Source organism: Heptranchias perlo, chromosome 12 (assembly GCF_035084215.1).
Source record: "Heptranchias perlo isolate sHepPer1 chromosome 12, sHepPer1.hap1, whole genome shotgun sequence".
In the NCBI taxonomy this organism is placed as follows: Eukaryota; Metazoa; Chordata; class Chondrichthyes; order Hexanchiformes; family Hexanchidae; genus Heptranchias; species Heptranchias perlo.
Genome location: NC_090336.1, coordinates 18,280,219 through 18,424,397, shown reverse-complemented (window position 1 = coordinate 18,424,397; position 144,179 = coordinate 18,280,219). Strand labels below are relative to the sequence as shown.

General features: G+C 46.0%; 1 long non-coding RNA gene across 2 annotated transcripts; it reads right to left on the bottom strand.

The window, feature by feature from the left end:
• Positions 1-25,526: 25,526 nt before the first annotated feature.
• LOC137327674 (uncharacterized) lies at positions 25,527-121,896 on the bottom strand. 2 transcript variants are annotated; one of them, XR_010964505.1, is made up of 5 exons: positions 121,677-121,896; positions 117,842-117,924; positions 60,189-60,305; positions 26,773-26,922; positions 25,527-26,017 (listed from the first exon to the last, which is right to left on the bottom strand). It is a non-coding gene; the product is annotated as an uncharacterized lncRNA (long non-coding RNA). The 2 variants fall into 2 exon arrangements; XR_010964506.1 differs by lacking the exon at positions 121,677-121,896 and adding an exon at positions 121,241-121,361.
• Between the last annotated feature and the right edge of the window lie 22,283 nt (positions 121,897-144,179).

The window sequence follows — 144,179 nt, the reverse complement described above, 5'->3', positions numbered from 1 at the left end:
CAGAATACCCATCCTCTGACCTGCTCTTGTAGTCTGTCCGTCGGTCTGTCTGTGAACATTCCTTCAAATAAGTCATTGAGCTGGAAACTGCTCTGAGCGGCGAACACATGTCGCCCGCCACTGGTAAATAACTAACTCACCCACAAACTTTTCGCCCTCTTCTGGGCGCCAACTCGCTTGAATTGAGAGCTGCAGGAAGAGCAGTGATCGATCCCGGGTTTCTCTGAGCTGTGATAGGAGGAAAGGATCTCTCTGTCCCCTCCACCACTCAGCTTGAAGCAAGCCACACTGTGGGAACCAGGAAGTGAAGCTCATTTACAAACCGCGCAGACTAACAACCAGGAAGTGCCAGACAAGATTAGTAAATGTTCAATAAAATGAGATAGAGAAGTAGAATAAAGAGAAGTTAAGATTGAAAGACTCAGATAAAAGAGACAGAAAGAAAAAGTTAAAAAAAAGTAAATTTAATTTTTTTTAAATGTCCTAAAACTATTAAAGTCAGATGTGATGAGACTCCACATTTTAAAAAGATAATTTTCAGTGCCAGAGAGGTTGTTTGGCAGTCATTAATACTTACCATACTGTTAAAACTTAGTTTAGACCTAAAAAACTCAGTGTACCTGTTTTGTGGCAAAATTAGTTTTTTTCCCTGATGGGCAGAGAGCAAGTTGGCGTCGGTCCATTGATTGCAACCGACGAGGTCCCTTAAACATGAAGCTTCCAGATCACCGGCAAACCAGGAAGAGCAAGTTCCAGATTTCTGTGTTTGACTGCGCATTTGCGGTCACCAGAACTTGCTCTTCGATTTCGCCATTAATAATGGTTTGCGCTGATAGGTTCACCATTATTTTAAAAGCAATTTCTGGCCTATTGTTTGGTAATGTATCTGTTATTTTATTTAGCAAAGATTGTAAGGAGGAAACACTACCTTACCGTTTATTTTTATTTTCTCGACTCTTCTCCTGAAGGCTGTGACTTACACTTGGGCATATTTCTTCGGCTGCTGGCTGCCCCGCGGAACCTAACTCATGTGGCCATTCTCTAGGCCCATTGAGCCACGGAGAGCAGCAGAACTGGGCCCAATCTGTCCCTGCCTGATGTCCACACATGCACATTTCTCAGCAGGAGTCACTGAACAGAGATTTGGTACAGGAACCCAGGCTGATTTTTCTCCTTTCCAGGTCTGTATGGGCCACTTATTTACTGAACAATGCATTTACCAACTGATCCATCATGGCAGACCAGCAGTTTTCCACTATCTTCTAACAGCTTGGCAAATAGCCAGTGAAGTTTACGTTAAATAAATTGTTTCCTCAAGGAGATATTGAACTATCAAAACATGCAGATGGCAAAATGTTTTCTTTTGCCATGCACAGTAAAACATTTCTATGAATAAGACCTTTCCTTCATCTCCAACACACGAAGAACAGGAAAAGCTGGTCTGGTATCTCCAACAGTAGAGGAACAGAACCCCAGAGGACTGCAAGTTCAAATCACACCCTCGATGGGTGGTTAAGCTAATCTGCTCTTATTAACCGTGTGTCAGTTTTCAGGTTGGGTGTTAGATGAAGCACCATGCACTGGCACATCTCTTACCAAAAGAAACATTGCCGGGACCAGTCCTATCACACAATACCATGTCTGACCTAGTACCGATAGAGGACATGAAGTTCTAATCACCAAAGTAGGAAGCGTAGTGCTGGGTATAGACACCGACTTGTGGGTGAAGACAAGTATCAGCTGGTCTCCAGCAGTAATTTTGTAATGCATTGCCATGACGGTGAACTGTGCAAACTTGGTTTGTCCTCACTTCAGTGCAAAACAATCAGTTGCTGTCTAGCCTGTGTTTGTATGCGCAAACTGCCTCTGAACAGACTCTGCTGTCAATCATTTGCTCCTGGGACTGACTCGAAGTGTCACATCCGATCCAGTGATGCATCTCTTGAGCTGCTCAGTCGTGCGGGAGATTCCATCGAGTCTGCTGCCGAGGGCCAATAAATTATCAGCTGCTTCTCTCGTCACCTGACTTTCCTGGACACATATTTGAATTTTGTCCATTGGATAAAAATGGATAAACTTCCTGCAATACCTAAAGGGATTGAAAGTCCCTACTTCTCCAATGATGGAGGGAAATAGCAGTTTGGGGGAGGTGAGGACTTAAAAAAGGCAACAAATGGGGGAGGACATGGAATCTAAAACAGGAGTAGATCATTTGACAATAAAGCCTGGAAGTTATTGTTCTTACTTAAACAAAAAATCATTGCCTGAGTTTTTTGAGCATTACAAGGTGTGCTCTTTAAACCATGATATTGATGACTTAAGGAGGTGCACTAAATTGTACTCTTTAAATCTTAATTACAAACCATCCGATGAGGTGGCAGAATAACTAGTGCTAACAGCACCTGTTGACTACGACCATAGTGCATTATCCCTCCTTGTGCTCCTTAGCCTTTCTGCAGCCTTTAATATGGTCAACCACACCGTCCTCCTCCAATGCCTCTCCTCCGCTGTCCAGCTGAGTAGGACTGCCCTCGCCTGGTTCCATTCTTACATATCCGATCTTAGCCAGAGCATCTCCAGTGATGGCTTTTCTTCCCGCCCCTGTACTATTACCTCTGGAGTTCTCCAAGGATCCTCTTCCTCATCTACATGCTGCCTCTTGGCAACATCATCCGCAGACATGGAGTGAGCTACCACATTTACACTGATGTCACCCAGCTCTGCCTCTCCACCACCTCTCAAGACCCCTTCACTGCCTCTGCATTGTCATACTGCTTGTCCAACATCCAGTCTTGGATGAGCTGTAATTTCCTCCAGTTAAGCATTGGGAAGATCAAAGCCATCATCTTTGGCCCACGCCACAATCTCTGTACCCTTGCCACCAATTCCATCCTCCTCACAACCATTATCTCAGGCTGAACCAGACTCACAACCTTGACATCCTATTCAACCCCGAGCTGAGGTTCTGGCCCCATTTCCTCGCATCACAAAGACCGCCTTCTTCCACCTTCGTAAAGTCACCCACTCCCACCTCATCTATGTCTTTGTCACCTCCAGACTCGACATTCCAATGCTACCCTAGTTAGTTTCACATCCTCGAAATTTCAGTCTCAAATTGTTGCTGCCCCTATCCTATCCTGCACCAAGTCCCACTCACCCATCACCACTGTCCTTGCTGACCTTCATTGGCTCCTGGTTCCTAAGCACCTCAAATTTAAAAAATCTCAACCTCCTGTTTAAATCCCTTTGAGGCCTCTCCACTCCACATCTCTGAAACCTTCTCCAGCCCTACAACCGACCCCCACCCACCCACGCCCGCACAAACTCTCCATTCCTATGACTCCGGCTTCTTATGCAGCTCGACCTCCCTTTATCCCATCGTTGGTAACTATGTCTTTAACTGTCTATGTCTCATGTTCTGGATTTCGAAACCCCTTTGTCTCTCCACCTTCCTCTCCTCCTTAAAACTCACCTCTTTGACCAAGCTTTTAGTCATCCCCTTCTTATATCTCCTTCATTGGCTCAGCATCCATTTTTTTTGATTACGGTTCTGTGAAGCACCTTAGGTTGTTTTTCTGTGCTAAATATATCATAATAATTTGTCGATGATGATAAATTTAAATCCATGAAATAGTGAAAGCACCCAGGACAGCAATTTTAATGAGCAATGTAGATTATCAGATGAAAGAAAGCAAAGTTTACTGTCGAAACACTGGAAGCCCTGCTGGAAGAAATACAGGGGAGAAGGGATGGACTGTATGTGACTGATTGCCACTCAGAAGCATGACGAAAGGCCCAGCCCATTAGAATCCTGATAGTTTGCAGCATAGGAGGTGGTAATTCGGGCCATCGTGTCTGTGTTGGCTCTTTACTACACCAAACCAAAACTAATGTTCTTCCTTGGAGAGTGGATATTAAGAACTGAAATTTGTCATGTATAAAGTCAGTGACTGACACCAAAGATAGAAAATCATGGGCAGTGTGCTGTGATCTTCCGATACGTGCTGGCAGAGCACAAGTTTCCCCAAGTGTGATGCATTTTCAGAAAATGACCCAGTGTGGAACTGAGTCATCCAGAAGAAGGTCCTAGGTTCAATCTCCGGTCTATGCTGAGTTAATCCATTTCAGCCAGGGTGTGGTAGGGATACAACTGTGCCACTGGGCTAGGAATTGGTTAAAAAAGATCAGCAAGGGCTCCTTCTCCTGCTCCCTTTCCAGTGACTTCTGTTGGAAAGTGTGTGTGTGTGTGTGTGTGGACATCGGGTGGGGCCAGGATCATGGTTGACTGTGGTTTTCTCTGACACAGGCACGATGGCCTGAGTAAGCTCCTTCTGTGCCGTAAGATTCTATGATCCCTCATAGGGTTAATCTCATCAATAACACGTCACTTACTTGGGATTAAGGATCATTAGAAATAATTTGGGACCATGGTCCTACTGGAAAATGATTGGGTGAATCAGTAGGATTCTTTGGTTATAACAATTCTTGGCCAATAGAGGATCTGCAGCCAAGTACTGAAGGTTTTTGTTGATTCTTTAGCTGTGTTTCGATTTAAACATCTTCAGCACCATTGCTTTAGCTCCTCCCTTTGTTATCCCCTTCCAATGGGAAGAGCAGAGTGCTCTGGGGCACAGGCCATCATCATGGTACCCCTTATTGGCTAAGAGGAAGCATGTTTGACTAGGGTCTCCATCCTCATCAAATTCTCCTTCCTCTCTCACACCACACATCAAGAAAGAATGAACTTTACATTTATATAGCGCCTTTCACATCCTCAGGATGTTCCAAAGCACTTCACACCAGTACTTTTGAGGTACCGTCGTAATATATGGAAATACATCAGCCAAATTGTGCACAGCAATGAGATAATGAGCAGATAATCTATTTTAGTGATGTTGGTCAAGAGATAAATATGGGCCAGGACACCAGGAGAACTTGCTCTTTTTTTAAATAGTGTCATAGGATCTTTTACGTCTACCTGAGGGCAGACAGTGCCTTGGTTTAACGTCTCATACGAAACATGGCACCTCCGACAATGCAGCACTCCCTCAGTACTGCACTGAAGTGTCGGCCTAGATTAAACCCTCAGCTCTCTGGAGCGGGACTTGAACCCACATCCTTATTACTCAGAGGTAAGGGTGCTACCACTGAGCCAAGCTGACCCTTGAGGTACTCATCAAACCCATTCAAGAACCTACTTAGCTTTTCCACTGAGGTTAGCCAAGTTTGAATGTCAATAAATGCAAGGCTTGAAACCCAGATCTGCATAAGAGTCCACACCTACCATCAGAAATAAAAACAGAAAGTGCTAGAAGTACACTGGTTCAGGAAAGAAATAAGACAAGTTAATCTTTCAGCTGGATCCCCGAGGTGTCTTCCAGTCTCAGTTGTTGATGGACCGGTTGTGTATCTCTAGTACTTTTTGTTTTTAGATCAGATTTCCAGCATTCAGAGATTTTTCTTCCTTTCGTTGCCATAAGAGCTGCCTATGTTAATGAACCTGGCCTGGACCAATAAGCTGTGCTTTTTGAATGTACAGGGCAAAAAGGAAGATGCTTTAAGAATAATCTTCCAACTTTACACTCCCAACGGGGGAGCCTCGTCTGCCAAATTGGAAATTTGGGCAGCTCGGCGCGTGATGTTCCGATCGTTTAAATAGAACATAAGAACATAAGAAATAGGAGCAGGAGTAGGCCAGACGGCCCCTCGAGCCTGCTCCGCCATTCAATAAGATCATGGCTGATCTTCTACCTCAACTCCACTTTCCAAATGAATGGTGAAAGAATCATGCACAAAGTGCACCCAAATTTCCAAAAACACAAAATCAGAAGAAATATTTTTTTTTTGAATCTTCATTCAGTTGATACAATCTTCTTAATTTTTGAACTACCCTATATAAAAAAAACAATAGTCTCAATTTTGCACACCATTTCCTAACCTCAAGGCACTTTGTGTCCATTCTGAATTCAAAGAAAAATATTTCAGTTCTCAGTTTCCTATCACATGCTTTAATCTCCTTTTAAAAAAAAATGTTGGCTTGTTGTAAGCAGTGTGGTTTACAAATCAGATCAGTAATGTGTACTTTCTCAAGGGCAAAAGGCAAATTATTGTTTCAGGAAAGGAAATTAAAAATCTATGCATTATCGTGACATGTTTTTGCTCATTGTCCTGGGTTATTATGATATATGGCTGCGCATCTGGAGGTGATAGTGCGTGACACATGATCCTGTTGTGTAGGTGGATCCTTGTTCCTTGCAGATTAGGAACAGTACATCACAGAGCTAGCGCTGGCAGTGAGTTTGAATCAAAAAACTGAAACCTGTTTGAAAATCTTCCAAATGTCAGTGGTGATGGGAGGGTGTGATTAGATCAAGGACATATGTCTGCGTTTGATGAGTGTTTTCACTGACTTCAGACTACTGATCTGTCTCAACAATGCACATGGAGGACTTGAGAGACATCAGGGCTGTGTTTAGTGGTTGTACATTCTTGCGGTGTCAGATCGTGAGTTAGTCTCAACTATACTCTTGACACATTGATCCACCTTCACTAACAGCCACAGCACCATTGTAAAATGCACCCCACCTTCATTCCAAGCCCTTCAGATATCACCCTGTGGTCCCAATTCTGAGAGAAGACTCCCATGACATGCAGATGCACAAACACATTGTTCTTTATCACCCGTGGTCTGACTACATTTTCCAGACACCATGTGGTGCTGGGTCACAACTGATTAACCCCAAAGAGCTTGCTTGGCAGGGAGCAAACCTTCCAAGAATGAATATGATCGACACAAAAAAAAATGTATTTGTTTGAAAATTAGAAAGGGACCCACAAGTCATTTAACTGCAGTATCTTCCAACGCATTTCATTCTGAAGTGTGCCCCCATCCTCCCAGTGCTAACACTGCCCTTGTCAAGGCAACAACTAACTTCCATCAGGTTCCTTACCCAAAATATCCAACAGTATCTGCAGCTTCTCTTAAAGACAAACATAATCAATACAAATTCCCAAATCATTCACTGTGCTCAGTGGAGCTGTTGACAATCTTTGACATATCTGCAGGTGTAATATCTATGAGACATGGCATTTTACGTAGCTGCTTAAATGTATTTTATTGGAAAATGCATCATGAAAATTCCTGTCCCCCTTCTCTAAACACTAATCCTTTACTCTTCCAGCGAGAGTCAATGAAGAGCAATCAAGCCCCAGATGATTTTCCCCTCAAAGTCGAGGCCAATGGTACATCCCTCTCCTCGGCCCTCCCTGAAGGTAATTTACACAGCCCTACCTTTGAAGGTGGTGGTGGAATATAAATAAAGTGATAAGCTTGCTGACAAAGGCACAGGACACCATTGGGGGCTGCCATTTTGTTCTGGCTGTAGGTAGGCTGAATCCTCGGCCCACTCATACGAACCAGCAGTGCAGTTTACACGCACAGTTGTTCCGGTGTTGGTGCCGGTGCTCTGAATCTTCCCTGGAGTGTAAACAGGGTGATTTTGGAACACACAGACAGCTGCATTACATTGCAGTGTATTAAAAGCAATTCGCCACACCATTTTCCTGGCTGATCCTTGTATAAAAAGGTCACACAACTTGGCACTGGAACAATGACGAGTCAACTTTAGCCATCCGAAGTTTAAAGGCGCAGTGTCTTCATACAAAAGTACTTGGCACCATTTAAAAATGAAGGAAACGGATTTCCAATGGGCCTGCTCTGCCGGCACTAGTGAGGCACTATGGCCACCTACACTGAAGGACACAGACCCCACCAAGGGTACAGGGATAGGGTCATTAACACGTTTGGGGGCAGGTGGCCCGGGCCTGCAGGATGCATCAGAGGTGATCAACCCGATCGGCCTCCTGGGAGGCGGAGCAACATCTAGCCACTCTGCTAAGAGGACGCGAGGCCTTTCCCGGGCTGAAGATAAAGCTGCAGTAAAGAATCTTGGGCTTCAATCGGAATGTTAACCTGGGATTGATTACCTTACCTCTGGCAAGCTCAGGGGCCTTTCCAAGGCCTCAACTTGACTCATGTCAGCTCTGAGCTGGTGAGACTTGCTCTGAGACCATTTAAGGACCTGAAACGTTTAATTCCCAGGGTAGCCCAGGAACATCCCCAGACAAACCCCCTTTACAAGAGGGGGCCAAATGGAAGGTCCATCCATGTCGCCTCACAGAAAATGGCTGGACTAAAAACATAAGGCAGAATCCAGGCAGAGTCTCGTTCCACCCCATTTTCCTGTCCTAGATCCATCTCTGATCTGCCCAAGGCCCCAATCGGAATTTTGAGCCCAAATTGTTTATTTTTGGGAGAAAGGAGGAAAAAGAGCGAGTATTCCATCACCTCCTGATTTCAGCTTTTGTGATAGTAGATAAGCTTTGAGGGATAAGGAGGTGAGCTACTCATCACAAAGTACCCAAATTCTGCCCTTCTTTTGTAGCTATAGCGTTGATATGGCTGGTCTAGTTAAGCTTCTGATCAATGGTGACCCCCAAGAAGTTGACGGATAGGAACTCGGCCACGGTGATGCTGTTGAAGGTCATGTGGAGAGGGCCCAGCTTTCTCTAGTTCAAGATAGTCGTTACCTGGCACTTGTGTATTGAATGCTATCTGCCCCTTGTCAGTCCAAGCCTGAATGTTATCCAGGTCCTGCTGTAGGCTGACTTGGACTTCTTCATTATCAAAGGAGTTGTGAATGTAACTGAACACTATAGCATTGTCAGCAAACAGCTCCACTCCTGACATGATGGAGGGAAGATCATTGATGAAGCAGCTAAAGATGGTTGGCCAAGGATGCTTCCCTGACGAACTCCTGCAGTGATGTCCTGGGTCTACATTGACTGACCTCCGACATCCATAACGTTCTTCTTTGGGTCAGGTGTGACTTCAGCCATTGGAGGATTTTCCCTTTGACCCCTATTGACCTTAGTATTGTTAGGGCTCTTTGGTGCCACACTTGGTCGAATGTTGCCTTGAGGTCGAGAGCAGCCGCTCTCACCTCTCTTCTGGCATTCAGCTCTTAAATCAATGTCTGGATCAAAGTTGTGATGTTCTCCAAAATAGAGTGGCTCTAATGGAACCCGAACTGATCATCAGTGAGCAAGTTATTGGTGAATTTGTGTCACTTGATCGCACTCTTGATGATTCCTTCCATCACTTCATTGATGACTGGGAGGAGGTTGATAAAGCAGTCATTGACTGAGTCAGATTTGTCGTGGGCAAATAAACTGACTTTGAAAAACAAGCTCCAGGTATTAATCAATATTTAATGAACTTAGGAAAGCACAGCCCTGGTGTCCTCCATCTGGTGGAGTGACTCTAAGAGGCTGATTATAATCTCATGAACTAATGGATTTGTTAATGCCTGCGTTTGAAATGTTTTGAACCTTGGCCTTTTTACTGTCTGCAGTGGAAGTGGTAGATAAATTCATCTCCAGAGAGGAAGAGCATTCCCTTCCTCTCCCTCCCCCACCCCACCACCCCCACCACCAAAAAAGGATGGTCAAACATGATTCCCAATGTTTTCCAGATCTTGACCACAATAACTGTTATCTGTTATCTTCTATGCAATTATCCACTGTCCACATTGGTGCGTGGATGCCAGTGTCATTTCAGTACTGGAATATCTGGGCTAGAGTAGCAGCTAGCTCGGTGCACAGGTTTTCAGCACTACAGCTGGGATGTTGTCAGGGCCCATAGCCTTCATTGTGTCCAATGCAGTCAAACAAATGTCTTGTGGACTGAACCGAATTGGCTGGACACTGGCATCTATGATGGAGAGAACCTTCGGAGGATGCCAAGTAGGATCCTTTGCAAGCACTTCAGCCTTGTCACTTGCACTCAACATACTGGGCTTCACCATGGTTGAAGATGAGGATGTTCATGGTGCCTTCTGCTCTGGTAGTTGCCTGGTTGCCCTTCTTGACCAGATATTGTAGGGCTATAGAGCTTTTTTCTAATGTGTTGGTTGTGGGAACGCTTAGCTCTGTCTATAGGCTGCTGCTTTTGTTGTTTAGCATGCAGGTAACCCTGTATTCTAGCTTCACTAGGTTGATACCTCATTCTAAGGTGGGCCTGGTGATGTTCCTGGCACACTCTTCTACATTTCACATTGAAGAAGGGCTGTTCTCCTGACCTGATGATGACGACTAAGGAGTGAGTCTTGTGCCAGGCCATGAGGTTACAGATTGTGGTGATATACAGTTCTGCTGCTGCTGATGGCCCACAGCGCCTTACGGATGCCCTGTTTGGACTATGAGATCTGTGCTTACTTTCCCCCACTTTGCATGTTGATTAGTGCCACACGACATAAGAACATAAGAACATAAGAAATAGGAGCAGGAGTAGGCCAATCGGTCCCTCGAGCCTGCTCCGCCATTCAATAAGATCATGGCTGATCTGATCCCAACCACAAATCTAAAGAACACAAGAAGTAGGAGCAGGACCCGGCCACACAGCCCCTGGGCCCTCTCCGCCACCCACAGGGCATTGACCGATCCGAACTCAGCTTCATGTCCAATTTCCTGCCCGCTCCCCATAACCCCTAATTCCCTTTACTTCTAGAAAACTGTCTATTTCTGTTTTAAATTTATCTAATGATGTAGCTTCCACAGCTTCCTGGGGCAGCAAATTCCACAGACCTACCACCCTCTGAGTGAAGAAGTTTCTCCTCATCTCAGTTTTGAAAGAGCAGCCCCTTATTCTAAGATTATGCCCCCTAGTTCTAGTTTCACCCATCTTTGGGAACATCCTTACTGCATCCACCCGATCAAGCCCCTTCACAATCTTATATGTTTCAATAAGATCGCCTCTCATTCTTCTGAACTCCAATGAGTAGAGTCCCAATCGACTCAACCTCTCCTCATATGTCCGCCCGCTCATCCCCGGGATTAACCGAGTGAACCTTCTTTGTACTGCCTCGAGAGCAAGTATGTCTTTTCTTAAGTATGGAGACCAAAACTGTATGCAGTATTCCAGGTGCGGTCTCACCAATACCCTATATAACTGCAGCAATACCTCCCTGTTTTTATATTCTATCCCCCTAGCAATAAAAGCCAACATTCCGTTGGCTTTCTTGATCACCTGCTGCACCTGCATACCAACTTTTTGATTTTCTTGCACTAGGACCCCCAGATCCCTTTGTACTGCAGTACTTTCCAGTCTCTCGCCATTAAGAAAATAACTTGCTCTCTGATTTTTCCTGCCAAAGTGCATAACCTCACATTTTCCAATATTATATTGCATCTGCCAAATCTCCGCCCACTCACCCAGCTTGTCTATATCCCCCTGCAGGTTTTTTATGTCCTCCTCACTCTCTACTTTCCCTCCCATCTTTGTATCATCTGAAAATTTTGATATGTTGCACTCGGTCCCCTCCTCCAAATCGTTAATATAGATTGTAAAGAGTTGGGGACCCAGCACCGACCCCTGTGGAACACCACTGGTTACTGGTTGCCAGTCCGAAAATGAACTATTTATCCCAACTCTCTGCTTCCTGTTCGATAACCAATCCTCCACCCATGCCAGAATGTTACCCCCAATCCCGTGATTTTTTATCTTAAGTAATAATCTTTTATGTGGCACCTTGTCGAATGCCTTCTGGAAGTCTAAATACACTATGTCCACTGGTTCCCCTTTATCCACCCTGTACGTTATATCCTCAAAGAACTCAAGCAAATTTGTCAGACATGACTTCCCCTTCATAAAGCCATGCTGACTTTGTCCTATTAAATTATGCTTATCTAAATGTTCCGTTACTGTCTCCTTAATAATAGACTCCAAAATTTTACCCACCACAGATGTTAAGCTAACTGGCCTATAATTTCCAGCCTTCTGCCTACTACCCTTTTTAAATAACGGTGTTACATTAGCAGTTTTCCAATCTGCCGGGACCTCTCCTGAGTCCAGGGAATTTTGGAAAACTATCACCAAAGCATCCACAATCCCTACTGCCACTTCCCTCAAGACCCTAGGATGGAAGCCATCAGGTCCAGGGGATTTATCCGCTTTGAGTCCCATTATTTTACTGAGTACCATCTCCTGAGTGATTTTAATCGTATTTAGCTCCTCCCCCCGTAGAGTCCCCTGTTTGTCCAGTGTTGGGATATTCTTAGTGTCCTCTACTGTAAAGACTGAAACAAAATATTTGTTCAGCATTTTTGCCATCTCCATGTTTCCCACCATTAATTTCCCGGTCTCATCCTCTAAGGGACCTACGTTTGCCTTAGCCACCCTTTTTCTTTTTATATAACTATAGAAACTCTTGCTATCTGTTTTTATATTTTTTGCTAATTTCTTTTCATAATCTAACTTCCCTTTCTTAATCAATCCTTTAGTTACTTTTTGCTGTCTTTTGAAGAATTCCCAATCTTCTATCCTCCCACTAAGTTTGGCTACCTTATATGTCCTTGTTTTTAGTCGGATACTATCCTTGATTTCTTTACTTAGCCACGGATGGCTGTCATTTCTTTTACACCCTTTTTTCCTCAGTGGAATATATTTATTTTGAAAGTTGTAAAATAACTCCCTAAATGAACACCACTGCTCATGTACCGTCTTATCCTTTAATCTATTTTCCCAGTCCACTTTAATCAATTCCGCTCTCATACCATCATAGTCTCCTTTATTCAAGCTCAGTACGCTTGTTTGAGAATCAACCTTCTCACCCTCTAATTGGATATGGAATTCAACCATGTTGTGGTCGCTCGTTCCAAGGGGATCCTTAACTAGGACATTATTAATTAATCCTGACTCATTACACAGGACCAGGTCCAAGGTTGCCTGCCCCCTTGTAGGATCAGTTACATACTGCTCAAGAAATCCATCCCTGATGCACTCAATGAACTCGTCCTCAAGGCTGCTCTGCCCAATTTGATTTGTCCAGTTAATATGATAATTAAAATCCCCCATAATTATAGCTGTTCCCTTATTACATGCCCCGACTATTTCCTGATTAATATTTCTTCCAGCAGAGTTGCAACTATTAGGAGGCCTATATACTACGCCCACTAATGTTTTTTTCCCCTTATTATTCCGTATCTCCACCCAAACTGTTTCATTATCTTGATGCTTTGTCCCAATATCATTTATCTGTATTACAGTGATTCCTTCCTTTATTAACATAGCCACCCCACCTCCCCTTCCTTCCTGCCTGTCCTTCCTGATTGTTAAATACCCTGGCATATTTAATTCCCAGTCGTTGTCACCCTGCAGCCATGTTTCTGTAATGGCCACAAGATCATACCCATACGTAGTTATTTGTGCCGTTAACTCGTCCATTTTGTTACGAATGCTACGTGCATTCAGATAAAGAACTTTCAAATCTGTTTTGTGACACTTAGTTCCTGCTTTTTCCTTTTTTAACACTTTACCTATTACTCCATACCTTCTGTCCCTTCCTGTTACGCTTTCCTCTCTCTCCCTGCTCAGGTTCCCAACCCCCTGCCACTTTAGTTTAAACCCTCCCCAACAGCACTAGCAAACACTCCTCCTAGGACAGCGGTCCCGGCCCTGCCCAGGTGCAGACCGTCCGGTTTGTACTGGTCTCACCTCCCCCAGAACCGTTTCCAGTGTCCCAGGAATTTGAATCCCTCCCCCTTGCACCATTCCTCTAGCCACGTATTCATTTGAAATATCCTCCTATTTCTACTCTGACTAGCACGTGGCACTGGCAGCAATCCTGAGATTACTACCTTTGAGGTCCTATTTTTTAATTTACCTCCTAACTCCCTATATTCTGCTTTTAGGACCTCATCCCCTTTTTTACCTATATCGTTGGTGCCTATGTGCACCACGACAGCTGGCTGTTCGCCCTCCCCCTCCAAAATGTTCTGTAGCCGCTCCGAGACGTCCTTGATCCTTGCACCAGGGAGGCAACACACCATCCTGGAGTCTCGGTTGCGGCCGCAGAAACGCCTGTCTATTCCCCTTACAATTGAGTCCCCTATCACTATAGCTCTTTCACTCTTTTTCCTCCCAGCCTGTGCAGCAGAGCTACCCATGGTGCCAGGAAGTTGGCTGCTGCTGCCTTCCCCTGATAAGTCATCCCCCACAACAGCATCCAAAGTGGCATATCTGTTTGAGAGGGGGATGGCCACAGGGGACCCCTGCACTACCTGCCTGCACCTCTTGCTCTTCCTGGTGGTCACCCATTCACTTCCTGCCTGTATACCCTTTACCTGCGGTGTGACCAACTCGCTAAACGTGCTATCCACGAGTTTCTCTGCATTGCGGATGCTCCGCAGTGAGTCCACCCGCAGCTCCAGCTCCGAGATACGATCGGTCAGTAGCTGCAGGTGGACACACTTCCCGCACACATGGTCGGCAGGGACACTGGTAGTGTCCATGACTTCCCACATCTTGCAGGAGGAGCATATCACGGGTGCGAGGTCTGCTGCCATGACTTGCCTTAGCTGAGTTACCCTTTTTAAATTACGTTGAAATTAGAAAATGTTAACTATACTAGGGACCTAGGTTCACTAAAAAAAAACACTATCTGCTATAAAACCTGCAGATCTTCCCTTTCTTATTACTTTACTTACAGTAAAATGGTAGAAATACTCACTGAACCTACTCACCAATCAGCTGCCTCCCCTGTGCCGCGTCACTTTCTGACTGGTGACGTCACCCCGAACTGCCGCTGGTCTTAGAGTCTCGCTCTCTCCCGCCGCTCACCGACTGAACTCTCGCTCTCTCAGCGCTGTTTTTATCCCCGCTCTGGTCTCGCTCTCTCCCGCCGCTCACCGACTGAACTCTCGCTCTCTCAGCGCTGTTTTTATCCCCGCTCTGGTCTCGCTCTCTCCCGCCGCTCACCGACTGAACTCCCGCTCTCTCCGCGCTGTTTATATCTCCGCTCTGGTCTCGCTCTCTCCCGCCGCTCACCGACTGAACTCTCGCTCTCTCCGCGCTGTTTATATCTCCGCTCTGGTCTCGCTCTCTCCCGCCACTCACCGACTGAACTCTCGCTCTCTCAGCGCTGTTTTTATCCCCGCTCTGGTCTCGCTCTCTCCCGCCGCTCACCGACTGAACTCTCGCTCTCTCCGCGCTGTTTTTATCCCCGCTCTGGTCTCGCTCTTTCCCGCCGCTCACCGACTGAACTCTCGCTCTCTCCGCGCTGTTTATATCCCCACTCTGGTCTCGCTCTCTCCCGCCGCTCACCGACTGGACTCTCGCTCTCTCCGCGCTGTTTATATCTCCGCTCTGGTCTCGCTCTCTCCCGCCGCTCACCGACTGAACTCTCGCTCTCTCCGCGCTGTTTATATCTCCGCTCTGGTCTCGCTCTCTCCCGCCGCTCACCGACTGAACTCTCGCTCTCTCCGCGCTGTTTATATCCCCGCTCTGGTCTCGATCTCTCCCGCCGCTCACCGACTGAACTCTCGCTCTCTCCGCGCTGTTTATATCCCCGCTCTGGTCTCGCTCGCTCCCGCCGCTCACCGACTGAACTCTCGCTCTCTCCGCGCTGTTTATATCCCCGCTCTGGTCTCGATCTCTCCCGCCGCTCACCGACTGAACTCTCGCTCTCTCCGCGCTGTTTTTATCCCCGCTCTGGTCTCGCTCTCTCCCGCCGCTCACCGACTGAACTCCCGCTCTCTCCGCGCTGTTTATATCCCCGCTCTGGTCTCGCTCTCTCCCGCCGCTCACCGACTGAACTCTCGCCTTCTCCGCGCTGTTTTTATCCCCGCTCTGGTCTCGCTCTCTCCCGCCGCTCACCGACTGAACTCTCGCTCTCTCCGCGCTGTTTTTATCCCCGCTCTGGTCTCGCTCTCTCCCGCCGCTCACCGACTGAACTCTCGCCTTCTCCGCGCTGTTTATATCCCCGCTCTGGTCTCGCTCTTTCCCGCCGCTCACCGACTGAACTCTCGCTCTCTCCGCGCTGTTTATATCCCCGCTCTGGTCTCGCTCTCTCCCGCCGCTCACCGACTGAACTCTCGCTCTCTCCGCGCTGTTTATATCCCCGCTCTGGTCTCGCTCTTTCCCGCCGCTCACCGACTGAACTCTCGCTCTCTCCGCGCTGTTTATATCCCCGCTCTGGTCTCGCTCTCTCCCGCCGCTCACCGACTGAACTCTCGCTCTCTCCGCGCTGTTTTTTATCCCCGCTCTGGTCTCGCTCTCTCCCGCCGCTCACCGACTGAACTCTCGCTCTCTCCGCGCTGTTTATATCCCCGCTCTGGTCTCGCTCTCTCCCGCCGCTCACCGACTGGACTCTCGCTCTCTCCGCACTGTTTTTATCCCCGCTCTGGTCTCGCTCTCTCCCGCTCACCGACTGAACTCTCGCTCTCTCCGCGCTGTTTATATCCCCGCTCTGGTCTCGCTCTCTCCCGCCGCTCACCGACTGGACTCTCGCTCTCTCCGCACTGTTTTTATCCCCGCTCTGGTCTCGCTCTCTCCCGCTCACCGACTGAACTCTCGCTCTCTCCGCGCTGTTTATATCCCCGCTCTGGTCTCGCTCTCTCCCGCCGCTCACCGACTGAACTCTCGCTCTCTCCGCGCTGTTTTTATCCCCGCTCTGGTCTCGCTCTTTCCCCCCACTCACCGACTGAATTCTCGCTCTCTCCGCGCTGTTTATATCCCCGCTCTGGTCTCGCTCTCTCCCGCTCACCGACTGAACTCTCGCTCTCTCCGCGCTGTTTATATCCCCGCTCTGGTCTCGCTCTCTCCCGCCGCTCACCGACTGGACTCTCGCTCTCTCCGCGTTGTTTATATCCCCGCTCTGGTCTCGCTCTCTCCCGCCGCTCACCGACTGAACTCCCGCTCTCTCCGCGCTGTTTTTATCCCCGCTCTGGTCTCGCTCTCTCCCGCCGCTCACCGACTGGACTCTCGCTCTCTGCGCGCTGTTTTTATCCCCGCTCTGGTCTCGCTCTCTCCCGCCGCTCACCGACTGAACTCTCGCTCTCTCCGCGCTGTTTATATCCCCGCTCTGGTCTCGCTCTCTCCCGCTGCTCACCGACTGGACTCTCGCTCTCTCCGCGCTGTTTTTATCCCCGCTCTGGTCTCGCTCTCTCCCGCTCACCGACTGAACTCTCGCTCTCTCCGCGCTGTTTATATCCCCGCTCTGGTCTCGCTCTCTCCCGCCGCTCACCGACTGAACTCTCGCTCTCTCCGCGCTGTTTTTTATCCCCGCTCTGGTCTCGCTCTTTCCCGCCGCTCACCGACTGGACTCTCGCTCTCTCCGCGCTGTTTTTATCCCCGCTCTGGTCTCGCTCTCTCCCGCCGCTCACCGACTGAACTCCCGCTCTCTCCGCGCTGTTTATATCCCCGCTCTGGTCTCGCTCTCTCCCGCCGCTCACCGACTGGACTCTCGCTCTCTCCGCGTTGTTTTTATCCCCGCTCTGGTCTCGCTCTCTCCCGCCGCTCACCGACTGAACTCTCGCTCTCTCCGCGCTGTTTTTTATCCCCGCTCTGGTCTCGCTCTCTCCCGCCGCTCACCGACATGATGGAGGATGTCCTCAATGTGGAGACAAGAGTTTGTCTTCACAAGGACTGTGCAGTGGTCACTTCTACCAATGCTGTCCTGCACAAATGTATGATGCAGCAATGCCCTAAACACGGGCATGAAGACAAATGCAACACAAATAACAAAATGAACATTATGTAGGTTTATCCACCAAGAAAGGGTGAAACAAAAGAAACATCAGCTTTGACATTGCAGGGGAGATTTTATCCCACAAAAATTCTGGCAGCTAACAGGGACAGTGGATAATTGCATAGAAGATAACAGATAACAGTTATTGTGGTCAAGATCTGGAAAACATTGGGAATCATGTTTAACTATCCTTTTTTGGTGGTTGGGGTGGTGGGGTGGGGAAGGGGGAGGAAGGGAATGCTCTTCCTCTCTGGAGATGAATTTATCTACCACTTCCACTGCAGACAGTAAAAAGGCCAAGGTTCAAAACATTTCAAACGCAGGCATTAACAAATCCATTAGTTCATGAGATTATAATCAGCCTCTTAGAGTCACTCCATCAGATGGAGGACACCAGGGCTGTGCTTTCCTAAGTTCATTAAATATTGATTAATACCTGGAGCTTGTTTTTCAAAGTCAGTTTATTTTTGTCTTTTACATTTATGAGCTTCATGTCTCTCCTTCCCCCCCTAACTCGATAAGGCTCCATTTCTTAATCGATAAAAGTTACCAGAAAAGTAAAGCGTTTAATATAATAGTAACAGAAGAAAGGTGGATGTTGCAATCGCATTTAGCCATTATTTTAAGAGAAAAAAGTAATTAATCAAGAAATCTGGATATCTCTCCCCAAAAGGCTGTGGATGCTAGGACAATTGGAGCTTTCAAGATTGAGGTCGATAGATTTTTATTAGGTAAGAGTATAAAGGCATATGGAGCAAAGGCAGGAAAATGGAGTTGAGATACGGATCAGCCATGATCTAATTGAATGGCGGAGCGGGCTTGAGGGGCTGAATGGCTTATTCCTGTTCCTATAATTGTCATTGTCCTTTCTAATTTTGACTTACTTCCTTTACATCCTAGATCCTCACATTGCATGTACCATGTTGCAACTGAGATGTCAAGCAGGAGACCTGTTCCCCTGATATCGAGGCTGGGTTCAGGAGCTCATCATTCAGCAACCATTGTGGCATATTAACATACCCAGGCACTTTACCAGCCCGCTGCATTCAGGTTTTAATGGTTGGTGGTTAGGATGAAAGACAAAAAAAAAGCACCCTGACCGAGCACAAGACCCCAGAGTGACCTGAATTATGCTACCATGACCTCACATGCTATGGGTATTGCTTGTTTATGTTTACCATGTCTGTACTTGGACTGCATCCACTCACACATTTCAATGCCACAGGTTTAAATTCACGGGCCCGATATTAGGAGGGAGGCGGGTTGGCAGCGGGGGGTCGACTGGGCGCGTGGGTAACGCGCCCAGTGAAATCGGTGGATTTGGCACGCGATCATAAGTAAATTGAAGCCACTTACCTTGGCTTCCGGATTTCGCGCTGGAAAGCTGCGCAGCGGGCGGACTGCACACCCGCATCATAGGCTGTCAGCTGGAGGAGCCCTATTTAAAGGGGCAGGCCTCCACTGACTGATGCTGCAGAAAATAAGCAAAATTACAGCATGGAGCAGCCCAGGGGGAAGGATGCTCCCAGGTTTAATGATGCCTCATTCCAGGTCCTACTGGATGGGGTGAGGAGGAGGAGGAGGAGGGAGATCTTCCACCCGGCGGACGGGAGGAAGTGGCCTGCCTCTGCCACCATGAAGGCCTGGCTCGAGGTGGCAGAGGAGGTCACCAGCACCACCAACGTATCACGCACCTGCATACAGTGCAGGAGGCGCATCAGGCCAGGTCAGCCGAAGTGAGTACTCTTACTCATTCCCCTACACTCCGTCTGCCACATCACTGCCCCCACCTCACATCTCCTTCTGCACTGCCAACACTACTCTATCACATCACTCCTCACACCCACTCAAAGCTCATCCTCATCTTACCTGTACTTACTCACCTCGCCAGTACTCATCCCAACACGACCACTCAACCCAATCCTCATACAATCTCGTGGCTCCGTCTCATACTCACCCTCTCGTGCATCTCTTTCACAGTCAGCCTCACTCAACCTGCCACTACCTGAGCTGCAGCCACAGGGCATGCATCACTTTTGTGTAATAGGAAGCGTAAGGCAAACGTGTCGTGAGCATGAAGGGGATGCACAAGGGTGTTTGAGGGTTTGTCCTTATATTTGATTTCTGATCAACTCACATTACATATTATATTGTAAGGAGTCGTACAACACCAGGTTATAGTCCAACAGCTTTATTTGAAATCATAAGCTTTCGGAGCTTTCCTCCTTCGTCAGATCACCTGACGAAGGAGCAAAGCTCCGAAAGCTTGTGATTTCAAATAAAGCTGTTGGACCATAACCTGGTGTTGTACGACTCCTTACATTTGTCCACCCCAGTCCATCACCGGCATCTCCACATCATATTATATTGTCACCACTACTGCCACGTCTTGGCCATTCTTGACTGGCTTGTGCAATAATGCCCTTTCATGAGGTTCTCCATGAACACCCTTGATGCCACCCATTGGGTCACCTACAGTGGGTGTATGTGTAGTTGCACGACTACTTTGTGCAGGTGCCTGTTGCGCAGCACTGTGTTGTGTAGCTCCACGTGGCGGAGGAGGATGCCGTGCCCGGCGAGGCTGGTGATGTTGGTCGTCCTCCAATGGAGTGATGAATGCAGCAATGAAAACCCCCCCCTCCATCCTGATGGTGTGAGTGTGAGGGGGTCCACAAAGTAGGTAAATGTGTTTGGACAGCAGAGTTTAGGGTATGATTTAATAATTTGGAGTGTGGAGACAATGGTGTGGCAGGCAAAACTTTGTCTGAGGTGACAAGAAGGAGGCATATGACATGCATAGGCAGCTGGGATCAAGTGGATCCCTTGAAGAGTATAGAGGTTGCCGGAGTAGAGTTAAGAGAGAAATCAGGAGGGCAAAAAGGGGACATGAGATTGCTTTGGCAGATAAGGCAAAGGAGAATCCAAAGAGCTTCTACAAATACATAAAGGGCAAAAGAGTAACTAGGGAGAGAGTAGGGCCTCTTAAGGATCAACAAGGTCATCTATGTGCGGAACCACAAGAGATGGGTGAGATCCTATATGAATATTTCACATCGGTATTTACGGTTGAGAAAGGCATGGATGTTAGGGAACTTGGGGAAATAAACAGTGATGTCTTGAGGAGTGTACATATTACAGAGAGGGAGGTGCTGGAAGTCTTAACGCGCATCAAGGTAGATAAATCTCTGGGACCTGATGAAATGTATCCCAGGACGTTATGGGAGGTTAGGGAGGAAATTGCGGGTCCCCTAGCAGAAATATTTGAATCATCCACCGCTACAGGTGAGGTGCCTGAAGATTGGAGGGTAGCAAATGTTGTGCCTTTGTTTAAGAAGGGCGGCAGGGAAAAGCCTGGGAACTACAGACCGGTGAGCCTGACATCTGTAGTGGGAAAGTTGTTAGAGGGTATTCTGAGGGACAGGATCTACAGGCATTTGGAGAGGCAGGGACTAATTAGGAACAGTCAGCATGGTTTTGTGAGAGGAAAATCATGTCTCACGAATTTGATTGAGTTTTTTGAAGGGGTAACCAAGGAGATAGATGAGGGCTGTGCAGTAGACGTGGTCTACATGGACTTCAGCAAAGCCTTTGACAAGGTACCGCATGGTAGGTTGTTACATAAGGTTAAATCTCATGGGATCCAAGGTGAGGTAGCCAATTGGATACAAAATTGGCTTGACGACAGAAGACAGAGGGTGGTTGTAGAGAGTTGTTTTTCAAACTGGATGCCTGTGTCCAGCGGTGTGCCTCAGGGATCGGTGCTGGGTCCGCTGTTATTTGTTATTTATATTAATGATTTGGATGAGAATTTAGGAGGCATGGTTAGTAAGTTTGCAGATGACACCAAGATTGGTGGCATTGTGGACAGTGAAGAAGGTTATCTAGGATTGCAACGGGATCTTGATAAATTGGGCCAGTGGGCCGATGAATGGCAGATGGAGTTTAATTTAGATAAATGTGAGGTGATGCATTTTGGTAGATCGAATCGGGCCAGGACCTACTCCGTTAATGGTAGGGCATTGGAGAGAGTTATAGAACAAAGAGATCTAGGAGTACAGGTTCATAGCTCCTTGAAAGTGGAGTCACAGGTGGATAGGGTGGTGAAGAAGGCATTCAGCATGCTTGGTTTCATTGGTCAGAACATTGAATGCAGGAGTTGGGATGTCTTGTTGAAGTTGTACAGGGCATTGGTGAGGCCACACTTGGAATACTATGTACAGTTCTGGTCACCCTATTATAGAAAGGATATTATTAAACTAGAAAGAGTGCAGAAAAGATTTACTAGGATGCTACCGGGACTTGATGGTTTGACTTATAGGGAGAGGTTAGACAGACTGGGACTTTTTTCCCTGGAGAGTAGGAGGTTAAGGGGTGATCTTATAGAAGTCTATAAAATAATGAGGGGCATAGATAAGGTAGATAGTCAAAATCTTTTCCCAAAGGTAGGGGAGTCTATAACGAGGGGGCATAGATTTAAGGTGAGAGGGGAGAGATACAAAAGGGTCCAGAGGGGCAATTTTTTCACTCAAAGGGTGGTGAGTGTCTGGAACGAGCTGCCAGAGGCAGTAGTAGAGGCGGGTACAATTTTGTCTTTTAAAAAGCATTTGGACAGTTACATGGGTAAGATGGGTATAGAGGGATATGGGCCAAGTGCAGGCAATTGGGACTAGCTTAGTGGTATAAACTGGGCGACATGGACATGTTGGGCCGAAGGGCCTGTTTCCATGTTGTAAACTTCTATGATTCTATGATTCTATGACAGAGTGCCCTGCTGCAATGAATGAGGGTTTACCCCGCACCTGTTAAATGGACCTTTACAGCTGGCACTGGCTGCTGGCTGCAACACGTCTGTTTAAACAGGGAGTATTTCCCCCAGCATGGGAAACACGCTCTGGGTAGTCCAAAATCCGAATCCTCCTAAAATCTCCAACTGATGAGGTCTGTAAACGACCTCAAGTACCCAGATAATGATCTTAAATGGGATCCTGCCGGCTTTGATTGCCGGTGGGGGTCCCGCGTGCGGGGGCTGCGCGCGCACCGATTCGCGTCATTGGGGAACCCGGAAGTGGGCGGGTTGGAGCCGGGCTCCGGACCCGCTCCGGGAATCTCCAATTTTAGGAGCACCCCCCCGCCACGAACGCACCAGCTCGGCCATCCGAAAATTGAGTCCCACATGTCCACATGAGCATCCATAAAATAATACTTCCCAGGCCTGGTGTTAATGTTATTGGAGTCCCCTACAAGGAAGCATTCATGGATCCTCCTTTAGTATTTTTTCTATATGATGTCTGGCCACTTGGGTGAGGTACAGGTCGGTCAGCAGTGCCCAAAGAACTGTCAGGGCCTTAAAGGAAAAAGGAGGGGAGGATAAACAAGAAAAAGTACTTAAAAGGCCATTACAGTGAAGTCATGTGCCTTTTGTTGCTTTCGTGGAGCATTTATATTGTACAGAACCGCTTCTAATGCAAGCGGCTTTGCTTGTCCTGGTTGCAGCTGTTCTAGAATCCACATCATTTATATTACATTGTATAACAATCTATTTTACTTTATATTTTTTCACATCAAATTCCACCTGTAATTCCATTTTTCTTTCTGGCCGATTTTCTCCGCTCTCCTCCAGAGGACGTGGGCATCCGTGCTGCACTACAGTTCCACGGGTGAGTTTCAGAAGGCCTTTCATCTCCGGGAGCTTCATTGCCAAGCCCAAACCTGTCCTGCCCAGCCATCCACAACGAGCCCTGGCAGATTTACGTGCTCCCTGACCAATGGAGACCAATGAGACTTATTCCAACAGCCTCACGGAGATCAACAAACTCTGTACATATCGGAGAACAAACCTTGTGGTTTGAATGGCTCAGTTACTCACTGGCTAAACTCACTGAGCTGTATCTCCCATTCACTGGCACAAATCCATAACCCGTTTAAATGTTATCGATCCCCCCCCCCCACAAAAGACATCTAGGCACTTGAGCTTGGTGTCATCACCAAGCTCAAATATATTAATAGACATGCCCTTCTATGCCACTGACTGCCAGGCACAGATTGCAGGCACAATCTTCAGCATGGCGACGTCTCAATCTCTGCCATGCTAGGAGGAAATATTTATAGTGCTTCACCTCGGGGAAAGAGGAAAAATCAGAGGTGAATGCAGCAGCAGTTGCTCCGTGCACTTCCTAATATCCGAGTTAAAGAGCAGAACTGTCAGGAGCCTGGGAGTTTTCCTCGAATGTCGGAGACTTGCAAGAGAGTAAAAATAAATCATCTTAAAACTGGGATTGGAGGAGGAAAAAAAAGTCAGTGACAGTAAGGTAGAAAGGAAGATAATAATGTCATACCCTGAGAAGGTCACGTTAGTTAATATTACGTCAGATCACGAACTCACATTTGATCTTCACCACTTGATACGATCACATATTACTTTAGATCTTTATTTCATCCTGTCGCGACAATCTGATCTTATCAGTTTTTGACTCTTATAAAGTGAAAAAAAGAATTTGCTACAATGTTTCCTGTGATGGACAGTTTGATTAAGTTTCCCTACCTTCAGTATAGAATTGCAACATTAAGAAAACAACTTGAGCTCAAGATGAATAATCTAAAATTCTACTTACGTTGCATAAGGAACAATCAGTATACAGTTTTACAATTTAAACTGTTTACCTGGATGTGGCTTTGCTTTGTTTATTATTGAAAACCCCAGGTGAAGGCCCAAGGCTGATGCTACAGCCAGGCTGAAAGGATGGGGTAAATCAGGAAGCAGTGATTATGTGACACCGTACTTGGCTTTCTTGCTGCCCCAGCAGTTGTATCCAAAAATATGTTTCTCTTTAAGTATCCGTCTAAGTTTGCCTCAAAGATCTAAGCTGCTTGCCGCTACAACCTCCCTCAGTAAGCAATTCCAAAAACTGATCACCCTTTCAGTAACATTTCCTTCTATCGTGCCTGAATCTCTCTCTTCTCAGCCGGTATTTATGTCCCCTTGTTCTGTTGTCTTGTGCCAATTCAAATAGCCCTGACTGACCCTTAACATTCCTGAGCGTTATTAATTTTAAAATCTCAGCTATATCCTCTTTCACTTTTTTCCTCTCCAACGAGAACAGTCCTAATTCTTTGAGCCTATCCTCATATGTTTTATTCTTCACTCTCCTATCATCTTTGTAGCCGTTCTCTGTACCTTTCTTTTTAAAGCTTAGCTACATCCTTTCCGTAGTGCGGGTTCCAGAACTGCGCACAATACTCCGGGTGTGACTTAACCAGTGATCTTTATAATAACAGGATTGCTTCCTGTGATCTACACCATTCCTCTTTTGAAGCAGCCCAAAATCACATTTGTTTTTTGACAGCAGCCAGGCATTAGCTTGATACCTTGAGGGATCTATCCACTGTGATTCCCAGATCCCTTTCCTTATCCACTTTAGTCAGTATTTTCCACATTTATTCTGTAATCCTTCTGCCGGCTCTGTATCCCTAAGTGTATGACTTTGGATTTAATCTACATTTAACTGCATCTACCAATTGTCCACCCACTGCCCCAAACTTTCCAAGTCCTCCTGTAGCTGGACCACCACATTAACCACTCCAGATATTTTCCCCACAGACTTTTGAGATGAAGCTAACGATCGTTCTTCCAGATCATTTATGAAAATGTTGAAAAACATTCATCCCAACACTAAGCCCTGCAGATCTCTACTTATCACACTCTTTAATCCAGAATACTTCCCATTCACACAGACCCCCCGGTCTCCTATCACACTCCTACAACTCACCAGTACCAAGTCTGCTAACATTCTGAACTTGTTTTCTATGAGGCACTAAAATCCAAATCTATCACAACTACAGTCTTCTGTCATGTACATCTTTTGTCACTTTATTTTAAAAATTCTAATAACAAAAGTAAATTGTTTATGGCTAGTAGACCTTTCACATTATATTTTATGGTTGTGTGACATTACATTCTCGATCAGACAAGATCATGCTATAAATTCTCAAGAGTTTTGATATGATAAGGATGGAGAGTATTATACAGTATGTAATACTGATAGATATATATAAAATCAATGTGTGTGCGTGTGTGTCTGGTGTATTATTTATTTTAATTTAAAAAGGAAGCCAGACTGGAGTGGAAATTATTTCAGATGAAAGACTTTCCCATAAAGGTCTCCCAGATGGAAGAGTGTTATCCCACTGATGTACGAGGCAGGTTAAACAGCAGGCAAGCCTAATTGTTTTGAGTGGTGGTGATCGGCATCCTTCCCAGTCTTGGAGGAAACAGCATTAGAAAGTTCAGTGCCAGCCAACTCAAGTCCTGCGTGAATATATTTTTTCCAGCTGGCAGACCACTGTGGCAGAATGATTGCCTTAGCTGCCCTCCACGGTGCCAATTTAAGGAATATATCTCCTTAACCTTTATGATGCTGGAATGCTGGACAGTCCTTTAATAAAAATGAAATACAATTCAGTTTTAGTTTATTGTTCGAGTCCTGGGATTGTAAAAAGAAAACTGCTCCATCTTTCTGTTTAGTTCCTGTTTGGTTAGTTAAATGTGGATTCACACATAGGCATGGTCTCAGAACACACTGCGGATCAGCTTCTAATTGATCTATCCATAGACCGTGATTTATGAAATGCATAGCTGGCTGATCCAGTTAGGCCACCCCAACCTTGACATGTAATATAGCCATTTTGGTGTCCCTTTGAAGAGTTTGCCAAACCTTTGGTGTAACAGGCTGAAAGAGGTTACATTACCACCTCTGAAGCAAGTAAGAATAATAGGTGGGCAAATTTCCATCGGAGTTCTCACAATTGCCCACTGTAACTTCAGCTGAAGAGTCTAGAAACCCTGGAAAAACAACAGATGCCATTTACGCTGTTTTCCAGGGTTTCTGCGGCTCTTCCAAGTTTCACGGAGTTATTGGGAAAATCCCCCATGGAAGTTCATGACCGAATGGTTCTTGTCACATTGTTTATTTAGAGGTTGCAGCACCACCTTTAGAGGCAGTAAGAATAGCAGGTACTGTTATTACCATTGCAGCACAGCCCACAGATTTCAAATGGACTGGAGGCTTTCAGCATAACTCATTGATTTCAATGTACCAAGTGTCTCAATGGTGACAAACTCAAAATTTTGAATATATTACGATTGGATCTCCCATGGAGTAAGTCAGAGAATAAGGTCGCTCTCTCTCACCTGTCTCTTATCTTAGTATTGCTATTTGTCTCTCCTCTTCTGCTTCGGTCTCTCTCTCTCTTTTGTTTTTGCTTTTCTCTCTGACTCCTTCTGCTTCTTTCTACATCTTTTTCTTCTTTCCTTTCGGGTGGGAGACATGGTGTAGTGTGGCTGGAAAGGAGTCAATGATAGAATTGTTAGAATACTGTGTCCAGTTTTGGTCTCCTCACATGTTGGGTGATAAAGGGTGCACAGGAGGGCTACAAGATTAATTCCCAGTATAATCAGTTGAGATACTGGATGGGCTAAAAATTGATAAAGAAGAGGTACTTAAAAGGCTAAATGTAAGGACTTGCACAACACCAGGTTATAGTCCAACAGTTTTATTTTAAATCACAAGCTTTCGGAGCTTTCCTCCTTCATCACCTGACGAAGGAGGAAAGCTCCAAAAGCTTATGATTTAAAATAAAACTGTTGGACTATAACCTAGTGTTGTGCAAGTCCTTACATTTGTCCACCCCAGTCCATCACCGGCATCTCCACATCACACTTAAAAGGCTAGCTGTGCTTAAAGTAGATAAGTCACCCGATCCGGATGGGATGCATCCTAGGTTGCTGAGGGAAGTAAGGGTGGAAGTTGCGGAGGTACTGGCCATAATCTTCCAAACATCCGTAGAAACGGGGGGTGGTGTCAGAGGACTGGAGAATTGCAAATGTTACACCCTTGTTCAAAAAAGCAACTATAGGCCAGTCAGTTTAATCTCAGTTGGTGGGGAAACTTTTAGAAACGATAATCGGGGACAGAATTCACAATCACTTGGATGAGGGTGGATTGATTAGGGAAAACCAGCACGGATTTGTTAAAGACAAATCATGTTTAACTAACCCGATAGATTTTTTTGATGAGCTGACAGAGAGGGTAGATGAGGGTAATGCAGTTGATGTGGTGTATATGGACTTTCAAAAGGCGTTTGATAAAGTGCTGCTTATCATCAAGATTGCAGCCTATGGAATAAAGGGGGCAGTAGTAACACGGATACAGAATTGGCCAAGGGAGAGGAAACAGAGAGTAGTGGTGAACGGTTGTTTTTCGGACTAGAGGGATGTGTACAGTGGTGTTCCCCAGGGGTTGGTGCTGGGACCACTGCTTTTCTTGATATATATTAATGACTTGGACTTAAGTGTACAGAGTACAATTTCCAACTTTGCAGATGACGCAAAACTTGGAAGTGTAGTAAACTGTGATGATGATAGCGGTAGGCTTTAAGAGAATATAGACAGGCTGGTGGCATGGGCGGACACGGGGCAGATGAAATTTAACGCAAAAAAATGCGAAGTGATACATTTTGGTAGGACGAACGAAGAGAGGCAATATAAAATAGAGGACACAACTCTAAAAGGGGTAAAGGAACACAGAGAGATCTGGGGGTATATGTGCACAAATCGTTGAAGGTGGCAGGGCAGGTTGAGAAAGGGATTAAAAAAGCATACGGGATCCTGGGCTTTATAAATAGAGGCATAGAGTACAAAAGTATGGAAGTCATGATGAACATTTTTAAAACACTGGTTCGGCCACTGCTGGAGTATTGTGTCCAGTTCTGGGCACCGCACTTTAGGAAAGATGTGAAGGCCTTAGAGAGGGTGCAGAAGAGATTTCCTAGAATGATTCCAAGGATGAGGGATTTTAGTTCCATGGATAGACTGGAGAAGCTGGGGTTGTTCTCTTTGGAACAGAGACGGTTGCGAGGAGATTTGATAGAGGTATTCAAAATCATGAAGGGTCTAGACAAAGTAGATAGAGAGAAACTGTTCCCATTAGCAGAAGGGTTAAGAACCAGAGGTCATAGACGATTGGCAGAAGAACCAAAGGTGACATGAGGAAAAACTTTTTTACACAGCGAGTGGTTAGGATCTGGAATGCACTGCCCGAGGGGGTGGTGGAGGCAGATTCAATCATGGCCTTCAAAAGGGAACTGTTTAAGTACTTGAAAGGAAAAAATTTGCAGGACTAGGGGAAAGGGCGGGGGAGTGGGATTAGCTGGATTGCTCTTGCATAGAGCTGGCACAGCTTAATGGCCTCCTTCCGTGCTGTAACCTTTCTATGATTCTATAATCTTATTTACCAGAGCATGCTCAACAAGCTTTGTCTCTACACTTTAGAGAAGCATAGACTTTGATTTGATTTGATTGTGGTTTATAAGATGATGAAGGGAATAGATTATTTTTGTGTAGATAGTTTGTTTCAACTAAATAGGAATAGGCAGCACCAGAGATCACAATCTCAAGTTATGTAAAGAAAAAGCTAGGTTAGATGTTAGGAGGTGGTTATTTTCCCAGAGATGAGTGGACCTGTAGAACAGGTTGCCGGCTCGTGCGGTGAACGCCGATTTGCCGAGTTCCTTCAAGCAAGAGCTGGACCTGTTTCTGACTTGGGCAGAGATCACCTCGTATAAAAAAAAGATAAGTACTACATGACATTAATCACGGCCAGAGTGGACTTCTGAACTCATTTCGATCGCCTAAGGGGGTAGGTGTGAAATGGTCCATATTTTTTTCCCCTAATTGGCCTGGGTTTTTAATCTGGTTTTTCGCCTCTCCCAGGAGATGACATGGTGCTGGGTGGGATTGGGAGTGTCTGTATTGTGGTGCATAAGGCATCTCGTTTGTGTGGGACAGGCTGAATGGCCCAGTAGGTCATTTTTTTTGTACGCTCTTACGGCTGTAAGCTGCATTTTCTGGTGGGGGGATAAATGCGGCCTTCATGACCATCCCATCAACAATCATGCTTCCTCCTGGATCCTGCCTCATCCCACTGCCCCCTTTCCTTCCTATCACTCCCTCACTCCTGTTGCTACACCTGCTCACACCCATCACTATCTCTATCTCTTCTCCTTTGAATTATCTACTCAAACCCTCTCCTTGCTCCACCGTCATTCACCGCAACCTTGGCTCAATATCCACTCCTCCCAAGGGTGGGTGATAAGAGACCAGAGGCCTCCTGACCCTCAAGAGGTTTCCTTCCTTCCTTTGTCCTATACGTTTGGCTCCCCTCCCATCCATTACAAAATTCCTTGCTAAAAAAAAACAAAAAAATTTGATGAGGAAAGACACTCTGGGGGGAATTTTAACCCCCCAAGAAAGGGTGGGTTTGGGCAGGTGGGTCATATAAATTTTACATTTCTCAAACCCGACCCCAGCCCTCCTTCAACCTGCCCACCTCCGGTTATATCGGAGGCAGGTCTGGGGGTGGGCGACCAACCCAGTCTCAGGAGGCGGGTCAGTCAGTAAAATCTTTTAAGGAGGCTACACGCCTCCATTTTACCTAAAAACTTTTATTTTTAACCCATGGAGGCCGGGTTTCCCGAGCTGCAGGAATCACCGGCAGGGAAAAGATGAGAAAGGCCAGATTCATGAGGCAAGTGCATTTACAGCACTGCGTATGGTCCAGGAGGAGCAGGAGTGCTTCCCCCCATCGCCCCCCCCTTCACCTCCCACCAAGCTAACCTCCTTACACACCCCGCAATTGGACCCCCGGATCTCCGACTGCTCCATCCCTCCGTGATCTCCGACTGCTCACCAACCCCCCACGATCACCCACCCCATTCCAAACCCCGAAGACCCCGATCTGCTCAGACTGCACAATCTGCATTCAACCAAATACACAACTCTGAGCAAAAATATCAAGTCCAAGCCCACACTTTAGGGAGAGGCTGAGGCATTCAAATAAAAATTATAATTAATGCATTGCAAGACAATCCAATTCATAAATTTAATTATGTAATTGATTTTTAAACTTTAACACTTTATTTTGGACATTAAAAACTTATTACCGAGAAAGAAATGGACAATTTCTTTCAGAAAACATTTTGAATGATTTATGGATTGCCGATAATATAGCAACACGTGATAGTGTTACAAGAAGGCATCACAGGTCAGTGATCAGATTAACATTGGAAATACTATTACAGTGCCACCTACAGGGGTTACAGGCAAATGTAACAGATAAAATGTGGACATTTTAACATTGGAATTTCGTTATGAACGGTTAACATTGCAGTTTTTAAATGGAGCCCGTGATCCATATACCAATTTTAGTACATAATAGATAAATTGTGATGTTGCTCAATCCTGGACAGACTTGCTGCAGAACCTACGTTCATATGCTGAAGAATTTAATTGGTCTTGCTGCAAAATTAGGCTTGAAGTGCCACAGAATTCTAGAGGCCAAGATTATAACATAAACATTTTACCAAGTCCCAGATGAAGCCCCATGAAAGAGGAAAGAAAAGCCTAAACCATAGATTGTGGTATTGCAAAGTGCTATTGTTTTCTCCGATTCTGGCAACTGCTCCATTATTAGTTCCCTAAAGCTCCAAGGCCCGAGTTTCTGGTGCCAAATCCCGATTGGGTCTCATGCAGCAGGCTGCAAGCCAAGAGTAAAGTCGGCAGGATTTGCTGAGATCTTTGGCTTGAAAGACCCTGTTAAATTAGAAAGAACAATCTGTCCCACCTTTGGGAGCTGGGATAAACTCTGTCCCAGAGGGGGATGGGGGTCAAAGGGGCAAAAGTAGAATGAAGGTATTCACTGATGAATGTGCTATAAGGGTCATAAGTGAAGTGTTTGTATGGTCTCAAAACTCCTGGCAGACAGAAGTCCCAAGCAAAAGCTGCCCTCAAATTCCCGTCTAATTGGCATATTATTGGCATTCTCATTCTGAGAGACCATAAAGATGGGAGAGCGTGGGAAAAGTAAATATCATATTGGTGAGGCAGGTATACTCAGTTGAGGGATGGACTGATGGAGCATTTCAGGGAATTTGGCAAGTGCAATTCCTGACCTAAGAATGCTTAAAGCTGGAAAACTAGAAAAAATGTTCCATTCCCTAATGTTGATGTCCTTTACCTTGGTAAGCAATAGCATTCCCAACCATGGTTTTCTTAAATTTAAAAACTGAACGTATGAAAAAGAGTTACAATCAAGACAAAAAGAACATTTACAATGTTAAAGGAAGAACATTGAGGCGAGGTGTACTTCTGCATACAATTACACTAAAATTCACAGATCATTTTCAAAAAAGTGTGATATTTTTTAATGCCAAGCCACAGAGTTGTAGACCGCACTATATGCATGCATCGGCCTCATTACGGGCAACAAGATTATTTAAATCAATGCAGATTGATCCCATGTTGACTGCCCCGTGGTCTTCTGCAGGGCAGCTCCTGTTTGGCTGAGCAACAGTACAGAACAGGTGCTGGAAGGCCTCCAAACCGTTAGTGCAGAACTCCCAGCACTTAAAGCAATCGGTGGGTGAAATTTGGTCTTGGGTGTGAGCACAAAACCGTCAATGGTGAATTGGCCGCTCATTTTACACCCCGCCCGATTGAAGTCAATGGAAAAGAAAAAATCGGGCGTGGTGTAAAAACCAATTCGCGATCACCCATTTTGCTCCAACTGACCAAGATTTTACCCCCAATATTTTTGAGACTTACATTTGGACTATTGTTTTCGACTCATCAAACTGAACCTTGTGCATTATAGCTAATCCATACCTCCCCCCCTGCAACTCAGCACTCCTTTGGTGCACACCACCGAATATTAGTATTCTTACTGTCTCCCACTACTGTGCTCAGTAGTACACTAAGTACAGTGCTCAGCATGGGACTTCCATTAGACCAGCCAATGGCTGTCCTGGATTCAGAGGAGGAACAGGAATTCCTGCAGAGGGAGGAAAGACATGTGCACTTACCCACCCACAGATGGTCCAGGACTGACTTAGAGACCCAGACCACAATGGGGCCGATTTTCAGATGGTCGAGGGGTGTGTTGGGGGTGGGCAGGGGGGCTCCTAAAATGGCGGAATCCCAGAGCGGGTTCAGAGCCCGGCTCCAACCCACTGACTTCCAGGTTCCCAAGTGACGCGTTCGGGTCCGTGCGCAGCTCCTGAATGCGGGACTCCCACCGGCAATTAAAGCCGGCGGGATGATGATTTAGATAGTTAAGTTGATAGTTGAGGTATTTGACAGACCTCATTGAGTGGAGATTTTGACAGGGGTGCAATTTTGAAGGATCCTCAGCGTGTTTCCCGTGCTGTGGGAAACACTCCCTGTTGGAGCAGACGTGTTTCAGCCAGCAGCCAGTGGGAGATGCAAAGGATTATTTGACAGGTGGGGAGAAAACCAGGGCACTCTGTCACTTCAGAGAAAGTTTTGGCTGCAACACCTTTGTCTTTCCACTCAAAATTATTAATTTATACCCTAAACTCTGCTGTGCAAACACATTTATCTACTTTGCGGACCCCCTCAAACTCACACCGTCAGGTTGGGGGGGTGCCATGGCTACATTCATCACTTCATCCGAGGACAAGCAACATCACCAGCCTTGCCAGGCGCGCCGTCCACCTCCGCCATGTGGAGCTCCACAACACAGTGCTGCGCCACAGGCACCTGCACAAGAGCACAGAGGGCAACAACAGAGAGAGCAACGCTGCAGAAGGCACTACCCTCATTAGAGGGTCTACAGACAGAGGCTCACCTTCCTGGACCTCTCTGAGGAGCAGTGCATACGGATGCTCAGACTCAGTCGCCAGTCGCAGACATCTGCAGCCTCCTTCATGCCGAGCTGCTCCCGGCTGGCCCAAGCAGCATCTTCTTATCTGTCGCTGTCAAAGTCACCACTGCCCTCAACTTCTTCGCCTCCGGATCCTTCCAGGATGCCACTGGAGACATCGCTGGGGTCTCTCAGTCGTCTGCACACAAGTGCATAAGGCAGGTCACCGACGGCTTGTTTCGCAGGGCCTCGCACTATGTCAACTTCCCCATGGATGACCTCAGCCAGACGGAGAGGGCAGTGGGATTCCACTCTGTGGCTGGCTTCCCACGGGTACAGGGTGCAATCGATTGCACCCATATAGAAATACGAGCACCTCCACACGAGCCAGGACTGTTCATCAACAGGAAGGGCTATCACTCCATCAACACTCAGCTCATCTGTGACCACCGCAAGAGATTCCTTCACGTGTACACCAGATACCCTGGCAGCTGCCACAATTCCTTCATCCTCAGGGAGTCCAACATTCCGTCCCTCTTCCACACACCGAACACCGGCAAGGGCTGGTTCCTCGGGGACAAGGGATACCCCCTGCACACGTAGCTCATGACACCTCTGAGGAACCCCACCACCAAGCAACAGCGTTGATATAACGACAGCCACATCACCACCAGGTCTACAATTGAGCATGCTATAGGGCTGCTCAAGATGCGCTTCAGGTGCCTTGATCATTCTGGGGGAGCGCTTCAATACGCACCAGACAGAGTGGGACGCATTATAGTCGTCTGTTGCGCCCTGCACAACATGGCACAACAGAGAGGGGTGCCGGTTGAGGAGGCCCCAACCACATCTGCCAGCCATATTGAGGAGGAAGAGGAGGATGAGGATGAGGACGAGGAGGCAGAGGAGGAGGAGCAACCCATGGGCAGAACAGCGGCTCACCTGGCTGCTCGTGAGGCCAGGGAGTCACTGATATGTGAACAGTTCTCCTAACATCAGACAGTGTGAAGAGTCCAGTCCTCACACCACCTGGACAGAGCAGCGGCCACACCAGCAACCACCACCCCCCACCCCGCCCCCCGCACAAAACAGTCCTGCAACTACACATAAACCCACTGTAGAGTGACCCAATGGGTGGCATCAAGTATGGGTGTGATGTGATAGAGTAGTGTTAGCAGTGCAGAAAGAGTTGTGGGGTGGGGGCGGTGATGTGGAAGACGGAGTTAGGTCATTGAAGCGCTTCCTGCTCTGTATCCATGTGTGGGAGTTGTTGCTGCTGCTGGTGACCTCCTCTGCCACCTCGAGCCAAGCCTTCTTGGTGGCAGAGGCAGGCTACTTCCTCCCGTCCACCGGGTAGAAAATATCCCTCCTCCTCCTCACCCCATCCAGTAGGACCTGGATTGAGGCATCAGTAAATCTGGGAGCAGCCTTTCCCCTGGGCTGCTCCATTGTATAATTTTGGTCCTTTGCTGCAGGAGCAGCATTGGAGGACTGCCCCTTTAAATAGGGCTCCTCCAGCTGACAGCCTGTGATGCGGGTGCGCAGTCCGCCCGCTGCGCAGGTTGATGACGGGAAACCCGAGAGCCACGTTAAGTGGCTTCAATTCACCCGCGATCGCTTGGGGAACGGACGGATTTTACTCGGTGGGTTACCCACGTGCCCAGTCGCCCCCCCCCACCACCGCTGCCATCCCGCCTCCCTGGTAATATCGGGGCCAATGACTGGGGCATGCCTGAAGAGACCTGCCTTCACGGTCTATACTTCAGCAGAGAAGCAGTCACCACGTTGTACCATCTACTGAAGCCTGGCCTGCAGATCATATCCAGTATAGGGACAGCCCAGCCTGCTGTCGTCAAAGTCACCCCACATTGAACATTTATGCCACTATTGGTGACATTTGCCAGATCATTCAGTACATCACCAAAGCCATGTTTTTCCAGATGCAACACATATGCCATTCTCCCCATGGAAAAGAGGGAACAACTTGAGAGGATCCAGCATTTTCACCAAGTGCCTGGGTTCCCCAAGGTGAAAAGCTCCATTGATGGCCACCTTGAAGCCGGGAATCTGGTGGAACATATCAACAGTACGTTGAAGCAGCGGTTCCAATGTCTGGACAGATTGAGTGGGGTCCTACTCGACAGAGACTATCCAAGATCATATGCTTTGGCTGCAGAGGAGGTGGAAGAGAAGGTAAGAAAACTGGCTGATGCTGACGTTCAGTCAGGCAGACTGATGCACCAGGGGAGTGATTGACAGGATTTTTAGTTAAAAGCAGCCCTGAGCCCTTCTATTATCTGTCCCATCGTCTTCTCTCTGGTACAGTGGCCCCACACTGACATGGTGGCCCGAATGGCCTCGCCTTCATTACCACCCAACATATTAGCCACTATCAACACCGATATGTCCCTTCTGTCCAAAAAAAAAAATCCTCAACCATTTCAAATTAAGATGCAAGCAGTTTATTTCTTTGCTCCACACGATGGGCCAGTGATGTCACCCAACCCAGAGTCCACTGGAGAATAAACAAATGATATCATCGCCTTAAGGGGAAGAAAAACTTGTATTTATATAGCGTCTTTCACGATCTCAGGACGTCCCAAAGTGTTTTAGAACCAACGAAGTACTTTTGAAGTGTAGTCACCGTTGTAATGTAGGAAATGCAGCAGCCAAATTACGCACAGCAAGGTCCCACAAACAGCAATGTGATAATGACCAGATAATCTGTTAGTGATGTTGGTTGAGGGATAAATATTAGCCAGGACACCGGGGAGAACTCCTTAGTGATGCGAAACCATATTGCTGCAAGTAGAATTTCTCTGTGACACAGTAGCACGTGGTTCACAGCATGTTGATGTCTTTTTCTGAGGAAAATTGCTGTACATTAAAATGAAAACCAAGGTGGCATTTCCCTTTAAGGCTCAGTAGCGGCATCTGTACTTGTTTCTCACTGGTCTCAATATGTACAGTCTTCACCTTACTTTTCATATCTAATGTACATATTGAGAACATGAAAAGTCAAGGACAAGAAAAGGCCATTCGGCCTATCAAAGCTCATCCCTCTGATACCCCAAATCTCCCATATTATTAACTACTGCTATATATGGAAACCTAATATCAGTTTCACAGCTTTTTTATCAGCTTAACAATGCAGACTTGTACACATTCACACTTAAAATAGTCATGCAACCGAAAGGGACAATTAAGGTCAGCAGTTAATTTCTTTCAGATACGATATCTTCTTTCCTTAAACTGATAAGAGTTCAATGAAAAGCATTCAATGAAAAGCAATCGTTGTTTAAGAAAGAAAAAAAACGCAACATGTATTTAAATCTTGTCGACAAAGATTTTACATAGGAGAAGATATCTAGTTTTTGACCATTTCTAAATGGCTAATAACTTGCTTTGCAAATTGTACTGCACTCCTAACTCTCAAGTCTCACTTCAGATCACCCAGGTATGTACATTGCCTGTAAATGAAAAATTATGCCACACATGATCATCCACTATAATTCAGAGAACTTGCATTTTAATAGTTAGTATCTTCCTGTTGGAAGAAGAAAAATGATAAACTAGGCCAGTTGCCAGTGAAATGCATCCAAAAGCAGATGTACAGTGTTACACTGGCCCCATGATAATATCTAGTGCTTTTAATGAGTCAGATTCAGCATGTCATCAACTGCTCAGCACAGCTAAATTCAAGCACTTGCTCAGTCCTTCCCTGGAGCTTAAAGCAGGCCAAAGCTCTTACCACATGGCCAATGTAGTAATGCTATATCCCTTGTTCAATTGTACCATTGTCAACACCCAGCAGAACAGCAGGGTAACAGGTATAATGGTTGGAACAAGTAAACTGTGCTATTCTTCATGGGTCTTCCTTCCAGAATTCTACTAATGGGCTTAAAGAAGGAAATTCGAGCAGAAAATACTTTTTTGAGATTCCTTTTTTTTTAGAAACCGTCTTGAAAGAAAACTTCAAACGACCCAATCTAATGAAGAGCCACAACCTTGCTCCAATGACGTCAGTGGTTATAATAGGCAGTAGTGTGAGGTCATGGCCTCCATTACAATGAATGGAAACAAGCTGGGACATAGGTAAATCTCCTCCATCAGTGACATCACTAGGACAGCATAGAAAAAAAGGGCCTTGACATGCCAATTCTCCTTTAATATGGGAAGTTTAAAGTTTTCTTTCAAATGATAATAAATCACATTTCTAGTTATAAATTTTGCATAGGCATTGAGCGAGTACTTGAAAAAAAAAATCCACCCCCTCAATTTTCCTTCCCCTGTAAATGAAAGAGTCCTTCCTTACCGAGCTTTAAAATCTATCTCAACACAGACTCCTGTCTCGGCTACAGGAAGGAAGATTGATTTTGATGGCCAGAGCTTGCCATGTTATGACTTAAAAGATTATGCTGAAACGACAGTGAACATTAAAAGGAGCTAATGCTCCAACTAAAATCAATAGAATGTCAGAGCTCCCTGCCTTGTGTGCAGTAATCGCGACTACAGATTTCTGACTGATCACAGTACGTTACCACGGATGGTAATCTGAGATTTACAGCACCCCGGTGTAACATTATGGTTTAACTTTAATGAAATACAGCACACCCAATTCACAAAAACACCAATTCAATTAATTGTGGAAAATACCAGTCTAGCTTATTCAGTTGAGAGTGAATTGGTGTATTTGGTGCATTTGTTGACCTCAATTAAATGAGCCAAACTTGTATCTTCCACAATTATTGGGGGCACTAAACTTGTGCTGTCAAAGTCATATTTGAAGTGTGGTTTAATACCCTCATCCCATTACACTGACACTTGTTCACTTAGGTCCCTAAATTTTAAATTGTGAAAATGCTGTGAGACATACAACTGTCGGCCTCATTAACATAAGTGCAGTGCAATATTTGGTGCATTTTACACAGGAATCACGAGACCAAAAAAAAGACCAAGGCTCATCTAGTTCTCCTTCTACCATCCTGGTAGTTGCATGATACAACGATAATGGAGTTGTTGACTAATCAATCTCTATCAATTAGTCTGCAACAGACCCAGAAATGATGCAAGGAAAACCCCAGTGGTGGAGAGCTTTGGGAACCGAGGGCTAGAAAGTGGGCTGTGTAGCAGCTGCGTTGTTTCGGCGCTACGCGGCCTCCCGAAGTTCCAAAATGGCGTCCGGAATGCATGCGCATGCTTCTAGCGTTACATGCACCAGACGCCATCTTGGTAAAGGGTTTCACGCACACGCAGATAAGAAACACCGGCAGCATGCAAAGTAGGGAAAATATGCGTTAGATCAGTGTGCAACGCTGATTTAAAGGGATAGATACAATTTTGGCACTTAAAGCTGCACTCAATGCATTGTCTTAACCACAAACACCTGAACATGTCTGAGAGTGACTGGAGGACCCCCCACCAGCGCTATTTAAAGGAATCATGCAGGTGTTGCAGGTTAGTTGCTGGATTATTGCTTCTGGCTGCTGGTAGAATAGGACGTGTTTGTTGAAGCTTCCTATACTTAGAGAGTTGCTATAGTATATTTAGAGTGGTTTGGCAGGTACTGCCTTACGGTTGGTATAATTTACAGCAGTGTTTGAACAAGATTCCTGGCAACCATGGGTGGCCTGCTAGGGCTCCCGCTGGGCTTAGAACATGACTGAGAGCTTGCAGAGACTCCATGCAGAGCAGGTCAAGCTGTGAGAAGGAGGAGGTGGCGTAGGCCACTGAGCAGGAGGCCATATCCCATGAGGACCTTCGGGGAACACCACTCTTACCTCCAGATGAGTGAGGATCAGTGCATCCAACGGCTGAGATTCACCAAAGAGGTCGTGACGGAGATTTGTCAACTGGTGCAGCCACAACTGCAGCCTCAGAGCAGGGCGAGGACAGCATTGCCTGTGGCTGTGAAGGTAACCGTGGCGCTGAACTTCTACAGCCCTGGATCCTTTCAGGCCTCTGCTGGCGAGCTGTGCAACATCTCAGTGTGCAGCGCACTGCTGTATAAGAGAGAGAACAGAGGCACTATACGAGATGCGCAACAGGTTCATCACCTTCCCTCTTGATAGAGTGAAGCAGAACGAGCGAGCACAAGGCTTCCCCATGGTGCAGGGTGCCATTGACTGCACTTATATTGCCACACGCGTGCTCCACATGTCAACTTGGCCATCTTCATGAACCGAAAGGGGTGCCACTCCCTGAATGTGCAGCTGGTGTGCGACCACACGCAGTGCATCATGCAGGTCAATGCCCCTTACCCTGGGAGCAGTCACGACGCCGTCGCTATGCGGCAGTCCAACGTGCCAGCTATCTTTGAACCGGTTCGGCAAGTGAAAGGCTGGCTACTGGGTGACAAGGGCTATCCCCTCGTGAGGTGGCTCATGACCCCAGTCAGGAACACACGCACACGTGCAGAGCGGGCCTCCAACAAGAGCCATGCTGCCGCACGCAACGTCATTGAGCACACCATAGGCAACACTTCCGCTGCCTGGACCGTTGTGTTGGAGCCCTGCAATACCCAGCTGAGCGGGTGTCAAGAATCTTCGTGGCATGCTGCACAACCTCACCATTATGAGGGAAAAGCCCTTGCCACCGATTATCCGGCAAGACCCTGAGCTGGAGGAAGAGGGGGAGGAGACGGAGGGGGAAGTGGAGGAAGATGCAAGGGGGCAACAAGGAACACTGGCCTTGTCTGCCAGGGCTCTGCGTGGTCACCTGATTCGTGAGCAATATCAATAATATGAACGACATCTCCCAAGTCACCAACAGTCCTGCACTCCCCACCCGTCCTCTCCCACACAACCATCAAATCACTCTCCATATGATTACACATTGCTTCCTCCCTCAGCTCATCGCAGAAATAAAAACCACCACAAAAAATGCAAATTCAAATATATAAATTAGCACCTAAAATGATGCAAACAAAATGAGACGATTGACTCTTGCATTCCCTTAGTGCCTGTTGCTCGTGTGCCTTTACCTATCCCTGTGCTCCTACAAGGTGCTTCCCCAATGGTTGGAGCATGGGTGGTGGGAGCCTGCTGACTTTCAATGCAGGAGCGTGCAGATGGCCTTGGAGGATGACCTCGAGCAGCTCTAGGCCGGGAGGGCCCGGCTTCAGACTGCACCATCTCAGCATAGGCAGCAGCAGTCTGGCCTGGCTGGCCGAGAGGCAACAACAGGGTCACTGGCGGAGTGGCAGGAGCGGAAGCAAGAATGCTGTCGTCTGGACAGAGGACAACAGGTCCGACTGCCATGGCGCCACTGCCACTCGCACGGGGCGGCACCTCAGCACTTCTGGTGATCAGCTGGAGAACGGATTGCTGGTGTGCTGTGACGCCCTGGAAGCCTCATTCCACAGTGGTCCCCAGAGCCACGATAGCAGCAGTCTGAGCTTCCATTGCAGCAGTCTGAGCTTCCATTGCAGCAGTCTGAGCTTCCATTGTACAGTCTGAGCTTCCATTGCACAGTCTGAGCTTCCATTGCACAGTCTGAGCTTCCATTGCACAGTCTGAGCTTCCATTGCAGCAGTCTGAGCTTCCATTGCAGCAGTCTGAGCTTCCATTGCAGCAGTCTGAGCTTCCATTGCAGCAGTCTGAGCTTCCATTGCAGCAGTCTGAGCTTCCATTGCAGCAGTCTGAGCTTCCATTGTACAGTCTGAGCTTCCATTGCAGCAGTCTGAGCAGCAACCGTATCTTGCAGACCATTGAAGACATCGGTTTGTGCTGCAATGGAAGCCGCGACATCAGCCATCAGACACTGCATCATGGTTGGTTCCACAGGTGTGCTGATGGAGGTGACCACCCGTTCCATGTTGGAAAGGATGGGCTCCAAGATCTGCATGAAGCCCTGTGCCAAGTTGAAGCTGGACTCCTCCATGCCCCTTCTCATTGTGCGCAGGCTTTCTAGCAGGCTTTCCAGTGCCCTAAGCATTTGGTGATGTACACCCATTAGTTGTCCTCTGCAACCTGACCCATCGAAGTCCTCATCCGACGCCTGGGCAGCAGAACCATTGCGCGATCTTGCCCTCCGGTGAGCTTGCACCTGTGGTATCCGATCCCCCCGCCCCGGCTCCTGATCACTTGTGCCCAGTGTCTCACCACATGTAGATCCCTCCTCTAACCTATCCTCTAAAGTACAGGCAATGTCAGTCTCTGAGCTGGTGGATGCGAGTATCAGATTGAGTGACGGCGTGCCTTCAGTGTCCCCCTCTTCCCCCTCCGGCAGTGCCGCCATGTGTTCTTGGGTATCTGCAATGACAAAGGGAAACAGGTTGAGTTGTGGAGCGGGGAGAGGACCAAGACGTGCATGGGAAATGAGAAGGAGGATTAGGTATGCAGAGACCCTCATCATCAATACCTCCAGCGCCACCAGTGGCCACGGCCGCAACGACGGCCCGGCCAATGATCCAAGCACTGTCTCCTCTGGGGGGAGGGTGGAAGGAGGCGAGGACGTGTAAACGTTCCTGTCCACCCTAAGGTCTCTCCTGCTGCCGGCTGTTGTGCACCACCTTCTCCTGCAAGATAAAGGACAGTATGTCAGTGAGTATCCTGCAAGGTGTCTGGGTGATATGCCTGTCATGATCAAATAGCTGCCAGTGTGTGTGACCTGCAAGTGAGATGCAGCATGCGAAGTGCAGCATTGCGTTCAGATGGGTAGCGTTTGTTGGTGAGTGGGTGACGTGGGGGGTGTCGTGCAAGTCGATAGTGCAAAATCCTCCTCACTGACATCTGGGGACTTGTGCCAAAATTGGGAGAGCTGTCCCACAGACTAGTCAAGCAACAGCCTGACATAGCCATACTCACAGAATCATACCTTTCAGCCAACGTCCCAGGATCTTCCATCACCATCCCTGGGTATGTCCTGTCCCACCGGCAGGATAGACCAACCAGAGGTGGCGGTATAGTGATATACAGTCAGGAGGGAGTGACCCTGAAAGTCCTCAACATTGACTCCGGACCTCATGAAATCTCATGGCATCGGGTCAAACATGGGCAAGGAAACCTCCTGCTGATTACCATCTACCGCCCTCCCTCATCTGATGAATCAGTCCTCCTCCATGTTGAGCACCACTTGGAGGAAGCACTGAGGGTAGCAAGGGCACAGAATGTACTCTGGGTGGGGGACTTCAAGGTCCATCAGCAAGAGTGGCTCGGTAGCACCACTACTGACCGAGCTGGCCGAGTCCTGCAGGACATAGCTGCCAGACTGGGCCTGCGGCAGGTGGTGAGCAAACCAACACGAGGGAAAAACCTACTTGACCTCATCCTCACCAATCTACCTGTCGGAAATGCATCTGTCCATGACACGATTGGTAGGAGTGACCACCGCACAGTCCTCGTGGAGACGAATCCCATCTTCGCTCTGAAGGCACCATCCAACGTGTTGTGTGGCACTACCACCGTGCTAAATGGGATAGATTCAGAACAGATCTAGCAGCTCAAAACTGGGCATCCATGAGGCGCTGTGGGCCATCGGCAGCAGCAGAATTGTATTCCAGCACAATCTGTAACCTCATAACCCGGCATATTTCTCACTCTACCATTACCAACAAGCCAGGGGATCAACCCTGGTTCAATGAGGAGTGTAGAAGAGCATGCCAGGAGCAGCACCAGGCGTACCCAAAAATGAGGTGCCAACCTGGTGAAGCTGCAACTCAAAACTACATGCGTGCTAAACAGCAGAAGCAACATGCTATAGACAGAACTAAGCGATTCCACAACCAACGGATCAGATCAAAGCTCTACAGTCCTGCCACATCCAGTTGTGAATGGTGGTGGACAATTAAACAACTAACAGGAGGAGGAGACTCTGTAAACATCCCCATCCTCAATGATGGTGGAGTCCAGCATGTGAGTGCAAAAGACAAGGCTGAAGCGTTTGCAACCACCTTCAGCCAGAAGTGCCGAGTGGATGATCCATCTCGGCCTCCTCCCGATATCCCCACCATCACAGAAGCCAGTCTTCAGCCAATTCGATTCACTCCACGTGATATCAAGAAATGGCTGAGTGCACTGGATACAGCAAAGGCTATGAGCTCTGACAACATCCCAGCTGTAGTGCTGAAGACTTGTGCTCCAGAACTAGCAGCACCTTTAGCCAAACTGTTCCAGTACAGCTACAACGCTGGCATCTGCCCGACAATGTGGAAAATTGCCGAGGTATGTCCTGTCCACAAAAAGCAGGACAAATCCAATCCGGCCAATTACCGCCCCATCTGTCTACTCTCAATCATCAGCAAAGTGATGGAAGGTGTCGTTGACAGTGCTATCAAGCGGCTCTTACTCACCAATAACCTGCTCACTGATGCTCAGTTTGGGTTCCACAAGGACCACTCGGCTCCAGACCTCATTACAGCCTTGGTCCAAACATGGACAAAAGAGCTGAATTCCAGGTGTGAGGTGAGAGTGACTGCCCTTGACATCAAGGCAGCATTTAACCGAGTGTGGCACCAAGGAGCCCTAGCAAAATTGAAATCAATGGGAATCAGGGGGAAAACTCTCCAGTGGCTGGGGTCATACCTAGCACAAAGGAAGATGGTAGTGGTTGTTGGAGGCCAATCATCTCAGCCCCAGGACATTGCTGCAGGAGTTCCTCAGTGCAGTGTCCTCGGCCCAACCATCTTCAGCTGCTTCATCAATGACCTTCCCTCCATCATAAGGTCAGAAATGGGGATGTTCGCTGATGATTGCACAGTGTTCAGTTCCATTCGCAACCCCTCAAATAATGAAACAGTCCAAGCCCACATGCAGCAAGACCTGGATAACATCCAGGCTTGGGCTGATAAGTGGCAAGTAACATTCGCGCCAGACAAGTGCCAGGCAATGACCATCTCCAACAAGAGAGAGTCTAACCACCTCCCCTTGACATTCAATGACATTACCATCGCCGAATCCCCCACCATCAACATCCTGGGGGTCACCATTGACCAGAAACTTAACTGGACCAGACATATAAATACTGTGGCCACAAGAGCAGGTCAGAGGCTGGGTATTCTGTGGCGAGTGACTCACCTCCTAACTCCCCAAAGCCTCTCCACCATCTACAAGGCACAAGTCAGGAGTGTGATGGAATACTCTCCACTTGCCTGGATGAGTGGAGCTCCAACAACACTCAAGAAGCTCGACACCATCCAGGACAAAGCAGGCCGCTTGATTGGCACCCCATCCACCACCCTAAACATTCACTCCCTTCACCACCGGCGCACAATGGCTGCAGTGTGCACCATCCACAGGATGCACTGCAGCAACTCGCCAAGGGTTCTTCGACAGCACCTCCCAAACCCGCGACCTCTACCACCTAAAAGGACAAGAGCAGCAGGCACATGGGAACAACACCACCTGCACGTTCCCCTCCAAGTCACACACCATCCCGACTTGGAAATATATCGCCGTTCCTTCATCGTCGCTGGGTCAAAATCCTGGAACTCCCTTCCTAACAGCACTGTGGGAGAACCTTCACCACACGGACTGCAGCGGCTCAAGAAGGCGGCTCACCACCACCTTCTCAATGGCAATTAGGGATGGGCAATAAATGCTGGCCTCGCCAGCGACGCCCACATCCCACGAACGAATTTTTAAAAAAATCAAAATCAAAATATCTCGGATGCTGGAAATCTGAAATAAAAACAGAAAATGCTGGAAAAGCTCAGCAGTCTTCGGCCTGAAACGTTAACTCTGTTTCTTTCTCCACAGATGCTGCCTCACTTGATGAGCTTTTCCAGCATTTTCTGTTTTTACTACAAACATATAACATATGCAAATTTTGTTAAGAAGTTGAATAAAAACACTAAAGCCTGCTTCAGTCACATCTCCATCACCAGAGGAGGAGTGGAGGTGAGTACTTTAGACCAGACAGGACCTGGGACAAGAACCAGATGTAGTAAAATTAATTTAGGTAGGAGCAATTGTATCGGTGCTTGCTTTAAGCAACTGAAGTACCTGGTTGATATCACATGAAACAAGCACCCTTCCTGTCAAAAGGGTAAAAGGACAAACAATATTGAATTTGAACAACAAAAGAATTGATTGGTATGCCCATTAGAATTACAGCATGCTTTCTTTCCATGTTTTATTTACTCACCTGAATTTAGGTCAGAGTGGATTCTGCTTATTCGATTTGCCTGCTGTTCCCATCACAAACCAGCATGACCGGATCCATTTCCAACAGGGAAATGTTTAATCAGGAAATCGTGGGCACACTCCCCATGATTTATGGACAGAAAATCACGGGGATCGCACATATGATTTAGGAATGTAGGAACAGGGGTAGGCCATTCAGCCCCTCAAGCCTGCTCTGCCATTCAATTAAATCAGGGCTGATTTGTGCTCAACTCCATTTACCCGCCTTAGCTCCATGTCCTTTGATACCTTTATCCAACAAAAATCTATCGCTCTCAGTCTTGAAAGCTCCAGTTGACCACAGACTTTTGGGGGGGTGGGGGAAGAGAATTCCAGATTTTCATTACCCTTTGTGTGAAAAAAGTGCTTCCTGATTTCCCTCCAAAATCTCTAATTTTAAGATTATGTCTCCTCATTCTTGATTCTCCCATCAGAGGAAATAGTTTCTCTGTATCTACCCTATCAAAACCTTTTAACATTTTAAACACCTCGATCAGATCACTCCCTCAATCTTCTATACTCAAAGGAATAAAACCACGTTTATGCAACCTGTCCTGATAATTTAACCCTCCAAGTCCCGATGTACGCTCCCAGTGGGCAAGGCTCCCTGTTGCAAGTGCACATTCATAAAATCAGATCAATATCGACTTTCATTTTATACCCTTAACAAGTAGAGTACAAAAGAGTACAAGTTGCTAAAGCAACTTCATTCCTGCTAACTATAAGCAGACCGCATCAATGTCAATCAGTTCATACCACTTAAAAATCTTCCAGCTGGTTACTTCTGCACAAATTCAGCAGTGAGAAAAATAACGGGGTGAATTTTCTCATGGGGATTCTTCACTACATCCCCGTAACTTCGGCCGAAACCCCATTTACACCCTTAAACAGATTTCCACTGAAGTTATAGCGGTGGAGTGGGCAGAGCCCTGAGGACATTCACTCAACAGCAACGACTTGCATTCATATAGTGCCTATAACATAGTAAATCATCCCAACAGGAGCGATTATCAAACAAAATTTGAAACCAAGCCACATGAGGAGATATTAGGACAGGTGACCAAAGGTTTGGTCAAGGAGAGAGGTAGAGAGGCACCTTGGAACATTTTACTCCGTTAAAGGCGCTATATAAATGCAAGTTGTTTTTGTTGAGGGAATGCCAGGGCTTAGGGCCTAGACAGCTGAAGATACGGCCGCCAATAATGCAGCGATTAAAATGAGGGATGCGCAAGAGGCCAGAATTGGAGGAGTGCAGGGATCTCGGAGGGTTGTATATTATTTGGCAGCTTCTCTGCCTCTCTCAGTGTAAGTCAATGATAGGAGATCTTCGAAAGAGTCAAACATTATCCTTTCATCTCTGTAACCTGCACCTAATGTTGAATGTTGTGGAGGCAGGAACCCTCACAACATTCAAGAAGCATTTGGATGAGCACTTGAAATGCCATAGCATACAAGGCTACGGACCAAATGCTGGAATATGGGATTAGAGTAGACAGGGCTTGATGGCCGGCGCGGACACGATGGGCCGAAGGGCCTCTATCCGTGCTGTATAACTCTATGACTCTATGACTCTAAATCCAGCACAGATTTATCAATGGATTTTGTGGAAGGAGCCTCCACGGAGTCAAGATTTGAGTGAGCTGCCACATCAGCCACAGTGCACTATGTTTAGGCAGCAGATGAAAGTTTCTGTTCTGCTGTCTGTAAAGCAGAAATTAGTTTGAGCAGCTTTAACCAAGCTAGGGGAGAGAAGGTGAGCCCACAGCATAAAAACAGTACATAAATTTGCACTAATTTTGCAGTCTTACTCAGTAAGGCCACAGGGAGAGCTGGGGTGGGAAATGGTAGCGTTTACAATGACGCAGTAGGGAGGGCTTTTCTGAGCTGGAGGTTAAAGCGGGTTACTGAAACAGTACAGGGAACTTTAACCTGAGTTTTGCACTCTGGCTATATCCAAGAGCCAAGGATGCTACAGTACCTTAAAGCTAAAGTCTGCAGCAACCCAAACCAATTCAGCAATGTGGGAAGATAGATTCTGTGTCAAGTCTGCCCAGGGTTTGGGGACCTCTTAATCTCAATCTAATAAATAGTTTTAAAATTCTGTAAACCAGTGCTAAACTGGTTTAGAGAAATTGTTCATTTTCAACTGATTGAAAGGAGTTTACTATACTCACCCTCTGAGCCCCTAGTAGTAACTGCTACTGCACACCAAATTGTTTTACTCAACATTTCACCTAACCAGGTGAGAGAGTTAAGTAGCAGGTAACCAATACCTGATATACCAATATCTGAATTAGGATGATATTGGTTGACCCCAATCTCTTTAGCCCCATTGATTTGCTGCTTGTTAATTGTCATGCATTTCACAACTTGTAAACTTACCTGCTAAACTGCTGTTTCTGCAAAACCAGCTGATTGAGGATCTGGCATTATTGAGGTTTACCTAATCCTCACGCATGTCACACCTTGCACATTTCAGGTGCAGATGAATTGTGTAAGTATGAAAGGCACAGTGGTTTAAGAACTGCAAATTAATGGGGATTAAAAGGTGGTGTCACTTGACACCATTCAGGATCCATTTGGCCCATCTAGCTCATCCTTCCGTTAGAAACCTATAGTTGCCCCACCACAATACGTAAATGCTTCTTGAATGATTCCAACGTTTTCTCCTCCAACATCCTGTCTGGAAGCCCATTCGATGTATTAATCACTCTGTGAGAAAAGTGCTTCCTGACATTAGTCCTGAACTTACCTTTTACCAGTTTGTATCTATTATTCCCTCATCCTGCAGTTGGGCCATAATTTGAAACAGTGCTTAAGATTAATCATTTTTATTGCACTTGGTATCTTATAAACCTCTGTAAGGTCCCTGTGCTTTTGAGGCCTAATGCCAATCTCTACTCTAAGCCTACTTATGGCTGACATTTTTAGTAAACAGTTCTTGATAGCTTTATTAATAAGCTTCAGCACATGTGGTCCATGTAAAAGTCTGATTAGTGTACAATGACCCAACACGATTAGAAATCAATCAGTAGAGAAGGCAACTGTGAGAAGAGATATACCCAAACGGCCCAATGATAACAAGGGGGCCATAAAAAGAATAAGGTTTTTGACCTCTATTCTTATGACGTTTGTAATATCTAACTCGATGAGTACAAGAACTTCTTTTGACCTCTGTTTAAAGCATCGCACTCATTCCCTCTACTTGTACTTTCTGAACTGCGCAAATTGGGGAGAATTCCCCTGAGAAGGAATCTGAGGACAGCATAACTTCCAGTTGCAGACAGTTCAAAACAGGACGGATGCCAGTTTTATCATGCATAAAAATGATAAATTATCGTGTCAGAACCAGACAGTGTGTGTTCCTTGAACGTCTGATTCTGCCTAACATTTTCAGAACAGCTATTTCATTACTGTATCTCCGTGAAAAACTAGCAATATGACCTGCATGGGAGAATCCTGACTCTCAAGGGAATGTTGAAAAAATTGTACATTACTGAAATGCTACATAATCCTAAATGTTACCAAGTTAATATCTGTATTCCTACTCGTGCCCCTCAATCCTTTTCTGGATATGCTTTAAAATCACTGCCCAGACTGATCAATTCTCCTTCACTTTGGCTTGAAAATGGAACCGATTTTGACGTATCTCAATCCTAAAAAATAATCATGATTTCATAGGGAAGATTTCCACTGTTTGACACTTAGAGCAAAATCATGAACATGTTCTTTATATAAACATTTGCAATGTCACTATAAATCGTGAACACCAGAATTCTTCCATCTCCTATAGGGCTTAATGGTTTTGTGATGAATCTCACTCTTTTTGATCGCGAAACCCCCTCCAGGATCTATTCTGGCCTGAAGCAGCCTGGCAGCCAATGGAGTACTTTTGAAGTGTAGTCACTGTTGTAATGTAGGAAATGTGGCTGCCAATTTGTGCACAGCAAGGTCCCATAAACTGCAATGAAATAAATGACCAGATAATCTGTTTTTGGTGGTGTTGCTTGAGGAGTAAAGGACATTGGGAGAACTCCCCAACTCTTCTTTGAATAGTGCCATGGGATCTTTTACATCCACCTGAGAGGGCAGTAAGCCTCAGTTTAATGTCTGATTCATGTTTCTTTCCTGGGTAGAGATATATAATACAATATTTTGAGTAACAATAATGGGCATGATTTTAACAGTGAAAAACGGGTAAGTTGGGGGCGGGGGGCATTCAAAATTTCAACCATTTCAGACCCGCTCCCATCCCATCTCCAACCCGCCATTTCCAGTTTTCACCGGGGCAGGATGAGGAACGGGCAACCAACCCGCTCCCAGGAGGTGGGTCGGGCCTTAAAACCTTTCAAGGAGGCTTCAGGCCTCCATTTTCCCACGGTTTTTGATTTGAACGCCGGGGGGGCGGGATTCCCGGGCCTTCTCCTTTATGCCTCGTGAAAGGAGGCGAGAAGGCCCGAGAATAACAGGTAGGTGTCTTTCTGGCACAGCTTGTGGGCTGGGAGGAGCAGGAGTGCTGCCCCCAGGCTCAACAAGCCTACCTGCAGTGACACCCCTAACGATCGCGGACCCCCCTCCCCGATCCCCGATCGCGGACCTCCCACCTCGATCGATGATCCCCAACCCCCGATCCTCCCCCCCCAGTGATCACGGACCCCTGCGATGACCCCGATCCCGACAACCCCCCCGTGACTGACCCCCGATCCCTCCCCCCATGACTGATGACCCCTATGACAACCTATGGCCCCATGCCAACCTATGCCCATGTGCCAACCTATGCCTTGTGCCATCCCATGCCCCCGTGCCCACCCATGCCCCCCATGCCTCCCCCCAATCCATACAAATCCAAAGACTTACCTGAAGACTTACCTGAACATGTCCTCTCCCTGGCTGGTCTCCCGTCCGACTGAGACCAGCCTGTCAATCAGGCCAGTCAATCAGATGGCAAACGAACAAAAAAAAGACGTCCTCCTACATCAAAATGGTAAGGATGTCCGAGAAACACGTACTTCTGGGTTTCCCATTCACAATTTGACCCCCTCGCCCCCTTCCCGGCTCAGGGTCAAAATCATGCCCAATATGAATTATAGTTCCTTTCAAAAACAGTCCTTACTTACAATGTCAAATAAGCAGACTATCCCATATGTGGATTTTTATAGTGAAAACCCAGAAATATAAAACTGAAGAAAAGTTTAAACTTATTTACATCTTTCCCTCTTTACCACATATCTCTGGCACACTACTAGTGTTACTGAAAGGTTCTCTTTAAACAGGTTCAAATTCAAGACTTGATTTTGGTACCGTCCTTCCAGAAGTTGCCAATCTTTCTGCTGTTGCTTTTAATTTTCTCTCAAGAAGCAAATAAATAAAAGAGATGCAGATGTTCAAACCATTTAGAATATATTACAAACTGCACAAAAGTATACAACACCCAAATTTCCAAATAAAATGTTTCACTTGTCACACATGTAGCATGCTGTATTTCTTAAATAAATATCTGCCGGAATATAGTAACTGTGACAGTTACCTTGGATAAAGTTCCAAAGTTCCCATTTTACGTTGTTTTGATTATTTCGTTCAAAAAGATTAAGTTACTTTAATTGCTTCCAATGGTGGCTTTTCTAGGGTTCTATTTGTTGTTCCTTCTCCATTGAAGGACAGCAAGCCAGGAGAGCTGGGGCTTGAAAACAGAAAGTCCTTGAACATTCGTTCAATGGCAATCTGTCTGTTAATCATAAAATAATTCTAAGTGGCAAAAATGCATTCTGGGAGGCAAGAGTCCTATCTCCGATCTGTGCTCGCTTTAAGTGTGGCTTTCCCATTAAGAGCACGGAATCATGGAAGTGGACTTATTATACCATGCAACATAATTCCTACATTGCAACAGTGACTACACTTCAAAAGTACTTCAATGGCTGTAAAGTGCTTTGGGACATCCTAAGTACATGAAAGGTGCTATATGATGCCAGTTCTTTATTATTCGGTTAAAATATAAATGTGCCCATTTGGGCTAGAGGGTCAAAATTGATTTTAAGTAAACACTGGGTGAGTTGATACAGAGGTCAATTACCAAGCTACAGACATTGTGGCTCTGGTATTTCTGCTGCTGGAGAGTTTGCACATTCCAAATGTTGTTTCTTTATACTTTCTTCCCCTGAGCGTTGCACAGAAATGTGCATTAGATATGAAGTGTGATGGACATTTGACGTGCAACAGACAGCGAGGGTGAAGTTTTATAATATAGACAGAGGGCATTCTCATATCATGGGGCTAATAAATGCTATTGGGGCTGCCTGTAGCCTGCTCCATGCACCAGCCTATGCGACAGCAAAGCGCTTTCTCCAGTTATTTCCACGGGGGTTCTCCCAATTGTCTGCTGTAGCTTTGGCGGAAGATCCACAGAAATGGCCAGAATAAGGCTGAGGGGTGACCTCATGGAGATCTTTAAAATTATGTGATAAGGTAGACGCAGAGAAAATATTTCCACTTGTGGGGTAATCCAAAACAAGGGCCATAAATAGAAGAGAGTCACTAATAAATCCAACAAGGGATTCAAGAGAAACTTCTTTACTCAGAGTGTGGTTAGAATGTGGAACTTGCTACCACAAGGAGTAGTTGAGGCGAATAGCATAGATGCCTTTAAGGGGAAGCTAGATAAACACATGAGGAAGAAAGAAACAGAAGGATGTGCTAATAGGTTTAGATGAAGTGGGGTGGGAGGAGGCTCATGTGGAGCATAAACACTGGCACAGACCAGTTGGACCAAATAGCCTGTTTCTGCGCTGTGAGTTCGATGTAATTCTATGTAATTATTAGCATCTCTTCCTAAAGTGGACTCCCTTTTGTTTCCTGCCATTCCCGCTGTTTATTTGCCATAGTAAAGCTGAACAACAGGGTGGTTGCTTCCCTCAGTGCTACTTCGCTGCTCAGACTCAAAGGGACTTGAATCAGTACAGTAAGCTTCTTAAAGCTGCACTGAATCCACTACAGTGTCTATTAATTGTTTGCCAGGGACATTTCATCCGGTGCTGCCATATTGAAGTTCCTTTGCCCACTCCTCCATTTGGAAGAGAATGATGATCAGAGGAACTTTACTACACAAGTACATTGACTCCTTCAGAGCTTCTGTCTGATCCATTCTTCTGTTAACCATCATACATTTATTTCTGCACCTGCAGAAAGAAAGCTGCATGCAGGGACTGCAATGCCCAAACGGAAGGGGCCACAGAAGTGGCTACAGTCCTGCATACCAACATGCAATTCACTGCAACAAACGTGATGGTCCATGCCAGTGCCTGTCAAGGTACCTGCTGCCTTGAACTTTCTTCTACACACTCCTTCAAAGCAACAGCACAAAATGTATGGCCGATCTCTCAGCCTGACATATAATTCAGGTCAAAGCTGCCCTGTTTGCATGGGCTATTCAATTTTTGTATATAGTGAAAACACTAAGCAGCACATCTTAACCCTACAAAGTGGACATACCATAGGGCAGTCATCGGAAGACATGCAGCTGGAACCAGAGACCTGAAAATCACCGGACCAAAATCTAGAATAGATATCTCCACACCTAATCAGTCATGCAGCTATACTACTAAATCTCCCAAGAAACATAACAGTCATCTGAAATGTGGCATCTCCCCTAAAAAAACTAACAATACGGTCATGCCCTCAGCTTTACTTCACAACCCATGAATAGAACAGGCTTTCTCAACACCTATTTTATTCTCGTCTATGTCAAATGAAGTCTCTTGACACATTAAAGTTCCAATTAATCCAAATGTTATTGACCTTAACGGTGTGTAGTGCAGGCATGTTCAGTGTGTTTCCCCTTTGTGATGTCTTCTACTTCCTAACCATGTGCTCCTTCTAAATGTTTCCCTACACGAAGGAGGAAGTGAAATTGCTGGCTGCTGGGTGCTAATGCATGCCTCTAGAGATGTTGGTGGTCCAGTACTTCCCTGTACTAGGTCAGTAGATGGCCTTGCAACTACAGGCACCATGGATATCGAGGCAGTGGGTGTCTGGGCCTGGATGGTCTCCAACACAACTGCAGTGATTTGAGCTGGGCGTTTGGGCATCACTCGTGTCAATGCATTGAGAAGTATTTCCATCAATCTTGCCAACTCCTGCCATTCCCCTGCTCCTGGTTACTCAACATGGCCAGAGATCTAGGTGGCAACAGACCTCTGGGCAGCAGTGACGTTGTTGAAGCCTTGCATTATGGCTGACTCGATCTGATTCCCCAATACGATGAATTTAAGGTAGGCAGACTGCTGTAGATTGCAGTTCAAGGTCTCTATTACACCAATGAAAGCATTCATGAGGGAAGCTAAGTCTGAGATTAGGATCTTAACCAAAAGGTGCTCCACTGCAGAGGGCCCTGGAGCGGCTATGCTCTCCATGGTGCATAGATGTAGATTGATGATTGCTCCAAAAGTGCCCCCAAATTGCAGGCTGCATGACTCCATGAAGCACTAATACTGAGCTACCATTGATAACTAAGCTACACTCGTAAAGATCACCAATTGAAACAGCCTTTACCGTGTATGATGCATCAAGTTTACAGTGAAGGGCAGTAAAGAGGCTGTGTAAGATAACCAATTAAAATGTCACAAACAACATAGTCTACCGAGGCATTGTATGTCAGTGTGCTTACCAGGGTGTAGCATGATGCCGTTCTGACCTGCAATGCATTTACAACCATGGGAGTAGCCACCATGATTCACTTATTGTCAGTTATTATATTATTATATAATAATATATTATGTTAAACAGTCTGTCTAGACATGTGGTTTGTCTGAGTAGATGGTCCCAAAGAAATGTTTCACTCTAGTTTTGTTGCAGAGACGTTACTGAGGATTAAGAAAAGTTGATGACTTATGTTGCATAATGTGCAAATATTGTAAGTTTTCATTGTTGAATATAATAAAATAAAGGCACATAAATACATTAACTGATTTATCATTTGTAATATTTTCAGAATAAAATAAAATATCTTAAGAGACCACCTACATGGACCTCACGTGCGGACAGAATGTCCAATCTCAGTCTGGACAGTAAGTGAATGGTGGCTCCCCCATGATTGTAAACGGCCAAGGGAGGGATGTAAAACCAGCATCAAGTTGACCTTGGCTGTTCTTTCCTGTACCTCCTGGGAGCCCATTACAGAGAACCACTGGCAGAGGTCTGGGAGCAGGCATATTGCCCATCCTATCAGCTTGGAAATGCATGCTGTGATGGGGAGGGGAAATAACTATATATTCTCCTCAACAAAAAGTTAAAAAGTAACTATTTATAACCATTTCATTTTATTAAGAAAATATTATAAATAATGAATCATTTAATGGATTTTTGCACCTTTACATTCAACTTTTAATTTTAAGACATTACACAACATAATTCATCAATATTTCTTAACCCTCAGTGGGCCAAAGTAGTATCCCTGCACCAAAACAAGATTGAATCATGTGTTAAAGACCACCTACATAGACAGGCCACATGTGTACAAATTGTCAATTTCAGTTTGGACAATCAGTGAATGAATTAGACCTGAACCGACTTTAAAGTCTTATTGGTATTTGTTTGTAGGTGATGTCATAAAGATGGCAGCACTATGGAGATGGTCTGCAATGTTCTCTGCTCTTGGATGGGTCTTTGAAATGTACCAAATACATGCAGGATGAAACATACCCTTCAACATTTTTAAAGGACACCCAAAGCAAAATTCAAAGAGTTACCATTCACTACGCGAAGGACGTTCTAACCAGCTACAAACAGGCCTGTGAGAGTCCGTGTTTCTTTAATAACAATAAGACTTTTCGCACATTTAAAATAGCTACGGTAAACACAGCTATCTAGAAATAAATGCTTCATCATCTAAGCTGGCACAGTCGCCCATTGTTTTGGTGCTCTGGCCCATGGATTCTGACCTCAATTCTCCTGACACGAAGGTCCTGATTTCAGTCGTGCCACATGGCAGGGGGAAGAGTGAAAGTCAGTTGCTTCCCCACGAGAAGAGAGAGTGAGAAAGAAAACCAAACCAGCTCCTCCACCTACCCTCTCGGCTATTGTGGTGGGGAAGACTGAAATAAGGGAACACCTAAAAAAATGGGGAAAGGAATAAAAAATACAAACACCGACTGGTTTCCTCAGTGATTTTTACTCTACGGGTCAAGAAAATGTTACATTATCTTATGTTCTGACTGGTATTGGCTAGTCACGTTCATTAAATAACTCTCTAGCTTTGTAGGTAACTTTTACTTATCTGTAAATATGTGCCACTTGGCAAACTGCTATCAGTTCCTTCTTATCATGAGTGGATAAGTAATAAAGTAAACTTCTAAACATCTCATTGAAAGCTTACCCTTACAGGTGAACTGCAACAGTATTGATAGCACGTGAGGTGAAGGTTATCAGTAGTTACGAACTGCACCAGCTCACTAAAAGGGGGCAAAATCCGAGGTACTGATTTCTGTCAAGCTCAGTAGGGAGGAGCTGGAAGAATCTTCCCCATTGGTAGGACCGGTAATTTGGAGAGTCCATCAGTCCAGGTATAATCCTTCACTCTCCCAGCAGCATCGGAAAAGGCTTCGGGCCAAGTTTCCTGCTTGTTAGTGGGGGTGAGAACAACTAGAAAATAGCAGAAAGAAAACTAAGTGTGGAACATAAGATGAAAGCATGTCCCTGGTCTCAAGTCAATAATTCTGCTTCACCTACTGGGGCCTTCTTTAAACACTTTTTCCAATTTTCTGCCCTCCTTTCGCGAAGGTATCAGGGTAAAGTTCAAAAGGCACCATCAGTCATCAGCCTAAAGGGCACTCTTCAGATAGCGAGCGCTGGTGTTACAAAATGACCGATGATGGGGTTCATCGTAGCCAAGCTCAATCTTCTCCTGATCTGACACACACACACACATACACACACACACATACACACACACTCCTTCCAACAGGAGCTGCTGTATAACAATCTGGAGTGGGAACATGAGCTGATTTTGGATCTTTGTTGTCCAGGGGCACCTGAAGCATCCAATTGCTGCTCGGAGACCAGGGATCAAACTCGAGCCTTTCCTGCTTTATGTAGCTCAACACCACACCACACAATGAATGGACTTACCCACTCAGGCTTGGAGGGCACCATCTTAATCATGGTACAAGGCAGTTTCTGTTAATTGTTCTTTTAATTTCTCCTCACTTTTCCCTTCCTAGAGTCTCTGCATGCCGTACGCTCATCTTTGCAAGGAAGGTGGACTGGAGATCTAATCTGAGGCCTGCACTAATTTGCAATCTATAGGTAGTCACCAGGAGACACGTGAGTAGCAGCAGGAGTGATGTGACATTCAATATTACCTCCATTTCATTGAGGGCGTGCCTGGCCTCCTCTTGGGAGCTCGTGGCAGTGGGGTAGGCTTGGAGCAAGCACAGTGGAGATTGGTAGATTAAAGGTCTGAACATAGGCTTATCGTTCTGCGACATCTGGTGTAAGCCAGTTTCCACAGATCACTTCATTCAATCTGGTGCACAGCAGGTTCACTGCACCTAGGAGTTTGATTTATAGCGCATCTCAAAACTCATACCAGAAAGAACGAAAGTCACGTTATCATGTCCCTCAGGACACCCCAAAGCATTGCACATGCATTGAATTACTGTCACTCTTGTTATGTAGGCAATCGCAGAAGACATGTTGGACACAGCAAGATTCCACGGAGAGGAAATGAGATTGATCATCAATTTATCTTTGGCTGTGTTGGTTGAAGGAAGAATGTTGGCCAATACTCCAGGAGAACATCTGGCTCTTCTTCAAATACTGCCAAGAAATCTATAACATCCACCGGAACAGGAGATTGGGGCCTTGATTTAACTTCATATGCAAAGGACGGTACCTCTAACAGTGCAGCTTCCCGCAGCACTGCACTGTCAACCTAGATTATGTGCTCAGCAATGATACATGTAAAGTATTTTGTTATCGGTAGTCAAACTGAGGGAGAAATTCAACTCGCAGCCACCCATTTGTCTGGTGTAAATTCAGTGTTAGAACTCCAAATTTTGCATTGTGATCTGCCGTGCCGAAACGGCACCGAAAGTGTGGCAGACACCTTATTGGCTTGGATGACTTTTAGTCGTCCAGGGCGTCTGCCTGAAATAGACATTAGGCCCCTTAAATATGCAAATCGGGGTCCTACACCAGCTGTAGAACCCCAAATGCAAAACTCAGGCACTAATGGGTGGAGCTTGCACTGCGTATGCATCTGCCTGTTTTTAATCAGGCATTGTGCGGCCTAACCAGTGGTCCTTAAAGGGCCCACTGGAGGCTGCTCAAAAAAAGCCCAGGAAATGATCAGTTTTTAGTTTCATGGACCCAGGAGAAGTAGACGTTCTCCTCCTGAGCCCACAAAAAACTCTCCGGCCCACTGCCAGTATGTTCCCCCTGGATTCCCCCCACCCCACAATTTGAGCTGTTGGCTGGATCAGAGTAGGAGCCAGCCGATGTCCAGCCCTCTCCAATCCACAAGCTACAGTACGGCACCAATTTGGCACCTGCAACTCGCCGCTGGCATTTAAATGAGGCCCAAAGCCAAATTCAGCTCAGTCCGAGACAAACCGGCACGCGGAGTCATCGCTCCACTGACTTTGCGCTCGTTTTGGGTGCAAGTCGAATTTCTCGGCCTTTGTGTGGATTAGAGCTCTAAGTGTATATCCCCGAGGCAGATAGGCACTAGAGCACGACGGAAAGAAAAAGTGAAGCCTTTTAGCTTCCCCATTCATGTATAATTTCCCCCAAAGTGACATAACTCTTGCTCATCAAGGTCAGGAATGTCTGTGCAAAAAGGAATCAACATTTTCCCCACTTTTGGCATCTAGAGTTAGCATCAAGTACGCTAAGTTGTGTATCGTATGATTTGAACATACAGTAACAGTCCCTCAACTCTGCCCGAACATCATAACCTTGTCCCCTAACCTTGAAACAGCTCCGTTGCAGCAGTATAACATTTCCATTCCACACAAGATAATTTCACAGACTCACCATATAAACTGTTACTAAAACCAAAGACAAGTTCCTCCAGCTATTGCTTAGGAACAATGGCCAAAATGTCAAACACCCATGATGGCCGTTGTCATGGTATCATGCTTGGTTTATTGAAAGGGGCAACCTGTTAACTTTGGAGTTATTGGTGCCCTACTCTTGCAATGCAGACGAGTTTGAGGTTTGTCATTATTTGTCTGTGGTCTTTCAACACAGGAGTTTTATGGAGTAGAGCGCAGTTAGGGTCACCAACCCTCCAGGATTGTCCTGGGGTCTCCAGGAATTGAGTATTAATCTCTCTGCTGTGAGCAACCCAGGACATAGGGGCGTTAACCAAAAATTGTGTGTGTTTTCATTTTCTTGAAACACTTCTGTTTATTAGTTATAAAAATATTGGGGAAAAATGGCTGTTTGACATGTCGGGGTGATTGGAGGCGGGAGGACATGTGATAAAACCTCCAGGAATACGTCCAACTAGAGTTGAGGCAATGATTTGCTAATGGAGCTGCACCAAAGAATGCCCAAGATTCCCCAAGCAGTAAACTCCAACTTCTGTCTGATGATGAAGGGGAGGCACTGAGAGAAGGCAGGATGCTCTTCAGTTGGGAGAGAAGAGGCAGAGAAATCAAAGGGCAAGACACTCTCTCACATCCAGCATCGGCAGGAGCCGTGGAGCAAGTCGCCCACCTCCCTCAGTCAAGGAATGGTGCCATGGAAAGATTCGAAGAGGAAGGGGACAAAATTAAAGGGGAAATGTTTTCATTTTTAACAGTTTCTTTTTTAAATTGGCACCCTTAGTTTGGGTTAGGGAGATTTAGGCTCCTTTACCTTAATAAGTCATAGAGACAAGACAGCGCAGCAGTGTTCTATTTTGGTTTATTTTTGTTTACTTAATATGGTTTTTGTGTGCACTTGCAAGGAGCCTGCAGCTGCCCATTGTGTTAGGTAATTATGGTGCATGATGACTTTGTAATGACTGGAATGCAGTTGTTGTGTCTCCACTTGCACGGATTGCCGGATGAAAAGAAAGGTAATAGGAAGTGAATCAAATAAATAAATTGTAAATAGATTAAGCACGAAGTGAGCACTGAGAACTATGTAAATAAAACTCTGGAGTTATTATCACTGTGCCATCACTTTACAAGTGGAAAACAGCAAACGGCACTTCAAGGACTGGTCCAGAAGAATAACCTATAACCCTTCGTCAGCTGTGGCTTAGTGGTGGTGCTCTTACCTCTGAGTCATAGAAAGTTGTGGGTTCAAGTCTCACTCCAGGGATTTACACCCATAATCCAGGCTGGTACTGCAGTGTTGAGGGGGTGCTGTGCTGTTGAAGGTGCCGTCTTCTGGATGAGATGTTAAACCATGGCCCTCCCTGCTCTCTCAGATGGACGTAAAGGATTGCATTGCACTCTTTTGAAGAAGAGCAGGGGAGTTCTCCCTTGGTATCCTAGCTAATATTTATACTTCAACCAACTAAAACAGATTCTCTGGTAATTATCTCATTGCTGTTTGTGGGATCTTGCTGTGCGCAAATTGGCTGCCGCGTTTCCTACATTACAACAGTGACTACACTTCAAAAGTGCTTAATTGGCTGTAAAGGGCTTTGAAATGTCCTGAGGTCATGAAAGGCGCTATAAAAATGACGGTCTTTCTTTCTTTATCCGTTTGTTTGAAAGACACAGCCCTTTATTCAATTTTTAAAACAAAGTTATTTGCAAAGGATTTCTTAAAGAACTCACTGCATGATGTATGGCCTTCTGATCGAGTTCAACATCTTTATTCGAGTTCTGAAATTAAGCCTTGAAAAATTACATTTCTTCATTCAGCCTTGACTCCCAGAACTTTCCACTGCTCTACTGAAAACAGGAAGAGAAAATAAGAGGGTGTCAGCAGCTGCATATGAAGTGGTATTGCCAAAGGCTTATCTTTTTTAAAAAATAAATATTATTGCAATTGTTCTTTGCTTACAACACATTTTTATAAACCCTCAGTATAGAGTACATATGACATTGTATGCAGGGTACCTTCTACAAGCATAGGAACAGGAGTAGGCCATTCAGCCCCTCGTGCCTGCTCCGCCATTTGATAAGATCATGGCTGATCTGTGATCTAACTCCATATACCCGCCTTTGGCCCATATTCCTTAATACTTTTGATTGCCAAAAAGCTATCTATCTCAGATTTAAATTTAGCAATTGAGCTAGTATCAATTGCCGTTTGCGGAAGAGAGTTCCAAACTTCTACCATCCTTTGTGTGTAGAAATGTTTTCTAATCTCACTCTTGAAAGGTCTGGCTCTAATTTTTAGACTGTGCCCCCTACTCCTAGAATCCCCAACCAGCGGAAATAGTTTCTCTCTATCCACCCTATCCGTTCCCCTTAATATCTTATAAACTTCAATCAGTTCACCCCTTAACCTTCGAAACTCCAGAAAATACAACCCCAATTTGTGTAATCTCTCCTCGTAACTTAACCCTTGAAGTCCGGGTACCATTCTAGTAAATGTAGGCTGCACTCCCTCCAAGGCCAATATGTCCTTCCGAAGGTGCGGTGCCCAGAACTGCTCACAGTACTCCAGGTGCGGTCTAACCAGGGTTTTGTATAGCTGCAGCATAACTTCTGCCCCCTTGTACTCTAGTCCTCCAGATATAAAGGCCAGCATTCCATTAGCCTTATTGATTATTTTCTGCACCTGTTCATGATACTTCAATGATCTATGTACCCGAACCCATAGGTCCCTTTGGACATCCACTGTTTTTAACTTTTTACCATTTAGAAAGTACCCTGTTCTATCCTTTTTTGATCCAAAGTGGATGACCTCACATTTGTCTACATTGAATTCCATTTGCCACAGCAAGTGGTCTTTATTGAGTGACTGAGACTGAGGCTTATCTTTTTTTAAATAAGAAACTTAGGAGAAAGGTTCAGGCCTACAGTCCATACTAAAAAAAAGTAGGCGTGCAGATGAATTAAATCAAGGAATAGGAGTTAGGTGATGCCAAAGTGGTGGAGACCTGCAGTCACCACTCCAAGCATTCTCTCCCAATACACAATCAGACCCTGTTATGCATTCACAATACATCCGAAGTGCTGGAGACTGAGCGGGGAGAGAACAAAAATTTATAACAACAAAGCAACAGGTAACAAAACATCACGATGACACTACTCTGCCTACAGCGGCAGAGAAGAGTTCACTCTGAGCAACTAAAATCTTGCTGCTCAATACAACCAAATTTGTATTGAGGCCCTCGTGGGCCTTGGGGCCCATCCAGGCCTTAGTAGTATGGCAGACAAGAGCAACAAGGCTGCTCCTTGTTGTCAGAAAGAAGAGCTAAGAGGAACTTGGCCTTCTTGTTCAGACTGGTCAGCAATTTGTACACAGCGCAATGCAGGAAGGAGGATCCAAAATGGCAGTGTAGGGATCATTTTGATTTGAAGGAAAAACAATTTGAGAGCCTGCCTATATTACCAGCGTAATGAAAACTGCGTAGCCTTATAGTTCTCCTCATTTCTACAGTACTTACCAAACCAGCCCTCAATTCAAAATATACTAGGAAAACACGGTGGTAAATTGGTTTCTCTCAGCTTAAATTGAGAGTGGTCAGTCATCACATAGACAGAGCTAGGATTTTAGACTCTCATGGTTCTAGCCCTATCCAAATGGTTAACTGACAGTTCTAAACATAAGCAAAAACAGCCTTCACATGACAGCAGCTTAGTAAAGTTGTAGCTGTAAAACAGGATCAATAATCCTGTCAATAATGCCTCAGTGGCTCTGTTGATAACATCAGTGTGGTACTAAAACATACAGAGCACGCAGATCCTGGGTACAATCCCTGGTCTTTGCTGAATTATTGGATCTCAGCTAGGGTAGGAGTTGGGGTACCGAATAATTCCCAATAACCGTGGAAAGGACAAAAAAAGTCAGGGTTACTACTCAAAAAAAAGTCATTTCCTTTCCTCGATTACTATCCAGTGACACCTGCTTGCAAGAATAAGAATCAGGAAATAGAGGTTTGCTGTGATGCTCCCATGTTTAAATAGTTTACTGAAACTCACTGTCAATTTCCTCGTGGAGATTGGCCACTTGAGTGAGATACTGGGGTGACTACCTGTGCCCAAGAGTGTCAGCGCCTTAAGAGAGAGAACTGAAAAAATATATAACTGATCCTCAAGAAAAGAGATTGAGGCACCAGTTCGGGAGAGATAGTGAGACACTGTTATCAACTAGGGAAGAAAAGGAACCGAGGGCTCACCCAATCCCACGGCTCTTGGAGAATGAGATTCTACAGGAGAGGGAGAAGATCATGTGGCCATTGTAAGGCTACAACAAGCAAAAGCTCTTAAAGAGCCACTGCCTTCATAAACTCTCCCCACATGGACAATAAACTCAAATCTAATGTGCATGGAGGATCAAAGAATGAGGAAGCATTATTATTCTGATTCAATATTTACGGTTGAACTTTTAGTTGGCAGTGAGCTTGACAAGTCAGCAACAAATTAAAAAGATGTCACCATGAAAAAGATCTGATAACTACTTTTCTGACAGAAGCTATTCTTTAACAAAGATCCATTTTTCAAACCTTTCATTTTTTCATATATTTTCCGTATATATCTTTTCCCCAATATATATTTCATTAAAACATCAAAGCGATATTCGCTAGAGAAACAAAACAACCTATTGCAATTCCACTATAGTCACCTCCTCTGGTCACTTCAGACGAAATCATTTCATGCTATCTGAACAGCAACATGTTTTTTTTTAAAACTGTTGCCATCAGAAAAGGTGTTAATTATTTTTCTAGACATCACAATTCCAAACAGACTGCCAAGAAAGTGACACAATAGTTTTCTGGCTAAAAACCTGTTCGCTTTGAGGTCTTTGCCATTGGCTGGGTTTTTATGACCTGCTCTTTGTGTGGGTACTCCCTCTATGCTCTGTACCCTTTAGATTGTTTTTAATGGATTTTTGGCTGTTCAGTCATTTCCCATCTATTATTTCACATTTCCCATCTATTACTTCAAACGTCCGCTTCAGAACTACTTCAAAGGGAAACTCTCGGAAAACAATCCAGGAACGTGTCACCAAAGCTTACCCACAATCCGCTATCATCCTCAGTGTAAAGTAAAAACATATCACTGAAGCTTTCCTAAAAAACCTCTGCCATCCTCAAATTTCCAGAAGTGTTTTAAATGCTAAATTGATCTTTTTCAAATTATCCTGACCTCTGTAATGAGGGTCTGCACAGTTAAATTCTCTGTCCAAACTTTTCAAACCATTTCAACTTATTTTTCTTTGCGATCTGTAAACTGAATTATGCGCACAGTCAGCCAGCAATGTCACAGAGAAAAACTCAATAAACAGGAAAACATAAGAACCGAGGGGCACATTACTCTTCCTATGCCTTCCTTATATTACAGAACTTCTTCAAGGTCAAGCAATCCCAGAGTATCCTGGGACTGCTGACATTGAATACGTCCAATTTGCATGGAGGAGTGGCAAAGGGAAGTAACAAGATTGCAAAATAAATAGATGAGTGAGGCCATTCAGCTTATCTCAACCATCCAGAAAGACCCTCATTGCCGTATTTAGCTATATTTCCTAAATTATTCCAGGGTTTTTGGCTCCACATTCCACATGTTAATCATTCTGTATGTGAAGAAGAACATTCTGATGTCAATCCTAAATTTTCCATTCACTAGTTTGAAACTCATCCTATTGTCACTTAACCCGCAGTAACGTTCCTAATTTACATTTTCTATACCATTTACTATTTTATATTCCTCCACGAGGCCACCCCTTGATAAGCTGCTTTCAAGGCTGAAGAGCCCAAGGGGCCAATTTTCATACAGAGAAATATTGAGCAGGTGGGTCACCCTCCCAATTGCTCTAGCTGGAGGCCTGAGCCATTTTTCATGGTCGGGGCTCAAATTGAATGGAATCGGAGAACAGCCAAGGGGAGGGGAAATCACGTCGCCAACGGGTGAGAAGATTCTTGTGCTCCTCCTGAACTCTCAAAAATCAGCGCCCCAGGTGTTTTGGCCGTTTGGGAGCAGCCTCCAGCAGTCTCGTTAAGGATCGCTGGTTGGGCTGCTCGACATCCAGGGCCCTTATATAAATAAGGTTCCCACCTGGCTGCCCATTTCGAGGCTCGCTCGAAAACTGAGTAAGGTGGGCCTCAGGCAGCCAGTGGAGGAAATTATTTTTTAAAACATTGTCTGCCGACGGCCCCATTTTTCAGGGAGAACGGGGTGGCAACCATATGAAAACCACCCCCTAAGTTTCTGGAGTCTTTGCTCACAACTCAGTTCCCTGATGCCAGGGATCGGTCTCATGGCCCTACACCACCTCCAGCATTTGAATGTTTTCCTTGTCTCTCAGTGGCCAGAACTGGGCACAGCCCTCAAAGTGTGGACTGATCAGGGCATTATCCAGTTTCGGCCGACAGTCTTTGACTTGGACTCTACTGTTCAGCATTCTTTTAGCTTTGTCGATTGTACCTGCACATTGATTGGACGTGTTGGACGTCAAGTCTACTAAAACCCCTAGATCTCTTTCAATGTCATCTTTAGTTACTTCTTGCTGCAGAGCAAGTCAAATAATTGTGGATGAATTTATTTAGTTTGGAAGATAACTTTATTCCCCAGTAACAGTTCATCTGCTGTAATTGGAGGAAAGTAAATTTAAAAGGTTTCAACACTGAATAATACTGACTGTGCTCGCTGACCTACATTAGCTCCCAGTCTGGCAATGCCTCGATTTTAAAATTCTCATCCTTGTTTTCAAATCCCTCCATGGCCTCGCCCCTCCTTAGCTCTGTAACCTTCTCCTGCCCCACAACCCTCCGAGATCTCTGCGCTCCTCCAATTCTGGCCTCTTGCGCATCCCCAATTTTCTTCGCTCCACCATTGGTGGCTGTGCCTTCAGCTGCCCAGGCCCTAAGCTCTGGAATTCCCTCCCTAAACCTCTCCACCTCTCTATCTCTCTCTCCTCCTTTAAGACGCTCTTTAAAACCTACCTCTTTGACCAAGCTTTTGGTCACCTGTCCTAATATCTCTTTATGTGGCTTGGTGTCAAATTTTCTTTGCTAACGCTCCTGTGAAGCACCTTGGGATGTTTTACTACGTTAAAGGCACTATATAAATGCAAGTTATTGTTATAAAATTAACCATAATTCTGAATAAGGCTGGTTGTAAGTCATGGCCTGAATTCTGGCCGCTGAACCTTCTCTGATGTATAAAAATAAAATCCTTAGGAGCTTTTTATTTTCTTTTTCAAAATTCTTAATAAATAGGGGAATCAACCCTTGACCTCTATAATCCACAGGGATCTGATTTCTATTAGTGGATTTTTTTTTACTAAATATGTCGACCCTGAAATTACACTGTGGGAACATTAGTTCTGAACATGATCCTCTGAAATTCGTCTCTCTGCTATTCTAGATTTATTTTTAACAGGTTAACACCTTCATTAATATAGCGTAGAGGAATTTCAGAGAACACATTGGGCTTCATTTTAGCACTCGCTATCGGGTGCGTTCCTGTCGGGGGGGGGGCTCCGAAAATCGGGGAATCCCAGAGTGGGTCCGGAGCCCGGCTCCAACCCGCCCACTTCTGGGTTCCCCACAGACGCGCCGACATGCGCGCGGAGCCCCCGCATGTGGGACTCCCGCAGGCAATTAAAGCCGGCGGGGTGCCACTTAACAGTATTTACTTAGCTATTTCAGGTCATTAACTGACCTGATTAAGGGAATATTTTAGGAGGGTTGGGATTTTAGAGACAACTGGGACTGATTCCCATATTGGGGGAAACACTCCCAGTTGAAATGGACGTGTTGCAGCCATCAGCCTGTGGCAGCTGCAAAGGTCCATTTGACAGTTGGGGGGGGGGAGACCCTCACTCATTGCAGGAGGCCATTCTGTCACTTGGGACAAAGTTTGGCCTCCACCACCCTCCTCCTGACAAGAAAATTCACCAACTTGCACACTTACCCCAGGGTCCAGAGACATGTACCTACCTTGAGGACCCCCTCAGATGTACATCTTCCGGATGGGGGCCGCCGTAGCTGCAGTCATGACCTCCTCGGAGGGCGAACAGCATCACCAGCCTCGCCATCCACGCCATCCACCTCTGACACGTGGAGCTCCACAACGGAGTGCTGTGACACATCCACCTGCACAGCAGGAGGGAGGGCAACCGCAGAGAGAGATGCATCGCAGAGGGCACTACCCTCGCCACAGGGTCCTCAGACCGAGGCTCAGCTTCCTGGACCTCTCTGAGCAGCAGTGCACACGGAGGCTCAGAGTCACTCGACATGTAGTCGTGGACATCTGCAGCCTCCTTCATGCCGAGCTGGTCCGAGCACCATCTTCTTGCCTGTTGCTGTCAAAGTCACCACTGCCCTGAACAACTTCTCCTCCGCATCCTTCCAGGGTGCCACCGGGGACATCGCCGACGTCTCTCAGTCGTCTGCACAAAAGAGCCCTGCAAATACACGTACACCCACTCTGCAGTGACACAATGGGTGGCATCAGGTGTGGGTCTTCACTGTGATCCTCAGGAAAGGGCATTATTGTACAAACCAGACAAGATTCGCGAAGACATGGCAGTGGTGGTGACAATATAATATGTGATGTGAGTTGCTCAGAAATTAAATATAAGTAAAAACCATGACAAACCCTCAAACACCCTTGTGCATCCCCTTCATGCTCACGACACGTTTGCCTTACGCTGCCTACTGCACATATGTGATGCATGCCCTGTGGCTGCAGCACAGGTAGTGGCAGGTTGAGTGAGGCTGACTGTGAAAGAGATGCACGAGAGGGTGAGTATGAGATAGAGCCATGAGATTGTATGAGGATTGGGTTGAGTGGTAGTGGCGGGATGAGTACTGGCGAGGTGAGTAAGTGCAGGTAAGATGAGGATGAGCTTTGAGTGGGTGTGAGGGGTGATGTGACAGAGTAGTGTTGGCAGTGCAGAAGGAGATGTGGGGTGGGGGCGGTGATGTGGCAGATGGAGTGTAGGGGAATGAGTAAGTGTACTCACTTCGGCTGACCTACTTAGGTCATTGGAGCACCTCCTGCACTGTAGTGCAGGTGGGCAATATGTTGGTGGTGCAGGTGACCTCCTCTGCCACCTCGAGCCAGGCCTTCCTGGTGGCAGAGGCAGGCCGCTTCCTCCCGCCCGCCGGGGGGAAGATCTCTGTCCTCCCCCTCCTCCTCACCCCATCTAATGATACCTGGAGTGAGGCATCATTAAACTGGGAGCAGCCTTCCCCCTGGGCTGCTCCATGCTGTAATTTTTGCTATTTGTGGCAGCATCTGTCAGTGGAGGACTGCCCCTTTAAATAGAGCCTTCAACATGTCATCGATGACGACGAACACCTCGCTAAGGCCATCCCCACGCCTCCACTACTTGCCTTCAACAGCCACCTAACCTCAAACAGACCATCGTTCGCAGCAAATTATCTAGCTTTCAGGATAACAGCGTCCACGACACCACACAACCCTGCCACGGCAACCTTTGCAAGACATGCCAGATCATCGACACGGATACCACCATCACACGAGAGGACACCACCCACCAGGTACATGGTTCATACTCCTGTGACTCGGCCAACGTTGTCTACCACATACGTTGCAGGAAAGGATGCCCCGGAGCATGGTACATCTGCGAGACCATGCAGACACTGCGACAACAATGAATGGACACCGCACAACAATCGCCAGACAGGAGGGTTCCTTCCCAGTCGGGGAACACTTCAGCAGTCAAGGACATTCTGCCTCCGATCTTCGGGTTAGCGTTCTCCAAGGCAGCCTTCGAGACACACGACAACGCAAAATCGTCGAGCAGAAATTGATAGCCAAGTTCCGCACCCATGAGAACGGCCTCAACCGGGATCTTGGGTTCATGTCACGCTACATGTAACCCCACCAGCGAAAAAAAAAGTTATCTGTTTTTAATACAACTGGTCATTCTTTCTCTCTCTCTCTCTGCCTTTCGGGTGTATCTCTCTCTCTCCCTCTCTCTGTCTTTGTAATCTGACCGCTTGTGTATTCAGTAGTGTTGGATGTAATGTTCCCCTGTCTGAACACCATTCCACTCCTTTGTTTGCTGTGATTACTTCTCTGCCGAGGTGTGATAACGGGCAGTTGGAAAGGTTATCTGTAATCACCAGGCATTGTTCTCTGACTATATATACTGTGCCTTCAAGTAATCCCACACTTCACCTGACGAAGGAGAAAGCCTCCGAAAGCTTGTGATTTCAAATAAAGCTGTTGGACTATAACCTGGTGTTGTACGACTCCTTACATTTGTCCACCCCAGTCCATCACCGGCATTTCCACATCATCCTCCAGGTGACAGACCTTACTGCGCATGCGCAGCCCGCCCGACGTGCAGATCAGCAGTGGGGAACCCGGAAGACCAGGTAAGTGGATCCAATTAGGCTGCGATCGCGCGGGGGGCAGACTGATTTCGCCGGGCACGTTACCCACGCGCCCAATAGCCCCCCCGCCGCGAACCCGCAGCCCTGGTAACATCGAGCCCATTGAGAACGCATGTTTTCTTCATTATTCATTCCTGGGTTGTGGGCATCGCTGGCAAGGCCAGCGTTTATTGCCCATCCCTAGTTGGCCCAAGAAATTGGCTGTGGGTCTTCTTCTTGAACCACTGCAGTAGTCTTTGTAGTGTTTTTTTTTATACAACTGAGTGGCTTACTATAGGCCAATTCAGAGGGCATTAAGAGTCAACAGTCTAGAAATTGGTGATTTGATAGAATTTTGATGGAAGGCGATGGGGAGAAAATTAAAATTATGGCAGAATGTTTTAGAATTGTTAATAACTAAAGTGGAAAAAACCAATGGGAAGGGAGAAGAACACAGAAACTTAAACAGTTAACCTTTGAGGAAAATGAAAATTGATAGACTCAACGGTCACAACACAGATGATGGTCACAGCAGGCACAAGAAACTTTATTGATGGGGTGTGTTGGCTTCGCTCAGTTGAATCAGAAGCTTGTGGGTTTGAGTTCCACGCTAGGCTGACAATTCAGTCCAGTACTGTCAGAAATGCCGTCTTTTGGATGAGATGTTAAATAAGGCCCTGTCAGTCTATTCAGATAAACATTAAACGTCCCATGGCAGTGTTTGGAGAAGAGCAGGGAGCTGTCCCAGCCTTATGGTCACTAACCCTCCATCAACCAATAATAAACAGATTAACTGGCCATTCATCTCATTGTAGGGCATTGCTACTGTTAATGGCTAATGTGTTTGCCTGCAGTCTCTGCACTTCAGAAGTAATTAATTGTTTGAAGTGTTTTGATGACAACGATAAAATGCAATATTAACATGATTATTTTGATTATAAAGATTAAAGCTTTTTTTATTTGTTATTTTATACTGCTTTTAAACAATTTCCTTAATGGCAAATAGGGAAATTCCAACTCTGGTCTGCTACATATTAGGAATTGTTTCCTATTTAACATTATGGGATTTTAAAAATATTTTCAATGCACTCTAAGGAGACGCAGGAATTGGGGGAGACAGAGGTACTGAGTTGACTGGGGAAACTCGGGACCAAGGGAACTCAGTCAGTCCATTGGAGAATTGAGAAACTCAGCTAGCACATCAGGGACTAGGGATCTCAGCAGGACAGTGGAGAACTGGAGGAACTCAACATGGCATCGGTACCAAAGGAGCTCAGTCAGTAATGAGGGGAACGCAACAGGACATCGGGGACTGAGAAAATTCAGCAGGGCGCTGGACCCATGGGAACTCAATCAGCACTGGGGAGACTGCGGGAACTCAGTCAGCACATCAAGGTACCGAGTCATTTAACTGCAGGAATACCACTTTTACCTCTACCGAGCTATGATGAGTAGTGGATCCCAGCCAGGCAGCAGTAATGATGCCACACTTGGCCTCAGTGAACTGGTAGGTTCAACGGTTTCCTTTGTGAAAGAAAGTGAAATCAGGAAGCATTTCTTCACACAAAGGGTAGTAGAAATCTGAAATTGTCTCCCTCAAAGGCTGTGACTGCTGTGACAATTGGGGCTTTCAAGACTGAGCGAGAATAATTTTTGTTAGGTAAGAATGATTTTTGTTAGGTAAGGAGTATTGGGGAAAGGCGGGTAAATGGAGTTGAGGTGCAGAGCACCATGATCTAATTGAATGGCGGAGCAGGCTCAAGGGGCTGAATGGCCTACTCCTGTTACTAATGTTCCTATGTTCCAGAGTGGTTTAATTTGTAGAAACTACAGGGTGAGTTGGACAAGATATGTAGGTGGGCAATACAATGTCAGGTGAATGTAAAGTGCTGCACATAGGAAGAAAAAGAGTTGACGCATATACTTCATGAATGGTGTTGAAATAACTGAGGACGAAGCCGAAAGAATCCTAGGAGGCTTAGTAGCATCAACACCAAATATGTTCAACTATTGCAGAGGAGCAATCAACAAAGTCAATAGGATGTTGAACTACACGGCCAAAACAGTAGAATACAGGTGAGGGGGTTAATGATCAAACTTTATAATGCTCCAGTCAGACCACACCTTGAATACTGTGTCCAGTTGTGGTCACCAGGAAACAAGAAAGATATTCAAGTGCTGGAGCCAGTACAGAGAAGAGCCACGAGGTTTATCCTCAGTGTCAGGGGTCTGAGTTATGGGGAAAGACTGGAAAGCGAGCAATTGAAAGGTGATCTTATGGAGTTATGCAAGATTGTTAAGGGTATAAAAAACGTTAACCCAGAGTATTACTTTAAATTAAACCGTAGGTGTAGAACTAGGGGACACGGGTTCAAACAAGAACTGATTCCAGGGTTCAAAGAGTGATCAACATCTGGAACAAACGTCAAGAAAGAGCAGTGAATGCAAAAACCCTGGAATCATTTAAGAAAGAATCGGATGTTCCAATGGGGTGGTGTTAGGATCTCTCTGGATGGGTGAATCAAGACCATATGGCCTTTGAATCATAGAATCATAGAAATTTACGGCACAGAAGGAGGCCATTCAGCCCATTGTGTCTGTGCTGGCTGAAAAAGATCTATCCTGCCTAACCCCACTTTCCAGCACTTGGTCTGTAGCCCTGTAGGTTACGGCACTTGAAGTGCACATTCAAGTACTTTTTAAATGAGTTGAGGGTTTCTGCCTCTACCACCCTTTCAGGCAGTGAGTTCCAGACCCCCACTACCCTCTGGGTGAAAACATTTCTCCTCAGCTCCCCTCTAAACCTTCTACCAATTACTTTAAATTTATGCCCCCTGGTTATTGACCTCTCTGCTAAGGGAAATAGGTCCTTCCTATCCACTCTATCTAGGCCCCTCATAATTTTATACACATAATTTTAAATCTCCCCTCGGCCTCCTCTGTTCCAAAGAAAACAACCCCAGCCAATCCAATCTTTCCTCCAATTTTGCAGCAAGCTGGGGATCAATGATCCCAAAATACTTAACCGAGAGCTGCTATTTGGAGTTTCTCTGAGCAACTCAAGGCAGAAAGGCTGATGTATGGCGAATCACTGATCTCGCATGCTATGGTTCTGACTGGTTTCTCTGAAAAGGATGAAGATGAAGGTGACTTTGAAAAGTGGAGAGTGGAAAATTCATGGGGAGACGAAAGTGGGAACAAAGGTTACCTGGTTTTATCAAATGATTGATTCCAGTCCTGGCAACATCCTCGTAAATCTCCTCCCTAGTGCAATCACATCTTTATGATTTCTCATCCTTTCTCACCATTCTCATCCACAATTATCTTGTGATCTTGATGTTCCAATGACATTGCCATTCTTGTCAATCAATGCCAAATTATTTGTGTGCTGTGGGCCTGTACTAGGAGCTGGGCTGCCACAGCCCAAACATGGTTCACACGTGACACTTAAAGCCAGACAAGATTTCCGCCCTATCAGTCTGGGATGGATTCAAATCCAGGACCTAGAATTGAAAGGACATTGCACTTACTCACTGCACCACCCAATGACAGGATCTTCTTATGATTCCACACTTTGACAAATTTCTACATCTACAGAACTCTTGATTGAAGACTATTAAAATAGAACCATAGAATCATAGAATCATAGAAAGGGTTACAGCACGGAAGGAGGCCATACGGGTCCGCGCCGGCCATACGCAAGAACAATCCAGCTCGTCCCACACCCCTGCCCTTTCCCCGTAGCCCTGCAAATTTTTTCCTTTCAAGTCCTTATCCAGTTCCCTTTTGAAGGCCACGTTTGAATCTGCCTCCACCACCCCCTCGGGCAGTGTATTCCAGATCCTAACCACTCGCTGTGTAAAAAAGTTTTTCCTCATGTCACCTTTGGTTCTTTTGCCAATCACTTTAAATCTATGTCCTCTGGTTCTTGACCCTTCCGCCAATGGGAACAGTTTCTCTCTATCTACTCTGTCTAGACCCTTCATGATTTTGAATACCTCTATCAAATCTCCTCGCAACCTTCTCTGTTCGAAGGAGAACAACCCCAGCCTCTCCAGTCTATCCACATAACTAAAGTCCCTCATCCCTGGAATCATTCTACTAAATCTCTTCTCACCCTCTCTAAGGCCTTCACATCTTTCCTAAAGTTGGGTACCTAGAACCGGACACAATACTCCAGTTGTGGCCGAAGCAGTGTTTTATAAAGGCTCATCATGACTTCCATACTTTTGTACTCTATGCCTCCATTTATAAAGCCCAGGATCCCGTATGCTTTTTTAACCACTTTCTCAACCTGCCCTGCCACCTTCAACGATTTGTGCACATATACCCCCAGATCTCTCTGCTCCTGTACCCCTTTTAGAGTTGTGCCCTCTAGTTTATATTGCCTATCCTCGTTCTTCCTATCGAAATGTATCACTTCACATTTTTCTGTGTTAGATTTCATCTGCCATGTGTCCGCCCATTCCACCAGCCTGTCTATATCATCTTGAAGTCTATCACCATTCCCCTCACTGTTCACTACCCTTTGTTGGCCAGAGGCTGCAGAAGACTGCTGAGCTGAATTCAAAGTGCTAACAAAGACACTGACCTTTTGAACTGAGGTGACCTGGAGTTCAGTCACTGGTCTGAACTGGCCAGAACCAGTTTGAATTCGTTCCGCTTCTTAGAGAGACAATTGTAAACAATTTTACAACACCAAGTTATAGTCCAGCAATTTTATTGTAAATTCACAAGCTTTCGGAGGCTTCCTCCTTCCTCAGGTAAATGAGAGACAAAGGAGGTGATGCTACCTGAGCCCTTGGAACAGAGCCAATCAGGGGATGACATGAGTCACTCCAGCAACTTTGAGCCAACCGGAGAAGACAGCATCGTTCGAAAAGACAGACTTGGGGAATAAAAACTGAGGAGTTGCTGGCTTGGAGTCAGTGTGTGTCTTTGTTTGTTTGTGAGAGAGAGAGAGTGAGAGAGAGAGTGAGAGAGAGAGTGAGAGTGAGAGTGAGAGTGAGAGTGAGAGTGAGAGTGTGTGTGTGTGTGTGTGTGTTTTTGTTGGTGTGTCTTTGTTTGTGAAGGAGACTCTGGGAGACTCTGGAAACTAACCCTCGTGGAAGTAGGAACCTTGCGTCAAGGACGTGGAGACGACGTCGGGAGTAAGAGGGAGAATTGCCTGGCCAGCAGCGTCTCTCCTTTCTGGGTAATATAATATCCTTTCTATTCTGGGACCACTCTGGGAGTGTCATCAGGAAACCTAGTGGGTGTGCGTTTAAAGCCTGATACTCGGGGAGTATTAATAGGAAACCTAGTGGGTGTGCGTTTAAAGCCTGATACTCGGGGAGTATTAATAGGAAACCTAGTGGGTGTGCGTTTAAAGCCTGATACTCGGGGAGTATTAATAGAGAAACCTAGTGGGTGTGCGTTTAAATCCTAGTTTGAGTATAAACCTGTATAACCTGCTGTAAACTACATGCCTATATCTAACCAGACGTATAAGCGGTATGTACATGATCTAATAACGTTAATAAAGCGAATTGAGAATTAAGAGAGAATTGACTCTTCCTCTGTGTACTAAGCTAAAACCGTTAACCGGTGACTTCCGGTCAACATATTTGGCGTCCCTGGGTGGGCTCGAGGATAAATCTCTCCGTTGCGTCAGTGGGAGCCTCGAGGCGAACCGAATTTGGCAAAGTATACAGAGAACAGGAGTTTGAGTTAATTCATAGTTAATAACGTAAGATGACGAATAAAGGGAAATCACCAAGCCCTGGGGACTTGGACTGTTTTGATTGGAAGGGACTCCTTCAAAAATACGTAATAGGGAAGTGGCCGCAATACGGGGAGTATGCGGGTCACATTGGAGACAAGGGAACGCCTGTTGGGGAGGTCCTTTGGAAAATTGCGCAAACAAAGATGTCAGATAGGAAATTTAAAAAGATACAAAAGTCCGTAGCGATTGGATGTTTACTTGAGGAATGGATAGAATGCCGACAGCAGGCTAGGAGAGAGAGAGAAGAGACTCAGAAAATCCAAGATGAATTAGGGGAAGAGAATAAAAAACTCCGTGAGGAGATAGCCCGCCTTAGTGAGAAGGTAACTGATCTACAGGGACAGAGAAGTGCAGATTTGATGCACATGAACCAATATCAGTTACAGTGCGAAAAATTGACTAATGAAAAGAATAAGAGAGAGGGAGAAGCCCAAGCAGCTAAAGCTGAGGTGGAGAGATGGAAACAACAATGTGGTGATTTAAAAACTGCTATGAATGTGATTCACAGAGCAGCTCAGGAGAAGAGGAGTAGTACTGGTGATCACACAACGTGTCAGAAAGTGATAGGGAGGCTGCAAGATCAGCTAGCCGCACAGAGAGGCATATTGTGTGCTTTTGCACCCGGGAGAGGTGAAGAAAGTGGTTTAGGGGATGTAGATTGGGATGATTTAGCAGACAAGGCGGATAGATACAGCAGCGGTGATAGGGAACCTCCACTAGGGGACCCACCGCCAGCATATGCTCCAGAGCAGAAAAAACCGTCTGCCCCAATGGCCCCCCTTGTAACTACTAGAGCACAGATGGGGGAAGATGGTCAGGATATGACATATTCCACCCCACTTGGGGTACAGGAACTGAGGGTTATTGCGAAAGATATTGGAACGTGTGTGCCTGGGGATGATCCTAGGGAGTTGTTCCTAGCGGTCAGGCAACAGAGCGATACACGGCTTAGATGATGCTGAGGAAAGGAAATTAATCCTAATGTGCCTACACCCACATATACACTCCGCCCTACCGGAGGAACAAAAACTTGGTAGAGGCACGAATGAAGCCTTAAAGGACCAGGTATTATCTGTCATGGGCGATAACAGAGGGGATCCAGTGGAGGCGCTGATGAGATGCTATCAAAGGAAAGGTGAACACCCCACTGTATTTTCGGCTCGCATTTGGGCGGTGTTTCAGGGGGTCTATGGTACAGACTTAGACAGGGATAATTTACAGCGGGAGGTTAGGAACCGATGGCTGAGAACACTAGTGTCGCATGGCACTGAGGAGTCGAGGAAGGCACGAGATCAGTTTGACCCCGCTGATGACACACATACGGTATCCTGGATAATTAGGAAGATGGTTAGAGTATGGGAAAGGGAAATACCCAAACGATCCAAGGCATCCGGGGACAGAGCAATGCCTGTTAAAGATCAGGTGATAATTTGGAGAAATGAAGGGAGGGGACCTACTAAGGGGGAACCCCCTCCAGCTTATCAGACAGTGGGAAGAGGTAGAGGCAAAGGAAACTTCTCAGGAACGGGGAGAACTCAAGGCGAGGTGTCCAAATGCTATAACTGTGGCCAAGAGGGACACTTCGCAAGGGACTGCCCGAACCCAAGACGAGAGAGAGCAGGTCGGGGAAGGAATCAGAGCCGACCCGTGGAAGGGCCGAATAGACCAAGTCCTCAGTGTGATACGATAGAAATATCACCGAGTTCCGGGTTGTACCCTGAACTGCAATGACGGTGTCAGGCCTCTCCGTTATGGGTGTGTGACGCGCGGTTGGATGACATGGGGAGACCCCTAGTGAATGGTAGGGTCGGAGGCCGCCCTCTTACATTTCTTTGGGACACAGGGGGATCTCAAACCACCGTTAACACCACTCAGATCAATGACACAGATAGGAAAATTCAAAACAAAATTATTCTCAGTGGATTCACAGGACATTCACAAGTGGAATATGTGAGTGTACCGTTGGAAGTCGGTGTGGGAGACATAGTGATAGAGCATTCAGTGGTCCTTATTAAATTACCTAGAGAACAAGAACATATATTAGGGAGTGACTATATGGCCAAAGCGGGATTCTGCTTCGACCCCGTTAATTGTATGATTTGGCAAATGCCTTTGGGCATGGGCAGTATAAATCACACACTCGTCCCGGTGGGGGAATATCAGGATAGGATATGCACGATCGGGGAAATGTGGATAGAACCAGGAGAAATGAGTAACGATCGTGAAGTACAACAGATTATTGTACAAAACTCAATAGTATTTGCCCGACATAAACATGATTGTGGGAAAATGACCGGGAGTGTGTGTATACAAGGTCCAGACCCCAAACCACAGAAGCAGTACGGTTTCCCAAAGCAAGCAGAAGAGATAGAGAAGGTGATACAGAGTCTGCTGCAGCGAGGGATATTAAGACCAATAGCTTCTACTAATAACGCACCTATTTGGCCAGTAAGGAAACCCGACAGTAGCTGGCGACTAACGATAGACTACAGAGAATTAAATAAAGTCACCCCGTTAACAGCGCCTACAGTAGCAACTAGCCCAGAGACAGTAGTTCGACAAAGTGAGGATGCGCAGTGGTTTACGGTTTTGGACATAAGTAACGGTTTTTGGTCTATTCCACTGGAGAAAGAATGTCAATATAAATTTGCATTTACTTTCCAAGGACAGCAATATACATGGACCGCCCTGCCGCAGGGGTTTCACAATTCCCCGTCCATATTTCACCAACGACTGAGGGAAGGGTTAAAAGGATTCTCAAGGCCTGAATGTCTAGTGCAGTATGTAGACGACTTACTCCTACAAACTGAAACCAAGAAGGAACATTATCAACTGCTAAGTGAATTACTGCAGTTGTTACATGACTTGGGATTAAAGATTAACCCTAAAAAAGCGCAGATCATGAAACAAAAAGTTACTTACTTGGGAGTGATTCTGACGCCGGGACAAAGGGACATTGACAAGCGAAGGGTAGAGACAGTTGGCAGACTCCCTGTTCCGCGGGATGTGAAAGGGTTAAGGTCCTTCTTAGGGTTGGTGGGATATTGCAGGGACCATATTGATGGATTCGCCACAAAGGCGGCCCCACTGATGGAATTATTAAAAAAGAATGTGGCCTGGGAGTGGAAAACAGAACACAGCCAGGCCATGACTGATTTAAAGCAAGCACTAGCTGTTGCGCCTGCTTTAAAAACCCCAAATCCAACGGAACCGTTTGCATTGGAGGTGGCTACCACAGACACCACCCTCTCGGCAGTTCTATTACAGGAGACACACGGGAAATTACGACCAGTAGCGTACGCCTCACGTATGCTCTCACCAGTGGAGCAGGGGTATACGGTATGCGAAAGACACTTGCTAGCTGTCTTTTGGGCAGTGCAGCATTTTACTTATATAGTGGGACTAAATCCACTTACAATATTAACAGAACACACCCCAGTACAGCTACTGTTAGATGGAAGGATTAAGGATGGTTCAGTTAGCCAAAATAGAATTGCTAGATGGACATTGTTGCTGCAAGGGAGAAATATAACTGTAAAGGGGGTAAAAACCACCACTATGTTAGCAGACAACTTAGTTTATCAGGGAGAAAAACATGAGTGTCAATTGATGATAGCAAATGACCCCAAGGGCCCATTTGTATCAAAACAAAAAGGAGGGGGTAAGACGGGGCCTGAAAGCAGAAAGACAAAGGAAACAGGAAAGGAAGAACCCTATTTTAAAATTTTTGTGGATGGCTCTTCATCAGTACAGGATGGGGAAAGGAGAACTGGCTGTGGGATCTAGATAGAGTTGAGCCCTGGACAGAGAGTAATGATTAGAATATACCAGCCCACCTCATTCTTGAGTCCAAAGTTTGCCGGTCCCTATGAGATAGTAGACAAAGCTAGTCCATCTGTATACAGGATATTAACGGCACCAGATAAGAGTGGCTGGTACCACATTAATCGGCTAAAGTTGGTAGGAGAAAAACAAGATAATCATCATTGGCATGTGCTGCTCGATGCTAACGATGTTCTGAATTCTGAAGGTCAGGGAGATCAAGAATTGGACCAGTTACAGGTCCAAGAGGAGGTGATCGAAAACAAATTTGACACTGTCCGTTCGCATGCAGAGGCGAATCCAGGAACAAAACGACGGGAACATAAAACAAAAAGGGGGAGTAAGTGCGTTCGAAGAAACGGACGGTTAGAATCTGAAACAAATTGGGAACAGGATTTGGACGGTCTGGCTCAGTATATGGAGAGACTGGACTTATGATAGTACCTAAAAGAAACTGTACATAAGAGCAGAAATTACGCTTGTTTATTCCAGGTCCAGCCTAGAATGAAGGGGATGATGCATTTTGTTGCTATCGGATTGATCGTCATCAGGACTGTGGTTGAACCTGCCTCGGAGTCGTCACGACGAATGAACGTGCCTGAAGCAGTGTCGACGACGGAGGGATATCCCGAGACCAGGGACAACTTTGCTCTGCAGAATAAGACAGTCCGAACCAACAAAGGGAAAAGAGGGGATTTAAATTTGTATTATACGGGAGTGAATGGGTTAGCGTGTGTAGGAAAGACTTTGGGTATACCGGAGGGAGCGGGAGTACGGTTTTCATGGAACACAGTTCTAGACATTATCGGTAATCCCAGAGGGAAATATTATTAATCAATTTGTGGGTCCATTTATGGAGTGACCATCGGGGAGCGACGGTCGAGGTAAAATTATGGTCCACTGGTACCACACCTATGTAAATATTGACTGGAGTAGTGACTCATAAAGGGACATATTACATTGGGGCGGTGTTTCATATTCCCCGGCACGGAAGCAATTTGACCTATCCGTTAAAAAGAGTTCATAACGTGGGCAATGAGGGTACTTGGATCTCTTTGAGCAATCCACCATCTCATGCTATTGTAATGGATGGTGCTGAGAAAGGGGTAGATTTGTCAAAGTGTCACCAAGGAGGGAATCACTGGGCCTGTCCAGAAGAGATAACGAGACAGACTTACTAATTGTGGGTTCAGTACTTATGAAAATTGTTCATTGTCCACTTTGCCAGTTAACAACCAGTCCTTTTTACAATACGCCCTTGTGGGACAAACTTATCACATAGCCACAGCGGCTATGAGCTATAACAAAGGATGGAAACAGTGCCCTCTGGAGGGACACAATGTGGCCATTAACAATGTGACCTCAGACCTGGTTGTCGGTGGACATGTTCTGCCTAAGCCAATAATGAGGATGGTAATAAACGAAAACCTCACAGTCCAACGTACCGATATAGACCAAGATCTGTGGAAATATGTTCCTACCGAACTACCACCCATTCCGCACCTGACTGCAGATTGGACGCAAATAGCGGAGGAAGCCAATGAGATAATTCATCAATGGACTAAACACACTAAAATAATTAAAACGCATGCTGATAAAGCAGGTGAACTGTTACGGGACCCCGTAAGAGAGAGAGAGTGAGAGAGAGAGTGAGAGAGAGAGTGAGAGTGTGAGTGAGTGAGTGGAATTGGGGATCTAATGTTCAAATACATCCATGGGTCAGGATTTTATCACATGCTGCTGTAATTGTGATTTTATGTGCATTAATACTTGTCATATTTAATGTATATCAGCTTAGAAGGTGGAAAAATGAAATTTTGCAACAATTGAGTGTTAGTGCTATAATGAAACAGAAGAAGCGATTATCAACATAAGGACAGTGTGTGAAGTATATTTTATACGCTTCCTTTTTGTATTGTTTATATAACCATTTATATATTTTTTCTATAATCATATGAAATCGCGGATGTAACATACCCATTGAGGGACAATGACGGCCTCAGGAGTGGTACCCAGAAAGGGAGAATAATGATCCTAAGATAGGCATCTTTGGATCAAAAGGGGGGAGATGTTGGCCAGAGGCTGCAGAAGACTGCTGAGCTGAATTCAAAGTGCTAACAAAGACACTGACCTTTTGAACTGAGGTGACCTGGAGTTCAGTCACTGGTCTGAACTGGCCAGAACCGGTTTGAATTCGTTCCGCTTCTTAGAGAGACAAAGGAACGGTGATGCTACCTGAGCCCTTGGAACAGAGCCAATCAGGGGATGACATCGGTCACTCCAGCAACTTTGAGCCAACCGGAGAAGACAGCATCGTTCGAAAAGACAGACTTGGGGAATAAAAACTGAGGAGTTGCTGGCTTGGAGTCAGTGTGTGTCTTTGTTTGTTTGTGAGAGAGAGAGAGAGAGAGAGAGAGAGTGAGTGAGTGAGTGAGTGAGTGAGTGAGTGAGTGAGTGGGAGAGAGAGAGTGAGAGAGAGAGTGAGAGAGAGAGTGAGAGAGAGAGTGAGAGAGAGAGTGAGAGAGAGAGTGAGAGTGTGAGTGAGTGAGTGAGTGTGTGTGTTTTTGTTGGTGTGTCTTTGTTTGTGAAGGAGACTCTGGGAGACTCTGGAAACTAACCCTCGTGGAAGTAGGAACCCTGCGTCAAGGACGTGGAGACGACGTCGGGAGTAAGAGGGAGAATTGCCTGGCCAGCAGCGTCTCTCCTTTCCGGGTAATATAATATCCTTTCTATTCTGGGACCACTCTGGGAGTGTCGTCAGGAAACCTAGTGGGTGTGCGTTTAAAGCCTGATACTCGGGGAGTATTAATAGGAACCCTAGTGGGTGTGCGTTTAAAGCCTGATACTCGGGGAGTATTAATAGAGAAACCTAGTGGGTGTGCGTTTAAAGCCTGATACTCGGGGAGTATTAATAGGAACCCTAGTGGGTGTGCGTTTAAAGCCTGATACTCGGGGAGTATTAATAGAGAAACCTAGTGGGTGTGCGTTTAAAGCCTGATCCTCGGGGAGTATTAATAGGAACCCTAGTGGGTGTGCGTTTAAAGCCTGATACTCGGGGAGTATTAATAGAGAAACCTAGTGGGTGTGCGTTTAAATCCTAGTTTGAGTATAAACCTGTATAACCTGCTGTAAACTACATGCCTATATCTAACTAGACGTATAAGCGGTATGTACATGATCTAATAACGTTAATAAAGCGAATTGAGAATTAAGAGAGAATTGACTCTTCCTCTGTGTACTAAGCTAAAACCGTTAACCGGTGACTTCCGGTCAACACCTTCCAAGTATTGTGTCATCTGAAAATTTTGAAATTATGCCCTGTAAACCCAAGTCCAAGCCATTAATATATATCAAGAAAAGCAGTGGTCCTAACACCGACCCCTGGGGAACACCACTCTATGCCTCCCTCCAGTCCGAATAACAACTATTCACCACTACTCTGTTTCCTGTCCCTTGGCCAATTCTGTATCCATGTTGCTACTGTCCTCTTTATTCCATGGGCCACAATCTTGATGATAAGCCTACCGTGCAGCACTTTATCAAACACCTTTTGTAAGTCCATATACACCACATCAGCTGCATTGCCCTCATCTACGCTCTCTGTTACCTCATCAAAAAACTCTATCAAGTTAGTTAAACACGATTTGCCTTTAACAAGTCCGTACTGGCTTTCCCTAATCAATCCACATTCGTCCAAGTGACTGTTAATTCTGTCCCAGATTATCATTTCTAAAAGTTTCCCCACCACTGAGGTTAAACTGACTGGCCTATAGTTGCTGGGTTCATCCTTACACCCTTTTTTGAACAAGGATGTAACATTTGCAATTCTCCAGTCTTCTGGCACCACCCCCATATCTACGGATGTTTGGAAGATTATGGCCAGTACCTCCGCAATTTCCACCCTTACTTCCCTCAGCAACATGGGATGCATCCCTTCTGGACTGGGTGACTTATCTACTTAAAGCAAAACCAGCCTTTCTAGTACCTGCTGTTTATCAATCTTCACCCCATCCAGTATCTCAACTATATCTTCCATTACTGTGACTCTGGCAGCATCTTCTTCCTTGGTAAAGACAGATGCAAAATATCCATTTAGTACCTCGGCCAACCCCTCTGCCTTCATGAGTAGATCTCCTTTTTGGTCCCTAATCGGCCTCACTCCTCCTCTTACTACCCGTTTACTGTTTACATGCCTGTAGAAGACTTTTGGATTCCCTTTTATGTTGGCCGCCAGTCTATTCTTATACTCTCTCTTTGCCCCTCTTATTTCTTTTTTCACTTCCCCTCTGATCTTTCTACATTCTGCCTGATTCTCACTTGTATTATCAACCTGACATCAGACTCCCCTTTTTTCCGTTTTATCTTACTCACTATCTTGTGTCATCCAGGGAGCTCTGGCTTTAGTTGCCCTACCTTTCTGCCTCGTGGGAATGTACCTAGACTGTACCTGAACCATCTCCGCTTTAAAGGCCGCCCACTGTCCAATTACAGTTTTGCCTGCCAATCTTTGATTCCAATTTACCCGGGCCAGATCTGTTCTCATCCCATTGAAATTAGCTCTCCTCCAATTGAGTATTTTTACTTTAGAGTGGCCTGTGGCCTTTTCCATAGCTATTCTAAACATTATGATACTATGATCGCTGCTCCCTAAATGCTCCCCCACTGACACTTGCTCCACTTGGCCCGTCTCATTCCCTAGAACCAAGTCCAGCAATGCCTCCTTCTTCATTAGACCGGAAACGTACTGGTTAAGAAAGTTATCCTGAACACATTTCAAAAATTCCTACCCCTCTATGCCCCTTATATTATTATTGTTATCCCAGTCTATATTAAGATAGTTGAAGTCCCCAGCTATCACTACTCTATGATTTTAGCACCTCTCCGTAATTTCCCTGAAAATTTGCTGCTCTATATCCTTCCCACTAATTGGTGACCTATAGAATACACCCAGTAGTGTAATGGCACCTCTTTTATTTCTTAACTCTAACCAAATAGATTCTGTCCTTGACCCCTCCAGGACATCCTCTCTCTCTCCAGCACTGCAATACTCTCCTTAATCAATACTGCTACCCTCCTCCTTTCCTTCCTTCCCTATCTTTCTTGAACACATTGTATCCAGGAATATTTAGTACCCGATACTGAAACAAGGAGGTTGACATTATTTAAGGCATTTTTGTTCAGTACCCAATCACTTTGACACAGATCTGCAGTATTAAAACGAATCAGTACCTCGTGATGTGAACTCTTAATATTTCTTAATGGGGAAAAATAACAAATAAAATAACTCCAGCATGTAAACTCCACCAGATTTGATTTGTTGTTGAATTCGATTGCAGCTCAGTGAGCTTTGCCATAGCACTGACACAAATCCGTCAGCAAACGGACGAAATGTCAATTTAGGTGAATTTTTTTTTAAAAAAAAACTTAAGTCAATATTTTGATACCAAAACCCAAAGCAACTCGAGGGATTTTTTGGATCCGATTTTTTGCAGTACACAGAGCTGGTTATAGCAACCGAGGTCAAAAGCTCACGGAGCAAGATAAACACATCCCATAATCGAGACAGAAAAAGTGAAAGGCCACGATTCCAATTCAGTGGTCACAGGCAAACATTCACCACTTCCGTGCCCAGTGTCTGCAGAGAGGCCAGGGATAACAAAGGAATGTGCTGGTTCTTATAGGAACGCCGTGATAATAACGGGGAAGCTCTCTGCTTTGTGTCTGCATGCAGTATTCATCTGACGAATTCCACGATTATTCCATTTTTAGAGGTTTTTCTGCTCGAAGCATCAGCTAGCGTCGGGAGGCATATATTTGGCATCCACTTTCTGATTTCATGGTGACTGCAAACCTGGTATTTCTTTGGCAACTGCAGTGAATGCTCCCTTTTTTTGTTTTCTTATTGAAATTCAGGATGTGACATTTTCAAGATGCTGACAACCACAAAAAAAGACCACCACCAACCACAAACCCCCCACCCCCTCCTCAAAGCCACAACGTTGTAAGGATTTACTAACTATTTAAACTTTTAGAGTGATCGTTTGTGGGAATAGCAGGGCTATGTTTACCTGAGGTCAGCTCGGGTAAGCATGCTTACACAGCAGTTTCTAGATTAGACTTGCAATTAGGAAATTCGGCAAACTTAATATAAATTTGCTTTTCAGATGTACAGGTGCCCTGCACCGCTCTGAAATATCCATGTTTACACTATTTGCTGACCGTATCTGTAGTATGTCACTGCAGCCTCTAATGATTCCATCTCTCGGTCTTTTTTTTTCTGGATCAGTCCCTGGTGCCCTAAAGGAATTCAGGTCAACATTCTTGTGCAAACAAGTACAAGAGTTCCTCCTATCGAGACATTTTTGTTTTGTCCAGATAGAAATTTTTTGCCACCTTTTTCAAAAGCGACTCTCATTGGTTTTTCTTCATGTAGGCTTTTTAAAAAAATCGCCTTGTAATGAAGTTATAGCTGCCAGGTCAAGTAATTAGAACACCAAATCACTCTATTGATGTCTTTAGCTCGACATGTTTACAACGAAGGGAGTCCTTTGCAGAATATCTTTCATGCCCTTTTTATATAGCAGACCTGCCAACTCATTCTCATTTTGAGGGTGACAACCTCATCCCTGAACATTTGTTTTGAAACTAGAAAATGATTATTTCATTATTTCGATTACTGGTAAATTTTGTATCAAACAGAACAAAAGGTTTTGACCACACAAAGTTTCTGGGAGCCTAACATAGCCCTTGAATCCCTGCCCAATTCGGCTACACCACCCCCCACACACACCTTCAGTACTTGGCTGGGTCTTCACCATTAGGTTTACCTCAGCTTGAAAGGTCTACGGTGCCCTGTTCGTATTGCAGAAGCAGTTATGCAGCATGTGCTCCCCCTCTGCTGCTCTGAATTCACCCAGTTCGCAATGCAGGGCAGGAATCCAAGCATCAGCAACAACTGTGCATAACCTTTAAGGTTCTGGGGGCCCTCCCAGTGACTTGGAGGATTATTCCAGTGAGCAACTGAGCCAATCAGATGAAGAAACTCTCTGATTCATCCCACTTTCTCACCACCACTCTCTCAAGGGTAATTAGGAATGGGCAATAAATGCTGGCCTCGCCAGCGATGCCCACATCCCATGAACGAATAAAGAAAAACTTGCTGTTTTTGCGACCTTGTACGCAATTGGTTGCTGCGTTTGCGTACCTAACAACAATGGCTCCACTTCAAAACTAAAACTTTAAACTTGAGCGGTTGTGAAGCCCTTTGAAGTGAAATGCTAATATAAATGCAAGTTCCTTCATTTAGGTTCAATCCCCAGTATTGAACCAGAATGGGACCAGAGTACTAGTGGAAGGGATAAATTGGGCAGTGGATAAAGCTTTAAACTAGCAAGATGGGAGGAGGGATCAAGTAGCAATAACAAAAGCCCAAAGATAAAAGAAACAGGACATGAGTGTAAAGATCAGACCAAGGTAAGGAACAAAGATAACATAAACAGTCAAGAACAAATACAGTTATAAGACAGAAATATAAAAGGATTGTTAAAAATAAAGTAAAAGGAATAACGATTAAAGACGGATTAAACTGCCTGTACAGCAATGAACACAATGTCCAAAATAAAATGGGGGAACGGGAGGCGATAATCCGTAGTGAGGAACCAGATGTAGTAGGAATAACTGAAACATGGCTACATAAAGAACAGGACCGGCAACCAAATATTGAAGGTTATAACATAATCAGAAAGGATAGGGGAGGAAGAAGGTGGGGGTGGAGTAGCTGTACTAATCAGAGATAACATAATGGTAGTAGAAAAAAGGGACATTACTAACAGAAGGATAGAAATAGAATTCATAAAAGGTAAGAAGGGATGAATCATGCTAACAGGGGTATACTCCAGACCACCTAATAATGGAGAGATAGAGGAAGAAATATGTAAGCAACTATGTGAAATGAGTAAAGGACATAGAAGAATAATCATGGGAGATTTTAACTACCCCTAAATAAACTGGCAAGAAGAGGTAGGTAAAGGGGTACAAGGAAAGGAGTTTTTACTATGTGTGTGCAGGACTCCTTTCTTACCCAGTATGTAAAAAGACCAACAACAGAGGAAGCACTGCTGGATCTAGTAATGGAAAATGAACCAGAACAGATAAGAGAAGTAAGCATAGGGGAACATCTAGGCAATAGCGATCACAACATAATAAGGTTTAAGATAAAGATTCAGAAGGACATAAGTAAGACAAAGACCAAAGCAATAAATAGGAAAAAAGATGATTTTAAGGCGACGAGAATGGACTAGGGAAAATAAACCAGAAACATTTACTGACAAACATAGGAATAGAACAGCAGTGAGAAACATTTAAAATGGTGATCAATTGAATCCAGGAGAAATATATCCCACTAAAAAGCAAGAACAAACTAGCCAGTAATGACACGCCATGGATGAATAAAGAAATAAGGGCAAAATTGAAACTAAAGTAAAAGGCATGCACTAAGTACATAGACAACAAAGGAGAGGATGACAAAAGGGAATACGAAAAGGTTAGGAAATAAGTCAAAAAAACAATTAGGAAAGCAAAGAGAAACTAAAAAATTAGATTATCAAGGAATATAAAAATAAATAGTAAAGTATTCCACAGACACATAAATAACTAAAGAAAAATCAGAATAGGGATAGGGCCACTAAGGGATACACACGATAAACTCACAAGTAATGACAGCGAAATGGGAGAAATATTAAATAATTACTTTGCCTCAGTATTTACCAGGGAGACTAACATGGTGGGCAAGACATTAGAAGAAGAGATCAAAAAAAGATATAAAGACATTTAAGATAGAGAGAGGGGAGATAATTGATAAACTAATCAAACTTAGAGAGGATGAAACCTTTGGTCCGGATGGATTGCATCCGTGCATATGAAAAGCAGTTCGGGAAGAGATAGCAGAGGCACTATTACATATATATAAAAATTCATTAGAAAATAGTGCCAGAGGACTGGCAGACAGCTAATGTGATTCCTATATTTTAAAAAGGAGATGGAACAAGTCTAGGGAATATAGACCAATTAGCTTAATGTCAGTGATAGGAAAGATAATGGAATTCTTACTCAAAGATGTAATAGAAAATAATCTAGAAATCAAAAATATAATAAACAATAGTCAGCATGGATTTCAAACAGGAAAGTCATGCTTGACCAAACTTATTGAATTCTTTGAAGAAGTAACAGAAAGGGTGGACAAGGGTTATGCAACAGATGTAATTTATTTGGAATTGCAAAAGGCCTTTAATAAGGTACCGCATAGTAGACTCATGACTAAGGTCAGAGCATGTGGAGTCAGGGGACAAGTAGCAGAGTGGATAGCAAGTTGGCTACAAAACAGAAAACAGAGAGTAGGGGTTAAAGCTGCTTGCTCAGACTGGTAAAAGGTGAGAAGTGGTGTTCCACAAGGATCGGTGTTGGGACCATTGTTGTTCGCCATTTACATAAACAATTTGGACTCGGGAATCGGAAGTACAATTTCAAAATTTGCGGAGAACACCAAATTGGGGGGCATAGTTAATATTGAGGAGGACTGCGACAAAATACAGGAACACATTAATAAACTTGCAGAATGGGCGTATAATTGGCAAATGAATTTCAATATAGATAAGTCAAGGACAGAATCTATTTAGTTAGAGTTAAGAAACAATAGAGGTGCCATTACACTACTGGATGTATTCTATAGGCTACCAATCAGTGGGAAGGATACAGAGGAGCAAATTTGCAGGGAAATTACAGAGAGGTGCAGGAACTATAGAGTAGCACTATCCTAATATAGACTGGGATAGTAGTAGTGTAAAGGGCAAAGAGGGGGAGGAATTTCTGAAGTGTGTTCAAGAGAACTTTCTTGATCAGTATGTTTCTGGCCCAACGAGGAAGGAGGTATTGCAGGATCTGGTTGTGGGGAATGAGGTGGGTCAAATGGAGCAATCGTCAGTGGGGGAACATTTAGGGAACAGTGATCATAATAGCATAAGGTTTAGATTAGCTATGGAAAAGGACAAGGAGCAATTAAGAATAAAAATACTTAATTGGAGGAGGGCCAATTTCAGTGGGTTGAGAACGGATCTGGCCCAGCTAAATTGGAATCAAAGACTGACAGGCAAAACTGTAATCGAACAATGGGCGGCCTTTAAAGAGGAAATGGCTCGGGTACAGTCTAGGTACATTCTCACGAGGGAGAAAGGTAGGGCAACCAAAGCCAGAGCTCCCTGGATGACGAAAGAGATAGAGAGTAAGATGAAGCAGAAAAAGGGGGCGTATGACAGATGTCAGGTTGATAATACAAGTGAGAGCCAGGCTGAATATAGAAACGAGGACAGAGGAGACGTGAAAAGGAAATAAGAGGGGCAAAGAAAGCGTATGAAAATAGACTGGCAGCCAACAGAAAAGGGAATCCAAAAGTCTTCTATAGGCATATAAATAGTAAACGTGTAGCAAGAGGAGGGGTGGGGCTAATTAGGGACCAAAAATGAGATCTACGCATGGAGGCAGCGGGCATGGCTGAAGTATTAAATGAGTACTTTGCATCTGTCTTTACCAAGGAAGAAGATGCTACCAAAGTCACAGTAAAAGAGGTAGTTGAGATACTGGATGGGATAAAAATTGATAAAGAGGAGTACTAGAAATGTTGGCTGCATTTAAAGTAGATAAGTCACCCGGTCCTGATGGGATGCATCATAGGTTGCTGAGGGAAGTAAGGATGGAAATTGCAGAGGTGCTGGCCATAATCTTCTAATCTTCCTTAAATATGATGTGGAGATGCCGGTGATGGACTGGGGTTGACAATTGTAAACAATTTTACAACACCAAGTTATAGTCCAACAAATTTATTTTAAATTCCACAAGCTTTCGGAGGCTTCCTCCTTCCTCAGGTGAACGGTGTGGAATATGGGGGAGGTGCCAGAGGACTGGAGAATTGCAAATATTACACCCTTGTTCAAAAAAGGTTGTAAGGATAAACCCAGCAACTACAGGCCAGTCAGTTTAATCACGGCAGTGGGAAGCTTTTAGAAATGATAATCCGGGACAAAATTAATCATCACTTGGACAAGTGTGGATTAATAAAGGAAAGCCAGCACAGATTTGTTAAAGGCAAGTCATGTTTAACCAACTTGATAGAGTTTTTTGATGAGGTAACAGAGAGGGTAGATGAGGGCAATGCAGTTGATGTGGTGTAAATGGACTTTCAAAAGGCGTTTGATAAAGCGCCACATAATAGGCTTGTTAGCAAAATTGAAGCCCTTGGAATAAAAGGGGCAGTGGTTGCACGGATACGAAATTGGCTAAGTGAAGGAAACAGAGAGTAGTGGTGAACGGCTGTTTTTCGGAATGGAGGAAAGTATACAGTGGTGTTCCCCAGGGGTTGGTACTAGTGAAGGGATTCGCAAAATTTCATATGTCCCCCCCCCCACCCCCGAAGATTTATTGGAGTTATTAAAGAAGTCCTGGTGTGACTGTTTTAAAAAATCCAGGGTCTTTCAAAATGGCTGCGGTCAGACACATGACCAAGGGCCTGCAGCATTTGAAATTGGATTCTCTGACAGCTGGCAGGCTCCGTGTTTCAGACAGGTTTCTTTGAACAATGCAGTTGCATTCACGCCCTGAGGCAAGCCATCAACGTTGCCTGCCTACACAATCAAAATTCGAGCAGGAATAATCCCAGGACTAAGATAGCCCATTAAGGAACATTCGGAACAATGAAAAGCAGTTATGGAACAGATCAGTACAGGTACCGGCCATTAATGTAAATGGGCCAAGATCGGGACCCTATTGTCTTACGTTTTCACGCCCAAATCGGACAATGGAGCAAACTAATAAGGCGCAAAAATAACCTGTTACCGGGAGGGTATAACTGGGGCCTCCCAGAACCTCTCGCTCTCTTTTCTCTTTGCCTTGGCCCGGTGTCCTGCTTGCCTGCTAGCAACCAAGAAGGAAGGCCGTCCAGTAAACATCGCAACCACGTGTCAACGGCAGCAGCAGGACACAGGGGCCAGGTTTTTTTCATCTGTTTCACCGGTGAGCATTATTTTTTTTCTGGCCGTCACAAGACAACCTAGCTAGGTGTAAGGGTGGGAGTTAAAGGGGTATTGCTAAAATTGCGATTTTAGAATTTTCCCTCGATGTGTCCGTTTCTTCCACCCCGTTAAGTGTAAGACTGTATTGCATCCATAGCGATTCCTTTTATCTTCTGTATAATACTGTTTACCTTGTAGTTTTAGTTTTCTTATTAATAAACATTGGTTTTCCTTGCACCAATCCACTGGTCTATTCGTCTGTCCTTATTACCACTCGATAAGTCCTGAGCTCAGAATCAGGAAGGGGAAAGCGATTCGAAACCGCACAGCGGGCAGGGCAGCTCAGGAAAACATAACTGGCTGACCTACGATAAGCCCCGGAAACAAAACCCCTTACACTAGGACCACTGCTTTTCTTGATATATATTAATGACTTGGACTTGGGTGTACAGGGCACAATTTCAAAATTTGCAGATGACACAAAACTTGGAAATGTAGTAAACAATGAGAAGGATAGTAATAGACTTCAAGAGGCTATAGACAGGTTGGTGGAATGGGCGGACACATGGCAGATGAAATTTAATGCAGGGAAGTGTGAAGTGATACATTTTGGCAGGAAGAACGAGGAGAGGCAGAATAAACTAAATGGTACAATTCTAAAGGGGGTGCAGGAACAGAGACACCTGAGGGTACATGTGGACAAATTTTTGAAGGTGCAGGACAGGTTGAGAAAGCGGTTAAAAAAGCATACAGGATCCTGGGCTTTATAAATAGAGGCATAGAGTACAAAAGCAAGGAAGGAATTGGGTAAATATTTGAAGAGAAAATATTTGCAGGGCTACGGGGAAGAGCGGAGGAATGGGACTAACTGAATTGCTCTTACAAAGAGCTGGCATGGGCTTGATGGGCCGAATGGCCTCCTTCCATGCTGTAACCATTCTATGATTCTATGACAAGTGTGAGGTGGTACATTTTGGTAGGAAAAATAAGGAGGTCACATCTCCTTGGAAAATAAGAGTCTAAATGGGGTAGAGGAGCAGAGGGATCTGGGGGTACAGATACACAAATCACTAAAAGTAGTGAGGCAGGTTAATAAGGCCATAAAAAAAGCAAACAAAGCACTGGGGCTCATTTCTGGAGGGGTAGTATTGAAAAGTAGGGAAGTTATGTTAAACTAGTATAGAACCTTGGTTATATCATACTTGGAGTATTGTGAACAGTTCTGGTCTCCATTTTATAAAAAGGTTATAGAGGCACTGGAGAAGATGCAAAAAAGACTTACTAGGATGATATCAGAACTGAGAGGTTATACCTATCAGGAAAGATTGAACAGGCTGGGACTGTTTTCTCTGACTGAGGGGTGACCTGATAGAGGTCTTTAAGATTATGAAAGGGTTTGATAGGGTAGACGTAGAGAAAATGTTTCCACTTGCGGGGGAGACCAAAACTAGGGGCCATAAATATAAGATAGTCACTAATAAATCCAATAGGGAATACGGGAGAAATTTCTTTACCCAGACACTGGTTATAATGTGGAACTCGCTAACACAAGGAGTAGTTGAGGCGACTAGAAAAAATGCATTTAAGGGGAGGTTAGATAAACACAGGAGGGAGAAAGGAATCGAAGGATATGTTGATGGGGTTAGATGAAGAAGAGTGGGAGAAGCCTTGTGTGGAGTATAAACACTGCCATGGATCTGTTGGCCTGTTTTTGTGCTGTACATTCTATGAAATTCGATGTAAGGGAGGGGAGAATTAGCCAGGGTTCCTGCTCTTGACCGCTATCTGGAGGCTCAGCTTTCATTTTCCCCACTTAGGTTGAATAAACTAGCAACACTCACTGTCGAGACTCACGGATTAATAATGGTCACTTGGGCCAGATACCAGAAGGCACCCAGCTCCTGCGCAACTGTAAGGTTGCCAACCCTCCAGGATTGTCCTGGACTCTCCAGGAATTGAAGATTAATCCTGGTGTGTTTTTTTTTCTTTTTTTTGTACATTTTCATCTATTGGTTATTAAAATATTGGAGATTGGAAAAAAGGCTGTTTGACTGGGCGGGAAAGTTGGAGGCGGGAGGCCATGTGATGAAACCTCTAAGAATACAGCCAACCAGAGTTGGCAACCCTATGCAACTGTATCCCGGCAACGTCAACACCTTTAGGGGTAGAGATTTTGGCTGCAGATCTTCCCTGGTGTCTAGGGATGATCCATACAGATTAGCAACGTAATATTGTAAGCACACTTACTGTTAAACCAATAAAATCCCAATGCTATGGGGAGGCAGGCTTGGGGGCTCATCATCCTTTGGCTAGGCAGTGTCTTGTGGGGAATCCTTACTGTACAGGCACACACACACACAAGCAGCTACAGGATACTGTCAGAGGGCTTACTGTAACAGTCAGTACTCTTATAGTTTGCATCTAATGGACACCACAACCTGCTGTAGTAGTCGAGGCTTCAGGAACTCCGATGAGAGTCCAAATGTGGGAGAAGGGGGGTTGGGGGTCAGCTTTTGCAGGCAGACTTAGTCCGATGGCAGATTCACGGACCCACGTGTTTTATAATGCCGCTGGCTTCCCAAACTCGGCTTGTTCACACGTAGGAGCAGTGCTGACAGGGGGACAACTGCACGCCTGCCACCAGTTATATTGTCATAGTGTAAAACCAGCATCAGAATGCATGCAGACTCTTTCCAGAAGAGTGGGATGTTTGCTTTAGGGTGCTGTGTGTGTGTTTTTCCAATGTGTGCACAAGGGCAATTACAAGAGAATTAGGTTTATAGCATCCGATAAGGGGAACTCTGTTTCTAAAATAATTTCCTTTCATTGCTGTAACTTTATATCATACAATATAGTTGCACAGTAAGTTCCATCCACAAGTGAAAATCTGCAGTTTCTAATCTGCAGTGGGGAACCTCACACCACTGGCTCCTTGACTATGTTTCCTCAAATAATTTAATTCTTCTTAGAAACGTGTTATTCAATTCCAGTTTGGTGAATGTTGCTGGACGTACATGATTTCATTATTAATCCCACAATGTTAAAACCCCCAGGACAATGTTGCTTTTGAGAACAACTACCTGGCCGACAGCAACCAGCTTCCTCTCAGTGACCTTCAGCCTAGTTTGGGGACGGCCAACTGGATTCAGCCATAGTTTCGTTCCTCTGCAGGAACAGGCTAACGTTTCATGGGGCTTTGAGGCGCTAGCTTCAAAAGGAAAGCTGAAGTTCTGTTGTTGAGCGATTTCGAGTCGCTGGTGTTGAATGACAAGTGGGTCCTATCCCCACTAAAAACAGCTATAGGAATTAAGGAGATAAATTATAGTTATTATAGAAGCAAATGCTTCAGGTCACGGAGAAATCAGTTTAGAGACACAGTTGATTAACAATGGTGAGGAAAGGATCTGTTCCGATGAAGGGTTACACAACCAAAATGACAATGACCTAATCTTGCATGAAGATTACAGGGCCTAGAAACCGTGCAGTACCTGAAAGGCCTCAAGATGGTGGGCAGGAAACACGCGCACATTTCCGGCCGGAAATGCGCCGCCCGCCATATTGGATAAGGACAAACAAGAGGCGTCCGTCACACACGCCTAAAGCATGTGTTAGGCCCTTTGCGCATACAAATAATGAGCTCCAATGCCTGCTTGAGGTCCTTTCTCCATGATTGGCTTGCCAAGGCAGCCTGCGCCATCGTGGGCTGCACTCAGGGAAACCACCCCTATGCCTGCAACAAAGAAGGTAAATAACTTACCTGAGTGTGGTGTAGAGCCGAGAGGAGCAGGAGTGTTCATCTCGACCCCACATTTAACCACCTGCCCTTGACCCACGCTCCTCCCCCACCTCCTCACTCGACGCCTGACCCCCCACACTCACGGCCCCGAATCCCCACACTCACGGCCCCGACCCCCCACACTCACGGTCCCGAACCCCCACACTCACGGCCCCGACCCCCCACATTCACGGCCCCGACCCCCCACACTCACGGCCCCGACCCCCCACATTCACGGCCCCGACCCCCCACACTCACGGCCCCGACCCCCCACACTCACGGCCCCGACCCCCCACATTCACGGCCCCGACCCCCCACACTCACGGTCCCGACCCCCCACACTCACGGTCCCGAATCCCCACACTCACGGTCCCGACCCCCCACACTCACGGTCCCGACCCCCCACACTCACGGTCCCGACCCCCCACACTCACGGTCCCGACCCCCCACACTCACGGTCCCGACCGCCCACATTCACGGCCCCGACCCCCCACACTCACGGTCCCGACCCCCCACACTCACGGTCCCGACCCCCCACACTCACGGCCCCGACCCCCCACACTCATGGTCCCGACCCCCCACACTCACGGTCCCGACCCCCCACACTCACGGCCCCGACCCCCCACACTCACGGTCCCGACCCCCCACACTCACGGTCCCGAATCCCCACACTCACGGTCCCGACCCCCCACACTCACGGTCCCGACCCCCCACACTCACGGTCCCGACCCCCCACACTCACGGCCCCGACCCCCCACACTCACGGTCCCGACCCCCCACACTCACGGTCCCGACCCCCCACATTCACGGCCCCGACCCCCCACATTCACGGTCCCGACCCCCCACACTCACGGTCCCGACCCCCCACACTCACGGTCCCGACCCCCCACACTCACGGTCCCGACCCCCCACATTCACGGCCCCGACCCCCCACACTCACGGTCCCGACCCCCCACACTCATGGTCCCGACCGCCCACATTCACGGCCCCGACCCCCCACACTCACGGCCCCGACCCCCCACACTCACGGCCCCGACCCCCCACACTCACGGTCCCGACCCCCCACACTCACGGTCCCGACCCCCCACACTCATGGCCCGAACCCCCCACACTCACGGCCCCGACCCCCCACACTCATGGTCCAGACCCCCCACACTCACGGTCCCGACCCCCCACACTCACGGCCCCGACCCCCCACACTCACGGTCCCGACCCCCCACACTCACGGTCCCGAATCCCCACACTCACGGCCCCGACCCCCCACACTCACGGTCCCGACCCCCCACACTCACGGCCCCGACCCCCCACACTCACGGTCCCGACCCCCCACACTCACGGCCCCGACCCCCCACACTCACGGTCCAGACCCCCCACACTCACGGTCCAGACCCCCCACACTCACGGCCCCGACCCCCCACACTCACGGTCCCGACCCCCCACACTCACGGCCCCGACCCCCCACACTCACGGTCCAGACCCCCCACACTCACGGTCCCGACCCCCCACACTCACGGTCCCGACCCCCCACACTCACGGTCCCGACCCCCCACACTCACGGTCCCGACCCCCCAAACTCACGGCCCCGAATCCCCACACTCACGGCCCCGACCCCCCACACTCACGGTCCCGACCCCCCACACTCACGGCCCCGACCCCCCACACTCACGGTCCCGACCCCCCACACTCACGGTCCCGACCCCCCACACTCACGGTCCCGACCCCCCACACTCACGGCCCCGACCCCCCACACTCACGGCCCCGACCCCCCACACTCACGGTCCCGACCCCCCACACTCACGGTCCCGACCCCCCACACTCACGGTCCCGACCCCCCACACTCACGGCCCCGACCCCCCACACTCACGGCCCCGACCCCCCACACTCACGGCCCCGACCCCCCACACTCACGGTCCCGACCCCCCACACTCACGGTCCCGACCCCCCACACTCACGGCCCCGACCCCCCACACTCACGGCCCCGACCCCCCACACTCACGGTCCCGACCCCCCACACTCACGGCCCCGACCCCCCACACTCACGGCCCCGACCCCCCACACTCACGGTCCCGACCCCCCACACTCACGGTCCCGACCCCCCACACTCACGGCCCCGACCCCCCACACTCACGGTCCCGACCCCCCACACTCACGGTCCCGACCCCCCACACTCACGGTCCCGACCCCCCACACTCACGGTCCAGACCCCCCACACTCACGGCCCCGACCCCCCACACTCACGGCCCCGACCCCCCACATTCACGGCCCCGACCCCCCACGCTCACGGTCCCGACCCCCCACACTCACGGCCCCGACCCCCCACACTCACGGTCCCGACCCCCCACACTCACGGTCCCGAATCCCCACACTCACGGTCCCGACCCCCCACACTCATGGCCCGAACCCCCCACACTCACGGCCCCAACCCCCCACACTCATGGTCCCGACCCCCCACACTCACGGTCCCGACCCCCCACACTCACGGTCCCGACCCCCCATACTCAATCCCGATTTCTTTCTCCACCTAGCCCCGACCCCCAAATTCCCTCCACCCCCAGCCTCGATCTCCCACGCTCCCGGCCCACCCCAACTGCCAATCCCCTTGAATACAGGCCCACTGACCTGATCTCAAACCCGTCTCCCAAGACGACAGGCCCCCTGACCTGATCCCGACCCCGTCCCCCACGACTACAGGCCCCCTGACCTGATCCCGACTCCGTCACCCACGACTACAGGCCCCCTGACCTGATCCCGACTCCGTCTCCCACAACTACAGGCCCCCTGACCTGATCCCGACTCCGTCCCCCACGACTACAGGCCCCCTGACCTGATCCCGACTCCGTCTCCCACGACTACAGGCCCCCTGACCTGATCCCGACTCCGTCTCCCACGACTACAGGCCCCCTGACCTGATCCCGACTCCGTCTCCCACGACTACAGGCCCCCTGACCTGATCCCGACTCCGTCTTCCACGACTACAGGCCCCCTGACCTGATCCCGACTCCGTCTCCCACGACTACAGGCCCCCTGACCTGATCCCGATTCCTGTCCCGACCCGTGGCCCCGACCCCCATGTCAATTGTATCTATGTAATTTATATCAATTAATGTTAATTGTATTCAGATAGTGGGTATCAATTGGGGACCGTCTTGTATCCATTTATAGGAGGGTGTGCAATATTGAGCTGTGTCAACAAAGGCTTGGAAGCAACTGAAGACCAGGCTCTAGTAGTCTATCCTTCACCACCTGGCCATCCAATTTATAATACCCCGGGTCTCGTTTTGTCTTGCCCTGCCCCCACCTCCATCCCCGTCCTGACCCCCAGACTCATTTACCTGAGGGCCGCTTTATCTCCAGTCTTCTCCGGCGGGCTGTCATGACACGTTGATTCGATTACAATGAGGTCAGAGGCCCAATTACTGGGGAGCCTCAGACCTCACTATTCTGGCACAGGGTATTCACCTTTCACCTCCCCTAACACCCAAATATGGACACACCTGAATTTCTGGTCCAGATGTCTTAATTTGCTTATTGTGACAATGCTGAACACTCTTGGCTTTCTCAATGCCTCAGTGGGTCAATGCTCAGCATCTTGTGGGACTGAGCCATGTGGACCAGGAGGTCCCAGGTTTGATCTCTGCACTATGCCGGGTTAGCCAACCTCAGCTAGGACAGCAGTCGAGACACCACAACTGGTCTCTGTGTCCCAGGGCTAATGAAGGGGAAACATCAGCCTGGGTTCTGCTCTCGATTGTTAACCTCTGCTGGAAAGTGCACAATTTGGATGGTCACAGAATGATACAGCACAGAATGAGGCCATTCGGACCATCGTGTCGGTGCCAGTCTTTAAAAGAACTTCCAATTAGTCCCACTCCCCTACTCTTTCCTCACAGCCATGCAGTTTTTTTTTTGGGTGAGGAGAAGATTGGGCAAGAGTACAAATTCCTTCATGATCAAATAGATTGTTGACACTCAGTCTCTGGGGTCACATGTGGAAATTGTCAATTGGCCATTGGTTGAGATATCAGAGGTTGCCAATTCCCATGGAACCACACCCCAGACTGTGTCACTTTCAACAGAGGAGGGGGGAAAACGGAGAGAAAACAGAGTACTTGTGTACCTCGATGACCTTAGCTAACTATATTGTATCCAAGGCAGAGCGAGCAGAAGTGTTGCATTTGGACTGGGGAGGACAGAAGAGCCATTGTCCTCTTTCACATGCCAACTGCTATGCCTAATTACACATGGCAGGGCAGAAGCAAAGCCGTTACTATCTGTTAGCCACATTTTCACTTAAGTTCCAGCAAAAGGGTGATAGGATGACCTGGAGCCCTGACGCAGTACAAGAGCGGTGGTAGTGTCACGCAGGCCTTGCTAAATTTTGGTCGTCTTTCCTTATAACTCTGCATGCACCTCAGCTTCATGCATCCCCCTTTGGCTTAACCAGGAGGGCAGGGGCACCCACACAACTGTGACAGGCTGCAGCATTGAGCAAATATACTGTAGAGTGCTCCGAGATCTGATGACATTCAACTCCATTGTAGCTTGTTACGGTCACCACCTGTCTGATTTTGTACCAAACAGTCCAGCTTTTCAGTGGCATTTCCAGAAATTTTAAAAATTAAAACCAAACACCAAGGCCTAGAAATTTGGTCACACAGCGCCCGTTGTTCGGGCGCTAAACGGCCTCCTGAGCCTCCAATATGGCAGGCAGGAAGTGCATGCTCATTATGAACCAGAGGTGCGCCATATTGGTAAAGGCCAAAATATCGGCGTGCAGTGCCCAATCCTGAAACTGGCGTTAGGTCTTTTGCATATGCAAATAAGGGGCCTAACATTTGTGAGGCCTCCACTGGAAGATTGGTTTGCCCTGAGGCAGCACTGACCACACTCAGGAAAGCTAGGTCTACATGTGGCCTAATCTGTGGTCCTTCAAGGGACTGCCTGTTAGAAGGTAATTTTTTTTAAATATACTTACCCGATTGTGGAGCCGGGAGGAGCGGGAGTGGCCATTCACTGTCACCGCTTCCTCCCAACTCAGTCATCCCAGCATTGCTCACTTACCTGAGGGCACCTGCAACACCAATATCAGGGGCACCTCGGGCCTCACCATTCAAGGACAGGGATTGTTCCCTGCGCCACCCAAGGGCACAAAAATGGGTGTGCTCGAATTTCTAGGCCACAGTCTTATTTTAAGAAATATAAGCCTATTCGTTTCATTTACTTCTTGTCCTATATTATAGAGCTTTGTTTTTTTCTTCTTATGTTCTCTAGACTTCTTCTACCGAAGCTATTGATACCTATCTGGGGTTTGGTTTCACTAATGCTGGACATCCTCCAGTTATGAAATGGCCGTTATCCATATTCGTGTCTTGACATTAAATGGCGTTACTCTAGTCAACACTGTGGGGCGTTGCGGCCAAGCTTTGTCCTGCCTTCACTCAACATCCACACATGTGCACTTGAAGCCAGGGTGGCTGGACGGTGATCTTGGGTGCGTAGTCTGACTGATTTTCCATCAATAGCCCATGGCTGCTGAGGCCAAGTGTAGCCCCGTACTGCTGCCGTGCCTGAGCTCAGCTCCCTCAGCACAGAGGAGGGATCATATCGGAGACCTTCCTGGTCTGTGTGGCTCAGCCACTCAGAGATAAACTAACTGAACATCTGGGGTTGCCGAGAATTTTTTTCTTCTCAACATTGGCAAGGTTCGCAGTGAGTTTTCATCATCAGCAGAGCAAATGTCAAAAAGCAAATCATGATTACGGACAGATAGACTTGCGCCTTTCACAACCTCAGGATATCCCAAAGTGCTTTACAGTCTATGAAGTATTGTTGAAGTGTAGTCACTGTTGTAATGTAGGAATCGCGACAGCTAATTTGTGCACAGCAAGGTCCCACAAACAGCAATGCGATAAATGACCAGATCATCTGTTTTATTCAGTGATGTTGGTTGAGGGATAAATATTGGCCAAGAGACCAGGGAGAACTCCCCTGCTCTTCTTCAAAATAGTGCCATGGGATCTTTTAGGCCACCTGAGAGGGCAGACAGGACCTCAGTTTAACATCCAAAAGACAGCACCTCTGACAGTACAGCAGTCCTTTATTAAGGCACTAGAGTGTCAGAGCAGTGGGTTCAAGTCCCTGGAGTGAGACTTGAACCCACAACCTTCTGACTCAGAGGCAAACATGCCACCACTGAGCCACAGCTAACAGCTCATTACTCTAGATCACCCATGTCCAGTGTTTGGACTTGGCAAAAAGGTGGTAACCCTATTGCAGGTATATGCTCGTGTCTGGTTATCCCAGGAGTCTGGGCATGCGGGTTATGAAGGGAACTTTCTTAGCAATAAGCTATTGGGTCACTCAGTGCTGTTTCTTAGGAAAGGAAAAGAGGCACAAGACAATGGCCCAATCAAGAGGGTCAGATCGTGAGAACAAAAGCTCGAGTCATTTAAACAGAGTATCTGAATGCTGAGATTCTGTTACTGTCTTTAACTGGCTCCTGGATATCTATTACTTTTTATAACATTGTAAGCACAAATCTGATTTTCTGTGCTGAAACTTTACAATTCCCAGTGGCATTACCAGTCTCCGATCAGCCTTACTTTTATGCACTGAAAAGCACAGCCAAGTGACGTCAATAAGTGCATATTACAAGTGTTTCTGATTAACTAAATACATGATATCACATCGCTTGACTGGTAGTATGGGATTACGAGGCTGTTTTTGGAATGAGTTGCTAGGTCATTCACTACCTCGTGTGTATTATTTTGTTATTGGTTCCAAACTGAAAATATGTCAGTGTTACCTCAAAGGCTTTAGATCAAGCTGATCACCTGGAGAAGAAAACAAAAACATGGAGGAGTAGATAAGCTGAGATCAAACAAGCACTTAAGATGTAAACATGAGAAATGGGCTTTACATTGTTACTGTCTGTCTGAGAACGCTGAAATGTGGACAGATATCACTGCAAAAACATTTCAAGCCAAATTAAATATAATTGTTTCACTTCAGCAGCAGAGGATTGGATTGGCAACTGCTTCAAAACAGACAAAGTGCCTTTTTGACCTGGGGTGCAGTTAAAATTATCAAAATAAAATAGGCTTACGTACTTCTGAAAACGCCACAGCCTTAAAGAGGCACGGTCTCCTTAGACTGGTAAGCCTTTTGTTATTCACCTGCCAAACACCCAACAGAACGATGTCAATGGCCCCCAAAGTCCGTCTTGAAAACAGCAACAACAGCTTGCATTTCCATGGCAACTTTCACGACCCAAGGTGCTTTGCAGAGGAAGTGGTGGGCACTGAGCAGAAAGTGGGAGAGAAGTTAGCCGGAGGGAGCGAAGGCACACTTGAAGAGGACTTCGGAGGTGATGAGAAAGATAGCAAGACAAAGAGAGTTAGGAAAAGATTGTTGTGGCTATTAAACCCAATGGTGGAGTGGAGGGAAAGGGGGTGGAATGTGAAAATAAGTGCAGGGCAAGGATTTTAAGACAAGGAAGAGCATTTCGATGTTGACGAGCTGGGCGCAACAATGTAAATGATGTGGGCATTGCAATATAAATGACAGGCAGCTCTCCTCCCTCCCAGTCAACAATTCCCTTTATAAATGCTCCAGCTCTTCACTATCTCGAACCAGTCCAGCTCTCCTCTTTTCCCGAAGATACCATCCTATGCTGAGGTACGTGTCCACTGGCTCCAGCACCTCACTCAAGTGGCCCTTCTTAACACATGAGCCTCAACAGTGTTAGCAGACTGTTCGATCATAGGGAAGGTACTGCACTCGAGCTTGATCCAGTCTCCACCACCCACCATTCATATACATAATGTTTCCGCCCGCCCCCCCCCCCCAACCCCCAACCCCCCAATCCTCCACAAGGCAGGAGCACTGGACTAATTATACTGCCCCAACTGCCATCCAGCCTGAGATCAGTTAAGTGCGCAGACCAGAGGTCGAACCTGGGACCTTCCTGCTGGTTCAGTTCTAGATTGGGCCGTCCATGTACCCACTAAATTTAAATATTAGTTAGGTGAGCTGATTGATTGATGATTTGGTGAAGTATGAAGCATAGTTGATTCTTTGACTGTAAATTTCTTTTTAAAGAACTAGTCGCTATTCTTTGATGAGTCTGAGTTAAACGGGACATCGTCACAGGATTGGCCAGTTTTTGGACAGGCTAAGTCTGCAGAACAACCTGCTCTGCAAACCCTGTCACACTGGCCGTTTGAAGTAGCTTGTATTGTGGCACATGCTGCCTGCTGCCACATGAGCTACCACTTGGCTGTCACATTTGTATATTCATTTTATAAACAAGCTTTGGGCTCAGTCGGGGTAACAACAGGAGTGCTATAATTATCCTCGCAATCCAAGGGCTAGGAAGGAGGAGGTGGGCGGGAGCAGAAATTAGCCAGGGTTCCCACTCCTGATCGCCAACTGTCATTGCTGTTTGTGGAAGCTTGCCGTGCGCAAATTAACTGCTGTATTTCCTACATTACAACGGTGACTACACTTCAAAAGGTACTTCATTGGCTGTAAAGCACTTTGGGACATCCTGAGGTAGTGAAAGGCGCTATATAAATGTAAGTGGTTGGTACCTTCCAGGAAAGTGTCAACTTGGGTTTACAAAGTGTTCAGGGCTCCGCTGGATACGCTGTGCTCTTTATAAACTGATTTTTGAAAATGTTTTATAAAAAGGCGTATGGAGCTCGCGCCATGTTCTCAGAACATTTACCGACAGAGAATGCACTAATGCACAAGAGCTGTGTAGATGCACAGGCTGCAGTAAAAGTGAGATCCGGGTACCAGTCACCGGTCCTACTGGTCTTAAGATCAGTGGTGAGATATAAACTGCAAGGGTTTGGTTGCCCCCCCACAACACCCACCCCCCACACGATTAGGGTCAGAAAACAAGAGCCTGCTTGATGCTGGATGTGCATTACAGGCAGCCTTGCATGTCATTACGCTGGAGAGATACAAGGAAAGCGGGGAGCCTCTGCCAATCAAAGCAATGGTGTTATGCATCAATGTGGGACAGGAATTGCAACCCGAACTTTAGCCACTGAAGTATGGCCAAACCACTTAACACAACCACCGAGCTTTACGCAACTCAGAAGTCATTCTGACATTGGAAGGAGCAGGGATCCCAGGAGCTTTGAAATCAGTTAACACGTCTCCCTTTCCTGCACTTTTGAATAAAAGCTCAATCCATCACCTGATAGGTATATTGGAGAAGGAACAGTATGTGAAGTATGGGAAAGTAAAGACATTCTTTTAAAAAGCTGCCTCAGAAGGTTTAAAAAGAACGAGTGACAGCTTTTGGCCCGGGCCTTATTTATTAACGGCACAAAAAAGGGCGTAAAACACACACACACACACACACACGCACACACAGAGTGACAAGAGCGGTACATAACAGGAATCAGCAAATGGCACAACGCGGCAGAACAGAACGACTTCAGACAAGTACTCAGAAGTAGCGTGTGCTCCAATTGCATTGTTCAAGTAAAAAGAGAAGCCGCCTTGCTTTGACTTTGAAGTGGCTACCACCAGCGTGGAAGCAGATCATTTATCTTGGCAGGGGAAATGTCAACTCTTGTTATGTGCAAAAAGTAATAATCATCATCATCATCATCATCATCAAGGGCGAAAGTTGGGTTTATGAAAATAAAAATCTGCCTCACATTAATGCAGGAGAGTTGTGTCAAGAGGTCACACAGACACATTTACAGTCTTTACTTTTTCTCTTATGATTGCCTCAGGGCAAATGGGGACTTGACAGCCCAGTCACGCTGAACTCACAGGTACTGATTATGTAGACAAGCAGTAATAGAAGACTAATGACCAAGTAAACTGTGGCTCAGTGGGAGCACTCTCGCCTCTGAGTCAACAGGTTATGGGTTTAAGTGCCAATCCAGAGCCTTGATTACATAATCTAGGCTAGGGCTCCAGTGCAGCACTGAGGGAGTGCTACACTGTCAGAGGTGCTGTTAAACCAAGGCTCCATCCACCCTCAGGTGGATGTAAAAGAGGCGATAGCATGCACATCACTAAAAAAACAGATTACATTGTTGTTTGTGGGACCTTGCTGTGCACAAATTGGCTGCCACATTACAAGAGTGACTATACTTCATTGGCAAAGTGCTTTGGGAGGTTGTGAAAGGCACTATATAAGTGCACGTTCCTTCTTTATCTATATACCTCCAGCGGGATTAGTTCCAGTCACTGGTCCAACGCAAGGGTGACAGCACAGTGGGAGTAAGTTCAGTCAGAATGGGGTAGCCAAACATCCCCTCAGCTGCCTCTGTGAACACATACTTCTTCAGAAGCCAGTTTACATTTGAATGATTTGTTTACACGGGCTGAATATGAATTGGAACCAGCTTCCTAAAGGGGTGTAGCCAAAGGTGGGCTGCATATAATTGAGACAAACTCCAAAGAAGGCAAACCGAACAGTTATTTTATGGTGATTTTTAATTCAATCAATACCCAATGAGAGCCAATATAAAATCCCTGATTTTAAAAAAATTAAACAGACTGAAGGCTTGTTATTAACTGTTGAGTGGAGATGCAAAAGGAACGTGAAACAAAAAATATTAATATAATACAAATTGTCTTATGCATTTGGCTAGTAGTTGGTAGTGAAAAGTGTAAGAACAAAATTATTATTTCTATCTGATTAACTTGCCTCACGATTTCAAGCTCACAGGTCTTAATCCCAGGGCTGCCAATCTTACGCACTCTTTATAGCAGACACTGGGGGTGAATTTCCCTCACCATTTTTGGTACAGTAGCAGTGCTGAAACTGCACATTGATCAGTGGGATATCTGGTCTAATGGCAGCGATCAGATCCTGAAAGCCCCACACCCTGGTCTAGACGCTGCAATCCATGCTGCACTCCAATCTGTCCTCTACTGCCTCCAGAGCTGCAGTCTGTGCTTCCACGGTGGTAAAACCACCAACTGGTCCCTGGCTGCATCTCTTCTGGGGATCTGCTGCAGATTTTGAATGCAGCTGCCGATTGCTGCACTGGTGCCTGCCAGGAAGACGAAACTTCCGTGATGTCGCCACAAAGGAGAGCGGTCGGCTTTGACAGACACCCCCGTCAGTCGCTGCACATCCTGACAGATTGTCCTCACAGCGTGCACGTAGGTACATCCTTCATTTCAGGGCGAGTGCCCATGAGTTCTAGATCCCATGACCCTTAAACGATAGGCAGCCTTTTCATCCCCTGCTAGGACAGAGGCACATCTCTCCCAGTTCCTGCTCCTCAAGGTCCTTTGTGCTCACTAAGTCACCTTGTGCTAATTCCTCAGTATCTAATTACCCCTGGGTGAAAGTCTCAGAGCTGGTGCCTGGGATTGAGGAAGCAGGTGCCATAGGTGGTGTGTTGGAGGAGGGTGGGGCAGATTAAGCAACTGGAAATAGTGAGTGGGCTGGTCCTCGTCCTGATCCTCCACATCATCATACCCATACTTGACAAGAGAGGCAAAAGTCCCAGGTCTTTCTCCTCAGTATCATCTTCCTCCAGCCGTGCGCCCCATTGCTATGCTGGATCAGCAGAAAAGCATAATTAAAAGCAAGAATGGACGTCCATTACCCCCGTGGCATTAAAGAGACAGAGAAAGGGGCTGGATGATTCTGTCTGTGTGCTGTTTCACAGGGCTGTCAGGGCCTGAGTATAGGTGCTCAGTTACCAGGGCAACAGTATAGGTGCTCAGTTACTAACCTGGCGCTAGCAGTATCTGCCGACCTTGCCTTATGCTACAGCAATAGCTGCGTGAGTGCCTGTGAGCTACTTGGGCTTGTCCTTGAGAGGGTGAGGGGTTTAAAGAGGGGGGTGCCTCCTCTAGTGGCCAGCCTTTTGGTGGGCATTGTGCACCAATTTCTCCTGCCATCAGAATGAGTAAATGGGGGAAAGGCTAGCAATTGAGGAGTGTGTGCCAAGTGACATGGTGAAGTAAGAGATGTGGGGTATGAGAGCGAAGGAAGAGGTTTTGAGGTTGTAAAAGGCACTTTGTGTATGTAGCTAAGAGTTGCCCTTAATTGGAGTGCAGTGTGAAGGGTTAATTTTATATGTGTTGCTTTAAGAGGGTAAAGACTGTGCTGGTGCCCAGAGGAGGGCAAGGAAGAAATGGAACAGCACTGTCAGTGTGTTACCATGCCAGCCCTGGTCAGGTCATTGAAGTTCTTGCAGCACTGTTCTGTAATCTGGAGTGGTGGGGAAGTTGCCACTCAGCCAATGCCACCTCCCTCCAGGCAGATCGAGTGACAGTCCTGGCCAGCTTGTTGGAACACATACCCAGGAGTCTGTCTCCCCTCTTTTCAATCTTGTCAGGTAAGGCTTGGAGGTGTGCATTACTGATGCTCTTCTCCTGGATGCGGCCTGCCCCTGCTGCCCTCTGGGAACAGATGGCACTTGAGTCATAAATCAGTCCAGGTATAATCAAAATATTGGAAAGTACCCGGTGAAGCAATGTAAGAGAAATAAAAGAAGTGAAGTACTGTTGCTGTCTTACCTGCTCGTCACCCAGAGTGCTGCTGAAGAGCATAGGCCGAACAGTTCTTTTAAAAGGCTGCACAGAAGTTCCCTGGAGGTTCAGCTGCTTACACCCATTTTGCACCAAAGGGTATGCAAATGAACTTACCCAGGAAACATGCATGCAACTCTCCACCGGCAACTGGTGGATGCATCGACTTTCTTAAAGGAGTAATAGTAGTGTGAATTATATTGAGGAAATTCAGGCCATTTATGTCCAAAGGCCTTCAGAGAAAGCAATGCAATATATATATGAAGCAGCATGTTTTACAGCACAAGGTAGGTTCCGAAGGGTGATCTGGAGAGAAAGCATTGCTAGCAACTAATAGAAATAGCTGCCATTTTGTTCCGTGCCTATTCAGATACTCACATCAAGAAAGTTCCCAGTCAGAAACATACGTCGAGAATTTCCTCGGGGGTTCTCCCAATCGGCCCCCCCCCATAACTTTAAGAAGATCAGCAGAAAGTCCAGATACATGCTTAAATGGGTTTACCCCGCCACCCCCAACTCCGAGGAAATTCCCAGCGATAAAATAACATCTTACACTTGCAGTTGCTTCAATGTACTCTCAATCTACATCCTCAGTTCTAACCAAACCAACCCAGCAGGAATGGGGCAGGTTCTGATCAGACGCCGATTTTACGACCCACCTAAATTTACGCTTCACTGAAGTCCATGGAGCGTACAATCGAGCAGTGCGTAGAACGGGCACCTGACTTGGTACTCAAGAGCGCCAGCGGCCTGGCACATAGCATGGCACCACTGGCACGGGGAGCACTTCCATAACGGAGTACAAGGGTCTCAGCTGTGGCGAGTTCCATCGATTCTTGGTCGGGTGAGAGACACAAAGCCGATCGTGCCTTAGGGAACAATTCATCGGAAGGGGCAAAAATGAACTGAGATGACTAATTCCTGGAACCTATGGCAAGCACGGCCTCTGTGCAATAGTTGGGCCGAAACCTGCAAGCAAGACTGGATCTGCTCACATCTAAAAAAAAAGGAAGGAAACACCTCAAGGTGAGAAAATTCCAATAAAAGTAATTTATGTATAATAGCTTCCTTTTTAAAATTTCTATCTTATCATTTTATGATATTAGCCATTGTTTTACAGGAAAAAAGGCTTTTACCGGCAAGTGATTATATTATTATTGGTTGGATGCCCTCAATGGTTGTTCTTTCCAGTTAGGAATGGAAAAACAAAATATTAATGATTCATTTAGCCCCCAAGCTGCAATAACATTTCCCGCTCTGGAGTTTGGAGATGGGAAGTGCTATCCTGTTACCTCCGGCACCTGTGTCCGAATCCAAAATAAGGCAGACAAACTGACAAGTCTACTGCCGGTGGGAGCTCCAAGGGGTTGGAAGTAAAATTAGTTCAGTTCATTCCAGTTTGATTAATCCCGGCGAGTCTAGGACAGGATGTTTTCCATCCGCTGATGGCAATGACCTTCATAGCAACAATAGGCCTAAAATCCATATTTTAGTTGCAGGTATAAAATTATAGTTTGCACTCTGCTGTTGCCCCATTCCTACGACAATACCGCCAAAAATTAACGGGGTACAGTCACCTCTCAATCATCTCCCTAACTGAATTACAAATTAGGAAAAGTAGTTGATATTCTTTATTCAATAGTTTCTCCTCTTTATCATTTTTCTTATACCATGAAGACCTCAACAAATACCGGTGCTTATTAACCAATTAAAAATATTGTCTTAGTACATGCGTTCATAGTTCTGAATGACACTATAAGACGTTGGGCAGTGTTTTACCTCACCTTGAGTCTATATATTATCAATAAGAAGCCAGAAAGACTGTCATTTCCAAATTTTATTTGAATGGACTTTAATGGCATAGGCACTACACCAGGCACTCAAATTGGCTGATTTTCCAATTTTGTGTCATCAACGTTAATTTTAATTGTCAGATGATCATAGGGAGTGTGCCCACAATCTCTCATTATGCACAGCCGATGGACAAGTCTATCAGCCGGTAGCACAAACTCAGAAAATGGGCTCATATATATTTATTTACATAAATACACTAGATGGTGCTGTTCTAGGAATCTATATCTAACCTTGCCATCAGCTGCTTCAGTCCAACAGTTCAACTTGTTACAAGCAGTATCTCCAGTTTTGGGGTCCCATGTTACCCAGTATTGTCGCAGGAAAGTGAAAAAAACAGCTTTTGCTGTGACCTCTTAACTTTGTTATTATTTTTTTCCACCCTGCCCACCATCCACTTTGTATGTTGTCTTGTTCTTGCCTCATTTAGGTTGAGACTGCACTATATTTTTGTTCCCGAGAGTGGCTGGCTGGCTACCTGCTCCCAGAAACTCATCCCAGCTCCCTTCGAACTGTTGCAGTGAATCCGCACTCACCACATGAGCCGGTAACTCGTTCCAAATGTCGACATCCCTCTGCGTAAAGAAAATCCACCTTACATCTACCCTAGTCCTATGCTTGCATAGCTTATATGCATGACCCCTCATTGTCCCTTACCTATCTAGTTAAATAGTCTGTCCACACAGACACAATCCAGTCCCTTCATCATTTTAGACGCTTCAATTAAATCTCCCCAAAGCCTACACTTTTCTAGAGTGAAAAAATCCAGTTATCTGACCTGTTTGATATCTAACAATTTTTAAGCTAGGGCTCATTCTAGTGGACCTCCTTTCAACCTTTTCCAGGGCCTCTATTATCTACCATTTGAGGGACCAAAACTGAAAACAGTATCCAGACGAGGCCTAACTAAAGTCTTTATATAAAGGACATTATAGTTCTTTCAGTTTTATATTGAGTTGTCCTTGCTATACACCCTGGTACGCCTGCCTTCACAATAGCCTCTCTGCACTTGTTGCACATCTTCAGAGACATGTGTGCTATATGCTGAGGTCCCTTTTCTGCTCAACAGACTTCAATTCTGTACCGAGTATAGTATATACATGCTTGGTGTTAGCCCTATCCGCTCGCCTGACACTGCATTACGCGGGCCCATTCCCCCATCGCATCTAGATCAGATTGTAGTCTTTTTTTCTCTCATCTAAGGTCGTAACACTAGCACAGATCTTGGTGTTGTCCACTAACTTGCGAGCAGTACCCCCGCCGCCATCTGCTGGATCATTAATGCAGATCGTGAAGGGCAGCGGTCTCAACACGGGTCCCTGCGGGACTCCACTAGTAACTGGTCTCCACACACACTCCACAGCCACTTCCATTATGAATGCAACCAATTCCCTATCCAATGTGGGATCTGCCCTCCTATCCCACAGGATTCTATTTTATAAAGTAACCTATTGTGCAGTATCTTGTCAAAGGCTCTCTGAAAGTCCAAATAATGTCAACACCTCCCTCCGTCAGTCCATCAAGCAACTGGGCTGAGATAGGAGCTCAGTATACAAGGATCATTTGTGCACATACTGGGAGCTGTGGGGGGGGGGGGGGGGGCGTGGGGGGGGGGGGGAGGGGAAGAGCTGTCTTGCTTCCTTTCTTTAGCTTCATGACCCTGGAATACCCAAAGACTCAAAGGCCAGCACAACAATCACAATACCAAATTGGCATTAGAAAATTAATTATAAAATCACATCATTGTTTTGTGCCAATCCACTTCAGAATGATAAGCAGCCTTTCTATCAGTTACTTTGAGAAAAGCAATAACATTTTAACTTATAAAAAAAAAGCTTCAGGAAGGAAATTGCTACAGTTCTAATATTACTTATTCAGCTTTTGCAAAATGTTTATGCAAAAACCTCGTGGGTCTACCTTGAACAGACTGCAGTGCTTACGAGGACAAAAGCCATGCAACTGTTCTCAGGCAGATCATGCATGGAAGCACTGTGAGGGAAGGATGTTGAATAAATGAGAGTCCCGCACAGAAAGTAAACAATGTCACATGGCTAGACATGAAGCAACATTTGGAACCGGCAAACCGCCTCGCTGCCAGATTAATTCAATCTGTTAAAGGGGAAATGGGTGAAATTAAAAGAGTGTGAAGACCGATGACAATGTAGACAATTACCGGAATTACCTGTTTCCAGCCTTGCTCTCAAGATGGTCAGATTGATACATCAGTTTACAAAATGTATCATTTCACACTGCTAATTTTTAACTTTTGAAAGATGAAAGCGAGCACAAACAGGCTTTGCCTGTCTGCTGGGTTTTTTGTGTGCCTTCCTTAATCCCAATACAATGCAAATGAAGGAAGTAATCTGAAAAGCATTCAAATCATTTGGATTGAGACTGGAATGTGGCTATTTGTCACAAATAAATTCTAAAAAGGCAAAGCTTCTTCAGCTCATTACACTCGCGAGTACTGACCTGACCCGAGATCCTGATATCTAATTTGCAAGAAGCATCTTTTTCTTGAACGAGAATGAACAAGTACATCAAGGATAACTCCAAATGCTATGAGCTGGGGGCAGATCTGTGAACATCATGACCTTTTCTGTGCATTGTTGAAACTTTGGGGATGTCTAGTATAAACATTTTTCGAAGGGACTGGGAGACATTAAGGTTAAAGTCTGACCTTTGACACTGAAATCTGTCTGCAATAATTAATTCAGGCGACTCTAAATCCCAGCATTAAGACTGAATGTAGATTTGTTTGAAGCAGTTCAGTTTCCTTTCAACTTGCTCAGTTGTAACTACAGCAGCATTTCCAAAAAAACTTTACATCTGTTCTTTTTCAGGACAGACTATTCTGGTTATAGAGAAAGGGGTCCATTAGTGGTCCTTTATTCTCATTCTTCACTATACTGAGCCCTTTTCATATTTTAGCTTGACACTTTTCCAAACCGGCCTGCCCTGAGAATACATGCTTTCAGCCGAGTTGTAAGAAGTGAACGTTCCTTGTACGACGTGGTGGAGTTGCACTCCAAGTAGTCCGATACAGCTGTATGTGCTCGAAAGCATTTTATCCAGTGTAACTAGTCTAACTCTGCTATCCAGCTATAGCTGATGGAAGAACAAATTTTCCACTGCAAAACTATTTTTGTAATATAAACTTAAAAAAATGGCTAACCTTTACTTTCCTTATATGTTAGGCAAATATTTATGCTCATCAAGACGAGGACTGTTAATACTGGAATATGGAACACTTTCCCCCATTTCCGGCACCCAGCATCAAACATACAGCACTCCCAGGTCAAATATAGCCCAGCTTGGATGCAGATTAAAGCTTTCTTTACCATATCCCTACAATCAGCCTCAGCCCCAATGTCAGAACAGCATAATCTACAGCATCAGAGATTTAAAATGTATCTGCTGCTCCCAGTGCAAGAGGGATAGCCAGTGTGAGCTCCGTCTGCCCCGTCGCTCCACTGAAACACTGCGGCCCTGGTTACCAGAGGTACTGTACGCTGTTCGTGTCACGGTCATAGACTGCTGCCAGTTGTCCCCCACAATAGACACTAGCCATCCTTGTAACTTAGCTGAATGTGGTTCCCACAATGCCACATTAGGGATAGCTATGTGCTGTGGACCCATGGTCCATAGTAACTGAGTTGAGACAGAGCAAACCCAATTTAAGGGCTACCCTTACCATTTGACTGATAGAAGCCTTTCATTCCCTAACCTAGGCTGGATTTGAGCCCTGTTCCCAGAGATGAAGGGACAGTATGCGAACTCACTTCATAATCTTGTCGCTGTTCGTGACATACTCAGTTTATTCCACGAGCAAGTTATGAAAGTTTTCCTCATGAATGGATTGCATTGGATAGCATAGTTTTCTATTGTGTATCAGATCCACTGTTTCCCCACTGTGTATTCTGTTTATCTAACAATAGATTCACTATTACCCATTATGTATTAGTGTATATACCACGTGTAATCCACAGTTTCTCACTGTGTATAACATGGGGTCTACTAGTTCATATTGTTTATTCTCCAAGGTGTGGGGATAACTCAATTTAAAATAAAAAGGACTTTTTTTTCTTCAATAGCCCCATTATGTTATGTGAGCTGCCTAGTGTTTCCCTTTATAGGTGACTAACCAGCCACTTGAAAATTCCACCAGTATCAGCAAGCTTTTTGACCATCTTGGCAGAGCCTGATTCTACCCCTCATTGAAGCAAGAATCAACAGATAGTTATCAGGCACCCTGGGCAACTTTCTCCCCTATACTTGGGAAAGGGTCACTGAAGTCACCCCTATTGCTGCAGGGGCATGATCAGCTGGCTGAACGGGAATCGGATCTACGGCCTTCTGTACTCTTTTGCTCAGTTACTCACTGTACAAACCCACCGAGCCATTGGAAGAGCCCAAAAACTAGCTCAACAGGTGTAACTAGTATTTGGAAAGACAGCAGACACCAGATGACCACAGAAAATCTCCCAGCGGTCCCCTGGTATGGTACAATCCCTCACCTGACCTCTCAGCCACTGCAGGTGCATGGAACAGTGAGGCAGAGAGGGCTGGGGAGAAAGCAGAGAGATTCATTCCGTCATGAGAGCGTTACATGACATCCTGACAGAAGAACGAACGAAATGAGAAAAGCTCATTAGTTCCATCCAGCCGACTCCTTACGACACACCGGGGTAAAAGTTGGTATGGGCTGAGCCTGTTTCTCAGCTGCATCGATGACAAGTTTAGCAGTGGGAGGGCCACCGCGTGCGCCCGGGCCACTGCAAAAATTCGTCAGGCCCATTTTTTAGGCGTCTCGGGTGGCCCCCTAGAGCAGGCGTTAGGCATCTTGCGTACGTTAATGAGGGGCCGAAAACCCATCTAAGGCCCCCTCGTGAAATTGGTCTCCGATAAGCGAAGCAGAGGCCAGGCCAGCTCCACTCAGGATTGGTCAGCAGCCGCTGCGGCCTAAGCAGAGGCTGCCACCAACAGGTAGGTTTTTTTTAAAAAAAAATATTTAAAAATAAAACAATGTCATGGAGCCAGGAGCAGGAGTTCTCTCCCACCCGCCGCCCGCTCCACCCCGTTGCCACTCTACCACTCCCACCCTCCCCCACCCCGGCGCCCCCATCCGGGATTTAACTCTGGATGCTCTCAGCGAGGTAAGCGGACCAATATTCATCTTGTTCAAATGGGCGAGATGCCTGTGGAGGCACAAGAGGTGCCAGCAGCTCACCCAATTAACTTTAACCAGACGAAACCAAAATGGGGTATCGGATTTCTACCCCTCCCCCCTCTCCCAATGTACAAACTGCACTGTGATACACTCTACCCAAGTCATCTAACCTGCTGGGGTGCTAAATAACCACTGGTTAACCTTCCAAGATGAGAATTGTCTGAAATTCCTTCCTGACCCCCAAGATAATCATGGAAAACTCAAGTCAAGCGTGTTAATGTAATATTGCAATCTACATTATTCAACCCTGACCAGTTGCATTCCACAGATGGCATTCCCATGTACCCAGCAGACCAGAAATAATTGTCTTCCATACAGAGTTTCATCAACTAGTCTATAGTTATCTTTGTAACTCAGTTTCAGCTTTAACCAGATATTCACGCAGTTTCGTTTTAAAGGAGATAATTAACATAGCGTTGATAACGTTTGATGGAAGTATCGTCCATAAATGCATTGCCTTTTCCTTATTATAATACAATGATACAGCACAGAAGGAGGTCATTCGGCCCATCATGCCTGTGCTGGCCCTATAGTAGAGCTATCCAATAAGTCTCACTCCCCTGCTCTTTCCCCATAGCCCCATAAATTTTTTCCCTTCAGGTATTTATCCAATTCTCTTTTGAAAGTTATTATTGAATCTGCTTCCACCACCCTTTCAGGCAGTGCATTCCAGATCATAACAACTCGCTGGGTAAAAAAATGTTTCCTCATGTCGCCTCCGGTTCTTTTGCCAATCACCTTAAATCTGTGCCCTCTGGTTACCGACCCTTCTGCCGCTGGAAACAGTTTCTCCTTATTTACTCTATCAAACCCTTCATGATTTTGAACACCTCTATCAAATCTCCTCTTAATCTTCTCTGCTCCAAGGAGAACAACTCCAGCTTCTCCAGTCTCTCCACATAACTGAAGTCCCTCATCCCTGGTACCATTCTAGTAAATCTCCTCTGCACCCTCTCTAAGGCCTTGATATCCTTCCTAAAGTGTGGTGCCCAGAATTGAACACAATACTCCAGCGGAGGCCTAACCAGTGTTTTATAAAGGTTTAGCACAACTTCCTTGCTTTTGTAATTTATGCCTCTATTAATAAAGCCAAGGATCCCACATGCTTTTTTAACAGCCTTCCCAACTTGTCCTGCCACCTTCAAAGATTTGTGTGCAAACATCCCCAGGTCTCTCTGTTCCTGCACCCCCTTTAAAATTGTACCATTTAGTTTATATTGCCTCTCCTCATTCTTCCTGCCAAAATGTATCACTTTGCACTTCTCTGCGTTAAATTTCATTTGCCATGTGTCCAGCCATTCCACCAGCCTGTCTACGTTCTCTTGAAGTCTATTACTATCCTCCAAATTGTTTACTATATTTCCAAGTTTCGTGTCATCTGTAAATGTTGAGATTATACCCTGTATACCCAAGTCCAGGTCATTAATATATATCAAAAAGAGCAGTGGTCCTAATACTGACCCCTGGGGAACTCTATACTTCCCTCCAGTCTGAAAAACAACCATCCACCACTACTCTCTGCTTTCCGTCCTGTAGCCAATTTTGTATCCATAATGTTACTGCCCTTTTAATCCCATGGGTTTTAATTTTGCTAGCAAGTTTATTATGTGGTACTTTTTTCAAATGCCTTTTGAAAGTCCATCAACTGCACTACCCTCATCAACCCTCTCCGTTACTTCATCAAAGAACTCAATCAAATTAGTTAAACACGATTTTCCTTTAACAAATCCATGCTGACTTTCATTTATTAGCCCATTCTTTTCCAAGTGCCAATTAATTTTGTCCCGGATTATTGTTTCTAAAGGTTCCCTCACCACCGACGTTAGGCTGACTGGCCTGTAGTTGCCGGGTTTATCCCTCTCACCTTTTTTGAACAGGGGTGGAACATTTGCAATTCTCCAATCCTCTGGCACCACCCCCATAATTTAAGGATTGGTAGATTGTGGCCAGAGCCTCCGCAATTTTCACCCTTACTACCCTCAGTAACGTAGGATGCATCCCATCCGGACCAGGTGACTTTTCTACTTTGAGTACTGCCAACCTTTTATCTATTTTTATCCTATCCAATATCACTACTACTTTCTGCTTTACTGCTACATTGGGAGCATTCTCCTCTCTAATGAAGACCGATGCGAAGTATTCATTTAGTGTCTCAGCAATACTCTCTGCCTCCACAAGGTGATCTCGTTTTTTATCCCTAATTGGCCACAGCATTCCTTTATCTACCCTTTTGCTATTTATATGTTTATAAAAGACTTTTGGGTTCCCTTTCATATTAGCCGCTAATCTATTCTCTTACTCTCTCTTTACCCCGCTTATTTCCTTTCTTAGATCTCCTCTGTACTTTCTGTATTCAGCCTGATTCTCTACTGTATTATGAACCTTACGTTTGTCATAGATCTCCTTTTCCTGTTTCATTTTAATCTCTATATCTTTAGTTATCCAGGGGGCTCTAGCTTTGGACGCACTTCCTTTCCCCCTTGTGGGAATGTGTCTACTCTATACCCGAACCATCTCATCCTTGAAGGCCTCTCATTGTTCAATTACTGTTTTGCCCACCAATTTTTGAGTCTAATCCATCTGGGCAAGATCCCTTTTTAATTCATTGAAATTAGCCCTCCTCCAGTTGAGTATTTTTATGCTTGATTATTCCTTGTCCTTTTCCATAACTGTTCTTAACCTGATGATATTATGATCACTGTTCCCCAAATGCTCCCCCACTGAAACATGATCCACTTCATTCCCCAGAACTAGATCCAGCACTGCTTCCTTCTTTGTTGGGCTGGAAACACACTGATCAAGAAAGTTCCCTTGTACACATTTCAGGAATTCCTCCTCCTCTTTGCCCTTTACATTGTTACTATTCTAGTCTATCTTAGGATAATTGAAGTGCCCCATTATCATTACTCTATAGTTGTTGCATCTTTCTGTAATTTGCCTGCAAATTTGCTCCTCTACCTCCTCTATTATGGTTGTGGCTAACTCCGCAAGGGCAATGAATATGTGGATCAGGCACCAATAATACAAGAAAATCCAGAGCAAGGAAAGGCCATTTAGCCACCAAGGCCGTGTAAAATTATTCTATTATGGACTGCGTTGATCTCCTACTTTAGGGAACATTCATTTTCTTCTGTAGCTTCTCCCATTTCTCAACAAATATCAAAACACCCATCAAAAGTACTGAATGGGTGGACTAATATGGCAAACTGGTCATTGAGCCAATTACATGTAGAGTTGGAGAACATTCCTATTGAAAAGTGAGAGGGAAATGCTCTCCCAATCTGTCTCCTGTAATTGATAGAAATTAATTTGTTTTGAGGATAAAACACTTGACAACTTTCTCTTCTCCCCTCCTAAAGATGTTGATTCCTTGCTGGAGTACAGTTCAGTCATAGTTAGTCACCTTCCACTATCCCCTCCCCAGTGTGGCCAATAATCATTTGTTAGTTCTGATAGTGTTGAGAGGCTATTCCATTACAGCTGGCATAATTCAACCCTGTCCTCTACCTATGTCGATTCATACTGAAACCTTTTTATCTTACATGAGGAGAGTTATTTTGATTGAATGTTGCTTTGACTCAGTAGGGACAGATTATTAACTGCACTCTGGAGCTAAAATGGAGACGGGAGGGGTTCACGGTGATTGAAGTGTGACAGCAGCTAATCAGAATCAACAAAATATATACAGGAGAAATAGTCATCAAAGCCCAACTCAAGAATTCAACTGTGAGAAAATACTTTCTGTGGATTTACAGCATCGTACAGACAACTAGTCTTGCGCTAGTCTTGTAACCCGATCTCAGATGCACACTTCCTTGAAGTAATAGCTCCTCGCTGTGATTGTAGATTCAGTGAATTTACACATGGCTGCTTTAATAAATGCAAATTGCATACATAAGCAACGCCTAGTACATTCATTGCTTTTTGTGTCAAAAATTACCTCATGAGACGTTCGAAAGTTTATGCTCCATGTGGTTTCGATGTGGGTACTGGGAAGTGGAAGTGGCAGCCAAAGGTGCACATCTGTAGTGAAAGAATATGGAAAGAAGTGTCAAGAGTTCTATCCTGAAACAATTGAGCAAATGTTGTTTGACTGATTTTCTAAAAATAAATAATTAGTATTTCCCTTATCCACATAAATTTGGATAAGTAAATGGTTAGCACAACTACAAATCTATTCTTTATGTAAAAATCTTTTGGAATTCTCAGTATAAACAAAATATAGCGTGGATATTTTAATGATCTGCCTGTCTTTCTATTTGAGCTAGCCTCTTGCTCTCCAAAGTAAAAAAATAAGCACTTAATAGTTTTCTTCTGAAACCTTACCTCAAAAAGGCTTTGGAAATTCATCTTCTAGGTTGTTTTCAAATCCTTTGTAAACAATTTCTTTAATACTATTATAGCACAAGGAAAGATATTCTTCAACTTCTGACTGAGAAAAATCAGCCCTTTTTGTCAAACTCATTGTTTTCCAATTCTCTAGAAATAAGATAAAATGCAGGGGCTCTGATGATACACTTTATCTCTTACTCTTGTCTCTGAGCTAACATCTCTCCCTGAGGTAAAAATTAAGAAAGAAAGAACGTATTTATATAGGGCCTTTCAAGACCTCAGGATGTCCCAAAGCACTTTACAGCCAATTAAGTACCTTTGAAGTGTAGTCACTGTTGTAATGTAGAAACACGATAGCCAAATTGCGCACAGCAAGGTCATACAAACAGCAATGAAACAACAACCAGATAATCTCTTTTTAGTGATGTTGATTAAGGGATAAATATTGGCCAGGACACCGGTGAGTGCTCCCCCGCTCTTCTTCGAAATAGTGCCACGGGATTTTTTACATTGCCTGGATATTTAACCGAGAGGGCAGATAGGGCCTCGGTTTAACATCTTATCCGAAAGACAGCATCTCCAACAGTGCAACACTCCCTCAGTACTGTCCAGCAGTGTCAGCCTAGATTTTATGCTGGAGTGTGGTCTCGAACCCACAACCTTCAGATGCGAGAGCGCTACCATTGAGTCAAGACTGACTCAGCTTTGATAATATTTTTCCTGTGAAACTTTACTAAATCTGCTAAATGAGCCCTGATTGATTGGAGAGGACGGGGAATCTCGTGGCTCCTCCATAGAGCCTAACCGGTCGTGGTAGGTAAAGGGGAGGGAGAGACTACGGAATGTGAGGCATCGGTTGTTGTGGGGCCAGGAGGAACATGGTTAGGCCACTCAATGCCAAGTACAAATGGATGGTGTACACTCCATCCGTTGGTACTTCAAAATTGCATTGGGATCCTATTGACATCATAGGACCCAATCAGCACGGGCTAACGAGGTGCTTGCCTGTTTCAGGCGGATGCCTGGGCCATCGGGTTCAAGGGTCCCACCAAAATGACTGGCCAGAGTGGCAGCGGGAATGGGCCAGTAGGTGCTGCACTGCGATTTTCAGCGCATTACGAAAAATTGGCTTCCACCATTTTATTATATGGTGCATACTTATATAGGTGGATGATTTAAGTATGTTTTAGTAATAGTTTTTTTGGCCAGCTGTGAGCTTTAAAGTCTGTGAATCAGAGTAGTAATAACTGACACACAAAATACCAACACTGGATGCGGGAGGGGAGTTGGTGAGGAAATATTCACCTAAGGTATGCTTTATAATTTCATATTTTTCAATAACAAATGTCAAATGTTATGTCTTTAATGACAATAATTTAATGACTGTGGTCACTCAATTCAATTTAATGTTGTCGAGGTTCTTGGTCATGTGGGATCTCCCATTTTGTACTCACACTGACTTTTTCAGTAAAATTATTAACTGGAAGAATTTCGCCAACAATCCCCTCCCTATGTTTGTTGTTAAAAATTTCTCTTGTTTTCAGCAAATGAGGCAACAGACAGATGGGCCGATGACTATGCGGACTTCGCTGTACATATCAGCAACATTTTTTTGTCAATTTTAGCAGAAAGGGAAAAAAACTAATATGTCAGTTTGAGAAGTGGGCTCTGAGGGAGTCTGGGGCTCAGAAAAACAAACTGGTCAACGAATTGTGAAAACAGGTCTACAAAAACAAGAGTTCCACAAATTAGTCATTCAGATTTGTTGACGGAAAATGGCTGCTTATCTTTATAGGGTGGCAACAAATAATGGAAACTGGTGTCAAACCAGTCATCAGGTATAGTGTGTGAGAAACATTAGTCAGGCTTCTGGCTTTGTGAACACACCAGATGTTGGGAAATTTCAGAAGCAGTCAACATTTTTTACATCTATTGATGGAAAATGAGTCAAAAAAAATCACTGACATAATATAACGATTTGCTTAACAGCAACTTATATTGATATCGTGTTGCTCATTTAGCTAAAATTCTCAAGATTATTTTACAAAGTGGGGGAAGAGGTAGCCACTCAGTTGGAAGTGAGAGAATTTAAGGGAGGCAAGAAGAAAAGGCACAACGAGATGGGTTTTTAGAGGGGGTGGGTGTTCAAGGCGGGGTGAGAGGTCACAAGGCATGGTTTTGGAACAGAATTCCAGAGGGAGAAAGGTAGGGAGCAGGAAAGTCTAACCTTGATGTACCTGACATTGGAGGGTTCATTCCCCAATATGGGCACTGCACTGGCATGACCAGAGCAGCGAGCTTAGCACTGGCCAATATCACAGTGGACCGACTGCGTGGGATTTTCCAAGGTCAGCTTCATTAGCTATTTAGAGCGTGTTCCTGGGCTGTGCGAGCTTGCAATCAGTCACGGGTGAGAAACAGCATGGAGCTCTTAAAGGCGGCAGCTACTTCAATAAAAATGGTCGCTTCATTATTGCCGAGCAGAGAAGGAACCAAGGCTGCAGAGCACCTCCACTTTCAAATGGAACAGATAGAAAACGTGCAACAAAACATCTTTGCGATCCCAGGGTGCCGTCCCCACTGAAGAAACATAGGGGCAGATTTCCCTCCACCATTTTGTCCGATTTTGGACATAACTGAGGCTGGCAGGGAGAAAAGATTGAGAGAGTAGCCATTCCACCAGCTATCTGGGCCAATTCTGGGACTATCCACCAGCGGTGGTTTTGGGATCTACACTGAGAACGAGGAATGGCAAAACATTCCACATTCCACAGCGTTGCTATGGGCTGTAGGGAAGGGGATTTAAATTTTATGGGTCATTCGGCTGCAGAAGGCAGAGCGGGAATTTTAAATATTTAAATTTGAATTTAAAAAATGATGTTATCTTCAGCTGATCACACTACATTGCAGCAAGTCAATGCAGAAATTCCACTCCCCCCGGGCCTCCTGAGGGCAACCTGGCAGTGACTGAGCCGGTCCTGGCACCCACCCAACTCATGATACTTACCCTGACCCAGGGAAAATCAGCCGAGTTCAGGGGCGCAGGCATGGGGTGGGGGGAGGCCTCACCCTGCCGAAGGTCTGTGGCCATTGCAGCGACGAGGTATATCTGCTCCACACAGTCTGCTTGGCAGGAGGTAGCTGCCAGAGTGAATACAGTTACAAACACACTGGGGGCAGATGAGGGAGAAAAAAGATTGTCTGCCAAGGTAAAACGAGTCAATGTTTCACTGTATCAACTAGAAGGGCAAATTATGCATGCCACAGTGAATTTCCTCTCACTACGTTACATCTCGACTGAGATTGCATGCTAAACTCTCAGTAAATAACTCTCTCCAAGCTTCGAGTGTATGCACATACTGCAGCAGGGCCTGCCTTATTACCGTCACTTCAAACAGAAACTGTTGGCACATGACCAAAGCAAGCTTGCAACACAAACTTACCTGTATGACGCATGCTCATTGACTTGCCCTAGGGTAGGGGGTACATACTTGCCCTTTACTCTATGTTCTTTCTAAACTTTCAACATCTCAAACTCTACGTCTTTCTGAATAAGGAAGAACATAACAGGAAGGAGCAGACCTGAATAGGGAGCTGGGCCCCTTAACTTTACATTGCTCAAATAATTTTAAGCTTAACCTCCTATGACTTGAAAATACATCGGGGGGTTCAGCTAGGGTAAAGCTGGAAGCTTCTGCATACAGCCATCCTGTTTCTGTTATTCTGCCAGCACTCACTCACTGACTGACCTGTGGAACAGGTTGCCGGCTTGTGTGGTGAACACTGATTCACTGAATTCCTTCAAGCATGAGCTGGGCCCTGTTTCTGGCTGGGGCAGAGATCATCTCATGTAAAAGGCAGGTACTGCATGATATTAATGAGGACTAGAGTGGTCTCCTGGACTGTTTTCATGTAAGGGGCTCGGAGAGGAATTTTTCAGATTTTTCTTTTCCCTAATTGGCCCGGGTTTTTAATGTTTCTTCGCCTCGCCCAGGAGATTTCATGGTATTGGATGGGGCGGGGACTGTATTTATTGGGATGCTCAAGACATCACAATTGTGTGGCACAGGCTGAACTAGCCTGTCCGTCGTTTCTCGTATGTCCTTATATACCACCGGCGGACTGTGGCTGCAGTGTTTACCATCCACAGGATGTACTGCAGCAACTCGCCAAGGCTTCTTCGACGGTACCTCCCAAACCCGTGACCTCTACCACCTAGAAGGACAAGAGCAGCAGGCACATGGGAACAACACCACCTGCACGTTCCCCTCCAAGTCACACACCATCCCGACTTGGAAATATATCGCCGTTCCTTCATCGTCGCTGGGTCAAAATCCTGGAACTCCCTTCCTAACATCACTGTGGGAGAACCTTCACCACACGGACTGCAGCGGTTCAAGAAGGCGGCTCACCACCACCTTCTCAAGGGCAATTAGGGATGGGCAATAAATGCCGGTCTCGCCAGCGACGCCCACATCCCATAAACGAATAAAAAAAATACATATCCTGCTGCAAAGCACCATGGCACACTATTACCTATGTATTTCAGTGGGCATTCCTCAGTTACCATTGTAGCATATGTTCTTCTTCTATTTCCATAGGCATCTCTGAAAAATCTGGAGCAGGTCTGAGGGTACCCAGGATGCAAGTATCTCAGAGCACTTGGGGTCATTCACTCCACCAAGCACACGCAAGTATAACCACCATAGGGGAAGTTAGATGGTCAGTTTGAGGTAGGTGGACCAGATGATACAAAGAGCACAAGTGGGCAATGCTGGTGACAGGTTTCTGTTGCTGTACCACTAGCCAAAAGGCTTTCAATTGAAATTTTCAAGACTGAGATTGATAGATTTTTGTTAGGTAAGGGTATCAAGGGGTAGGGAGCAAAGGTGGCTAAATGAAGTTGAAGTATAGATCAGCCATGATCTAATTGAATGGTGGAGCAGACTGGATGGCCTACTCCTGTTCCTATGTTAAATCTTGTCCTCCTTCAGCTGCAGAGTCAGGGGATCTGGACACGAATGGGCCTGCGTTCAAAAGGATATTATTTGAGCACCAAAATTTACTTCAGTCATTAAAGAGTACAGCCATAATCGCTTAACAATGCCGCACCATGGAATGTGTGGCAACTCCAGGGCTATCCCCCATTGATCAAAGTCACAAGCATCTTGAGAGGAACAGGTGACTTTTGATCTATGGTTCCCAAAGCTCTCCAACATTGCGGTTTTTCTCATGTCATGTCTGGGTCTGTAGACTAATTGAGAGAGACTGATTGCTATGATTAGTTTAAAAACTCCATTGTTGTTGTATCATGAGACAACCAGGATGGTAGAAGGTGAACTAGATGGACCTTGGTCTTTTTTCGTCTAACAATTCATATGTTCCTATCTCTCATGAATGTTAGGCTGCTGCTATAGAGTCTTGGGTTCCAATCTCCAGGGGGTTGACGTCCATTTTCAATGTGTGTGAGGATCGGATAGAGAGAACCATTTTAAATTTGGTGCATGCTGTCTTCAAAAGGGAGGTGCGAGAGGACTGGAGAATTACAAATGTTACACCCTTGTTCAAAAAAGGGTGTAAGGATAAACCCGACAAATACAGGCCAGTCAGTTTAACCTCGATGGTGGGGAAACTTTTAGAAACAATAATCCGGGACAAAATTAATAGTCACTTGGACAAGTGTGGATTAATAAAGGAAAGCCAGCACAGATGTGTTTAACTAACTTGATTGAGTTCTTCGATGAAGTAATAGAGAGGGTTGATGAGGGCAATGCGGTTGACGTGTATATGGACTTTCAAAAGGCCACATTGTCAGCAAAATTGAAGCCCATGGAATAAAAGGGGCAGTGTTCATGGATCCGAAATTGACTAAGTGACAGGAAACAGAGGGCAGTGGTGAACAGTTGTTTTTCGGACTGGAGGAAGGTATACAGTGGTGTTCCCCAAGAGTCGGTACTAGGACCACTGCTTTTTTGATATATATTAATGACTTGGACTTATGTGTACAGGGCACAATTTCAAAATTTGCAGATGACACAAAACTTGGTAGTGTAGTGAACAGTGAGGAGGATAGACTTCAAGAGGACATGAACAAGGCCGGTGGAATGTGCAGACACATGGCAGAGGAAACTTAATGCAGGGAAGTGCAAAGTGAAACATCTTGGCAGGAAGAATGAGGAGAAGCAATATAAACTAAATGGTACAATTCTAAAGGGGGTGCAGGAACAGAGAGATCTGGGGGTATATGTGCACAAATCTTTGAAGGTTTAAAAAAGCTTATGGGATCCTGGGCTTTACAAATAGAGCCATAGAGCACAAAAGCAAGGAAGTTATGTTGAACCTTTATATAACACTGGTTCGAGCCCATCTGGAGTATTGTGTTCAATTCTGTGCACCACACTTTAGGAAGGATGTGAATGCCTTAGAGAGGGTGCAGAAAATATTTACTAGAATGATTCCAAGGATGAGGGACTTCAGTTATATGGATAGACTTGGAGTTGTTCTCCTTAGACCAGAGAAAGTTGAGAGGAAATTTGGTAGAAGTGTTCGAAATCATGAAGGGTTTAGATAAAGTAAATAAAGAGAAACTGTTCCCATTGTTGGAGGGGTCGAGAACCAGAGGATATAGATTTAAGGTGATGGGCAAAAGAACCAAAGGCGACATGAGGGAAAACTTTTTATGCAGCGAGTAGTTATGATTTGGAATGCGCTGCCTGAAAGGGTGGTGGAAGCAGATTCAATCGTGGCTTTCAAAAAGGAATTGGATAAATACTTGAAGGGAAAAAATTTGCAGGGCTACAAAGAGCGGGCGAATGGGTCTAACTGGATGGCTCTTACAAAGAGCTGGCACGGGCTTGATGGGCCAAATGGCCTCCTTCTGTGCTGTAACCATTCTATGATTCTATGAAAGTGACGGACACAAGTTCTGAGATCTTGTACATCCGCCTGAGAGGGCAGACGGTGCCTCAGTTCAACGTCTCATCCAAAAGATAGCACCTCCGACAGTGCAGCATTCCCTCAGTACTGCACTGGAGCATCAGCCTGGATATCACCTCAAGTCTCTGGAGTGGGACTTGAACCCACAACCCTCATGACTCAGAAGCGAGTACTACCAACTGAGCCAGAGCTGACACTGAAGCCATGTGATTCCTGTAGTATTTAAGAGCGTAAAACCCAATTTAAGGAGTAATAGGGAAGAAAAGAAATCAAATAAATGCTACGAGCAAATGTAAAATGATTTAACAACGAAGAACGTTGTTGATATGGATCAAGATCTGGATGAGGTGATGGGATGATTGAAAAGAGGAACTGTTGCTCTGCGTCTGTGTGACGTCACTCAGCTCAGGAAAAGCCGCTGAAAGCCAGTTTTATTTTTGGAGGTAAGAGTATGCCCTTTTTTTTGGCATCATGTAATCAAGTGTATGCTGAGTGCATCGAGGGAATTCAGGCAAACACTACGCATGTTTCTTCGTTCATGGTCAGAAAATCATGCGCAGCCTATAATATGTGCTTCCACTTAGCAAGGCTCCCTCCTGGAGCCTAGACTTGGAAAATAAACCCCCGTGGTGTGTTATGCTTAGTCCTAATCAGGATATTTTCCACATACATAGAATCATAGAAAGATACGGCACAGAAGGAAGCCATTCGGCCCGTCATGTCCATGCCGGCCGAAAAAGAGTTATCCAGCTTAATCCCACTTTCCAGCACTTAGTCCGTAGCCTTGTGGGTTACGACACTTAAAGTGCTCATTCAAGTACTTTTTAAAATGAGTTGAGGGTTTCTGCCTCTACCACCCTTTCAGGCAGTGAGTTCCAGACCCCCACCACCCTCTGGGTAAAAAAAATTTCTCCTCAGCTCCCCTCTAATCCTTCTACCAATTACTTTAAATCTATACCCCCTGGTCACTGACCCCCCTGCTAAGAGAAATAGTTCCTCTCTATCCATCCTATCTAGTCCCGTCATAATTTTATATACCTCAATTAAATCTCCCCTCAGCCTCCTTTGTTCCAAAGAAAACAACCCCAGCCTATCCAATTTTTTCTCATAGCTAAAATTCTCCAGCCCTGGCAACATCCTCATAAATCTCCCCTGTACCCTCTCGAGTGCAATCACATTTTTCCTGTAATGTGGTGACCAGAACTGGATGCAGTACTCAAGCTGTGACCTAACTAGTGTTTTATACAGTTCTAGCATAAACTTCCTGCTCTTATATTCTATGCCTCGGCTAATAAAGGAAAGTATCCTGTATGCCTTTTTAACCACCTTATCTACCTGTCCTGCTACCTTCAAGGATCTGTGGACATGCACTCCAAGGTCCCTCACTTCCTCTACACCTCTCAGTATCCTCCCATTTATTGTGTACTCCCTTGCCTTGTTTGCTCTCCCCAAATGCATTACCTCACACTTCTCTGGATTGAATTCCATTTCCCACTTTTCTGCCCACCTGACCAGTCCATTGATATCTTCTTGCAGTCTACAGCTTTGCTCCTCACTATCAACCACTCAGCCAATTTTTGTATCATCTGCAAACTTCTTGATCAAGCCCCCCACATTCAAGTCTAAATCATTAATATATACCACAAAAAGCCAATGGACCTAGTACCAAGCCTTGTGGGACCCCACTGGAAACAGCCTTCCAGTTGCAGAAACACCCGTCAACTATTACCCTTTGCTTCCTGCCAATTTTGGATCCAACTAGCCACTTTCCCTTGGATCCCATGGGCTTTAACTTTTTTGACCAGTCTGCCATGTGAGACCTTGTCTAAAGCCTTGCTAAAATCCATGCACACTACATCAAACGTGCTACCCTCATCGACCCTCCTTGTTACCTGCTCAAAGAATTCAATCAAGTTAGCCAGACACAATCTTCCCTCAGCAAATCCATGCTGACTGTCCTTGATTAACCTGTGCCTTTCTAAATGACGATTTACGCTGTCCGTCAGAATCGATTCCAATAATTTGCCCACCACCGAGGTTAGACTGACTGGCCTGTAATTACTCAGTCTATCTCTTTCTCCCTTTTTAAACAACGGTAGAACATTTGATACACATGTGCACTGGGGTTAATTCTGCGATCCCAAATTCCCAGGGAGTGTAGGTTGAAAATAAAATCAGCTACACTGTTTTAACCTCATTTCCGATCCATGCTCCGTTTGAGAGAAGCTCACCCAACGGGAGCGAGGAATTCCCCCTACTATGTTTAATCCTCGTTTACATTCTACCTTCATGACTATTACACTCAATCCTCAATCGTGTAAAATCCATATTTTCATGGCATAAAATTTTCACCCCCTCAAAACTTAATTGCTGATTTTTTTTTAAATCCCATGGTTCGTGATGCATAAATTGGTTTATCTTCACCTAGTGTTCGAACCTAAAATTTGATTAATTCTTAGATTACACCTCATCCTTAGAAGACGAGGGTCACGTTTGACATTTTTTTCAGATGAAATTATGGGGTAAAAATTCTGCTGTGCCACCCCTTGGTGCACTGGGAGCACATTTGGCAAAGTTGTGCACTCCCAGTCTGCATTTCTCCGCCCAATTTTAACGGGTGATCGACTCTCCGTCAGCGGTACAGGCAAACGGTGAGTGACTCCTTGCCCATCCCCCCAAGGTCACTAAACTTCATTCTGCATTACACACCTGTCCGGAGGATAGCGGAGGTGGCACTTAGTGCCATTGCCACTTCCATCCACTGGATTGCAGCCACATGTTCCGGATTTCCTCGTGCCCTGTGCCACAAACACATCGTCCTTCTTTCCCATCCCTGATTTAAACCACCAAACCCTGGCATGAGACTGCCCAACATTATTGAAATGAGCTAACCCTAGAAAAATCAGTCGGGTCAGTGGGGCAGGGCAGGGGAAGAGGTCTCACCTCTATTACGGCCTAACGGAAAATCTGGACCAAAAAGCCGACGACAAAATGCCTTAAAATGCACCAAAGTGTTGAAAAATTTAATTTTCTAGAGAATCACAGAAAATAAATCATGTAGATGATGTACAGTATACCTACTTCCAATATCATTACACCACAGACCAAAAGGTATTTAATCACACAAGCATCTGGCATAGGAACTCTGAAAATATACTGTGAACACTGATACGGAGAGTCACTGCTATTCAGACTTACAATGCCTCACAATTGAAGGATAAGTTTTCTCACACCATCTATCACCTGCTAGTTAGGAGGACAGGCAGACGATCAGTTCTCAGGCCTCTGTTCTCTAACCACCTCTGCTAACAGGTGCAGAAGAGAGGCTCACAATGACTTTCCCTGTGATACTCCTAACCTGTGGGAAAATGCCGGGCTTTCGTTTGGCATCTCCCCAAAAATACAGCTGAAACCGCATGGGAAATCACAAGTCCAAAGCTAACTCCTACCTTGACACACTGACAACACATCTCCTCAGCACTGCTTTGCAGAAACAAATATTTACAATATCATTCCAACCTTAATATCTATTTTTTTTCTGTCGCTTTGATAATCACGGTGAATATTTTTATGCAAAGCATACCAATGATGTTAGCGGAGGAACGAGACAGAAGTTTACGTTTCTGACAGTATAGCTCAATTAACATCCAAGGGTTTAAATGACACAATCATTCAATTTCCACTGGCTAACAACTGTGTCGTCACTGATGTGAGTTCAGCTCCCTCACACGACCCATATTTACTGACAAATTTAAGTTAAATAAAATCAATCAATATACAGAAAAGAAAGAGAATAAAGTTAACCCAAATTCCTTACAGTGATTTGACTTTTAAAAGCAGCACTGAGATGCACTTGCTTTTTACAAAGGAACTATCACATATCCTAAAGGTTAAAGAGGGAGATAACTCTCCAGTGGCTGGAATCATACCTAGCACAAAGGAAGATGGTAGTGGTTGTTGGAGGCCAATCATCTCAGCCCCAGGGCATTGCTGCAGGAGTTCCTCAGGGCAGTGTCCGAGGCCCAACCATCTTCAGCTGCTTCATCAATGACCTTCCCTCCATCATAAGGTCAGAAATGGGGATGTTTCCTGATGATTGCACAGTGTTCAGTTCCATTCGCAACTCCTCAGATAATGAAGCAGTCCGTGCCCGCATGCAGCAAGACCTGGACAACATCCAGGCTTGGGCTCATAAGTGGCAAGTAACATTCGCGCCAGACAAGTGCCAGGCAATGACCATCTCCAACAAGAGAGAGTCTAACCACCTCCCCTTGACATTCAACTGCATTACCATCGCCGAATCCCCCACTATCAACATCCTGGGGGTCACCATTGACCAGAAACTTAACTGGACCAGCCATATATATACTGTGGCTACAAGAGCAGGTCAGAGGCTGGGTATTCTGCGGCGGGTGACTCACCTCCTGACTACCCAAAGCCTTTCCACCATCTACAAGGCACAAGTCAGGAGTGTGATGGAATACTGTCCACTTGCCTGGATGAGTGCAGCTCCAACAACACTCAAGAAGCTCGACACCATCCAGGACAAAGCAGCCCGCTTGATTGGCACCCCATTCACTACCCTAAACATTCACTCCCTTCACCACCGGCGCACAGTGGCTGCAGTGTGTACCATCTACAGGATGCACTGCAGCAACTCGCCAAGGCTTCTTCGACAGCACCTCCCAAACCCGCGACCTCTACCACCTAGAAGGACAAGAGCAGCAGGTACACGGGAACAACACCACCTGCACGTTCCCCTCCAAGTCACACACCATCCCGACTTGGAAATATATCGCCGTTCCTTCATCGTTGCTGGGTCAAAATCCTGGAACTCCCTTCCTAACAGCACTGTGGGAGAACCTTCACCACACAGACTGCAGCGTTCAAGAAGGCGGCTCACCACCACCTTCTCAAAGGCAATTAGGGATGGGCAATAAATACCGGCCTCGCCAGCGACACCCACATCCCATGAATGAATAAAAAATAACTGCCCACTTAAGGATTTAATTTCTTTCCCTAACACTAACAAACACAGTCACATTAAATTCCTTTGTCCTCTTTTTAACGCAGTGATTAATTTAATTTTTAAACAGGATATCAATTATGTTAAAATAGCGCAAAAGGACATTTTAAGCAAAGGCGTTGACCAGCAGACTACCAAAGGAAAGCAAACCCATCACTCGAGTCTCTCTGTAGCCCCCGGTTACCGTTTTTCTTTATTTAAAATTGCTTGTTAGAGACAGGTTGGAAACAAAACTTCTCCTAATAGGAGATTATGAAGTTAGTCACCTGGCATTGTTAACCAGAGAACATTTGGGCAGAGAATAGTGGTCAGTACTCCTCACTAATGATCAGCAGGACTTCTCCACAAAGGGCTTGCTCTCTAATAAGGAATTATAAAGCATAAAACACTAACAAAAAGTGCCTTGAAAAGCATCAATAAGTCTTCAGATAGCTCCCATTACAAACATTGGGATTACGTGAAAAGCCAGTAGGGATACTTTCCCTTTAAAGAAACATCAATAACATTCTTTGTTGAGAATAGTTACTGTACTGTAAAACCAGACTATGGCATATTGTTTAAGGTCAAAATCGCAGGTCGGAACACAATTCGGTTTTAGTGTCCAGTACTGTATTCTAGATAGGACATAAGCCTCCTACAGTATTCAACAGCTGTTTCCCATTTACCATGCTCTTAATTTTACAGTAGTGCTATACATGAACTAGTCATAGTCTCCAAAGATTACAAGTTGTGCTATTTTTCTTTGATCATTCTGTGGCATAAAAAGTTTGTACATTATTGCCGGCACTTTACTAGTAACAGGCACCACTTATAAATAATGATAATTTTTCCCGGGAACAGTGGGTGGCCATTACTGCCAAGCTGTACTGTATCAAATGCGAGTGACACTTGCGCTCAAACTTGCAATGTAGCGATTTCAGCAGTGCAAGAATGTATCAAAGAAACTGGGATTAATTGTCCAAGTGACTGAAATACTATTTATATTACAGCTTTCCCTTTTAAATATGCTACGTGAAAAAGGCCTTTGTTCTGAACAAAAAGAAAGTTCAATAGTCTGAGGATGGTTGATAGACTCTTGGGTCTTGGGCCCAGATTGTCCTCTGTGGTAGATTTACTACCAGAAGCGGACCAGGACTGCACTCATGTGACCCCACCGTGACCTCATCCTATTTTCTTCACTCAACTTCATTTTGATATTGTCACTGCACTCTGCACTCTAGGGAGCTTACCTCAGAGGGAGGGAAATCTTTTGCTACTGCTGCTGGGGCTGCGGCAGCTTAAAGGGACACAACAGCCATTGTATGTCTGGCTCACTGCAGTGTCTAAGGCTGGTATAGCTCTTCAGGAGCACCAAGACTCTAAATTTACAAAATATTCAGCTGAAGAGTTACTGGCTGAAATCCAGAAAAATAGGGCCCAGCTTTTCGGCCCCCAGGGAAGAAAGCACACAGGAGGCATGATTCAAGCCAGTGGAAGGAGCTCGTCTTGACAGTGATTGTCATCTCCAGCAACTCCCACACAGCTACTCGTTTTCAGAGAAGCTCACCGACTTCACCAGGGCAGTCAACATGCAAGATGTGAGACAATGTGCAAGAACTGCTATGATATCCTTCCTTCCCCTACAAGTGCTCCATCATTTACAGCTATAAAAACCTCACATGATCTGTAGTTACTGGTTTATTACACCTATTATCACCCCCCCCCCCCTCCCCCCATTATGTAATGCTTTCTGACACCTGGGTTACATTCCATATGATGACAACAGATTGACCTTTACACTCTACTTAAAGGGGCAACGGCCCACAACCAAAGACAACAAAGTCCTACCACATTCTGCCAAGGCTCCTGCTGGAAAGGAAACAATCAGGTACCTCAGAACCTTCTGCCACTGAGGGAGCGTGAAGTGGAATTAGGACGTTAGGAATGAAAGACAGACAATTATAAGCACCAGAGAGAAAAACAGTGGTTAAAAAAAACCACAAAATGTCTTTATCATTGATGGAATACGTGCAGACTGATTTGGGGCAAGGTGGGAGAATGTCTGCAAGGAAGTGTAGCAGAAGTTTTCCGAAATGGGAACCTTGGTGGTTGTGGAAGAGATCAACATGCCAGAGAATAAATAAGTTGATGTAGTTGCCAAAGGCCGAACGTGATGGCGAGATTGATTTTGTAGTTGGCACTGATCTTTTTTTTTGAAGCTGCGTTTAGCTTAGCAGCTGGCAAAGGGTTCTCCTGGACAACTCTTCCTGAAGAGAGGCCTCAACTGCCTGCTTACCCTCCTGCCCTTCTTCGCTTTCTTCTTCCTCCTCTTTATGACACCGACATAGGAGACACTCCGTTGTGCTCAGTGCTTCATGGCTGAAGGTCCAAAAATATCTCCACAGCACCGGAGGTATTTCAGAATCTACTAGCAAGCTGCAGATAGATCAAGAAACCCCCACCCCCCCCAAAAAAAACCACGGCAGAGTTGGACCAAGTATATTATAAATAAGGTGGCCTTGAACATTACTTGTTTCTGTCTGATGTTGCCTAGCAATGAATAATGCCTCTTTCACACAGGTGTTGATTTTTTGAGGTAGGCCACAGGCATAAGGCGAGGAAAATCAAACAGTGGACATCAGTAAATCATTTCAGTGCCATTTGTATGGGGCAGGCTTCCCACAGTTTGGGCAGGGGAAAACTGTAACCTGGTGTTAGACTGGTGGGGAATTGGCACTAGGCTTCCTGATCCATTTTCTTTTTATTTTAATTCATTCTCGAGATATGGGCGTAACTAGCAATGCTAGCATTTATTGCCCATCCCTAGTTGCCCTTGAGAAGGTGGTGCGTTTTGAAACATTGTAGTGGTTTGAGTGGCTTGCTAGGCCACGACAGTGGGCAGTTAAGAGTCAACCATATTGGTGTGGGGCAGGAGTCACATATAGGCCAGGCCAGGTAAGGACGGCAGGTTTCCTTCCCTAAAGGATATTAGTGAACCAGTTGGGTTTTTACCACAATCCGAGAGCTTAATGATACCAGCTTTTTCTTCAGTCAATTATCCTGAATCGCTACAAAATGGGCAGCAACCTGGAGAAAAATCTAACCCTTTGTCTGACACCTACACTACATTGGACTGGATTCAGTAATTCACTTGTAGTATAATGAAAGGGTTCCATTTACATTGTACATGCATTTTTCTTTATCAAACTGTATCGCCTTGTTTGCTTGATTATCCTCCTAAGTTCAGGTTGTTGGGCTGTTAAATTTACTTGGCCTGAAATGCAACACTTTCCAGTTTCAATTTTAAATGTCATATAAGAAGTGGTTTGGGAGCTAGTAATCAGGATCGCTAATGAGCCTGGCCCAGATTTCAGCTCCTGGTGGGAGTCTAGCGGGCAGGAGGACGGGAAATCGTCCGGCACCTCTGCAGCGTGAGGCCGAGGTGATTTGAACTCCCAGGCTTCACCTGCTTGGGCTCCGTCGGATTCCCGCAAGAACCCGGTGACAAGCGATAGCGGACAGCGAGTGGGAGCGGGATTTCGGACGACGGGAGACCGCCGCAGGGCACGCCAAGGAATGGTCCCCGGCAGTTAGTCAAGTGTTTTGGAGGGGGAGGGAAGGGTTGGGAGGTCTTCTTAGTTTGAAACATTTTCTCCAGCTCTAATGGCGATGCATAGATTCTCCAAAACCCAAATAATGGATATCATTTATACAGGTCCATGACTTTCACTTCATAAGGTTGAATGTTATATTTGGTGTATATACAACTTCATTGTGGACCATGTGAAAAGTAGGGAGATTTCTGTACTTGCTTGGTAGTCTTAGAAACAGCTAGAGTTAAAATCGAGGCTGTCTTGCCTTAATAAATTCCAGAAATGAAGATCAGGAGTTGAGGGGGGTAATTTTAACTCCCCCACGATGGGCAGGGGGGATGGCGTTAAATGGGTAAATATGTGAAACCCGACCACAACCCACTGTGAACCCACCTACTTTAGTTTGGGGGCGGCCGAGTAACCGGCTCTGGAGAGGCCGGTCCGTGATTATAATATTTAAATGATGCTCTGTTCCTTAGATTTTGGGAGCCCTTTGAATTTCTCGGCTGCGGGCCGGGTTTCTCAGGGCTCGGGAAACCCGGCAGCTAAAGGGAGGCGAGAGATGAGGGTCCAACAGGTAAGTGCTTTTTAGTGCGCTGCTCGTGGACCAGGAGGAGCAGGAGTGCTTCCCCGCAGCCCCCAAACAAATGTTCTGCTGGAATCTGCCCCCCCCCCCGCCAGCTATCAGCTGACCCCCCCACAACTGTGATCAGCTTCCCACCCATCGCGATCGGTTAACCACCCACCCCCTGCCATCTGCCTCCCCTCCGTGATCGGTCACCCTCCCCACTATCCCCCAATCTTTCCGTCCCTTTCTCTCTCCTCGCTGCTGCGCTCCAAACCCCGCACACCCCCCACAACGCCATCCCCCTATCTTTTCCGATTGCCAGGGACAGTCCCAAACGCTTCCCGGCTTCTACCGCTTCTACCGCAGGCTTTCCAGCCCGGCAGCTGGTTAGCCTCTCAATCTGGCCGGCTGCTGGGCAGGAAACGGAGTAAAGAATTATTGATGAGGTACTGCCATTAAACTCGGCCGGACCTCCACGTAGCCGGCATTTCCGGGTATCCCCCCTGCAAGCACGCTCCCCCGCTCCCCATAAATATCGGGCCCGAGTTGTCTACGGGATCTAGCCAGGTTTATTGATCTGGAAAGTGGTCAGGTTACATGGGCTTTGTTCTAGGTGCTAAATAAGGGGCCCGATATTACCAGGGCGGCGGGTTCGCGGCGGGGGGTTGATTGGGCGTGTGGGTAACGCGCCCGGTGAAATCAGTCTGCCCCGAACGCGATCGCAGCCTAATTGGATCCACTTACCTGTTGTTCCGGGTTCCCCGCTGCTGATCTGCGCGTCGGGCGGGCTGCGCATGTGCAGTAAGGTCTGTCAGCTGGAGGAGCTCTATTTAAAGGGGCAGTCCTCCACTGACTGATGCTGCAAGAAATAGGAAAAATTACAGCATGGAGCAGCCCAGGGGGAAGGCTGCTCCCAGGTTTAATGATGCCTCACTCCAGCTCTTATTGGATGGGGTGAGGAGGAGGGGGAGGACAGAGATCTTCCCCCCGGCGGGCGGGAGGAAGTGGCCTGCCTCCGCCACCAAGAAGGCCTGGCTCGAGGTGGCAGAGGAGGTCACCTGCACCACCAACATATCGCGCACCTGCATACAGTGCAGGAGGCGCTTCAATGACCTAAGTAGGTCAGCCAAAGTGAGTACACTTACTCATTCCCCTACACTCCGTCTGCACATCACCGCCCCCACCCCACATCTCCTTCTGCACTGCCAACACTACTCTGTCACATCACCCATCACACCCACTCAAACCTCATCCTCATCTTACCTGCACTTACTCACCTCGCCAGTACTCATCCCGCCACTACCACTCAACCCAATCCTCATACAATCTCATGGCTCTCTCTCATACTCATCCTCTCATGCATCTCTTTCACGATCAGCCTCACTCAACCTGCCACTACCTGTGCTGCAGCCACAGGGCATGCATCACATATGTGCAGTAGGCAGCGTAAGGCAAACATGTCGTGAGCATGAAGGGGATGCACATAGGTGTTTGAGGGTTTGTCATGGTTTTTACTTATATTTAATTTCTGACCAACTCACATCACATATTATATTAGCATCAGTACTGCCACGTCTTTGCGAATCTTGTCTGGTTTGTGCAATAATGCCCTTTGCTGAGGATCACAATGAAGACCCACACCTGATGCCACCCATTGAGTCACTGCAGAGTGGGTGTAGATATATTTGCAGGGCTCTTTTGTCCAGACGACTGAGAGACGTCGGCGATGTCCCCGGTGGCACCCTGGAAGGATGCGGAGGGCAGTGGTGACTTTGACAGCGACAGGTAAGAAGACGGTGCTCGGGCCAGTCGGGAGCAGCTCGGCTGCTCAGAGAGGTCCAGGAAGCTGAGCCTCGGTCTGTGGACCCTGTGGCGAGGGTAGTGCCCTCTGCGACGCATCTCTCTCTGCAGTTGCCCTCCCTCCTGCTGTGCAGGTGGATGTGTCACAGCACTGTGTTGTGAAGCTCCTCGTGTCAGAGGTGGACGGCGTGGATGGCGAGGCTGGTGAGGCTGGTGATGCTGTTCGCCCTCCGAGGAGGTCATGACTGCAGCTACGGTGGCCCCCATCCGGAAGATGTATATCTGAGGGGGTCCGCAAGGTGTCTGGACACCGGGGTAAGTGTGCAAGTTGGTGAATTTTATTGTTAGGAGGAGGGTGGTGGAGGCCAAACTTTGTCCAAAGTGACAGAGTGGCCTCCTGCAATGAGTGAGGGTCTCCCACCCCCCCACCAACCTGTCAAATGGACCTTTGCAGCTGCCACAGGCTGATGGCTGCAACACGTCCATTTGAACTGGGAGTGTTTCCCCCAGTACGGAAAACAGTCCCAGTTGTTTGTAAAATCCCAACCCTCCTAAAATATCTCATTAATCAGATCTGTAAACGACCTGAAATATCAAAATAAATAGCTTAAGTGGCATCCCGCCGGCGGGAGTCCCTCATGCGGGGGCTGCGCGCGCATGTCAGCACGTCAGTGGGAAACCCGGAAGTGGGCGGGTTGGAGCCGGGCTCCCGACCCGACCCGGAAATCCCCGAATTTCGGAGCCCCCCCGCCAGGAACGCACCCGATCACGGGTGCTAAAATGGAGCCCAAGGTGTCCACGGTCAAAATATTAGCATGTGCTCGGGACCAGGTGACATTAATAGCAATCTATGCTATAATTCTGTCTCTTGTGTCTTTAATCATTGGTAATTCATAGCACCTGACTTCAGAGGTCTCTCAACTGGCTAAGAACTGGGGAATTCTCACTTGTCCTCCGCTCTGGCAGGAAATCTAAATTTGGTGGATGGACTGAGATTCACATTGTCCATGTACTATGTTGCATCTGAAACATCCATCAAGAGACAAGTCTGGCTGTTTTGTCCAAACGCCTTGTTATTTACCAGACGGTAAAATCCATGTTCTAATAAGGTTAGCTCAGCCCATTATGGAATGATTCCAATTTCGTTGTCTTAGGTATTGTGCTGATTTAGTATCTTATTATCATTGGGCTTCTATATATTAAATAGCCTGTAAATAAATTCAATAATTATAGCCCATTGTCATTGGTCTGATGGTATCTTCCACCCTTCAGGGGAATCTGGCTTATATCCCACGTGATCGCCACTGAACCATTGATCACAATTAGAGATTCATTGTTAAACCTGGGCGTGCCAACCCATACACTGCATGTTTTGGTTCACAGGAGACTCAGTCTACTTAGAGAAACTGCCTTACTAACATGAACACAAGACAAATCTACTTGGGGGGAGCCCTATCCATAACAAACCTGTCTTAGTTTTCACTTGGCCACAGCTGGGCCTAGACTTAACATTGGAGCTTTAGCAATAATAATGCCAGTGATTGTCACTGCTCTGCTAGTTAGCAAGGTCAACACCAGGGAATTCTTGCCAATGTGGGTTGGGGGTTCCTCTGATTCTTATTGAGAGAACTCGTATGTCCACTGAATCATCCCAATTCCATCCATCTGCTGGCTGAGTACATCCTGAGTTCAAGATCATTAAGAACACGCTGTTCATTCTCAGTGTTAGATTTATTTTTTGGCAGGTTCCACTGCTCTGAATGAGTAGAATCAGATGCTGAGAAAGAAACTGGTCTTGCTGGTGGCAGAGGAGAAAAAAACATGAGGAAGGGTTTCTTGTTTGAAATAACATTGCAAAAATATTTTTTTTGCACATGACTTTATTATGTTAAAATGAGGGAAAGCAATAGTGAGGTAAGGAAGAGGCTTTAATATTTTTAGAAACATTTCATTTAAGGTCTGAGGACTCTGTATAAGTGGTTCATGCGGTCAATTGAGGTGGAACCAGAGTATGATACATGTAATGCTGCACAGAAAATATAAATTCTCTTCTGTGGATAATTTATCTGTCCGCTTGGAATGTGAAATATGTACATACATTGTTGAAGAATGCAACAAATGATAAAAATGAAAAGTTTTGACTAAAATACATTCTTAAATGGATTCAGAATGAGGGGGTGTGGAGGGAAGAAAATGAACCTAGTGGATAGTGGCGTAGTGTGTGGGGGAATAATGAACATAGTGCACAGTGTAGAAAGGGAGGGAATGAACTGAGTGCATAGTGTAGGAAGGGAGGGAATAAACTGAGATCACAGTGTAGGAAGGGAGGGAATGAACTGAGTTCACAGTGTAGGAAGGGAGGGAATGAACTGAGTTCACAGTGTAGGAAGGGAGGGAATGAACTGAGTTCACAGTGTAGGAAGGGAGGGAATGAACTGAGTGCATAGTGTAGGAAGGGAGGGAATGAACTGAGTTCACAGTGTAGGAAGGGAGGGAATGAACTGAGTGCATAGTGGAGGAAGGGAGGGAATGAACTGAGTGCACAGTGTAGGAAGGGAGGGAATGAACTGAGTGCATAGTGTAGGACGGGAGGGAATGAACTGAGTGCATCCTGTAGGAAGGGAGGGAATGAACTGATTGCATAGTGTAGGAAGGGAGGGAATGAACATAGTGCACAGTGTAGGAAGGGAGGGAATGAACTGAGTGCATAGTGTAGAAAGGGAGGGAATGAACTGAGTGCATAGTGTAGAAAGGGAGGGAATGAACTGAGTGCATAGTGTAGGAAGGGAGGGAATGAACTGAGTTCACAGTGTAGGAAGGGAGGGAATGAACTGAGTGCATAGTGTAGAAAGGGAGGGAATGAACTGAGTGCATAGTGTAGAAAGGGAGGGAATGAACTGAGTGCATAGTGTAGGAAGGGAGGGAATGAACTGAGTTCACAGTGTAGGAAGGGAGGGAATGAACTGAGTGCACAGTGTAGGAAGGGAGGGAATGAACTGAGTGCACAGTGTAGAAAGGGAGGGAATGAACTGAGTTCACAGTGTAAGAAGGGAGGGAATGAACTGAGTGCATAGTGTAGGAAGGGAGGGAATGAACTGAGTGCACAGTGTCGGAAGGGAGGGAATGAACTGAGTGCACAGTGTAGGAAGGGAGGGAATGAACTGAGTGCACAGTGTAGAAAGGGAGGGAATGAACTGAGTTCACAGTGTAAGAAGGGAGGGAATGAACTGAGTGCACAGTGTAGGAAGGGAGGGAATGAACTGAGTGCATAGTGTAGAAAGGGAGGGAATGAACTGAGTGCATAGTGTAGAAAGGGAGGGAATGAACTGAGTGCATAGTGTAGGAAGGGAGGGAATGAACTGAGTGCACAGTGTAGGAAGGGAGGGAATGAACTGAGTGCATAGTGTAGGAAGGGAGGGAATGAACTGATTGCATAGTGTAGAAAGGGAGGGAATGAACTGAGTGCACAGTGTAGGAAGGGAGGGAATGAACTGAGTGCACATTGTAGGAAGGGAGGGAATGAACTGAGTGCACAGTGTAGGAAGGGAGGGAATGAACTGAGTGCATAGTGTAGAAAGGGAGGGAATGAACTGAGTGCACAGTGTAGGAAGGGAGGGAATGAACTGATTGCATCCTGTAGGAAGGGAGGGAATGAACTGAGTGCACAGTGTAGGAAGGGAGGGAATGAACTGAGTGCATAGTGTAGAAAGGGAGGGAATGAACTGAGTGCATAGTGTAGGAAGGGAGGGAATGAACTGATTGCATCCTGTAGGAAGGGAGGGAATGAACTGAGTGCACAGTGTAGGAAGGGAGGGAATGAACTGAGTGCATAGTGTAGGAAGGGAGGGAATGAACTGAGTGCACAGTGTAAGAAGGGAGGGAATGAACTGAGTGCATAGTGTAGGAAGGGAGGGAATGAACTGAGTGCATAGTGTAGAAAGGGAGGGAATGAACTGAGTGCATAGTGTAGGAAGGGAGGGAATGAACTGAGTGCATAGTGTAGGAAGGGAGGGAATGAACTGAGTGCACAGTGTAGGAAGGGAGGGAATGAACTGAGTGCACAGTGTAGGAAGGGAGGGAATGAAGTGAGTGCACAGTGTAGGAAGGGAGGGAATGAACTGAGTGCACAGTGTAGGAAGGGAGGGAATGAACTGAGTGCACAGTGTAGGAAGGGAGGGAATGAACTGAGTGCATAGTGTAGGAAGTGAGGGAATGAACTGAGTGCATCCTGTAGGAAGGGAGGGAATGAACTGAGTGCATAGTGTAGAAAGGGAGGGAATGAACTGAGTGCATAGTGTAGAAAGGGAGGGAATGAACTGAGTGCATAGTGTAGGAAGGGAGGGAATGAACTGAGTTCACAGTGTAGGAAGGGAGGGAATGAACTGAGTGCATAGTGTAGAAAGGGAGGGAATGAACTGAGTGCATAGTGTAGAAAGGGAGGGAATGAACTGAGTGCATAGTGTAGGAAGGGAGGGAATGAACTGAGTTCACAGTGTAGGAAGGGAGGGAATGAACTGAGTGCACAGTGTAGGAAGGGAGGGAATGAACTGAGTGCACAGTGTAGGAAGGGAGGGAATGAACTGAGTGCACAGTGTAGAAAGGGAGGGAATGAACTGAGTTCACAGTGTAAGAAGGGAGGGAATGAACTGAGTGCATAGTGTAGGAAGGGAGGGAATGAACTGAGTGCACAGTGTCGGAAGGGAGGGAATGAACTGAGTGCACAGTGTAGGAAGGGAGGGAATGAACTGAGTGCACAGTGTAGAAAGGGAGGGAATGAACTGAGTTCACAGTGTAAGAAGGGAGGGAATGAACTGAGTGCACAGTGTAGGAAGGGAGGGAATGAACTGAGTGCATAGTGTAGAAAGGGAGGGAATGAACTGAGTGCATAGTGTAGAAAGGGAGGGAATGAACTGAGTGCATAGTGTAGGAAGGGAGGGAATGAACTGAGTGCACAGTGTAGGAAGGGAGGGAATGAACTGAGTGCATAGTGTAGGAAGGGAGGGAATGAACTGATTGCATAGTGTAGAAAGGGAGGGAATGAACTGAGTGCACAGTGTAGGAAGGGAGGGAATGAACTGAGTGCACATTGTAGGAAGGGAGGGAATGAACTGAGTGCACAGTGTAGGAAGGGAGGGAATGAACTGAGTGCATAGTGTAGAAAGGGAGGGAATGAACTGAGTGCATAGTGTAGGAAGGGAGGGAATGAACTGATTGCATCCTGTAGGAAGGGAGGGAATGAACTGAGTGCACAGTGTAGGAAGGGAGGGAATGAACTGAGTGCATAGTGTAGAAAGGGAGGGAATGAACTGAGTGCATAGTGTAGGAAGGGAGGGAATGAACTGATTGCATCCTGTAGGAAGGGAGGGAATGAACTGAGTGCACAGTGTAGGAAGGGAGGGAATGAACTGAGTGCATAGTGTAGGAAGGGAGGGAATGAACTGAGTGCACAGTGTAAGAAGGGAGGGAATGAACTGAGTGCATAGTGTAGGAAGGGAGGGAATGAACTGAGTGCATAATGTAGAAAGGGAGGGAATGAACTGAGTGCATAGTGTAGGAAGGGAGGGAATGAACTGAGTGCATAGTGTAGGAAGGGAGGGAATGAACTGAGTGCACAGTGTAGGAAGGGAGGGAATGAACTGAGTGCACAGTGGAGGAAGGGAGGGAATGAACTGAGTGCATAGTGTAGGAAGGGAGGGAATGAACTGAGTGCATAGTGTAGGAAGGGAGGGAATGAAGTGAGTGCACAGTGTAGGAAGGGAGGGAATGAACTGAGTGCACAGTGTAGGAAGGGAGGGAATGAACTGAGTGCACAGTGTAGGAAGGGAGGGAATGAACTGAGTGCATAGTGTAGGAAGTGAGGGAATGAACTGAGTGCATCCTGTAGGAAGGGAGGGAATGAACTGAGTGCATAGTGTAGGACGGGAGGGAATGAACTGAGTGCATAGTGTAGGAAGGGAGAGAATGAACTGAGTGCATAGTGTAGGAAGGGAGGGAATGAACTGAGTGCATAGTGTAGGACGGGAGGGAATGAACTGAGTGCACAGTGTAGAAAGGGAGGGAATGAACTGAGTGCATAGTGTAGAAAGGGAGGGAATGAACTGAGTGCATAGTGTAGGAAGGGAGGGAATGAACTGAGTGCACAGTGTAGGAAGGGAGGGAATGAACTGAGTGCACAGTGTAGGAAGGGAGGGAATGAACTGAGTGCACAGTGTAGAAAGGGAGGGAATGAACTGAGTGCATAGTGTAGGAAGGGAGGGAATGAACTGAGTGCACAGTGTAGGAAGGGAGGGAATGAACTGAGTGCATAGTGTAGTAAGGGAGGGAATGAACTGAGTGCATAGTGTAGGAAGGGAGGGAATGAACTGAGTGCATAGTTTAGGAAGGGAGGGAATGAACTGAGTGCATAGTGTAGGAAGGGAGGGAATGAACTGAGTGCATCCTGTAGGAAGGGAGGGAATGAACTGAGTGCATCCTGTAGGAAGGGAGGGAATGAACTGAGTGCATAGTGTAGGACGGGAGGGAATGAACTGAGTGCACAGTGTAGAAAGGGAGGGAATGAACTGAGTGCATAGTGTAGAAAGGGAGGGAATGAACTGAGTGCATAGTGTAGGAAGGGAGGGAATGAACTGAGTGCACAGTGTAGGAAGGGAGGGAATGAACTGAGTGCACAGTGCAGGAAGGGAGGGAATGAACTGAGTGCACAGTGTAGAAAGGGAGGAAATGAACTGAGTGCATAGTGTAGAAAGGGAGGGAATGAACTGAGTGCATAGTGTAGAAAGGGAGGGAATGAACTGAGTGCATAGTGTAGGAAGGGAGGGAATGAACTGAGTGCACAGTGTAGAAAGGGAGGGAATGAACTGAGTGCACAGTGTAGAAAGGGAGGGAATGAACTGAGTGCACAGTGTAGAAAGGGAGGGAATGAACTGAGTGCACAGTGTCGGAAGGGAGGGAATGAACTGAGTGCACAGTGTAGGAAGGGAGGGAATGAACTGAGTGCATAGTGTAGGACGGGAGGGAATGAACTGAGTGCATAGTGTAGAAAGGGAGGGAATGAACTGAGTTCACAGTGTAGGAAGGGAGGGAATGAACTGAGTGCATAGTGTAGGAAGGGAGGGAATGAACTGAGTGCATAGTGTAGGACGGGAGGGAATGAACTGAGTGCATAGTGTAGAAAGGGAGGGAATGAACTGAGTTCACAGTGTCGGAAGGGAGTGAATGAACTGAGTGCACAGTGTAGGAAGGGAGGGAATGAACTGAGTGCACAGTGTCGGAAGGGAGGGAATGAACTGAGTGCACAGTGTAGAAAGGGAGGGAATGAACTGAGTTCACAGTGTAGGAAGGGAGGGAATGAACTGAGTGCACAGTGTAGGAAGGGAGGGAATGAACTGAGTGCATAGTGTAGAAAGGGAGGGAATGAACTGAGTTCACAGTGTCGGAAGGGAGGGAATGAACTGAGTGCACAGTGTAGGAAGGGAGGGAATGAACTGAGTGCATAGTGTAGAAAGGGAGGGAATGAACTGAGTGCACAGTGTCGGAAGGGAGGGAATGAACTGAGTGCACAGTGTCGGAAGGGAGGGAATGAACTGAGTGCATAGTGTAGAAAGGGAGGGAATGAACTGAGTGCATAGTGTAGGACGGGAGGGAATGAACTGAGTGCATAGTGCAGAAAGGGAGGGAATGAACTGAGTTCACAGTGTCGGAAGGGAGGGAATGAACTGAGTGCACAGTGTAGGAAGGGAGGGAATGAACTGAGTGCATAGTGTAGAAAGGGAGGGAATGAACTGAGTGCACAGTGTAGGAAGGGAGGGAATGAACTGAGTGCACATTGTAGGAAGGGAGGGAATGAACTGAGTGCACAGTGTAGGAAGGGAGGGAATGAACTGAGTGCATAGTGTAGAAAGGGAGGGAATGAACTGAGTGCATAGTGTAGGAAGGGAGGGAATGAACTGATTGCATCCTGTAGGAAGGGAGGGAATGAACTGAGTGCACAGTGTAGGAAGGGAGGGAATGAACTGAGTGCATAGTGTAGAAAGGGAGGGAATGA